Source organism: Panicum virgatum, chromosome 5K (genome assembly GCF_016808335.1).
Source record: "Panicum virgatum strain AP13 chromosome 5K, P.virgatum_v5, whole genome shotgun sequence".
Taxonomy (NCBI): Eukaryota; Viridiplantae; Streptophyta; class Magnoliopsida; order Poales; family Poaceae; genus Panicum; species Panicum virgatum.
In genome coordinates, this window is record NC_053140.1 from 1639597 (window position 1) to 1761391 (window position 121795).

General features: G+C 47.8%; 14 protein-coding genes and 1 long non-coding RNA gene across 35 annotated transcripts; 9 read left to right on the top strand and 6 right to left on the bottom strand.

The window, feature by feature from the left end:
* The first annotated feature begins 33737 nt into the window (after positions 1-33737).
* Positions 33738-34731, top strand: LOC120705568. The gene is made up of 2 exons (XM_039989976.1): positions 33738-33965; positions 34120-34731. Exons 1-2 carry the CDS (start codon positions 33889-33891, stop codon positions 34328-34330), a joined length of 288 nt encoding a protein of 95 aa, XP_039845910.1. The 5' UTR covers positions 33738-33888; the 3' UTR covers positions 34331-34731.
* A 2699-nt stretch (positions 34732-37430) lies between these two features.
* LOC120705569 lies at positions 37431-38448 on the top strand. The gene has a single exon (XM_039989977.1). The coding sequence runs from the start codon at positions 37655-37657 to the stop codon at positions 38180-38182; it is 528 nt and encodes a 175-aa protein (XP_039845911.1). The 5' UTR covers positions 37431-37654; the 3' UTR covers positions 38183-38448.
* Positions 38411-42333, bottom strand: LOC120705570. Its single transcript, XM_039989978.1, has 2 exons — positions 41958-42333; positions 38411-38993 (listed from the first exon to the last, which is right to left on the bottom strand). The coding sequence occupies exons 1-2, from the start codon at positions 42138-42140 to the stop codon at positions 38694-38696; spliced, it is 483 nt and encodes a 160-aa protein (XP_039845912.1). The 5' UTR covers positions 42141-42333; the 3' UTR covers positions 38411-38693.
* A 4095-nt stretch (positions 42334-46428) lies between these two features.
* Positions 46429-49673, top strand: LOC120705571 (endoglucanase 2-like). The gene is made up of 7 exons (XM_039989979.1): positions 46429-46785; positions 46879-47091; positions 47428-47628; positions 47727-47816; positions 47959-48778; positions 48890-48949; positions 49030-49673. Exons 1-7 carry the CDS (start codon positions 46471-46473, stop codon positions 49338-49340), a joined length of 2010 nt encoding a protein of 669 aa, XP_039845913.1. The 5' UTR covers positions 46429-46470; the 3' UTR covers positions 49341-49673.
* Positions 49674-50739: 1066 nt separating this feature from the next.
* Positions 50740-52163, top strand: LOC120709407 (protein phosphatase 2C 51-like). Its single transcript, XM_039995043.1, has 4 exons — positions 50740-50973; positions 51079-51276; positions 51737-52069; positions 52152-52163. The coding sequence occupies exons 1-4, from the start codon at positions 50740-50742 to the stop codon at positions 52161-52163; spliced, it is 777 nt and encodes a 258-aa protein (XP_039850977.1).
* A 6641-nt stretch (positions 52164-58804) lies between these two features.
* LOC120709408 (probable protein phosphatase 2C 8) lies at positions 58805-60186 on the top strand. Its single transcript, XM_039995044.1, has 3 exons — positions 58805-59341; positions 59671-59746; positions 59843-60186. The coding sequence occupies exons 1-3, from the start codon at positions 58805-58807 to the stop codon at positions 60184-60186; spliced, it is 957 nt and encodes a 318-aa protein (XP_039850978.1).
* Positions 60187-60487: 301 nt separating this feature from the next.
* LOC120710404 (non-specific lipid-transfer protein 1-like) lies at positions 60488-61263 on the bottom strand. Its single transcript, XM_039996096.1, has 2 exons — positions 60825-61263; positions 60488-60741 (listed from the first exon to the last, which is right to left on the bottom strand). The coding sequence occupies exons 1-2, from the start codon at positions 61169-61171 to the stop codon at positions 60720-60722; spliced, it is 369 nt and encodes a 122-aa protein (XP_039852030.1). The 5' UTR covers positions 61172-61263; the 3' UTR covers positions 60488-60719.
* A 4205-nt stretch (positions 61264-65468) lies between these two features.
* LOC120710405 lies at positions 65469-66388 on the bottom strand. The gene has a single exon (XM_039996097.1). It carries the CDS (start codon positions 66288-66290, stop codon positions 65748-65750), a length of 543 nt encoding a protein of 180 aa, XP_039852031.1. The 5' UTR covers positions 66291-66388; the 3' UTR covers positions 65469-65747.
* A 1175-nt stretch (positions 66389-67563) lies between these two features.
* On the bottom strand, positions 67564-74485 carry LOC120705572 (probable F-box protein At5g36000). 18 transcript variants are annotated; one of them, XM_039989994.1, is made up of 13 exons: positions 74102-74482; positions 73406-73540; positions 73192-73336; positions 72714-72772; positions 70883-71500; positions 70417-70780; positions 69174-69388; positions 69039-69083; positions 68782-68949; positions 68631-68678; positions 68376-68546; positions 68130-68234; positions 67564-68013 (listed from the first exon to the last, which is right to left on the bottom strand). In XM_039989994.1, exons 5-13 carry the CDS (start codon positions 70971-70973, stop codon positions 67928-67930), a joined length of 1293 nt encoding a protein of 430 aa, XP_039845928.1. In that variant the 5' UTR covers positions 70974-71500; positions 72714-72772; positions 73192-73336; positions 73406-73540; positions 74102-74482; the 3' UTR covers positions 67564-67927. The 18 variants fall into 18 exon arrangements, with proteins under 18 accessions (XP_039845928.1, XP_039845926.1, XP_039845927.1 ...); XM_039989992.1 differs by adding an exon at positions 71639-71674 and having other exon boundaries at positions 73227-73336; positions 73406-74478; XM_039989993.1 differs by adding an exon at positions 71625-71674 and having other exon boundaries at positions 73227-73336; positions 73406-74478.
* Positions 74486-75606: 1121 nt separating this feature from the next.
* On the top strand, positions 75607-76436 carry LOC120710406. The gene is made up of 3 exons (XR_005689884.1): positions 75607-75809; positions 75886-75983; positions 76087-76436. It is a non-coding gene; the product is annotated as an uncharacterized LOC120710406 (long non-coding RNA).
* A 5828-nt stretch (positions 76437-82264) lies between these two features.
* On the bottom strand, positions 82265-97751 carry LOC120705574 (vesicle transport protein SFT2B-like). The gene is made up of 6 exons (XM_039990000.1): positions 97632-97751; positions 97472-97525; positions 96855-96928; positions 96543-96660; positions 96365-96423; positions 82265-82580 (listed from the first exon to the last, which is right to left on the bottom strand). Exons 1-6 carry the CDS (start codon positions 97749-97751, stop codon positions 82502-82504), a joined length of 504 nt encoding a protein of 167 aa, XP_039845934.1. The 3' UTR covers positions 82265-82501.
* Positions 97752-101137: 3386 nt separating this feature from the next.
* Positions 101138-104398, top strand: LOC120705575. Of its 3 annotated transcripts, XM_039990001.1 has the most exons (7): positions 101138-101219; positions 101341-101451; positions 101552-101720; positions 101812-101817; positions 102158-102395; positions 102508-102725; positions 103418-104398. In XM_039990001.1, the coding sequence occupies exons 5-7, from the start codon at positions 102197-102199 to the stop codon at positions 104039-104041; spliced, it is 1041 nt and encodes a 346-aa protein (XP_039845935.1). In that variant the 5' UTR covers positions 101138-101219; positions 101341-101451; positions 101552-101720; positions 101812-101817; positions 102158-102196; the 3' UTR covers positions 104042-104398. The 3 variants fall into 3 exon arrangements, with proteins under 3 accessions (XP_039845935.1, XP_039845936.1, XP_039845937.1); XM_039990002.1 differs by having other exon boundaries at positions 101552-102395; XM_039990003.1 differs by having other exon boundaries at positions 101341-102395.
* A 538-nt stretch (positions 104399-104936) lies between these two features.
* LOC120705582 lies at positions 104937-106059 on the bottom strand. The gene has a single exon (XM_039990012.1). It carries the CDS (start codon positions 105943-105945, stop codon positions 105229-105231), a length of 717 nt encoding a protein of 238 aa, XP_039845946.1. The 5' UTR covers positions 105946-106059; the 3' UTR covers positions 104937-105228.
* Positions 106060-108061: 2002 nt separating this feature from the next.
* Positions 108062-116518, top strand: LOC120705576 (histone-lysine N-methyltransferase ATX4-like). Of its 2 annotated transcripts, none has more exons than XM_039990004.1 (23): positions 108062-109110; positions 109360-109415; positions 109498-109708; positions 109805-109918; positions 110028-110096; positions 110183-110248; positions 110354-110448; positions 110518-110622; positions 111048-111183; positions 111297-111372; positions 111457-111559; positions 111685-111809; positions 112068-112213; positions 112395-112499; positions 112917-112981; positions 113303-113507; positions 114220-114306; positions 114396-114452; positions 114532-114621; positions 115203-115289; positions 115687-115761; positions 115859-115959; positions 116093-116518. In XM_039990004.1, the coding sequence occupies exons 1-23, from the start codon at positions 108451-108453 to the stop codon at positions 116181-116183; spliced, it is 2925 nt and encodes a 974-aa protein (XP_039845938.1). In that variant the 5' UTR covers positions 108062-108450; the 3' UTR covers positions 116184-116518. The 2 variants fall into 2 exon arrangements, with proteins under 2 accessions (XP_039845938.1, XP_039845939.1); XM_039990005.1 differs by having other exon boundaries at positions 108141-109110; positions 110533-110622.
* A 246-nt stretch (positions 116519-116764) lies between these two features.
* LOC120705580 (GDSL esterase/lipase At5g45910-like) lies at positions 116765-118679 on the top strand. The gene is made up of 4 exons (XM_039990009.1): positions 116765-117008; positions 117122-117337; positions 117441-117863; positions 118167-118679. Exons 1-4 carry the CDS (start codon positions 116771-116773, stop codon positions 118403-118405), a joined length of 1116 nt encoding a protein of 371 aa, XP_039845943.1. The 5' UTR covers positions 116765-116770; the 3' UTR covers positions 118406-118679.
* The last annotated feature ends 3116 nt before the right edge of the window (positions 118680-121795 follow it).

Here is a 121795-nt window from a genome sequence, read left to right on the forward strand (position 1 = left end):
TGAAGCCCACGCACAGCACCGAATCGCTCGATGCCGCGCCCGTGATGTAGACCACACCGTCCCGCTGCCGCGGTATCTTCGAATCCACTACAGACCTAAGCGGCGCGAAATTGATGTGGTCGACAGCGCCGGAACTAGCTAACCGACGATTTGAGGTGGCCGCTAGCGACGGTCGTCGGAAAGCGGGGCGGAGGACGCCAGAATCGTGTGATTCGCGGCGGAGCGGGTCAAGCACCGAGAGGACGGGCGGACCAGAAAGGAATGGAGCGGCGGAACGGTAGCGGCGTCGAGAAACGCCCGAATCTGATACCAACTGTCGTATCCCTAACCGCGACGATCGCCGGCGACGTGAACACGAGCAATCGGAAGAGCAGATGCGATAACTTGGGGGAGGGGAGGAACCCTGACCCCCACTATATTTCCTTTTCTTTTTCTTTAGTTCCAAAATCTGTTTTACTTTCTACAAGGCATGGGTAGATATACCCAGAGGCCAACACTGGCCGTCGGCCCACCACACACGCCTACAACGCACGTCACTTACAGCTAGGTACAGCACACATTCATTCCACCGTGTCCGTTGCGTCGCGCGTGACACCATGCCTCCGCAGGAGCTCGCTGGAACGAAGGCGGAGGCAGAGGGTCAGAAATGAGAGTGATGTGCATGTGCTTTTTTCTGAAACTGATATATAGCAAAATAGGTGCAGAACGAACCTGCCTTCCGCTAGAAAATGTTGCCAGAATCAACGGCTGGGCCTCCGACGACTTGCTTGCATGTAGAGTTTCCGTTTGCCTTTACTGGATCGGATCTTGATGCTTGCAGAAACCACTGGCACTGCTTGTTATCAGTCCAAACTAGCTCATGGATCCAGCCTTCAATCCAATGAATAATCATATCAGTAATTCAGTAGGTTGAGCTGCAGAGATCCTGAACAGCCCGTGCATGCAAATTAAAGGTTGAGGAATTTTATATATTTCAGTAGGTTTAAGCTTGAGGTCGGCACTCGGCATCGGCAGGGAGAAGAAGCCCACTTTGTGTGGAGGCCCGTTGAAGGCCCAGGGCCGAGCTTGTTTTTACTCCTTGGCGTCAAGCATTGCGTTCACAACCGCTTCTGTCTCCCGGGAAAATCATGGCCTGCAGCACGGGTCCATGCAGTGAATCACAGTGTTAAGATTACATAGAAAACAGTGTATCCTCCTTTTAACTTTGTTGCAGATCTAGTTGTGCCCGGTGGGTATCTTTCAGCTGCTGGCTCTGCAGCTAGCAGTGCATCTACAGAGACAGGGGAAGCGACGGGGGAGCAGCTGCGCCATGACACCGATGAGGGGAACGGTCTGAGAGTAGTAATGGTAACCATGCCTCCGCAGCATGGTTCACCAAACCGGTGGGAACCGGTCCGGCCCGGTTTCGGTTTGGTCCGGTACTCAACCAGCCAAAATTTAAAATTTAAATTTAAATTTAATAAATGAAAAATTCCCAAAAAATTTCTAAAAATACTTCAAGGTGCAATGAATCTAATAGTGTCAAATTTTCTCAAAAATTCGTTCATTTAGTATAGTTTGCGGGGATTTAAAGTTAAATCAAAAAAGAAAAAGAAAAAAATGGGCCGGCCCATTAAGGCCCACCGGTCAAACCGGCCGGTAAACCGGTTAAACCGGCCGATAAACCGGTTAAACCGGCCGATAAACCGGTTGCACGGGAGCTTTTGAATTTGGATTTGAATTCAAACCGGTCAAACCGACCGGTAAACCGGTAAAACCGGCCGGTAAACCGGTCAAACCGGCCGGTAAACAGGTCGGAACCGGTTGCACGAGATTTTTTGAATTTATTTGAATTTGGATTTGAATTCAACCGGTTTCCACCGGTTACCGATCAAACCTGTCCGGTAAACCGCTACAGAAGGGCGGCGGTTTGACCGGACCGGTCGGTTTGGTTAACCCTGCTCCGCAGGCGATAACTGGGAGGAGATCAGAGAGGTCATTCAGATTTCAGAGCCCACAGGATTGATGTGTTTTCTCTGGTGGTGGTGGAACGGTAGCAGGAGCGCATGCATGCAGCGCAAGTTACGACCTTCAGAGATCAGAGTTCAGAAAAAAACAAAATGTACTGTTAGCATGGCAGCCGCAGCAGCCTGCAGACGTTTGATGCGGCTCACGGTAGGTCACGGGTCCATCGTCACATTATCCGCCGACTCGACTCGACTGCTTAGTTGAAAGGATCGAGGCCCACGAAAGGGAGTTGAATTGAGATTTTTTTTTAATTTCTAGATGATCCTTGATCTAGACTAGTATTGCCCAATCTACAAATTTGAAACCTATTGATTAGAGCACACTAGCAAAGGATCATTGGATTGGAAAACACACTATCATGATCATCTTGTCTAGATAAAGGCACACTAGTAATATCAAATCCTAAACAAGAGATCACACTATCAAGCAAGTTGTCCTAGTCAAACTACAAGCAAACAAGAGTAAGAACAAGAACAACAAGAATTAATTCTTGAAGTAAATGCAAAGAACACGAGACAATCGGATTTTTTCCCGTGGTATCGAGGAGTTGACGCTCCCCCCTAATCCACGTTGGAGCACCCACACAAGGGTATTGCTCCCTTACTTCATCAAGGAGCAAGTGATCACTAAGAATGTTTCTTCTCCATCTCCGGAACGACGATCTTCACACTGTGTACAAGCTTCTTGTCTTGGGGCTCTCACAAACTCCAAGAGCTCACTAAGAACCTCTCGATCACCAAGACCGTCTAGGTGTCATCAAACACCAAGAGTAACAAGCTCCTAAGCCTTCACTTAACCTACACTCAGTTGTCTCTAACTCAAGCACACTTGCTACACTTGCAAAGGTTGATTTCTTTAATGTTGGAACACAATTAATGCTCTAGATATTCATCTCATTGCTCAAAGCACTCTCTTAACTTTTCAAGGGTGGCCTCAGGTATTGATCGCAGGCCCGCAAACCCTAAGAGGCACCGGAATGACCGACGGTCCAGGAAAAGAGGCATCGGTGTATTGATCGGAGGAAGGTTTGACCTAGATCTGAAAGTGTTTGAACGCGGTCAACAGAGGGGCCTCGGAAGATTCGCCAGCGAGGCATCTGAGTATCCGATGGTCGTCGGTGCATTTGCCGGAGAGATGACCAGAGATGCTGTAAAGGCCAAAGTTCCACGCAGTTGCACCGGAAGATCCGCTGCAGGAGCGTCGGTTCATCCGCCAACCATCGGATGCACCGGAGGCCGTCGGTGTAACGGTCGGAGTTTGTTCCAGAGACGATGCAGAAGCTAAGCCACGAAGACTTAAGCACCGGTTGAACCGATGCAGGTGAAAGCTGGGCGTCGGTTTAACCGGTGGTTAAGAAATTTTTCTGCTGAACTACAAACTCTACTTCTTATCCAAATATCCAAAATCAAAGCCATAAACACTCAATTTGGACCATTTTTGAGAAACAACCTCACCCCTCAAACACTCATACTTATAGTGCTCGCAAGCTTTTATATAAACATAGACAAATTAAGATCCAAGCGAGGTTTAAATACAAAAACCAAATGTATGAGCCACTTTGCCTATGAACTTAGAGATTGAAACTTTAAGTTCGATAGGACGTGGCTCAATAGGCATGAAAGCGCAACATTGATCTTATCACCCTTGTAGAGTTGATATATCATATTTAGCACTAATATCCTTCTCGAACTGTGATTTGCTCCCTTGTGATGCTACTAACGTGATGCAATGCTAATGCAAAGCAAGAAATTAAACATGGATGCATTCTATATGACAAGTACAATGCATTGCAAGAATTTAAATCTATCTTGTCAAGTTTGAACCCTTGGCAAGCTTCTTCATGATGAACCATTCTTCATGCCATGAGCGAAAACATGACCACCGGCTCATGCAAGACCCATGTTCATCACTATCTTGACAAGGTTAGACAAGCCCCTAGCATATGTACATATGAAATGCATCTATATGACAAGGCAATTGCATGATGTTAGAAGCATCTAGAACGTTAAGCTCACTTCGCAACCTACAAAAGGTGCTCTCATCTAGAGATTTTGTGAAGATATCTGCCAATTGATCTTCGGAACGAACACCACAAAGTAGTATATCATTCCTTGCTACATGTTCTCTTAGAAAGTGATGGCGAATATCTATGTGCTTGGTACGAGAGTGTTAAACCGGGTTATTAGCAATTTTAGCGGCACTCTCGTTATCACAAAGGAGCGAGATTCTATCTAATACTACACCAAAGTCCAAGAGGCTTTGCTTCATGTAGAGGATTTGAGCACAACAAGCCCCGGCGGCAATGTATTCCGCCTCCGCGGTTGACAAGGCCATGGAATTTTAGTTCTTTGACGATCAAGAGACCAAGGAACACCCTAGCAAGTGAGACCCTCCCGATGTACTCTTGCGATCCACACGACATCTGGCAAAATCCGAATCCGAGTATCCCAAGAGTGTAAAATTAGCGCCTTTGGGGTACCACAAGCCTATGCTAGGAGTATGCTTGAGATATCTATGGATCCGCTTAACGGCACTAAGGTGTGATTTCTTAGGATTAGCTTGAAACCGAGCACACATGCAAACACTAAACATGATATCGGGCCTAGATGCGGTTAGGTAAAGAAGTGATCCAATCATAGAACGATAAAGCGTTTGGTCAACTGGTTTACCTCCCTCATCCAAGTCAAGATGTCCATTAGTTGGCATTAGGGTCTTGATCAATTTAGAATCATCCATCTTGAATTTCTTGAAAATATACTTTGTATACTTTTCTTGATGGATGAATGTCCCTTCCTTCAATTGCTTGATTTGAAAACCAATGAAGAAATTGAGCTCACCGATCATGGACATATCGAATTCCTTAGCCATCATTTCTCCAAATTCTTTGCAAAGAGTGGGATTAGTTGAACCAAAAATGATATCATCAACATAGATTTGACATACGAATAGCTCCTCAATGATGATTCTTGTGATTAGAGTTGTATCCACCCTCCCGATCTTGAAGCCCGTTGAGAAGGAAGTCACGAAGGCGTTCATACCAAGCCCTTGGCGCTTGCTTGAGCTCGTAGAGCGCCTTGTGCAACCTATAAACATGATTAGGATATCTTGGGTCCTCAAATCTGGGAAGTTGTTCAAAAAACACCAACTCATTAATAAAGCCATTTAAGAACACACTCTTCACATCCATTTGAAAGAGTTTCATGTTATGATGTGAAGCGTACGCTAAAAGGACACGAATGGCTTCAAGTCTTGCAACGGGGACAAATGTTTCACCAAAATCCAACCCTTCAACTTGTGCAAAGCCCTTTGCCACAAGTCTTGTTTTGTTGCGAACCACCACACCATGCTCATCTTGTTTGTTATGGAAGACCCACTTAGTACCAATGACGTTCTTGTCTTGAGGACGTTCTTTAAGTACCCAAACTTCATTGCGGGTGAAGCTGTTGTGCTCTTCTTGCATGGCCATCACCCAATCCGGGTCATCAAGAGCCTCATCTACATTTGTAGGTTCCAAGCAAGAAACAAACGAGTAATGTTCACAAAAAGAGGCATATTGACGTCTATGAGTTCTTACTCCACCGGAGGGATTTCCATGACCAAGTCAATGGGATGATTTCTTGAAGTTCTTATGAGCCTCTCTTGTGATTGAGACGATGATTCTTCTAGTGGTTCAACATCTTCAGCTTAAGCTTGGACTTGTTCACTTGTGATGTGAGTGTCATCAAATGGAAGTTGTTTTTCAATCACTTGTTCATCTTGGGTGTCATGAGAAGGATGTGAGGCGCCATCTTCTTCATCGGATAACTCATAATGGTGATGTGATGGTGTACTTTTCTCTTCAACCTTGGAGTCATCCTTTGAAGTGGCTTCAACTTGAGTGGATGAACTTGGTAGCTCCTCAACTTCCTTCTTTGGCTTGACTTGCCCAATGGCTATGTTCTTCATGACTTCCCTTAGTGGTTCATCACCTACATCATCACAAGAAAAATCTTTCCCTTGAGAGCCATTAGTCTCATCAAACTCCACATCATAAGTTTCTTCAATCATGCGTGTGGCATTATTGAATACTCGATATGCTTTGGAGTTTGATGAATAACCAACAAGAAAACCAACATCACATCTACTTTCAAACTTGTCTAGGTGCTTCCTTTTCTTGTAGATATAGCATTTGCAACCGAAGACCCGGAAGTATGAGATGTTGGGCTTCCTCCCAATGAGAAGTTCATAGGGCATCTTCTTCAGGAAGCGGTGGAGATAAACCCAGTTGGATGCATGACATGCGGTATTGATGGCTTCCGCCCAAAATCTTTGTGAGATGCTATAATCATCCAACATTGCTATTGAAAGAGTGATCAAGGTCCTATTCTTCCTCTCCACCACTCCATTTTGTTAGGGTGTGTAAGATGATGAGAATTCATGCTTGATGCCAATATCATTGCAAAACTCTTCAACTTGAGTATTCCTAAACTCCGTGCCATTGTCACTCCGGACCTTCACGACACTTGACTCAAATTCATTTTGAGCTTTCTTGAAAAAAGTCTTGAAAATTCCCATGGTCTTGCTCTTGTCCTCTAAAAAGAAAGTCAAAGTATATCTAGAGTAATCATCAACAATTACAAGACAATAGAGATTACCGCCAAGACTTTTGTAGGTGGTTGGCCCAAAGAGATCCATGTGTAGTAGCTCCAAGCTTCTTGATGTTGACAAATAAGCTTTCATGAGATGTGATGATGCAAATTCCTTCTCGGCTTGACAAGCACTACATAATTTGTTTTTGTCAAATGTAACATTTTTTACACCAACCACCATACCTCATTTGAAGGCTTTCTTGAGTTGGCTCATGCCAATATGAGCAATGCAACGATGCCAAAGCCAACCCATGGAGTTCTTGGAGAAGAGACATATTGCCAAGCTTGCATCATTAGATGAGAAATCAACTAGGTAAATATTACCATGTCGAAATCCTTTGAATATTAAGCTCTTGTCCTCCTTGCTTGTCACTACAACCTCACTATCACTAAAGGTGCATATTAGACCTAAATCACAAAGTTGAGTAATAGATAACAAATTGAAACTAACCGACTCAACAAACAATACATTAGAGATAGAAAGATCTTTGGTTATTGCTACATGTTGGCGCTCCTTAAGTACCCATTTTATCCTTTATTTATCCTTGATAATGGCATGAATTTAATATCAAAATCACTAACCGTCCTAACCCCGGCCTAATTATTGGTCATTTTCACATTTGCACATATATTTTGGAGGAACTTCGTTTCTGCAGGTTTTTGGCCTATTTTGGAGCATGAAATGACGAAGCCCGTGATCGAGTGCTAACACGGAGAAAGACAAAGGCCAAAGTCCAAAGGAAGGACCAAAGCCCATGTTGATTCGAAGCTCATTCATGCACATCCATCCTCCAAGAGAGCCCAAAGGACCAAGCCCACGAAGATGAGATCAAGATACTTCGGGACTAAGCAAAGCAAATGAAGAATTAAGGAAGAATTCTCTATCCTATCCTTTCCTCGAAGATATCTCCAAGATAACGACGTCTAAAGGGGTGCAATCGTGAAGGACATAAACTCTAGAAGATGCGAGGAGTCTAGACGCGAAAGATGAGATCAAGGCAGGCCCGAAAGAGGGTAGGCTGGCCGGCCTAGCCCGTTTCCGAGGCGGTTCGGCCTCCCCTCCGACCGGTGGCTTCCTCGGCTCATAAATAGCTCGCACCTTATTCAACTCGTGGCATCCATCCACCCAGAACTCGACGAAAACCTAGGGCCAACACCGAAGGAGGCTAACGGCCGCAGTGAGTCTTCGAGGCTACCTAGGAGATGGCTTAGGCCACCCCTAGCGGCCATGGCTTCCCTGCGAGGTTGTGCCATGGTGGAGTTCGGGAGTCATCCCCAACATTCGTCGGGGTATGTACACACACGATGGTGATATCAATATACTCTTTATTCTAGTTGTCTCAACTTTGGTCTACTTCAATGCATGCTTTCTTTCTCATTTGTGATGCATCCATATGTTCATAGTAAGATTAGATCTATTCGTGGTGATTAGTCTATGGGCCTATTTGGAACTGCGGTCCAAAAAAGCACGGCACACATAAGCGATAAGCGGCATGGACCTCGCTTCTCGCGTTTTCCCCGCTTCCAGTTCAAACGCTCGCTTATCGCGTGGTGGGCGGCCGGCAAACCCCGTTGGACGCAGACCGTTCGGCGGGATTTTTTTTGCTTCTTTCGCTGATACGCGCCGCAGCCGCCGTCCCAAATGGGGCCTATATCTTGCGGATACTTTGAGGTAGCGTGTTTTAGCTAGTTGGTTGATTACCCCGGTGTGGTGACAGCATGGCGGAGGGAAAAGTTCTAGCGACGACAAGATGTGAATAGGATCGATGGCGAGTATCATGGGAGTCGTTGTGCGGCCACCAAGAGGAGGAGCTTTGAGTAAGAGCACTTGTTGGGTGTTTGGGGTAAAGCTTTGGGAAACCTTAGGTGTCAACACGCACCTCGCACCGGCGACCTTGGGAAAGTAGGCCGCTTGCGAGCCGCCTTTCTGAGAGATGATTCCGTGTACCTTTAGTTGAGATGCAATCTATGTTTTGATCACCTTTTTGACTAGAACCGTACCTAGAGACGATAGGCCCTAGCTCCTTTGTTGTGTTATCTCATCTACGGTTGTGGGTGTGATGAACACTTATGCTTCATTCATATCTATCAAGTGTTCAGTTTATATGCAATCTATGCTTCATGTTAGGTTAGATCCATTAGATTAGATGGAAAACCTTAGGTAGTTCTTTGTTGATCCACGGATTGATAAACCTTGGGGGAGTACTCTAAGGGAAAAGCTACCATGATCTGTGCGCTTACAGTACATAAATCGGGGCGCTAAGGAGCGTCAACAAGCTTTTCTGGCGCCGTTGCCGGGGATCGGCAACACGAACCCTAGGGAGATCTATCTATCTTTTTGGACTAACCCTAATTTTATTATTGCATATATCCTGTGTTTCTTGTTTGCATCCATGAATGCAGGTAAAACCCTAGACACAAAGCAATTGAGAAGTTCTCAACGTCCGTACTTTGACAAGTCCAATCTCACTCAAGCAAGTTGATGGCTATGTGAAGACCCGCCCTTTAGTGGTAGGTGCTAACTTTTGTTAGTGACCCAACATCCGCTATCGAGCCCACACTCAAAACAAGTAAAGATGAAAAAGATATGTCACCGTGTCAATTTTGGCTAATGACTCTTGGAGATTTCTTTGTCCAAGCCATAGGTGATGAATCAAGCCCCGAAGAAGTCGTGACATCCGATCATCAACATCTTTGGAGAGTCACTGTTATGACCAAGTTTTTCACCCATAATTAGAGAGGTACCATGGAGGAAAATTGAATATTATGAAGCTCCATCAAGTATTCTTTCCAATGCATCAAAAATCGTCAATTTCGGACAACGGTACAAAGAGTTAAGGTAAAATCTTTCAACGCTACACATTCTGAAATTCTTCAGGACAGATTGTAGTGCCGGAGAAATACGAGCATAGCTCTTTCATCCGGAGTCTGTTTGGAGTGAATGAGCACTCATTGAAAAGGGAATTTGATACACATTGCAATGGAATGGAATTTTGGTACATGTTCTGCACTGGATGAAGAGTAATTCAGTGAAAAAGAGACAGCAGCAAACAATAGCGAAGGCGATGACGATGTAGAAGGAAGATTAGAGAGCCTTGAGCCCCCTATGATCCCGACACCCAGGGTAATACAAGAACAATGGAGAAGATACATCATTGGAGCCATGCTATTCGCTGGTGGATCAATGGTGATGAACTTGAAGCCCGGGGATACACAACACGATGCTCAAAGACCACAAGATCAAGGTCATCAACATCTCCGGATCAATTCACAAGAAGGTACTGATTGCATCTAAATTCTGCAATGCCTCTGAAGAAATAAACAGAATATTTTTGGATATTAAGGAGCCCTATGAAATTCCGGTTCCAACAAATCAAAAACCAAGTCAATCGGAGATTCCTACAAGCGGTTATAGCCAAAACATCGGTTGTGCGTTCTGAAATTTTCTGGACATCATGCAGTGCTGAATTGAAATGGGCATAACTCCTTCATTCGAGCTCCTTTAAGATGAATGACCACTCGTTGGAAAGGTAATTTCATAAAATTTTCAATAGAGCTGTATTTTTGTATATGTTCTATTCTGGACGCAGGGGAAAATCCACGAAGGAGAGGCGAAGAGCAACGTGACGAGAACAAGGTGAAGGAGATAAGGATGACAACAATGAAGAGGAGCTTGGGCTGTGGTTTCATCAAGCATACATGATCGAATTCAAAAGCTTAGGACAAAATAAGGGCCTCAAGGACATTGGCAAAGGAAGGCACGAGTGACAACATTCAGCGCATGAAGATGTTAAGAGCGAACCACGATGGATTACGAAAGGCGACATCAATACAAGCTGCATGGACAATTCGAATTCTCACACGAAGGACCATGGCTTCACATCAATGAGAAGGTATGTGAGAAAGTCAAGCTCTATGACTTTAAATGAAGTGCTTTGTGGGAGGCAACCCGTTCATTTTATTTATCTATTTATCTATATAAGATGACGATCTACATTGTGCTCTTAAATTGAACTCATCAAGTAACATTGTACCATTGCTCTAATAAATGCCACAACATCATGTTGTATGTTTTAATTTTTATTGAGATAGCACTTTGTTATTTGATCTTGGAAAACTTGTAGACCCATTTTGTGTGCCTATTAGTGTTTAGAGTCTTTTTATTTGTGTCCTTTTAGAGGAAAATATGAAGTGTTGCACTACCCTTGATTCTAAGCTTGTGGTTAATTAATCTAGTTTTGATTTTCTTTTTAGACCATCACCATGATCATTTTCATATTTATTTTATTCATGCATTGCATCTTGCCGTCATATTTCTTTTTGCACTCCACACATGCTTTGCATATAGTTGGCTTGGTTGCTACACTTAATATGATGAATGCTTTCATATCTATGTTAATGCTTCATGGGCATTTTTTCTTAGCAATCTTGTGTAAACGTGGTGTTTAAACTTGCTTGTGGACCATCATCATCTAATTTAATAAACCTTGCTAACTTCCATATTTCATTAGTTGGTATATAAGCTTTGCAATGCACTTGGTTTTTCTTGTGCTACGAAGAATTATTGACCTCGGAATAAACATGGTGTTCAACCTTTGGTTAATAAATCTTTATGGCCAAGGGAAATACAGCAACCTAGTTGTAAGCATGGTGCTTCGAGTTAGGTGTAAACATTGTCTTTTGCTTATGCACCTTCCTCTCATTTGCATACACACACCTCCCACTTGCATTCACATACATCCATTAGGTTTAATTTTCACTAGACTAATTATGCCACAAGTTAAGTATCTTAATGGAATTGGATCATTTCCCAAGCCTCTAGAAAATTGTCCCAAGTCGCCGGAACTCAAGGCATGTGAAGCGTCCCCTCATGAGAGAAGACTTAAAAGTGATACAATATCAGTCCTAGGAGGCTGATAACACTTTTATTACATCAGATGCTACATCACCGTACAACTCTACGCGGAAGTGGGCAGTGAAGCGCCACTATCGCGAGGATAACAACTAACACCCACACAACGATATTAACTATGAAGTGGGGGTCATCGGAGTCTTGCGCCATACGGAACTTTCTGCGGGTGACCATATCCACATGCAAGGTTGGGTGCAGGACGGAACCTCTACTCAACGTCTTCGGGAACGAAGTCTGAATCTTCCTCTGTAAAAATTAAGAATGAGGTGAGTACAAACGTACTCAGCAAGTCCAACCACACCCACAGAGGGGTATAAATAGAATATAATGCACATGATAAATCAAGGATAAGGGTAGGGTTTAATTTGCGGAAACCTGATTTTTATGCAAGGGTTCATTTGAAAGAAAGGATTTTCAAAGCAAGTTTTCTTTGTACCGAATAACACATAATGTTGGCCCACACAGGACCCAAATTTTAAGCTGCTACCGGACTCCTCAACCGCCGTAGCACACGGCACAACTGCCGAACACATTCCCAAAACAACTCACGCCAACCCATCCCAAAATAAACACTAGTTATGTGTCCACACCGTAACTCGCCCAGTACCGTGGGCACGGCTATTCGAATAAATTTTAACTCTGCAGAGGTGTGCAACTTTACCCACAAGCGGGGTATCGCAACTCGATCACCTTAGTGTCGGTACAGAACCCAACAAAGCCATTACCCACCTTAGCCAGACCTGACTAGCCATCACGGGATCCACCAAGTGGTCATTGACCTATCACAAAGGTTTTAACCGGGGCATTAGTCACACAGAGCTAATCCCTTCTCCTTGATCACCTGTTGCTCTCAGCTCTCCTGATGACTATCAGACTAACTAGTGGGGTTTATGCTAAGCCGTTGCCCATTCAACGGTCGAGTGGTTTGCACGATAGTGGAGTTAGGTGAGACAACACACCAACTCGGTCCTTAATTGTGACAAGATAGATATCTCCCTTCCTTGCTTAACCACACAGGTTAGAGCACACCATTCGGCAAATCACACAGAAATGCCATCCATCCTGCCTAAACTCATCCTTCAAAAATTTCACATTTTCCCTTCCCACACACACTCACACATTTTCCTTTTTATAAAACAAGTCGTATCGTGTTTAAGGTCCTAAGCGTTCTAGCAGCGATTAACGTCCAAACACATCACATTCAGACATTAATCTAGGTGGTCAAGGAATGGTTATCAAAAATCAAGGGGAGGCTATCCAACCATGTTTTCAGTAAGTAAAACATATGCAGTTTTGTAAAACAGGCCAATAGGTTATGTTTATAAAACTAGGACAAAACATGCATCAAATGGCGGGATTGAACTTGCCGTCTTCAAAGCCTTCCGGGAGGTCCTGATCGAAGTATTGTCATTCAGTCTCGGGGTTGCAGAACTGGTCGTTGTTCGCTTGCTCACAGTACTGCTCGTCGACGGGCTCTCCCTCGTTCACCCCGTGATCTACGACGCGTACAAACAAACACATAATCAAGAAAAGAAATAAAAGTTTTATTGTTGAGCTCGAATCGGAAACAATTACGATATGAAGATAGGAGTAATATCTCCAGACAGTTTCCTAATGGAATGGCCAAAACTATAATAGGAATGGCGTGGTAAAGTTTCAGGTCGATCGGAGATTGTTTGGCGCATAAAATGATAGATTATGGAGAGGTTTAGGGGTTAAACAAGGAGTCAGGGACTTGTTTGTAATTATTTATGAGATGGCAAGGGCTTGGTTATAATTTTAGAAAATATTTGGGGCATACTAGAAAGGTGTAGGGATCTAATTAATATTAAGTTTACATGGTGGAGGGTCAGTTTCCTAAATAGCTAAAAGTAGAAGGGCTTTTAAACAACAGTGACACAAAGGGGAGGGTTCTTTTAGGAAATAGAGGGAAGGCCAGGGGGTTTTGTGGAAAAAAGCCACCCTTTTCCTCCTCCCTCCACGGGAAACAGAGGAGGGGAGGGGGGAGCCTCTGCGCCGGCCGATTCCGGCGGCCCGGGGCTTGGTGGCGGCCCGGAATAGGGGGGTAAGGGAGAGGAGGAGGAGGTGGTTTGATTCCCCCACCTTGCTCGGGCTGGGGTGGAGCGAGGCGGAGGGATGCTTGCGGCGGCGGCGTTGCAAGGTCGGGGAAGGGGCTAGGGGTGGCGGTGGAGCTCGTGGGGGAGGTGAGCTGCGCGGGGGTGCTACTTATAGGCCAGGAGAGGCGGTGGAGAGGGAGCGAGGCGGTAGTGGCGGCCGGCGAGTGGCGCGGGCGCCATTAATGGCGTTTGGTGTCGCGACACGGCGGCGGCGCGATTCGCGGCGGACCAGGGCGAAGTGATGGCTCGGGCAGGTGCGCAGGCAAGTGGAGGGGCCCTGGGTGCTGTGTGTGTCGCCGCGCGGGCTCGAGCGGCGAGGCGGCGGCATGGTGTGCGCGTATTCATGTGCAAGACACAGGGTGGCCGGCGGCGAGGGCGGACAAAGGAAGGCGGTGGTGGCGGCCGGCGTGGTGCATGGCCAGGGAGGGGCGTGCAGCGAGCGAGCTGCTTGGCGCGGCAGAGGAGAGGGAGCCACGGTCGGGCGATGGCGGGCCGAGCGGTGGTCGCGCGGCAGAGAGGGGACGGAGGGAGAGAGAGGGAAAAAATAAATGAGAAAAAGGAAAAAGAAAAAGAAGAAAAAGAAAAAGAGGAAGAGAGAGAGAGAGAGAGCTGGCGGAAAATTCGGCGGCGATCGCGACGGGCGGTCGCGCGTGGGCGACCGGCAGCCGCGCGACGCGGGATGGGACGGCGGCGAGGAAAAAGAGGGAGGGTACGGTTGGCGGAAAAAAAAAGAGAAGAAAACATGGAACGATGATAGGGACAGCAGAATTTTCTGGGAAAGGAATTAAAGTTAGGGTCAAATGAGCTCAACGATGAAAAATTTTAGCGCGTGATTTAATGTGGTAAATTTTTGGGATGTTACAAACCTACCCCACTTAAAATGAATCTCGTCCTTGAGATTCGGCTGGCTCCTAAACAGCTGGGGAAATTCTTTCTTCAAGGCATCTTCACGTTCCCATGTAGCTTCTTCTACTCTGTGTCTGCTCCACTGAACTCTGCAAATCCGTACTTCAGAGTTTCTTGTTCTCCTAGTAACAGTGTCCAAAATCTTAACAGGTACTTCCTGGTACCAAAGGTCTGTCTGCAGATCTATCTCTTCTTCTGGCACATGCTCTTTCTCCGGTACTCTCAAACATCTCCTTAACTGGGACACATGGAACACCGGGTGTATATCCGACATTACTTCTGGTAGCTCCAGTCGGTACGCTACGGCTCCGACTTTCTTCAGAACTCGGTACGGTCCAATGTACCGAGGGGCCAACTTTCCTTGTATCTGAAATCTTCGAGTTCCCCGAATAGGTGAAACTTTAAGGTAGACGAACTCTCCCGGGTTGAAGCTTATTTCTCGTCTCTTCTTGTCTGCGTAGCTCTTCTGTCGAGACTGGGCGGCCTTCAACTTTTCTCTAATCTCGGCCACTCTTTCTTCTGCTTCCTTTATGAGTGCGGGTCCGACTAGGGCACGTTCTCCAACTTCTGACCACATCAGGGGAGTTCTGCATTTTCTTCCATAGAGAGCTTCGAATGGTGACATTCCTAGACTTGCCTGGTAACTGTTGTTATATGGGAATTCTGCATAGGGTAAACTTTGTTCCCAATCCTTGCCATAGGTGAGGACACACGCTCGCAACATATCCTCCATTATCTGATTTACTCTTTCCGTTTGGCCATCCGTTTGTGGGTGATAGGCGGAGCTAAAATCTAATTTGGTGCCCATGGCTTTATGCAAACTTTTCCAAAACCTAGAGGTGAATTGGGTCCCTCTATCTGAAAAAATTCTGCTAGGCACACCATGTAACTTTACTATATTTTCCACATAAAGCTTGGCTAGCTTTTCTCTACTGTAGTTCGTCCGTACGGGGATGAAATGAGCCACTTTGGTGAGCCGGTCCACTATTACCCATATGGAGTCATGTCATTTCTGTGTTCTGGGCAAACCCACTACAAAGTCCATTCCTATCTCATCCCATTTCCAAACCGGGATGGGTAGGGGTTGCAACAATCCTGCTGGCTTCTGATGTTCGGCCTTGATCCTCTGACACATATCACAGTGGGAGACAAATCGTGCAATATCCGCCTTCATTCCATTCCACCAGTATTTTTGTCTTAAATCCAGATACATTTTGGTGGATCCTAGGTGAATGGAATATGCTGAGTTATGAGCCTCGTCCATGATCACTTGCCGGAAGCCCCCTTCTTTGGGTACACAAATTCTATCCTTATACCACAAGGTTCCCTTATCATCTACTCGAAAATCCGGTGCTTTGTTTTCTCCAGTATGTTTACGGATCTTCATTAAATCCTTATCCGAACCTTGAGCCTTTCTGATTCTGTCTTCTAGTGTGGATTGGACGTTCAGCATGTGGCTGGAGCCTCGAGGGACAATGTTGTAACACCCTAATTTAAATTTCAGCTTTTAATAATAAATTTAATTGGCTTTATTTAATTTTCTAAGGTTTATTATGTTTAGTCTTGCATTTAATCTAATTTTTGTTCCACAAGTAATTAAAATTTGTCTAAGTTTAAAAAATTGTTGTTGCATTCATGCTGGTGCATTTCTTTTTTTTGTTTGAGTGCTAGGGTTTTGAATTCAAATTCAAATTTGAATTCGAGTAGATTTAGTTTGAGTGGTTGAGTTAGAGAAGAAAAGGAAAGAAGGAGGGGATAGAAACCCCAACCAAACCCAACCCGCAGCCCAGCCGGCCCAAAACTACCTAGGCCCGCGCTCCATCTCTCCCCTGGGCTTGGCCCGATCTTTTTCTTCTTTCCGCTCGGCCCTTTCCCTCCCAGGCCTGCTTCACCACACGCGGCCCGCTCAGCCCGCTACCCCCCGCACGCCGCTCGGCCAGCGCTCGCACGGCTCGGCTCCCTCCTCCCCGCTACGACTGACCCGACGGCCCCACCTGTCAGCACCTTCCCTCCTCCTTCCTTTCTTTCCCCCGGCGTTGGCCGTCCTCTGCTCCGCTCCGCTCGGCCGTCGTGCCTCTCCTGCCTGTGGGCCATCCCGCTCGAGCCCGACCGCCACGAGCCCACCTGCAGGGCCACCGGCCAGCCTCCCGCGCACACCCTCCTTCCAGAACCTTCCACACCCAGCGCCCGGGATCACGCAGTGGCCGTTGTGTGCGATCCGCTTCCGCCGCGCGCCGTGATCGCAGCTGTAATCTCCACCGGGCATGCATGCCGAAGATCACGGCTTCCTCCTTTAAACGCCTAGCCGCACCCCAGCATCCTCTCCCTCCCCGTCCCGCCGCCACTGCACCGCAACCACCCCGTCCGCCCTCGCCATTGTTGCGCAGAGCCTTGTGCCGCCGTGGCCACGCCGAGCCGAGCCCTGCAGACCCCCGCACCGGATCCGCCTCGACTCCAGGAGCAACCCCGAACCCGCTGCACCGACCCCGGACCACCCCGCGTCGAGATTCACCAGATTCCACCCTGAGAACCACCACCGGTAAGTGGCTCCGCCACCGTGATTTCGCACTGTTGCTGATCCTCCGGCCGCCCTGACCCTTGTACACCGCCACAGACTCACCCCGAGCCGATCCGTGGAGCACCCCCTCCGCTAGCGCCGCCCGCAACTCGCCGCCAATCCTCGCTGTCAACCCCTTTGCATCGACGCTCCTTCCGCTTCCAGGGTCTAGTGAGCATCTCCGCGGCCTCTCCTTTCTTTTGCGCTAGCTATGGAACACGGCTCGCCGGCTAACCCCACGGCGCGGATCCGCCGCCGCCGTTGCCCCCGACACGTAGAGCCTCGCTGTGCCCGCTCTTGACCCCAGTGGGTTACGCATGCCGCGCTCGCTCTTTTGCACCAAACCACGATCCAAACGAACTCCTGTAGCCCCCAGACCTTTTACTCCGGCCGAGCGCCGCCGCGGAGCTCTGCTCCGGCGGTGTTCCGCCGCCGCCCCGTGCGCCCTTTGCTCCTGGGCCGTTAGATCAAGATCAGACGGCCCAAAACAAACCAGCCCGGAGTCAACCTAGAAAGAAAATGGTCAGCATTGGCAAACTTGTAAAGTAGCCCCTGTGTTTTCCCAAAAATAACCCGCAGTCCAGGCGTGTTCAAAAGTATTTGCATCTTGGTCCTGTTTTTATCGTTTAAGCCCCTGACCTTTTTAGAATTAGTGCCCGCCGTCCACCCTTGGCAGTTTTACGCACTAGCCCTTAGATCTAGTGTTTAATTATGTTTAGGTCCTCGGTTTTTGCGTAGAAGCCCCTAGAACTCTGTTTTTCTTGCAGTTAAGCCCCTGGACCTTGTTTTAGGCCTAGATTGCGCGTTCTAGCTCCATTTTAGGCGTTCTTTATGTCCACGCAATCTTTGTAACGCATAGAATAGTTTAGACTAGTTTAGTGTGCTATTTATATATATTGATGTACTGTTTCTTAGCTTTTGTTAGTGTTTGCTTGTAAGCTTATTGTGTGCCTTGCTTTTGGCCATGTGTTCGTGAGTAGACGGTGATCCATCTGAGGAGCCCCAGTACCAGTACCCGAAGCAGCCGTCTTCCGACCAATTTGAGCAGTAGCAGGAGCAGTACGAGGAAGGCAAGTATAACATGAACACCACCTATCACTTTTAAATACAATTTCATACTGCATTTTAATACTGTATGCCTATAATGATTTCCTAGCCACTTTATATCCTTTATATATATCCTTTGGGTTGCATTTTGGATAGTTGTGCTAGGTGCCATGCTATAACACACTTGGTCCTTTTTAATTAATTTGATTAATGGTATATGCAACTTAATTCTGGGAGTGGCCCGTTTGAGTGGCTCACGTCTCGTTTAAAATTGGTTTTTCTAGAAACTTGGTTTAGGGGGCTCGCACTGTGTTATGTGCTAGCTACTCTCCATAAGGACCGTACGTCATTAGAGCGGCAACCTGGGACAACCGCGCAACCACAAGACTGGAATGAGACGGTCTTGGCTTACTAATTAGGTCATTTTGGTTCAGGAGTAACTTACCGACGTTGCAGGAGGGGTGGTGAGCTTCAATGGTCCCTGCGCTACGAGGCTTGGTCTGCGTAGCCCCTCGAGGTGGGCCCCATCATTGCGGAGCCTGATTCCTTAGCAGTTACACCTTACCAACGTGTCCTTTGTAACGGCCTCGTAGTGAGTTTGCTATAGGAGAGGTTCCAGGGACAAGGTCGATCACAAACTCTATATCCCTATATGGTGGCATTCCGGGAAGTTCTTCAGGGAAAACATCTAGGTATTCGTTTATTACCTGGACTTCATCCGAGGACTTGGCTTTCATGCTAAACACCATTGGGTCAGATCCACTTCCCCGGGTATGGCAGGTCACTTGTACTCCTTCTGGGTTCGTTAGGTGTACCACCTTGTCGGTATAACCTATGAGACCATTGTTTCAGCTTAACCAGTCCATTCCAAGGATCACGTCTATTCCCTTAGACTTAAGTACTACTAGGTCTGCTAGAAATTCTACCCCACTTAAATTGATCCTTACCCGTAAACAACCTAGTTGACACTTGATGTCACCTCCAGGCGTCCGGGTTAATAGGGGTGTTTTTAGTAGTACTATAGGTATATTGTGCTTTTCTACAAAACTTGAGGATATGAACGAGTGTGATGCTCCAAAATCAAATAGTACTGTTGCAAGAGCTGAGCTGACTAGGTACTCACCGAGCACTATGCCCTGAGCTCCTTGAGCCTCCTGCGCGCTGATGTGGTTGACGCGGGCTCGTCCAAATGACTACTGGGGCTGCCTCATCTGCTGATTGTTGTTATTGGTGTTGTTGTTGTTGCGGATGGGCACTCGGTTGGCACCTGACAGAACTGGCCTTGGTCCATTCACTGTGTTGGAGAAGGCTGATGTCGCAGGCTTGTTCTTGGCATATGGGCAGCTGGCAATGAAATGCCCTGTCTCTCGGCAGTTGAAACAGACCCTAGTATTACTGTTGTTGGTGGTGACCTGGCTTGCATTGCTCTGCGGGGCCTTTATGGTGTTCTGGCTCCTAAACTGTGTGTTAGGGGCCTGTGGGCCTGTCACCTAAGACTAGGTCCTATACTGCATTGGGGCCTGATATCTTGGTGCCATATAGTTGGAATTTCTTGGTTTCTGGAAGCGGTCATGCTGGCGGGCCTTGCCTTCCAGAAACTTGCGCTTGTTATCCTTCCTTTCTTCAGTTTTGGCCCTCTCTGTGAGAATAGCCTTGTTCATCATAGTATTGAAGTCGGGGTAGATCTGAGGGGTAAGCAAGATCTGGAGTTCTGGGTTCAATCCTTTCTTGAACATGTCCTGCTTCTTTTCATCATCGTTCACTTCCTCTAGTGCATATTGGGCCAATTCCATGAACTGATGGGTGTATTCTTCCACCGATATGCTTCCTTGCTGCAGTGCGCGGAACTCATCCGCCTTGCGCTTCATGGTGGCCGAGGGGATATGGTAGCGGCGGAACTTCTTCACGAATTCCTTCCAAGTGATGGTGGAAGCATCTTCGGCAGCGGCGCAGTAATTCTCCCACCAGGCCAAGGCAGTCCAGGTGAGTTGGTGGGCTGCCAGGAGAACCTTGTCTCGATCCTGGCATTCGAACGGCTCAAGCTTCCTTTGGATCACACGCAGCCAGTCGTCTGCATCCAAGGGGTTGCTGGATCCAGCAAAGGTGGGTGGCTTGGTCCTCAGAAAAGCTGTCAGCTTGTCGTTCATGGTCTGCTCTCGTGGCCACTTGTTGACGAGGGCATTGGCCAGTGTTTCCAGTATGAGGGTCGGGTTGTGTATTATCTGTGCCAGGTCCCCGAGGGTGGCGGTGGTGTCAGTGGCACCTCTCCTTGATTTTCTCCTCTGTTCTGGCTCACTTCCTAGATTAAACTTGAGAGAATCAACCAACAATACTTTTGAAAGAGAATGATCACTTGAGATAGGAATTGTACCAACTCCTTTGACTTTGCCCCGGCTATTGTCACCAAAGATGATGTCATTATAGCCACCCACATTCTCATCTAGAGAGGAGAACATCATTGGATCTCCGGTCATGTGTTGAGTGCATCCACTATCAAGCACCCAATGTCTTCCTCCGGACTTGTAATTCACCTACAAAGAGGAAGTAACTCTTTTAGGTACCCAAACTTTCTTGGGTCCTTGAATGTTAGTGACCACGTTAGTGACCAAGACTTTTGGCACCCAAATGGCATTCTTTTTAGCACCATTTATAGGTATCCCAACAAATTTTGCACTAACATTGTCATTTGAATTTTTCATAAGAATGTAACTTGAATCAAAGGATACGACTTTCTTGTTGGTGCAATTCTTCTCAACATGACCAACTTTCTTGCATTTTTCACAATAGGGCTTACCACTACTCTTCACAAAAGTAGTTTTGGTTTGCACAAAAGCCTTCTTTCCTTTCTTAGGAATGTATCCAAACCCTTGCTTGTTCAAGGTGAACTTTTGGCTTGCCCAACAATGATTAAACTTGGATCTACTATCATAGCACTTTCTCAAATCATTAGTCAAGCAAGTAATCTCTTTCTTTAACAAATCATTCTCCATAATAAGAGATTCATTGCAAGATGAGTTATCAATTTTGGTGCAACAAGAACTAGTAGAGCTAGAGCCACAAGATTTATCATCAATTAAATCACAACTAACACCAATGCTCAATGTTGCTTTTCTTTCATGATTAAGAAAGGTATTGTGAGTTTTCTCAAGCTTCTCATGAATTTCTTTGAGATTCTCATGAGAAGTTTTTAGCTCCTCATAGGAATCTTGAAGAGAAGTAAACTTCAACTTCAAGTCCTTCAACTTAGCCTTTTCTTTTGTCATGAATTCATCGGCATCATTAAGCATTTCAACAAGATCATTATATGAAAGTTCATCAAGTTCACCATCTTGTTGTATCTTTGCACCACCCTTTGCCATAAGACAATGTGGTGTAGAGAAGAGTGATGGAGCCTCCTTGATGGCGATCCCGGCAACTCCCTTGGATGGCTTGTCGTCATCATCATCATCATCATCATCATCATCATCATCATCATCATCGGAGCTTGCATCGGAATCCCATTCAACAAAATAAGCTTGGCCATTCTTCTTCTTCTTGATGAACTTCTTCTTCTTCTTTTCATCATTTTTCTTGTTATTTTTCTTGTTTGGACAATTGACAATGATATGACCTACTTCACCACAATTAAAACAAGTCTTGTCCACAAAAGGATTTTTTCTTGATGATTGACCTCTCTTGCCAAAGTTCTTCTTGCTCATCATTCTATTGAATCTTTTGACAAAGAGAGCCATCTCCTCATCCGATTTTTCTTCTTGGCATCCACTTTCTTTTTCATTTTTGCTATCTTGAGCTTTGAATGCCACACTTTTCTTTTTCATATCAATTTCTCCACCATGAGCTTCATCTTGAGATTTCTTGAACATGTCATGGGTGAGAATTTCTCCCAATATTTGTGTGGGAGTTGCGGTCTTCACATTTGACCTTACAAGTAAGGTCACAATTGTGTCATATCTTTCCGGAAGACATCTAAGAAACTTGTGGTTGAAATCCTCATCTGGTACCTCAAATCCAAGTCCCTTGAGGTCATTTACAATGTCATTTAGCCGGTTGAACATCTCAGCTATACTCTCATCCTTCTTCATGGTGAATTCACTAAAATTCCCTTTTAGCAAATATAACTTGGCCTCCTTCACGGTTGATGTACCCTCATGAATTTCCATGAGCTTCTTCCATATGTCATTTGCATTTGTGAGGCTCTTGACTCTATTAAATTCATTCACATCAAGAACACTAGCACATTAACCCCTTGATCATTTAGTGTCTCATTTTCCTCATCTAGGGGTGTCAAACTCTTTGGGTCCAAAATGACATATCCATCACTTACTACTCTCCATAGCTTTCTACTCATGGCTTTGAGATGAGCCGACATCCTAGTCTTCCAATAATCATAATTGTTCCTATCAAAGAACGGTGGCTTCCCAACATGAATTCCATGATCACTAGTCATTGTTCTACTCCAAGATGGTTAAATCCGCAATTAATGGAGTACTTAGCTCTGGTACCACTTGTAGGATCAAGAACACCGACTAGAGGGGGGTGAATATGTGGTTTAAAATCTAAAGCCAACAACACTAGAGAAATTTAATTAGTAACAAAGGAAAGCCCTATGTCAAGCTATTTCTATCTCTAGATGGGTTTGCAACCTAGGGTGACAAGATACAAATCAAGCTCTAGTAAAGTAAATTGCTCAAAGTAAAAACAAGTATTAAAATGAGCAAGAGAAGTAACCAAGCTTGACACAAGAATATATCCCGTGGTGTCGATGACTTGCCGGTCACCCCTAATCCACATTGAGGTGGATTCCAAGAATCAACCGCTCCTCTATCAAGAACCTCTTGATCTTGAGCCGGCTTGAATCAAGGAACCGCTCCACACCTCGATTCCACTAGAGTTGCTCTTCACCACTCCGGTGAGGTGAGCACAAGATCTCTCACAACCGAAATCGGGGCTCCTCAACAATCTCCTAGGAGGAGCTCCACGAAATCCTCTTCTCCAAGCCGTCTAGGGAGCGGCTACTCCCAAGAGTAACAAGTCGATGACGCTTGCTTGAAGTTTCCCTAATGCCACAAAGCTCAAACTCTTGATGCAATGCACTAGGAAGCTCTCACACTCTCAAGAATGCAATCTCTAAGCAAGTGTGTGTGAGAGAGGGATGCCTTAGCTCTAAGATGTCAAGTATGCAGTCCAAATGGCCAAGAGAGCCTCCCAAAGGCCGGGCAATGGGTATATATAGACATCCCTCCAAAAACTAGCCGTTACACTCTTTTCTGCGAAATCGCGGACCATCCGCATTTCAAAAACCGGACCGTCCGCCGTTATAAACCAGTGAGTCAGAGTGCATTTAATGCGTGTCAGAACTAGCCGTTAAGCCTTGGCGGACCGTCCGCGCCCCAGGGGCGGACCGTCCGCAGTTATGTATTCCACACCACCAGAGACCAACAACATCTCTGGAACAACTTTGAAGTTAGCCTGCGGACTGTCCGCGCCTCAGGAGCGGACCGTCCGCAGTACACTTTTCAGCCCAAAAGAGAGACACCCTTTCTGGTACAAGTTCTGAATAAAAATGGCGGACCGTCCGCCCACTTGGGCCGGACTGTCCGCCAGCCCACCAGAGCCTCTGCAAGCTCTCTGGGACGAACGCGGACTGTCCGCCCCTCGGGTGCGGACTGTCCGCCGTTACACAGTCAGCTCTTAAACTTAGTCTTTTTTAAATCCTTTCAAAATGCCGTTAGCCCTCATGCATGCAACTAGACATTTTGAGCAAAATGGCACTAAAGACCCGTCAAGCATGAGTACACAACCCCTCTTGATAGTATGGCTATCTATCCAACAAATCCTGTCACTTTTCATCCACTAAATGCCTTGTGACCGGTAAAATGCAAAAGCCCTATTTTATACCTTTGCCTTGAGCCCGAGCTTTGCTCATCATCTCCAAAACTCCATATGTTCACAACCAAATCTCTTTCACCCGTGGATTAAACAAGGGGTTAAACAAGGGGTCAGGGACTTGTTTGTAATTATTTATGAGATGGCAAGGGCTTGGTTATAATTTTAGAAAATATTTGGGGCATACTAGAAAGGTGTAGGGATCTAATTAATATTAAGTTTACATGGTGGAGGGTCAGTTTCCTAAATAGCTAAAAGTAGAAGGGCCTTTTAAACAAAAGTGACACAAAGGGGAGGGTTCTTTTAGGAAATAGAGGGAAGGCCAGGGGGTTTTGTGGCAAAAAGCCACCCTCTTCCTCCTCCCTCCACGGGAAACAGAGGAGGGGAGGGGGGAGCCTCTGCGCCGGCCGATTCCGGCGGCCCGGGACTTGTTGGCGGCCCGGAATAGGGGGGAAGGGAGAGGAGGAGGAGGTGGTTTGATTCCCCCACCTTGCTCGGGCTGGGGTGGAGCGAGGCGGCGGGACCACGAGGGCCGGCAGCGGCGGGCAGGGACGCTTGCGGCGGCGGCGTTGCAAGGTCGGGGAAGGGGCTAGGGTTGGCGGTGGAGCTCGTGGGGGAGGTGAGCTGCGCGGGGGTGCTACTTATAGGCCAGGAGAGGCGGTGGAGAGGGAGCGAGGCGGTGGTGGCGGCCGGCGAGTGGCGCGGGCACCATTAATGGCGTTTGGAGTCGCGACGCGACGGCGGCGCGATTCGCGGCGGACCAGGGCGAAGTGATGGCTCGGGCAGGCGCGCAGGCAAGTGGAGGGGCCCCGGGTGCTGTGTGTGTCGCCGCGCGGGCTCGAGCGGCGAGGCGGCGGCGTGGTGCGCGCGTGTGCGTGTGCAGGACATAGGGTGGGCGGCGGCGAGGGCGGACACAGGAAGGCGGTGGTGGCGGCCGGCGAGGTGCACGGCCAGGGACGGGCGTGCAGCGAGCGAGCTGCTTGGCGCGGCAGAGGAGAGGGAGCCGGGGTCGGGCAATGGCGGGCCGAGCGGTGCTCGCGCGGCAGAGAGGAGAAGGAGAGAGAGAGAAAAGAAAAGAGAAAAAAGAAAAAGAAAAAGAAAAAGAAGAAAAAGAAAAAGAGGAAGAGAGAGAGAGCTGGCGGAAAATTCGGCGGCGATCGCGATGGGCGGTCGCGCGTGGGCGACCGGCAGCCGCGCGACGCGGGATGGGACGGCGGCGAGGAAAAAGAGGGAGGGTGGAACATAGTACATCCAATGTACCGATGGTTGTTTCTGAAGCGTCGAATCAATCGGTGCTGAAGGCGAGTTGAGGTCCACCAAACATGCTCTCTGGAACAAAGTACATCTATTACACCGGTGCTTAGCTTGGGACCATCGGTTCAACCAGTGCTATAGAGTGTGTTGACTTGACTTCTGCTTGCATCCAGAGAAGATAGGCCGACAGGGCATCGGACCTTCCGTCAAGCGTCGGATGAACCGATGCTAAGGCATTGGTTAAACCGGTAATACTGTTTTTCTTCGTTTTCAGCTGAATTGACTTGGATTTGATTTGAACTTTGATTGTTTCTTCTTCCAAGTGTTGTGTTGACTTTATTTGATTATTTTGAGCTGTTTTTGAGCGAGTGTGCAAGATTTCTAAGGCCAACTTGATTTTTAGTCAAGCTACTAACTCAAGAACCCCTCTTAATAGTACGGTCAAGAACTAGAAACTATAAAACCTAGCTAAATCAAGTGTCATTCATCTCCTTGTGACACTTGATACTAGAAATATTCTTAATCTTTCAAGTTTAGTCCTTGGCACGTATGATGGTTTTGAAATGAGGGGGTCTCCTTTCATATTTCATATGAGGCTAATCCAATCATTGATTTTTCCTTCAAAACACATGTTAATCACATACAATTATCATTAATTACCGAAACTTATTATTAGCATCTATCGGTCTAGATGCGCTTCAGTAGTATCAGCAACAAGGTAAATTACCTTTTACCTCTGAGATCCAGCCTCCATGATTGGGGCTGCGTGCGGATATCATTGATCGATCGATCGACGGGCCAATGGATCGCGTGCGGTGCCAATGGATCCAACTGTGCGTGTGTCGTGATCCGTCCTGGTTGCGTGCCGCTTATTAGCTTGCATTGTGGGCAGGCACTGCCATTGTTGACCTTTGCGCACGCGCGCACGTGCTCACCGCTAGCTCACACCGTACCCATATCTCTCTACCTGCTATGCTAATGCTATTGCTATCCCCTTTCTATCTAGAGCATCGTCCAATATGATTATGGGTCGATGCAACAGTCTGCGCCACTGCTCGTGTTGAAAGAGCCGCGCCGATCGATGCATATATGCCGACGACGACTCTTGACTCTTCCTCATCGTCGTCAAGACTCATCAAGAGATTAAAGTACCCAAAGCCCCGGGTAGATCAGACATGCAAGCTAGCTAGGTTCACCTACAGCTACAGTACCACAAGCATATATGCAGCCACTGTCTACAGTTGTGCACTGCCTGCCTGCTTTTAGTTGAAGGTTGAAGCTAGTTGCTACTGTTAGAGTATGTGACGAGGATAAAAGTAACCGGTGCTATTAAACCACCAGCTACAGACTAATACTAAACCCCAATTAGCGATTCGAAGCAAAGAAGATGGACGAAGCACGAGACTTCGAATCCAAACGCAATCGTCCACTTCGCTCCAGCTACGACTAAAGGGGGGATATTAGAGTAGTATGAGTTGTATTAAACTAGGACGACTAGAATATTTACTCCAAGTAGATCACTTAGATTATGTAACTGAACTAGGACTATATATATAATGAAAGCATGGGTGATCCCATCCCAGAACGAGGTCAAGCCATGTAAATAAAGCAGTTTCAATATATTTTCTACAGCTACCCTGTTTGGATATATATACTACAGTGGGCCGGGGGTGCGACGACTGTGTGAGCACATACTACAGTGATTCTCCTGCATGTCGGCAAACAGCGAGCACCCCTGCGTGGGTTTCTGCAGGCATGCATCTACTAGCAGCAGCATTCTAGCTAGCTCTAGGGTTCGATCAGCTCGGTGACGAATTCTCTGGATGATGATGGTGGCTTGGGCACGTACTGGTGCACGCGCAGACTAGTCGTCGCCCTCGATCTATCGACTATCGAACGCCTGCTCGCTGTTGGGGTCGGGTGATGGTGTAGGGCCTGGCAAGGTCGCAGAGGCCACGTGGACGCGTTGGCCACTTATGCTGCGGGCAGTGCGTGCGTTTGATTATTGGCTTAATGTGTCCCGTCGCTACCAGGCGTGCTCGAGCTACACATGCACCGTCAACGTACTACCATGCCAACCTGCATATCTTGTAAGAGAGTCGATCAGAGTGTCTGTCAAAGTGTCGGGTGCTCTAGCCTAAGAGGGGGAGGGAGTGAATTAGGCACTAATAAAAACTTTGACCTATGGCTCCAACTAATTTGCACAAAACTTAAACTAAAACGTGCTATCTAGATGTGCAACTAGTTTGTTCTAGTGTGAAACCCTTATCCCAAAAGAGTTTAGCAACCTATAGCCTTTCCTATCAATAAACTATTCTATGAAAGTAAAGACACACAAATTGCTAGTATGAAATGCGGAAGCTTAATGAGCGGGATATGAGATAGCAAACTGTTGACGCGGGTGTTTATCCCGTGGTTCGGTTAGCCACAAAGGCACACCTACATCCACGTTGTTGTAGCACTCACTAAGAGTATTGCTACTCGGCCACCAAGTCTCTTCCGTGAACACAATCACGGTCACCTTGGCCCCGGGTTCCACTAAGAAGCTTCTCCACAAAGGATGAGGGTCTCCACGTCCCCCGCACAAAGATGTCGTCGCCGCTCCACACCAAGTCGGAGGGTCGATGACGTTGCCGGCGAGCTTCATGCTCCAAGGTGCCGGTGCACTAAGCTTTTGTTTTGGTTCGCTAATGAACCACAGCACAAAGGCTCGAAGCCTTGCAATCTCACTCACTAAGAGCTAATCCTTTACACAACACTCTCAAAGTGTACTAAGGGCTAAGGATATGATCTTGATGCTCTTGTATGGCTTGGAGATATTCTTGAGTATGTGTGGGAAGTCTAGCAACTCCAGCAAACTTCAAATGGCCGGGGTGAGGCGTATATATAAGCCACCAAGTCTTGTAGCCGTTGCTCCAACGATCAGCAGAAAATCTGCGTATCATCGGATGAACCGATGCCTCTGGCTGGGGTAGCGTTGGTTCATCCGGTCACTCATAACCCGAAGTAGCTGTTGAACTCCTAACAGCTGACACTGTGACCACCGGTTGAACCGATGCTTAGCCGTCGGTTAAACCGGTCACTCACAGCACTTAACTCTTCTGCTGACGTCATTACACCGATGGTATGCACCGATGCTTCACCGGTTCAGCCGGTGCTGAAGACTTGGCTTTTGCGCGACTTGCATCGTCTCTGGAACACAGTATGCCCAATGCACTGATGCCCCTTTTTGAACCATCGGTTCTTCCGGTGCCTATAAGCTGACTTGGTTTCGATTCCCTTCTGCATCAAAATACCATGGAGTCGGTTCTTCCGACAACCATCGGATGCACCGATGCTCATGCGTCGGTTCTTCCGGTGCTACCGATACTCACAGCGGAACCCCCGTAGGGGCGGCCCTTCGGGCCTAACTTTGCCTATCTTCTCTTTGTCATCACTTGAACCTAAAATTCTGAGAATGATCATCTTAACAATCGTATTAGTCCATGTGTTGTGTGTGTCATCAATCGCCAAAACAATATATTGAAATATGGCACGAGAGGCCATTTTCGCTACAGTCTGATGTCTGATTCAAGTGCAAATGCGTCTCAAAGTGCTAAACTTTAACGCTAATCCGTCCAAACAGGAGTACTAATGAGGTGGGCTAAACTCTAGCACTCGATTTTAGACGATCCGCAGAAGCTTGCAGGAGTACAAGTTGATGGACCAGCAGTAAACAGTTAGTGTTTGCCACCGAAAAATCACCGTTAAGGAAAAATAAATGAATTGAGAGATAACGTAACTGTAGAATCACAATCTCAATCAGTCTTGCCAGCCAGCATGTCCTCATCCATGGCGCCAATACATGCGCATGTATTAAACTAGCCGAAACAGCTAGCTCGGAGTCGGAGAAGAATTTCATGGTGGTGCAGATCATGACGTACGTACGTGCAGTGGCGGCACTGTGGTGCGGTGGTGATTGATCCGAAAGACGACGATGGACGAAAGGTGACACAATGCAAGTGCCTGCGCATGCGGTGCAGAAGCTAAGTGCCGCCGAAAGGCAATTATATGTGCCGCACCGGCCTTCACTGTGGGATTGATGTTTACATGAACCCTTTAATTTGTACCGGCCCTATGCTCATCCACTGCCGCTGATCCACATGCATAGCTTTTTACACAGCCCTAACCATGGACTTTTTGATCTTACAATCTAGGGTAGAGATCTGACGACGGTCAGTCACTTCCCTCTACAGTTAATTTCTACTAGACTACTAGTACAAGTTTATCTAGCTAGCAAATCCCTCCTTGAAGCAGATAATAAGGCATTTATGTTCCCCGGTGTGTGACATATATATAGGTAATAATAAAAATATTTATGGACTTCTATATTATTATTAGTTATAATTTGGAGGTCGTACCTCCAAACAAAAGGACCATGCAGAAAGGTTATTTTGCATATATATATATATATATATATATATATATATATATATATATATATATATATATATATATATATATATATAGACACACACACAATATAATACGACGACATGCTCATCTATCTATTATCTTATTATTTGGCCAACAAACGGAGGCTCCACGTTCGCTCTCAAAGCCTAGAAATTCTCACATTAATAAAAAAATAAAAATTACCCACCACTGCCATTACGATAAAAATTAGCCTAAAATACCCATGTGCCTAATTAAAAATCACCAACCAATGCCATTATGAAAAATTAAATATAAAATATCATTTAGCTATGTATCAGTTACAAATATATACTATTAATAAAAACTAAAGCTAACAACTCGATCAAAATAAAATGAAAATAAGAATAATTATCTACATAATATTATTAAAGCTCAACAAATCAAATTGTTATTATATATAGATCATAGTTGAATTTTTTTAATCAATAATAAGACATAGTTTACGATAATGAATAGGATGATGTATGGTAAAAAAAATAGTATAACCTTTAAGTAAGGATACAACAACATGCAAATTTTAAATTTTCAATACTAGCCGCGCAAATGCGCGGGCTATACGCCTAGTTATCTTATTATTTGGCCAACAAACGGAGCCTCCACATTCGCTCTCAAGGACTAGAAATTCCTATGTTAATCGGAGAAAAATAGAAAAATAAAAGTTACCCACCACTGCCATTACGATAACAATTAGCCTAAAATACTCATGTGCCTAATTACAAATCACCCACCAATACCATTATAAAAAATTAAATATAAAATACCATTTAACTATGTATTAGTTACAAATATATACTATTAATAAAAACTAAAGCTAACAACAATCAATCTACATAATATTATTAAAGCTCAATAAATCAAATTGCTATTATAGGTAGATCATAGTTGAATTGTTTTAATCAACAATAAGACATAATTTATGATAATGAACATGATGATGTATGGTAAAAAATAGTATAACATTTAAGTAAGGATACAATGACATGAAAATTTTTGAATTTTCAATACCAGCCGCGCAAATGCGCGGGCAATACGCCTAGTTATTATGTGAAGAGGCGAAGCCTTGTAAATTGAATGTGTGCAATAAAGCCTGTCATGGTACTCCCGGCCGGCCGAGTCAGAAATAAGGCAAGTATCATCATTCGTAGAGGATTTTTCTTGGACATTAATTTCATTAAATTATTACAAAACTACTAGTAGTACTATGTTTCGCAATATACATAATAACGAGAAACCATGTTTCGGGTCCAAATTAAAATGGAACTTGTGCGTAATCGAAATGGCTATCTAGCTGTTTGAAGTTGGTTTGAAATCATGGACTGCGACAACGCATGAAAAAACTTGAAGTCGTGCAGTTCTTTTCAGATGAACGTACTTTAAGTTGTAATTGTATATCGTGTCAAAAATAGTAATAATATGTAAATCATGAATTATTTAAATAAGATTTATTTGTTAAAAGTATGGTCTAGAAGATGCGCAATTTTATATATATATATATATATATATATATATATATATATATATATATATATATATATATATAGTGCAAACCACAACTTTGTGAAAACCCGTGCAAACCACGACAAAAAAGTCGTCTAAATTCACCAAAAAAATTACACATGTAAATGATATGATGCTATACAATCTTGTAAAATATCTTGTCCAAACTCGACTTCGTTTGTGAGATATAAAAATAACAAATTTCAAGCCAGAAAGCTGTCCAAATAATTTGATAGAAATTTGTTATTTTTATATCTCAAAAACGAAGTCAAGTTTGGACAAGATATTTTACAAGATTGTGTATCATCATATCATCTAAATGTGTGATTTTTTTTGGTGAATTTAGACGACTTTTTTGCCGTGGTTTGCACGAGCTTTCATGAAGGTTGTGGTTTGCACTAGATACGTTCCATATATATATATATATATATATATATATATATATATATATATATATATATATATATATAACAGAGCTAGCGCATGCACATATATAGATATTATATTATTGTCCTGCCTCTGCATGGGCGCACAGATTTTGTTGGGTTGGACGCATCCATAGTCCATGGAGCTAAGTGCATGCCGACGACGAAAGAAGAGCTATGCATGCATGCAAACCCTATCTTGTGGAGTTGGGACCCTGGAAATGACCCTAAAGTTTGGAAGCCTAAAGGTGTAGCAGCAAGCATGCATGCATGCATGTGAGGAAACTAGTCCCCCACATCTCCGACGACGTTCAGCTCGCTCTCACATTGGACGGTTGTGCATGCGACCATTATCTATCCCATCCGTGCATGAGCATATATACAATATCCTCATGCACGGTGATTAAATAGATAGCAGTTACAAGTGTCACGTCACAAATATTAAATAAATTGTTCCTGTCCGTTGGACGCGCTAGCTATACAACAAAAGAAGAGATAGAAAATAGTAGTAATATATATAATATGTAATCGATCCTGTGCCGCTGCCGTTATTAATTATTACGTAATAGTTAGAAAACACACACACAGATGTACAAGAGACTGGCGACATGCATATCTCTGCATCGTGTCGTGACGTATAGATCATACGCAGCAGTGTGTTTTGGTTCTCAGAAACCGTGCATTCAGTTTACTGTGCGCGGGACACTGCACTTTTGTTTGTACCGTGTGCCTCTACTGTTATCACATTGCATTGCATGCATGCATGTGCCACAGACTAGCTACTCGCAGATGGAGTTATTAATAATTAAATTACTACCCTAGCAAGCTGCAAGCAACAAGTACGTACTGGTGGCATGCCATGCATGGCCGAATGAAGATGGAAGCAGGCTAGGCACGTACAGTATACCAAAAGTGGAGAGGCAGGGGACGAGGGATAGATCACAAGGCCGGCGCATGCGCGCACGACACGGCATGCATATGGGCCTGGTTTGGTTTTGCAAGATTCCTAGTGCATAGAATCCCGCATGCATAGTGTACTAAATGAAGTCAATTTGCAAAATCTTTTTAGGGATGGGTGTAACTTTTTGCGACGAATCTAATGACGGTAATTAATCGATAATTAGCTACAGTGATGCTACAGTACCATCATCTAATCACACGGTCGAATGCCTCATTAGATTCTTTAGAGTCATTAGCGCGGGGTTCTGAAGTTGATTTTATAAACTGACTTTGTTTGACACCGTAATTAATGGTCAAAGTTGTTACTATTCCTAACGCGCTAATGACAATCGTAGCACAACCAAAAAGGCCTCTCGCCTGTCCTTGCATGCGCCGGGCCGGGCCCCTCGCGCGCGCTCTGGCAGCAGCATCCATCTGCAAGCGTCTGCGAGCCGCCCATCGCATCACAACGGCCATCATCTCGGGTCGATCCGATTCCGATCAGCTACATGATGCACACATGCCATGCATGCAAGCTATGGCGTCGTCTTCTCTCAGCTTGCTGCCTATCTGCATGCAGGTGCTTGCAGACAGCTAGTACATCTCGAGTCCTTGACCTCTTTCCGTCTCGTCCTGTGCAAGATTCCATCCAAGACATTCTTTCGGGCGGGCATCGTTCACAGCTCATCACTAGGACTACTGAATGTATGAACAAATTCAAAACAACATGCATGCATCTACTACTGGCTTCTGCATGCAGCAAGACACAGGCAGCAAGTGATCTGGCCGGCCGCCGCTGCTAGCTGGGACGACGACACATGTGCGAGCGCTTATTCTATGTACATGCGCCGAGATGCATGCCTTGACCAAATCAACCCTTGAACAATTAACACGGTTTGTCTGTTGCTTGCTTGCACTGTGTGCTTAGCTAGTTATTAACTCGCTCTAGATCTAGGCTAATCTGGGTACAGTTAACAAGCCTTGTTTATTTGCAACTCGATCGATCATCGATCACTCTTCCACTGGCAGTGGCAGCCGCCTATAAATAGCGGCCCATTGCAATGATATGGAACCAACCAAGCAAAGCAGGGCACACGCACAAGTTGCTTCATATATTTTGCTCTCTCTCTTCCTCCTAGCTCCTTCCTATAGCTAGATAGCTAGCTAGCTAGTGCTCCACTAGAAAGCTGCAGATAATAATCGAGGCCGGTCGGCAAGAAGAGAAGCTCGAGTAATAATGGCGAAGCAGCAGCAGGAGGTGTACTTCGTGTTCATGAACTTTGACCCCGTCTACGAGCGCCTCAGAGCTGATCGGTACGGTAATTATAAGCTAGCCCTCCTTCATTCACTACTCCAGTTCCAGTTTAGTTTGATGATGATCTTGATCGCCGTCAGTAGAATGATCGATGAATAATTAATGCTACCTACCTGTGTATGCATTGTTCGATCTGCTGGCTCGCTCATTCAGGTCCAAGGAGGGGTCGGCCACGCTGGACGCGTACCTGAGCCTCAAGCACGACAAGCTCCTCGCCAAGCTCCTCCAGCCCGACTCCTATCGGAAGAGGTCGTCGCTCGCCATCGTCGACGGGTTCGCCGTCGAGATCACTGAGGCGCAGGCCAGTGTTCTGAGATCGGCCAAGGAGGTGAGGGTGGTGGAGAAGAACCAGGAGCTCGCTTGACAGTCAAACGCCAAGGATTAGTTTTTATGTGTAGATGCTTTGGCATCAGCTATGGCTATTGGCTATATAAGCCTAGTTTACTAAGGCAAAGGAGAGTCGTTGAGTTCTCCCTAGCTAGTCTCTGTCGCCTTTGCGCGTGTGCAGCTGCATGCTGTGTGATGTGAACTCCCATGGCTTTTGTTGACTCCCAAGTCAAACTTAGCTGCTGCCTGCTGCTTTGTAGTAAAGTATTTAGTAATATATAGTACATACTGGACTAGCAGTATGTAGTTCTTAGGGTCTAATAATGATCATCAGAGGATCAACGACACTTTAAGACGGAACCTGTAATGTTGTGGTGGCTATGATTATTGTTAGTTAAGAAGCTATATATTTCTGTCAGAACATTGTTAGCAAAGTAATATATTATTTCAGTTTTTGTGTGTTTACATGTGTGGCTTCAGTGACTACTGTACTAATTCTGGGTGTTGCTAACAAGACAAGACAAAATGTGATGGAGCGGTTTGAGGTCTTGATGATGCATGCATCGGTTGACTTAGCTTGTTGAAACAAGACAAGAATTGAAGAGCGAACCTCTTGAGAAGATGATCAGATATGATTCCTAATTGGCGGTTGCAAGGTTTCGAGGTGTAGATGGCAAAGCTCGATGCATGCGTTTCAAGACATGCATAGAACGAAAAAACTCGATCGCGTGCGTGGGAAAGCTGCACACACACAGCATCTCTCTGCTTCGTGATGCAAAAACTTGAAACTTGTGTGTACGGGGAGAATGGCGACGATGATGGAAGCAGTACGTATGTGCGTAGCTAGCAGATCGGGACACGTGGAAGCACTTCGATTCGAGCCTGCTGCTAGTAGCTTAATTTGGTGTGCCGCCTGCGACCATACGTGCCATCTGGCGACATGTACATACTTGACAAACTGTGTGTCTATATAAACGCATATTAAGTATAGACGTGTAAACATTTACGTATATACACATTCAGCTCTATAATAAACGCATGTACGTGCACTTGTCCCTATAAACTAACACTACCGATCGAGAGACTGACCAACTGTTAACTGTCCAAGCTATTGTTTGATTCATATGACGTTTATTTGGACAGCAAGATTGATCAGAGGTAGGGGTTGCTAGTATTAGTCCTCTGAGGTAATTAATCCACTCGAATTAAGGAAAAGATAGGTAGAACTCTTCTCCCCTATAGATCACATGATCATGCTATGACAACGTACAGTGTCGTGTGCGATTAGGAAAAACAAGGCATGCATCTCGACCTAGCTTAGTATGTAGGACAAGGCATGGACGACATACATATGCCAGCCAGCTGCCGGAGCTGTAGCCGACACAGGGCTCCTAGACCGATAGAGACGAAGCACAGTCCATCACACTAGCTATTGATATCGACATGCTTGGCCAGTGATACCACCGCAAGTAATATTATATATTATATATCTATATTTGCTAATTTTCAATTCAATAATGCTACCGTATAGACATCTGGATTTTTTTTAAAAAAAATCGGACGCTCCAACATATGTTGCAATAGTTAAGCATCAATGTTACAACTATTTTTTCTACATGTTTCACAATGAATGTTGCATGAAACATAGGCCGTGTTTGGATGATACCCTGGAAATTTTTTCACAGAAAGACGAATGAATGCATGAAGTACTAAACAAAATTTATTTGCGAAACCTTTTCATTGATGGGTGTAACTTTTCGAGACGAATCTAATGAGCCAAGTTTTATCATGATTGGCTACAGTGATGCTACAGTAACTGTGCCTAATCATCTCCTAGCCGTACGGGCAAAGGCCTCATTAGCTACAAATACTGCTACAGTACCATAGTCGTGGAGGTGGTTTCGTAGTTAGACTTCGTTTAATACCTCTAATTAGTGGTCAAAACACCAAAAATTTTTCATGAAAATTTTTTCTGAGGCCATCCAAACACGGCCATAGTGTTCATATTGCGGCGGGTATTTTCTATCCTAGAGTCTAACGGAACAACTATTTTTAACATTTATTTTTTTTCATGCTACAAATAGTGGTCTCTAATGTTGCACTGGTTAATTTTCAATATTTCATCAGAACGTCCGATGGATCGAATGTCTGGGCGCTAGCAACACCATTTCAATTTTGTAAATCTTCACCAGAACTCTAATCTAATCGAAGAAGGCCTAGATAGGTCCCCTTTGGAACTCCAGAATTATCTCATTCTCTTGAAGAAATTATGCTGTTTTCCGTGAAATTCCTACTATCTTCATTATGCAAGATTATTTTTTTTATAAATTTTTGACAAAAAAAAGCACAAACTTACTTTTCAAGTAGCCAAACTCAAGATATAGAAATTAATTTCCGAGCACACAAAGTTTAAAATAACCGACTTAAGACAACCCAAAAAGGTTACTTATTTTATGTCTAGAGGGGTGTATATTTAAATTCCCTTGGTACGAATTAATTTTGCATAGTTTCAAGATAGTAACCATCATCTTAAATTTTGATCGATGACTTGTTTTAGTTCTTCGGACGGAAGCTTTGAATTGATTCAATGTACTGTACAGATGACATGTCAACAGTGACAAGTGATCCGTAAAGATTCAAGGACATGGATGGCAAAATATTACCAAACCAATGAGAAATTGATACGTGCAACTGCATGTGGTGGGGGGTATTAAATTAAAACAACTCCATTGACAATGTAGCCAGAACCTGCATCACGTCCAAGCTCTGAAAGTCTGAAGAATGCTGTCACCAAGCTATCTGCTACTAGTACTTTTGTATATTATTGCTATCTCCAAGGCTTTTTTAAAAAACATTAAGCCCGTCCTACGCATCTTCTGGGGAAAAAATATCTATGTACGCCTGCAATGCAAGCAAAAAAGTCGACGCTTATTTAAAAAATAGGACAAGTAAACCCACTTTCATTAAAAAAATCACAAACTTATTCACTTCAAAACAGTTAGCAGTAATAAAGCTTTCTTTACAAGGACCAAACTATTCACATGGATCAAGTAGTTGATAAATGATAACATGGCGTCTGACTTTGGCATCCATTTGGTTCGATTACGTTGTTGCCAAAAACCTAGCTCGCCCGCTGCCTGCTTGCTTTGCTCGGTCACTCTGCCGACCTCTGCAGTCGACGTCTCCCCATCTCGTAACACGAAAACGACGCAGGAAGCTTCCTTATCAAGCGCCAAATTCTCCATAAGTCCGATGCTAATCTCATGCTCTGCCGAGTCCATTTCATCGCCTAGCTTTAGCTCCCTTCCCGATCCCCCAACCGCCCGTTGAGCTTGGCTGCTTGGGCCACCGCGACGGACACATGGCCCGCGCCGGCGCAGCCGTCGTCCTCGCCTTCGCCGTCTGCTGCCTCCTGGTGGCCCCCGCGCCGGCGCGCCGCACGGTCGACCTTCCGCCACGGGCGCTCCACGCCGTCGTCGACCGCGAGGCGGCCGCGGAGCCGCTGCTGCCCAAGCCGGCGGGGGGCGCGGACTGCGCCGGGGCGGCTGAGCAGGGCGCCGCGCTCGCCGTGCCCGAGGAGGACCCCGCACGCGGGGAGGAGCCCCGGCAGAGGTCCTCCTTGCTGTGCCTCGTCTTCCGGTGCGGCGGCGAGCCGGCGCCCGCGGGCAGCGCGTTAGTGGCCCGGGGCACCTCCGAGAAGCCGCAGGCGCTGGACGAGTGGACCCAGCCGGCGGTGGCGGAGAAGGCGGAGGACGAGGAGGCGGACGACGTGGAGGAGCGGCTGTACGAGACGGACTCGGACTCGGACTCTGATTGCGACTCGGACTCCGACGACGAGGGCGAAGACGGCATCTTGGGGTGGCTCTGGAGGCTGGCGGATCGCTTCTGATCCCATCCTCGCCGGCCATGGCTGGCCGCCGATGGTTTGATCCTTGTCTGGCGCCTGCTCTGTATATTGGAACCCTACTAGGAGCAGATCATAGCAGCAACACACTTCTTTGCACAAATCATTACTGTATAGATGAAATAAATGATACACCTGTGTTGTTGTAATCGTATGGAAGGGATCAATGAAACTGCTGTTGTCACATGTTTTTAAAGTCATCAGAGAGCGGTGTATGAAAGAGCCTTGTAGCAACTGTTAGCACTAAAAGATTTGTAGCTTATTCAAACCTACCGTACAGGGTCATACAACATGCTTGCCAGAACAAGGGCACGCCTGAAACTTCATATTACAGGCATGCTCTGGGATGCAAAAATATGTGACAATCAAGTTCATAGGTTCTGCTTGTCAATTCTCATCCTACTATAGCGAGTGGTATTAGGAAGACAACATATGGTTGGTAAGAAAAGATATCTGCCAATACAGTCTGGAACTGCAGAAATCTGGACAAGCAATTCTACTTCTCCTCCTCCTCGCCCTCATACTTGTAGTTGTCAGAATCCTCATCAGAGGAGGACATAAACTCCGACTCAGAGTCATCGGAGCATTCTTCAATATCGTAGTCAACTTTCTTATGAGCAAGACTGAAACCGCTCATCTCGTTCCTCCCATCATCCTCGTTGATGAACTCCAGACCGTATACTGCATCTCTATGCTTCACAACCAGCCAGCGAAGCAGCCTGTCCTCCTTGTTCAGATAGTGGAGTTCTTGAGTGAAGGAAGGTGGAACCATCATCGTCATTTGCATAAGCTGTCCCTGTAAATAGGACAGCAATTTTAAGGACACCTAAACAAAAACAGGGTCACTAAAAAAAGAATATGTGCTCAACACAAGTAGATATCACTTTTCACCATCCCATCCAGGCAATAGGTTCTAAAAAACTCGGAAATAGTTTAAAATTCATCGTCGGCAGGTAACTGAAAGCATTCATAGTGCCCTATCAACTGCTTTAACCATTCTACATTATCTGCTCTGCTGTTCAGCGAAATCCTTAGAAGAGGATTGATAGATCAACCCATTCGGGAAAAGTCGTAACAAAGTCTAAAATTCTCCCTAAAGCAGCTACATTTTTTTTTCTTTTTGCTAATAGTAAATCAGCTCATTACAAAGTACTTCCATCAATCATGCATGAAGCAGAAACACTAATAAATTCAATTTGCGTGTCAACTCCACTTATTAGCACCCAATGATTCTTAGAAGCGTTTTTTGTTGCCTAAGTTTTTTTTTTCTGGCCACAGTTATGCTATAGGCAAGCCATTTGAGAAAGTAAACATTCTTTGCAGAATCCAAAAAAAACGCTCAGGCCTGACATTCTCTGAAGTTAAAACAGCATAATTTCCTTTTTGATAAAATTTACCAAATTGGTTCCAGCCTTATTATTATCATATGTGTGTGTGTTTAAAGAGAATGGCTCAAGCATGACAAAATGACAGTCAAGGTTACCAGAGGACAACTAAGGATTGCATTATGCAAAGCTCACAGGGACCGAGAACAAAGTAAGAAAGTCATACTGGTACTGCCACCGACCCAACAGTGCCTTGTTAAACTGAAATCCATCACAATTGCATACAGGCTGGAAGCTACAGCAGAACATAAGATGTCTAGAGGTTGACGCAGCCAGTAATTTTTACTTACTACTAGAAGACACTAAGGTAAAACATATCTCACAACAAATACCTTAACTCCATGTTTTAAAACACGAAACTCTAATAGTACTAAATCTTCCCATTGTAAGAGATGATTTCGACATGTCCAACGAAGGCCTCCTGAGGCGCCAGTGCGTAATGGGGTTCTTGAGCGGGTCGATAATGTAAAGAGGGGTAGAGGTAGACCTAAACTGACGTGGGATGAGTCGGTTAAGAGAGACCTTATGGATTGGAATATCTCTAAAGAGATAGCTTTGGATAGGAGCGCTTGGAGACTAGCTATCAATGTGCCTGAACTTTGAACTTATTTCTTTCGGGTTTCATCTCTAGCCTACCCCAACTTGCTTGGGAAAAAAGGCTATGTTGTTGTTGTTGTTGTAAGTAAGAGGGTTGGATGTGTTTACACACAAATTGTCAAAACTAGAATTATAGTACTTACTAACAATCGGCTGATCTCAAAAATGAATATTTTCACGAAGTAAATTGAACTGAAGACTTGAAGTCATTGTCTTCACAAGTTACATGGGTGAAGACATGGCTGAAGGAATTCCGAATGATGCCAAGGAATGATTTGCAGTAAGACTTCATGTAGCTCTGAGTATCTAGTAGCTGAATCAGTAGTAACAAAACTCTATATGCTTTCTATAAAAGCAGGGAAACCTTGCTATATGTAATATCCTATAACTGATTAAACATTATCTAGTGCCAAGCTGTGAAGCGATACTCAAACTTTTGACCAAAATGTTGATATGAATTTTTTTTTTAAAAATGCTGTAGAAAAAAAATGGTCTCGCATCAAGGACGTGGAAAAGGATACTGTAAGTCAAAGAGAAATGTGGAGCTATTATTATGATCGGTTATGCCGTAAATGGCAACCTAGCAGAGGGAGAGAATAAAAAGGGAGATGTAATATCCCAAACCTTTGCTAATAGATACATCCAGATAATCAAATTGATGTGCCTAACTCAAAAGGCAATATACAGTTTTGGTGTACAGCTCTAAAGAGTGGCAAAGAAGGTCCAAACTTAAATTCCAAAGCTCTGTAGTGTGTACTTGAGCCATAGTTGAAAGAGCTCTAGTGGAAATGGTATACTGTCATGTTAGAGAATGCCTTCTTGGTACTGTTCTGAACTTCATAAGACCTAATCGTTGTATGCAACAGTTAGTTTGTTCACTTCCAACAAAAGCAAGTCCAAGTTTAGCCCTTTGGTCTGGAAAAATGATTTGCAGGCTGAAAAATATAGCTATTAATGCAAAGTAAACCTAAACATGCTTGGAACAGATGAACTGTTTTATCATCTGCAATATTTGCACTTTACACTACCTAGAAATACTTCTGTCCACCTAAGTAAAAGATCTTAATACCGTAGCTTAATAAACCGTCTGTTACAAAAGGCGTGGTCAAAAGAATTGTACAACAGAGAACCAAAACGTGAACTAAGCAAAACAAAAACAAAAAAAAATTTGATGATTGCCCATCATTCCACATGTAATATGGCTTCAGGAACATGTATTATTAAGGTAGTTCAGAGTGACAGACAATATATATGAGGGAAAAAGAACTGTTTCGAGTTAGTGTTGACACCAGATTCTTGCAAAAAAAATTATTGGAACTCCGGACTTCCGGAGGAAAAGATAAAGCCGATGAAGAGTTTTGCAACAACAGTTAGGTATTGTTATCTGAAGCATTCCATCAGGGCAGGGCGATCATGATCTTGGACTACAGAACACTAGTTCCATGCAAGCGAACAATCACAACAATACTAACATCTTCGCCTAAAGAAGAATTCCAATACGAATGCAAAAGCTAATGCCCTCCAGCATTGATGAATCCTACGGTGAAATCTATTTGGCCATTTCATCGAACACGTCAGATGCACCATCCACTGAGAAATGGTAATTTCGAGACCCCCGAACCCACAGCCCGCGGCATAGGCATTTCTTCGAACACCATTCCACTAGAACATCCATCTAGCAGGGCACACCAGAGCTCAGCCGCTCCGCGATGGTGACGAATGAGAGAAAGAGGATCGGCGTGAAGAACAGCAGCGAATCGGGCGGGGAGGATGCGGACCTGGTAGTGACGGCCGTCGAGCTTCTTGATGCCGTATCCGAGCTGGACCTTGCCGAAGGACTTGACGTCGGTGACGACCCCGTTGCGCTGGTACGCGCGGCGCGCCACCCGCGCCACCAGCTCGGCCATGGCCTCCCTGGTCACCAGCGGCTTCACCAGCAGCATGCAGTCGTACAGCGGCATCTCTGCTCTAGGAAGAGGGGGGTGGAGCCGAACTATTCTCCGTCCTCCCGCCCGATGCGGCCCCGCGCCGGCGGTCGCTCTTCGCCGCCGCCGCCGCCGCCGCCGCCGCTTGAGCTTGTGCCCGACGATCCGACCCTGGTGGTGTGGGGAGGCGGAGGAGGTCGCTTGGGGTTTTGCCAGTTGGGCCTTGAGATGTTGTTCGTGGGCGTGATTAAGCTGGAGAGAGAGGTCTCCCGTCGTCGACATGGGCTTCTTAGGGCCTGATTGGTTGGATGGGCCGACCCCCTGGCAAGGCCCATAAGTGCTGTTTGGTTTCCATTGCTTTCGGTTGGGATTGGGACTCGCCGCTGGTCAGGGTCAGGGTTAGAGTTGGCTTTTTGGCTCATCTAACCCTAAAATATACAAACAGAAAGGTTAGAGTTGGTTAGATGCATCTAATCCACTCTAAAAAAACTATCCCTAACAAGAGGTGCTTATTTGGGTTAGATGAGGTGGGGCCCACCTTTTTCTCCCCACCCTAGATCCCGCTGTGGCCGAGTCCTCTTCCCCATCCGCGCGAGGGATGCGCGAGCAGGCGGCGAGTGCCGCTAGTACCGCCTTGCCGCCCCTCCCTACGCGCTACCCTCCCCTCGTCGCCCACCACCCTCTCCTCGCCGCACAGCCTCGCCTCGCCTCGCCGCGCTGCCCGGACATCGTCACGCCCCGCCGTCCGGTCCTCGCCGCGCCGCTCCAAGAAACCGCCCCAGATCCGCGACGGCCCTTGCCTCGCCGCGTCAGCCGTTCGCCCCTCGCCGACCTTGAGCTGCCCCCCTCCCCGCCACCCCCAAGATCCGCGCCTCTTTGATCGGCGCCCTCGGAGCAGTGCCACTCTTAGAGCCGGCTGTAGCCGTGGCCGCGGCACCCGAGCGTGCCGCCCCTCCGAGCGTCCCCTTGAAGCTCCGCGCCTCGAAGCGCCGGCGGCCCATCCAAGCGCCGCTCCTCCGAGTGCCCATGGCCGCCACCGCCCCCTGTGATGCCCCGTGCTGGATGAGCCAAGGAGGGAGGAGGTCGACGCGCACGAGGACGGCGGAGAGTAGCAGGAGGCAGTGTACCACAATTTCGGGAGAGAGATGGTCGTCATGGGAGGGAGAGGTGGAGAGAGGAGCCAGGGAGGGAGGAGGTCACACGAGCCGGCCACACCAAACCCTGTTGGAGAGAGGCCAAATGATTGGAAAAGTGTATTTAATTTAACTCTAAACTCTTGCATCCAAACACTATTTTGGTTAGAGTTAGTTTAAGGTTAGTCATGAGTTAGAAATTAACTCTAACTTCTAACCAAGTTAGAGTATCCAAACAGGGCTTATGAATTCAAACTGGCCGAGGGGTTAAAGTTTAGAGACTAATTGAATGGTTAAATTTTAGCCCTTAAATTAGCCAAAGAGTTTTTAAAAAAAGTCCTTTGCGCTTGGAGTTCGTGGTTCCTGAAAAAGAGGGAGGAGCAGACGGCATCGGCGAGCAAACTCCTGCGTCCGTTTACGGCGCGAGGGCAGAAATCATGGGGGCGGCAGGGCACGGGGCTCGTGCTTGGTCGAAGGCTTGAAGCAGCAGCAGCAGCAGCAGGGTCAACAGGATGGCGACCCGACCCGCCGGATTCACCGCGGAGGATGAAGAAATGAAACCGATCGAGCGCGGCTCCGGACGGCGCTGAGGTCCCGCACAAATCAGGGGGCTTGTCTGGGCAGCGTCAACGGCTGCTCAGAACAGTGAGCTCCATCCAACTTCCATGGCCAGCGTCCTGGCAAATCAAATCAACCTTCCCTTTTAAAGACATAGCAGTGCTCCTGTAAACTTTTCAAAAAAAAAAATCAAATCAACCTGGCGCTGATTTCGAGTTGACTGATGATGCAGATGCATGACGGGAATTGTTTTTTCTTTTGGCAACGGAACGGATATTTTTTTCTTTCAGAGTGAGAGAGAGAGAGAGTTCTCCTCCAAAAGTTAATGATGGGCACGAGCCACTACCCCGGGCAGAGAGAGAGAGAAACAGTTTGCTTGTCTGCCTGAAGTACCGGAAAATGAGTCCGTGACGACGGGGTTACAGTTTACAGCAGCAGCGCCGGAAATCATGGCCTGCCTCTGCCTGCTTCCAGCTCCGGGCGCTGCCCCTGGAATCGAAAATTCAGTCACTCACGTGCATGCCACTGTCTGGAACACTTGTCTTTGTTGCCACTTGCGCCGTAGCACAGCCACCAGCTGCCCTCACTCACCAGGTCACATGCAGCTCCAACAACACAGAGCAGGGGGGGAGCTGTGCGACGGCCGCGCGATTCTCTTCACCTGGCGGCTGGCGTGTTGTCTGTGGCGCGAGCTACCGGGGCCTTGTCCGCCGGGACGGGAGCCGTAAATACGGCTCTGCTGTGCTCTGCTCTATCTCTCGGCCTCTCCCTCTCGTCTCGTCTCGTCTCGTCGTCAGCAAGATCGAAACCCCTGCACTGCACTGCACGTTTCATCGGCCTCCGCGATCGCCTGCAGGTCCGCCGCGCGATTCAAGCAGAAGCAGCAAATCGACCGGGCCATCCATTCCGGCATGCCTCGCCACGTACAGGATGAGAGCGAGAACGAGAGATGGAGGAGTTCATCGTCGCTGCGTTTCCGGCCGAATCCCGTGGCCTTTTTCTTTTCTCGGCCATTGTGTTGGCCACCGGTCAAAGCTTCGCTTACGTCCAAGCGCTCTGCGTACAAGTTTCGGCTTCAATTAGTTTCAGGAAGGAGCCTTGCACAAGAAACCAACAGGCAATAGATGTGGTGGCCATGTTACCCCTGCTGCTGCCTTGGCTTACTTCACCTTGCAGACACCCAATTTTGTTCTGTTTCTCTCTTCCAATCCCAGTAGGTTGGCAGGCTGCTGCTCCGATCGTTAAGGACATGGAACGACGACTTGAAAAATTCAGACTTCAGATATATGTCTCTGCAAACAAGGCTTATATATGCGCAGTTTTTCTCCTACTGTACTACCAAATCCATCTCAAGGTTCTTGAATAGAAGAATCTGAAGATCGACTAGTCGAGTTCGAGCCAGCAGCAATATCGGCATGGGGGTGTTTTTCACTGCTAGCAAATGAAGACTTGAAACAAATGAAGACGCAGGAAATGTGCGGCAATGTGTGGACCAAGACCAAGGCCTGTCGCTTTCCTACATCCACTCCAGGGCTCCGAAAACAACCTCTGATTCCGTCGGCAACTGAAACCAGCCAGGAAAGCTTCATCAGTTTCTCCGAAATGGACTTGCCCAGATGGGAATGGGCACAGAACAAGCACATGGGCATGGTTATGGTTCTCCTCCCCTGCAGCAAGCTATGCTCATCTATTATCTTATTATTTAGCCAACAAACGGAGCTTTCACGTTCGCTTTCAAGTATAGAAATTCCCACATTAATCGGAGAAAATACAGAAATAAAAATTACCCACCACTGTCATTACGATAAAGTGACTAATTAAAAATCACCCACCAATGCCATTATGAAAAATTAAATATAAAATATCATTTAGCTATGTATCAGTTACAAATATATACTATTAATAAAAACTAAAGCTAACAACAATTAATCAAAATAAAATAAAAAATAAGAATAATTATCTGCATAATATTATTAAAACTCAACTAATCAAATTGTTATTATAGGTAGATCATAGTTGAATTGTTCTAATTAACAATAAGACATAATTTACGATAATGAGCATGATGATGTACGGTAAAAAGTTAGTATAACGTTTAAGTAAGGATAAGAATGACATGAATTTTTTTGAATTTTCAATACTAGCCGCGCAAATGCGCGGGCTATACGTCTAGTTTTATTTTTAGACAGGAGAGGACCAGGGAGGCTTATCTCTGCCTGATGATGAACTGAAACCTGCCAGCTGAAGTGAAATTCCACAAATGCAGCTACGAGCACTGCAAGTCTGATTTCAGCAGACGAAGCTGCAAATCCGGAATTTGGACCGTTGATTGATTTACTGTATTCCCTAACGTTAATGTGGGTTACCGATCGTTTGCATTTTCAAATGGCCTATCCTGACGGAGACGGTTAGGATTGTGTGCAGAGCGCTTTTTACGCCAGAAGAAAAGAAAATGGTCGTCAGACGTGCGTTTCACCTCAGCGATACGATTCTTCAATCTTGGATGTCATTCCTCAATGAACAATGCAAATTAAGTTTCCTCCCTTGAATTCTTGGCCTCTTCCCCTTCCCCGCGCTATAAATTCCCGCTCCTGAGTCTCCTCGTCTTCCATCCAAGGCAGGCAGCACGAGGAGCAGATCACTCGCCTAGCTACCTTGCCTATCGCGCACCGTGCATGCCAATGCCATCCCTTTCCTTCCTTCCTCGGCTATCCTCTCTCTGGGCTCTCTCGGCCATGGCCAGGGGACGAGGAGGTGGAGGATCGCGCGGCGCGGCCGGCAGAATGGCTGTCGTTCCCGGCCGCCTCGCCCTGTTCGTGCTCGCCGCCGCGGCGCAGGTGGCGTGCGCGGCCGCCGCCGGGCACGACTACGGCGAGGCGCTGAGCAAGAGCATCCTCTACTTCGAGGCGCAGCGCTCCGGGCGGCTCCCCGGCGGCCAGCGGGTCGGCTGGCGCGCCGACTCCGGCCTGCTCGACGGCAAGGCCAACGGGGTAATACTAATACGCAGCAGGATCAAATCTTTGCATTGATTCACAGCTAGCCAGCCAGCCAGCCAGCATTTACGTTACGCCTTGCATATGCAGGTGGACCTGGTGGGCGGGTACTACGACGCCGGCGACAACGTCAAGTTCGGCCTGCCGATGGCGTTCACGGTGACCATGATGTCGTGGAGCGTCGTCGAGTACGGCGAGCAGATGGCGGCGGCCGGCGAGCTGGGCCACGCCCTCGAGGCCCTCAGGTGGGGCACCGACTACTTCGTCAAGGCGCACCCGGAGGCCAACGTGCTCTACGGAGAGGTGGGTTGCTTTGGTTGGTCCCGCTACACCCCGCCGCCGCGTCGCCTCGCCTCGCCCCTGCTGGCTGGCTGCCCCATGTCTGGCCATGTCCCTCTCCCTCCTCTTGTCAACTCCTCTTGAGTTGACTGCATGGCTGCATGCACATGCAGCAGCCGTTGGCTTTTACTACTACTACTTTTTTACCGTCTGGGACGCAGTAAACGCGCGTTAAATTAGAATTTGAAAACTGATTAGGAGTAGTAAACGGTAAATCAGCTCCAACAATTACTGCAGATTGGCCGAGTTACTGATGTACCATTATAATTGTTGTTGGGTCATTCTCTTGCATGCATGCAGGTCGGCGACGGTGACTCGGACCACGGCTGCTGGCAGCGACCGGAGGACATGACGACGAGCCGGCAGGCGTACCGGCTGGACCCCCAGCACCCCGGGTCCGAGCTCGCCGGAGAAACTGCCGCAGCAATGGCCGCGGCGTCGCTCGTCTTCCGCAGCTCCGACCCCGGCTACGCGAACCAGCTCCTCCAACACTCCAAGCAGGTACTGCCATGGCGATCAATCATATGTACTACCTTCTCATGATCGGTCGACCGCCATGGATCGAAATGCTCATCGCTTGGTTGGTTGGTTGCTTGCAGCTGTTTGATTTCGCCGACAAGTACCGGGGCCGGTACGACAGCAGCATCACCGTCGCGCGCAAATACTATGCCTCCTCCAGCGGATACGGGGTATGCAATGCAATGATGATGCTCTCCTAGATCGCCATGAACTGAACTGACTAACAATAATGCATGTCATGAACTGAATTGATCCTTGATGCAAATCAGTCACATTTCCTTCTGGTCATATATGTATGTCGTGGTGGCGCAGGACGAGCTGCTGTGGGCGGCGGTGTGGCTGTACAAGGCGTCCGGCGACGGGCAGTACCTGGACTACCTTGCCAACAACGCCGACGCGCTGGGCGGCACGGGCTGGTCCATCAACGAGTTCGGCTGGGACGTCAAGTACCCCGGAGTGCAGGTCCTGGCCGCCATGCTGCTCCTGCGGGGCAAGGCCGGCGGCGCGCACGCCGACGTGCTCCGGCGGTACAAGCAGAAGGCGGACCTCTTCGCGTGCTCCTGCCTCGGCCGCGCCGGCGCCACCAACGTCCGGCGGACGCCCGGAGGCATGATCTACCTCCAGAGCTGGAACAACGTGCAGTTCGTCACCAGCGCGTCGTTCCTGCTGGCGGCGTACGGCGACCACCTCGCCGCGGCGCGGCAGGCCGCGCAGTGCCCGTCCGGGGCCGCGGCGGCGCAGCCCGCGGAGCTCCTCGCGTTCGCCAGGTCGCAGGTGGACTACATCCTGGGGAGCAACCCGAGGGCGACGAGCTACATGGTCGGCTACGGCGCGACGTTCCCGCAGCAGGCGCACCACCGCGGCGCGTCCATCGTGTCCGTCAAGGCCGACCCCTCCTTCGTGAGCTGCCAGGGCGGCTTCAACAGCTGGTACCACCGCCGCGGCAGCAACCCGAACCTTCTCGTAGGCGCCACCGTCGGCGGGCCGGACGAGTACGACAACTTCGCCGACGAGAGGGACAACTACGAGCAGACGGAGGCCACCACCTACAACAACGCGCCGCTCATGGGCGTGCTCGCTCGGCTGCACGGCGGCGGCCGCCGGTTTGGTCGCTCTAGCTCGCTCGCCGATGGTTCGTCGTTATTATTAGCGAGTGACTTGAGCACTTCAGTGGTGACCATGCGTGAATAATTGAGCCGTGTAGGCATGTCTACCAATTTTATTTCTGTTTCATTTCTTGCAGAGGTCTCTGCAACAACCCTGAAGAACGACAACCAGACCTCACTGCCACCTCCATCTCTGGGTAACCAATGCAATCTCTCAACATTTTTCTACTTGTTGATCGATGCTCTAACTGAACATGTCATCATACTGTGGGTACAGCGGCAGCTGCTGCTGAAGACGCCTCGCCCATCGAGATCGAGCAGAAGGCGACGGCGTCGTGGACGGAGAGGGGCAAGACGTACCACCGGTACGCCGTGACGGTGACCAACCGGTCGCCCAAGACGGTCCACGAGCTCCACATCGGCATCTCCAAGCTCTCCGGCAAGGTGTGGGGGGTCGACAAGGCGCGCTACGGCTACGTGCTCCCGAGCTGGCTGCCGTCGCTGCCCGCCGGCAAGAGCGCCGCGTTCGTGTACATCCAGGCCGCGCCGCCGGCGCACGTCTGGGTCACCGGCTACAAGATCCTCTAGGACGGCACCCGGCCGGAGTCCAGGCCACCGTGATGCCAATGCCATTATTGGACTCTTATCGAGTGATGGAATAGTAGTGTTGTGTGTGTGAGTGCCAAGGTTTGTTACTAGCTAGGGTGCAAGAGGGACAAAGAGTGATGGGGCTAGGAACATTCTCGGTCATCCTCCTTGTCCCTTCAGGCTAAGCAATCGCAATCTACTAGCAGATCTATAGTGTTTGCTTATGTGGTGATTGAAATAGTAAAAGTGTAGTGGTACGATTGAGCCCCGTTATGCTACAACAGCAACATCTTGCATGTGTATTGCTTTGAAGATGTTTTGGTCATTTCAACCCGAGAACATCTTGCTAAGTGGTCAAAACTGTTTCCTTTGTTCTTCGCGGAAAAAATATGTTTTCTTCTTTTTTAAGATTGTAAAGTACAACTCAGACACTCGCACACGCACGAACGCAAATCCTATTCCTATGAGCATCTTCGAAAACTAAGTCAACAAATTGTCGAGATTGACGAAGTCACCACAGGTGCCTTGTTATCGTTGAGAACGTTGTCTACCACTAGAAACACAATGCCGTTAAATTCTAGAAAATTTGCTCTCACAGGGAGCTGAACTTAGGACTTGATGTGCTACCGAGATTCTTATAACCACCAGACTACGAACCCTTTCGCAAAAAAATATTTTCTTCATGTTTTTTTGCTAATAACATGTTTGAACTCACATCTTTGTACTTCATGTTTTAAATTTGTTCTGTGCACGATTGTTAGATTTTAGATGTATTTGGTCCGTGTGTTGCTAATCGATCTATCTACTACACTGAATGGGCACTACGTGAGACTAAACATGCATTGGAGCTAAGAAGTGAAGGAGTGCCACTACCCGGGAAAAAAAAGTGAAGGAGTGCCACCATCAAGTCCCCACAGGATGATCCTAGCTTGATAGAATTTTCTTATGTTTTTCTAAACTAGGCTAGTCTTTTTTTTTTTTGAAAAACTAGTAGCCTATTAGGAGGCAGGAGCACTGCCTTATCATTCAAGACTCTTTCATAAATATCACATCTATCGTATCCCAAGGAGCAACCTCCCAAATCGAACGGCCAGCATTTCTTCGAGTTTGAAGCGAAACTGCCGTTGATGCGCCAAGTTCCTTTTTTTTCTAAACAGTCCTCATCGTACAGAGAAATTATACATAAGCTCAAAACAGACCTCAAGAAGATTCAAGTCTACCCTGACAACAATACAAAAGTGATCTCTCTGATATTTCGCTTGGCGCAGAAGACCACAATGAAAATGTTGCTGCTCTCAACGTGGCGTGCTATTACGAGTTCCTTGCCTGCCGTCGCTTCAGGAGGCCGAGGACATGGACAGCCTCACCACTCGAACGCCGCATTCAAGTAAGTAGAGCCATGTCGAGCGAGAGCGACGTCCCGGGGGCGGCCCGGCTGCCGGAGTCGAAGGCACTGGCATGGGGCACGGCGCCGGCGCTGTACCTGTCGTACGGCATGGCCTCGCTCAGGGGCCGGCGCCCGGCGCTGACGGACGCCGTGGCGGCCGCGCGGTCGTTCACGGCGCTGTCGCCGCCCCTGGGCCTGGACTACTTCGCGGTGATCGACGGCGGCCACCTCGGCGCGGCCGCCGCCGTGCGCCTGCGCGCGCGGCTGGCCGCCGCCATCGCCGAGCGGATCGACGGCGAGCTGCGCGGCGAGGTGCCGCTGTTCGGCGGGGCGTCGTCGCGTGACGTGGAGGGGTGGTGGAGGACGGTCATCCGGGAGGCGTTCCGGGCCTTCAGTGGCGAGGTGGCGGCCAGCGGCGGCGGAGGCGCGACGGCCCTCGTCGCGCTGGTCCTGGAGAAGTACATCGTCGTCGCCAACTGCGGCGTCGGAGCCTCCAAGGCCGTGCTATCTCGCTGCGGCGAGCACGTGGAGCTCACTACTGACCGCAGGGTAAAGCTCTTCTTGCTCTCGGCATTCATACGCCTGTCACTCTGTCCAGACTTCAGACTTGCTTCAATGCATATCTTAGAGCAGAGTTCACATATCTTTCCATTATTTTGGACTAGACAAATTTTAGTTTGTCTTTGAGTTGCCATTTTCAGATTTGGTCTCATGCCCACCATCTTAGCACCAATCTTAGAGCTGACCACTGGAGCGACCATTTTGGTAACTAAAATTTGAAAAAGCAAACGAATTTCGCGACATTATTTGTGCTAAGGCAGTCTACCTCTGGAACCTCAACTTTGAAAAGCGACAGTACCCTAAACTGCAATTGTGAAATCCCCTGAATGTACTTACAGATGACATGCGGGCCCAAGGTCCACAAGTCAGTGAGGAACAAGGTCATAGTTAGAGTAGCGGCATGATCCATTCCTAGTCAAGTACATGAAGTGATTGATCGCAGCCGCAGGGAGCTCAGTCCAGGCCGCCGGCGACCGCGGAGGCCGACGTGGTGGCGGTGGAGCGGGGGGCGCAGGACGATTTCCTGATCCTGGCCAGCGACGGGCTCTGGGACGCCGTGACGCCGGCGTCGGCGTGCGGCTTCGTCCGGCGGAGGTTGGTGACGACCTCGAGGATCGCCATGCCGTGGGAGCCGCCGCTGGACGCCAGGGGCTCCCCGACCGTGCTCGCCAAGGAGCTGGCGGAGCAGGCGGTGCGCGCGGGCAGCCAGGACAACGTCAGCGTCGCCATCGTCCTGTTCAGGAACTTCTGGCTTTGTGGGCGCGCACCCCGTGGTGGCATGGTAAGTGGTGATCAGTGATTGGTTCGGTCCTGTGGCCTCAAGCTTTGTATACCAGCCCTTGTTACGGATTTGGGTAATTCAGGTGGACATTTGAGCTTGTGGAATTGATGTCGAGATTGCAATGCAATTTCTGCGAGCTGAAATTTATGAGGATGTTTTGCCAACAATTTGTATTTTAGGTGAATGTGTGCAAGGGCAGACGTAGCAAAATGATTTTCAGGTGGGCTGGGGTTGATGTTGATGGCATGTAACCAAAATATGAATGGATAGAGGGTGCAATGATCTTTGCTCATGCAAAGTTTGAGGTTAAACAAATTTTTGTGCAAGAAGAAAAAAAATAGAAAACTGTCATCTATCCATTTATATTTTTTTGTTGAAACTTTCGTGCATTTTTTTTGTTTTTTTAATCGCGGGAGTAGCCTAATAGAGGTGGAAGCACCTCTATTTCGAACCATGGAAATAGATCCTCAATGCAATTGAAGCACGATTTTACCCAAACATCTGAAATGAACTGAGCTCGATTCCATGCCTGTCGATTCTAGTAACCAAACAGATTTTTAGGGATTTTGGATAACCCTCTGAGACAAATACAAAGACCATACAACAAAACTTTGTCCACCATATATCCATGATTTAATTTAGGTTTGCATCGTCTAAATGTTGAATGCCATAGTTTTTCCTTTTGTAAAGTGATACATGTGCAAATTATTTGGAAAGCGACAACCATAGATTTAATTGACTCCACTTATATGTGTGCGCAAATGAGATTTCTCTGATAATAGAGCCCATGTATATAACCTACCTTTCACCTAACACGGTGTCCTCTTACCATTGGATTGAATCCAACGGTTAGGAATGATTCCGCTGTCCTTTATATATCCGATACGCCATTCTTGCTAACCCTAAATCTCAAACATCTCTCGCTCGACGTTAACCGCCGTCACAGAACATACCATCATCTTATCCTCCTCCACCCGTCTGTGACGCCTATACACCGCAAAGCCAAATGATTTATGATACTCCTACAGGGCTTGAAGATCTTCAACAACTAAGTCAGTTCTTCCCTTGTTTCCTGTATTTGTCACTATTTTTTACTTGTATAGTTTTGCTGGGTTAACCACTTTGAATTCTTCAACAACTTGCAAGTGCTAAGTCTGATGATGTCTTGTCGATATTGATTAGTACTATAGGTTTCTCCTTTGCATTATTCGTTCGGAGCTCACGAGGATAATTAATTTATCAAATTAAATTATCTAGTTGTATATAGGAAAAGCATCAACAAGTTCTTTTTCTTCTTATGCACAAATTTTTTCTGTAGTAGTCACATCCTTAGAATTTCTTTCATGTTTCTTCCTAACACCTTTGAAAAAAAATTATAAAATTTTCTGTCACGCATGTTCAGATTTTAGATCGATTTACCCTGATTTTGTATCACATTACTGGACAGGAAATACGAGAAATTTCAAAGGTCAAGCATATAAACGTGTCAAAAATCATTGGAGACAAAATTGGAGTGCCACATCACATCCCCATAAGATGATCCCAGATTAAATGATTTCCTTACCAATTTCCTTGCTTTTGTTAATTGTTAGAGCCTATTTTTTTGATATGAATGATAACCCGAGAATCAATCTAGATATCGAAATAAATCCAAAGATTTCGAAACCTTTGAATTTATTTCAAAATCTGGATTGATTCTCGGGGATTTGTTCGTATCCAAAATAAGCCCAATCATTAATGAGAGTGTCGTGGTGCTGCAAACCACGGCCGGGTGGCGGAAGGCACCCGCCCTAGCCCAGAGGGTGTGTACTCGGGGGTTAGCTAGTCTTAGATCAATCTTCCTCAAGAACACGATGAACACAGCAGGATTTAGAGTGGTTCGGGCCGCCGGAGCGTAATACCCTACGTCCACTGGGAGATGTATTGTCTTGGTTGTGTGAATGAACCTATCCTCTGCTGGCCTTGGCTCTTGCCCAGCCTGAGGTTTTCTAACGGCGCTCTCCCCTTTTATAGATCAAAGGGGGGGGCGGATACATAGAACGTTGATGCCCCGACAGGTGGGCCCAACGTGACTGTGGCTACAGTGGTAGCGAATCTTTCCTTCGATATGCGTACTGCTGCTCTTCTGACACAGGGGGTCTTCTCTTGTCCCGTCAGCGAGGCGCCCGTTGGAGTAGCGTAGCTTGCGGCGTGGCCTGCTGAGGCTATTATGTAGCGTCATAATGGGTGAAGCCGAGCCGTCGTATCCGACTGTTACGGCAGACTGGCAGACGCGGCATGGGCGGCGCCATCGGCTCCACTGCCTTGGTAATACGCGATCAATAGTGCCCCCTGGTCAGTCAAACGCCTCGGCTTCCACTATATCAAAGTGGACGTCCACCTACCGCAATAAATGCGAAGGTAGGTGGACCTCAATATGGAGACCAAGGGCCTCAATATGGAGACCAAGGGCCTCATACACGTGTCGGCCCCGGACCACCCTGAGGCGGGGCGTCCAAACTTTCCCTTGGAGAGGGGTCCGGTTGCTATCCAGGACCCTATGAGGGGTCCGGGACCCCGCGGGGGCCCGGATTCCTTGGGAGGTCCGGAGCCCTGGCTGCTTGCGCTTGAGCGCCTGTTTTTCCTGGGACACGTGGCGTTCCCAGACCTTCCCCGGCCGTGGAACAGGTCCGGACCTTTGTCGGGAGGACAGGACTTCGGACTGCAGGGGTCCGGCTGTTTGGTTGTAGTCAAGGATGACTACAAAGGCTCTTGCCTAGTCACAGCAAGAGGGGGTACCCCAGTCCTGGGGTACCGACAGTAACTGACAAAAGCTGCCCCGTGCCCAGAGGCAGCAGATCCCGCCTCAACCACTCGCACTTAATGCGGGTGGGTGATGGAGCTTCCAGCGGAAGGCTGGCGCCCGCGCCCGCGTCTGCGTGACGTGGCGGCTCCGGACCCCACCCGAGCAGCTTGCTGAGCCGAGAGCTCACGGGGGTCCGGGATGGCACGTGGAGGTCCCGGACCTGCCTGCGGGAGTCCGGATGGCACGTGGAGGTCCCGGACCCGCCTGCGGGGGTCCGGGTCCGCGGCCACAGGTGCTGAGCATTTCCACCTCTGGGACACGTGGTGACACCGGACCCGTCCCCAAACGGGAAGCGGGTCCGGGACCGTTGGTCCGGTGAGATGGAGTCGGAACCCAGGAGTCCGGCTGCTCAGCTCCTTAGGGCGTAGTTACGGATAACTACGCGAGTCTTGGCACAGTAGGAGTGGGTACCCCAGTTGTAGGGTACCGACAGTGGCCCCCGGGCCCGCCTCGGGAGAGGCAACGAACCCGCAGGTGGGGCCACTACTGTGAGCAACTTGGCTGCTTCTGGCACCCAGCGGTGCGCGCCGCAAGGGTCTTGCCCTGCATCGTCCATCCCTTGGGTCACCTGCTGCATCATCACGTTTGGACCTGCACATGACTCAAGGTAGATGCTTAGTAGCGTGCCCACGGGTCCCAAATCCTGTTGGCTGTAATCCTTTGAGATGGATAGCTAGGTTCAGTGAACGAAGCTCAAGGGGCCGGCCTTTAGGTTAAGAGAAAGTCCGGACCTCCAGGTTCCCAGTCCTAGGTACTACGGCACTCATTCACAGGAGGTGGTGCGTGCAGGCTTAGGGTACGGAACCAGGCTAAGCGGCTACACGGCTCCGGACCTCCCCGGAGAATGAGTGCGCTTCCCTGAACCTGCAGGTTCCCAGGGGTCCGAACCCCTCTCTTCCATGAGGGGTCTCGAGCTAAGTCACTAACTAGCCAACTCAATTCGGACCACAATCACCGCACAAGAGTAAGAAGCCACGTGGGGGTTAGCGCAAACAGAATGCGTAGATCGAAATTGGAATGTAACATCCTTAGAGGCGAACTGAGAATAAACTTTTCCTTTATAACTAGATGTACATGAGATGTGCGATGTAAGCCAGAACACGGGTTTATGAGGCCGGAGCTGTCCGGACCTCCGGGCCCCCAGTCTTAGGTACTACGGTACTCACCCTAGGGAGGTAGAGCATGCAGGCTTAGGGTACGGAACCAGGCTAAGCGGCTACACGGCTCCGGACCTCCCCGGAGGGTGAATACGCTTCCCTGAACCTGGTTCGCAGAGGTCCGGACCCCTCCACGGGGGAGGCTCACCGGACTGGACCACACGGAAGTACTACATAGTTACAAAGGAAAAGATTTTATTCCCTGCTGGGCCTCTAAGAGTAGGACTTACAGAGATGTAGAGTCGGGGGTACGACCGGAGTCGGCTTTCCGCCGGAGAGAGCCACTAGAGCCGGCTTTCCGCCGGAGCGGGCTTGGTGCGACCGGAGTCGGCTTTCCGCCGGAGCGGCTTGGTGCGACCGGAGTCGGCTTTCCGCCGGAGCGGGCTTGGTGCGACCGGAGTCGGCAGTCCGCCGGAGCGGGCTTGGTGCGACCGGAGTCGGCTTTCCGCCGGAGCGGGCTTCCTCTCATGAGTGAGGTATGCTGTGAGCTGGGATTTGTCGCTCCGCCGCTCGCAGCTTGTGAGGGGGCCCTTGACGGGTGCCCTGACTCTTGCCGGCGGGCGGCGCGCGCCGCCGCCAACGGTGGCTGCTCCACAAGCACAGTTGCCCCTGGAGCAGGAACGCGAGAGGCATGTGGCGTGGAGGACGCCACCCCCTCCGTCATCTCCACGTCGTCCACGCGAACCATGGGGACGAAGAAGATGATGAAATGCGACCAGCTAGCGCCCCTACCTGGCGCGCCAAATGTCGTGGTGCTGCAAACCACGGCCGGGTGGCGGAAGGCACCCGCCCTAGCCCAGAGGGTGTGTACTCGGGGGTTAGCTAGTCTTAGATCAATCTTCCTCAAGAACACGATGAACACAGCAGGATTTAGAGTGGTTCGGGCCGCCGGAGCGTAATACCCTACGTCCACTGGGAGATGTATTGTCTTGGTTGTGTGAATGAACCTATCCTCTGCTGGCCTTGGCTCTTGCCCAGCCTGAGGTTTTCTAACGGCGCTCTCCCCTTTTATAGATCAAAGGGGGGGGGCGGATACATAGAACGTTGATGCCCCGACAGGTGGGCCCAACGTGACTGTGGCTACAGTGGTAGCGAATCTTTCCTTCGATATGCGTACTGCTGCTCTTCTGACACAGGGGGTCTTCTCTTGTCCCGTCAGCGAGGCGCCCGTTGGAGTAGCGTAGCTTGCGGCGTGGCCTGCTGAGGCTATTATGTAGCGTCATAATGGGTGAAGCCGAGCCGTCGTATCCGACTGTTACGGCAGACTGGCAGACGCGGCATGGGCGGCGCCATCGGCTCCACTGCCTTGGTAATACGCGATCAATAGTGCCCCCTGGTCAGTCAAACGCCTCGGCTTCCACTATATCAAAGTGGACGTCCACCTACCGCAATAAATGCGAAGGTAGGTGGACCTCAATATGGAGACCAAGGGCCTCAATATGGAGACCAAGGGCCTCATACACGTGTCGGCCCCGGACCACCCTGAGGCGGGGCGTCCAAACTTTCCCTTGGAGAGGGGTCCGGTTGCTATCCAGGACCCTATGAGGGGTCCGGGACCCCGCGGGGGCCCGGATTCCTTGGGAGGTCCGGAGCCCTGGCTGCTTGCGCTTGAGCGCCTGTTTTTCCTGGGACACGTGGCGTTCCCAGACCTTCCCCGGCCGTGGAACAGGTCCGGACCTTTGTCGGGAGGACAGGACTTCGGACTGCAGGGGTCCGGCTGTTTGGTTGTAGTCAAGGATGACTACAAAGGCTCTTGCCTAGTCACAGCAAGAGGGGGTACCCCAGTCCTGGGGTACCGACAGTAACTGACAAAAGCTGCCCCGTGCCCAGAGGCAGCAGATCCCGCCTCAACCACTCGCACTTAATGCGGGTGGGTGATGGAGCTTCCAGCGGAAGGCTGGCGCCCGCGCCCGCGTCTGCGTGACGTGGCGGCTCCGGACCCCACCCGAGCAGCTTGCTGAGCCGAGAGCTCACGGGGGTCCGGGATGGCACGTGGAGGTCCCGGACCTGCCTGCGGGAGTCCGGATGGCACGTGGAGGTCCCGGACCCGCCTGCGGGGGTCCGGGTCCGCGGCCACAGGTGCTGAGCATTTCCACCTCTGGGACACGTGGTGACACCGGACCCGTCCCCAAACGGGAAGCGGGTCCGGGACCGTTGGTCCGGTGAGATGGAGTCGGAACCCAGGAGTCCGGCTGCTCAGCTCCTTAGGGCGTAGTTACGGATAACTACGCGAGTCTTGGCACAGTAGGAGTGGGTACCCCAGTTGTAGGGTACCGACAGAGAGGAAGGGAATTGGTAAGCAAATCTTTTAACATGGGATCTTTTTGTGCGTATGAGACTTCGATGCTCCAGTTGTGACTCACTTTCCTTTTGCAGCAAGATCGCGTCGTATCTGCTGGATTCTGGAGCTGGAGGAGCGAGCAACCTTCCAAATGGACGGCCGCTATTTCCAACTATGAAACGAGATTACTGTTGATGTTGACGATCTTCCAAGTTTTGATTTTCCAATTAGCCCTCATTCTACCGTGAAATTATAAAATACTCTAAAAAATTGTTGTTTAACTTGACAATCAAAAATGGAAAAGTTAGTGGAACAGGGAACTAGGGAAGTGATCTCTCTGATATTTCGTTTGGTGGAGAGGACCAAAATGAAAATACTGTTTTTCACTGCCCGAATAAATGCCACGCTGGTAGTGACACGATTGTTCATACCCCAGCTAGCTAGCTACACCCATGTCGAGCGGGAGCAATGTACCGGGGGCGGCGGCGGCCGAGGATCCGCTGAAGTGGGGCGAGTCGCCGGAGCTGTACCTATCGTACGGCATGGTCTCGCTCGTTGGCCGGCGCCCGGAGCTGACCGACGCCGTGGACGCCGTGCAGTCGTTCACGGTGCTGTCGCCGCCCATGGGCCTGGACTACTTCGCGGTGGTCGACGGCCGCCACCTCGGCGCGGCCGTCGCCGAGCGTCTGCCCTCGCGGCTGGGCAAAGCTATCGCCGAGCAGGTCGAGGGCGAGCTGCTCAGTGAGAACCCGCGGTTCCTTGGGGCGTCGCACGACGGCGTGGTGGCGTGGTGGAGGACGGCCGTCGAGGAGGCGTTCCGGGCCGTCCGCGAGGAGCTGGCCAGCGGGGGCGCGCAGCCCGTCTGCGCGACGGCGCTCGTCGCACTGGTCATGGAGAAGTACTTCGTCATCGCGAGCTCCGACGGCGCCAAGGCCGTCCTATGCCGCGGCGGCGAGCACATCCAGCTCACTCCCGATCCCAAGAGCAAGGTAAAGCTAGCTTCCTTCTTGCTGCTGCCATCCATACTACGTGTGTCCAGAGTTTGAGATCTTTGATGCATGTCAGCATGCATGTGCCGTGTCGTCTAGGTGACCATCGATCGGGTTTCAGAAGTACCTAGTTCGTAGAAACAGATTGACGTCTCTTTCATTGATTAATTTTAGACTAGGGTTTTAGAGGTATCGTCTGAGCTAGTTGTACAAGCGGCGTGTGATCTTTTGTTGTTTGAATTTCGAATTGGTTTTGTGGTTCGTAGAGGCGAGCGCGAAACTAGCTCTCCCCCGTATGGTTCATGCCCCACATTTGTATGCACCCACAGGCCACCAAGGAAGAAGAGAACAAGACCACATCCAAGCTTGACATTGTTCAGCTGACCACTCTCACTCTGGCACCAGGTACGCACTGCAGCATCAACCTCCGATCGATCATTTAATCGAGTATATATGAATGCTAGCTGACGATGCTCGACTGCACGTACCTGCGGATAACAGCTGGGAGCTCGTCCGTGTCCAAGCCGCCGCTGCCGGAGCTGGACGTGGTGGCGGTGGAGCGGAAGGACCGGGACGAGTTCCTGATCCTGGCCAGCGACGGGTTCTGGGGCGCCGTGTCGACCGAGTCGGCGTGCGCCTGGGTGCGGCGGAGGCTGGGGGAGAAGACCTCTCGGATCACCGTGCCGTGGGAGGCGCCGCCGGTGGACGCCGGGGCCTCGCCGATCGTGCTGGCCAGGGAGCTCGCCGAGAAGGCGGTGCACGCCGGCAGCCAGGACAACATCAGCGTGGCCATCGTCCTGTTCAACGACTTCTGGGCGCAGTTCGAGTGCGCCAGCAACGAGTGACGACGGAGCGATCGGCCGGCTCGTCTCGCCGCATCAAATTTATCGTGAACTTTTATTGGTTGCCGTTCATTCGTTCGTGCATGCATGTTGTTCTTCTGAATCGTGGTAGCTTAATGTTTTTTTTAGCGTGGACCTGCTGTTTGAGAATTGAGGCTATTGAACTAGGAAGATAGATGTTTGAACTTGTTGAAGTTGGTATTGCTGAGATTGTTGCATGCAGTTTCGACGAATCGATTTTAGTGTGTGATCGGTAGCAGGCGATCGATGTTTGGACGAATTCGAATTCGGTTTTGCACTTGTACAAGCACTGACGCACGTGGTGATCCGCGAAAACAAGTTCAAAAACACAGAAACAAAAACAACAAGCAAAAATCAGATAAATCAAATTGAATGGAAAAAAGAAGAGAGCACGAGATCGATGCATGCGCAGTAACAAGCATAGATCGCTGATCTTGACCGGTGTATCTTTGCTTGTTTTATTTCGTGGGATGGATGATGCGATGCGACTTGAACAATTTGTCCGGCTGATGATCTCACGGTTGTTCCTCCGTAACTCTGCACGCAACGACGTCAAGCAATAAGGTGGATGGTAGAACAAATTAAACTGACGAGAAAAAGAAGGCAATTAAGTAGCATACTGGGTGCAGTCCATGTTGGGGGAGATGGTGAAGCTGATGGAGAGTCCGCAGGAGGCGGGGAGCCCCGCGGCGCGCGCGAAGTCGACGGACGGGAAGCCCCCGGCGGCGGCCTTGACGCAGGTGCAGGCGGCGACGCGGTCGGCGGGCGCGGCGGCGAGCTGGTTGAGCACGCCGAGGCAGTTGCAGCAGATGCCGTAGGGGGTCAGCCCGGGCGCGCCCGTCAGGTAGGGCATGCAGGGCGCCATGAGCTGCGCCACCTGCGCGCACTGCAGCGCCGCCGCCGAGGCGCCTCGGGCGGCCGCCGCCGCCAGGAGCAGCGCCGCGACCGCGAGGGTGGCGCGGCCCATCGTCGCGGAGCTGGCACGGGATCGGAGTGCGGGGAGCGAGGTGCGTGGCCGTGCCTGGCGCGCGCGTCGTCGGCGTGGAGCTTGGGATGGGATGGGAGCTAGCGATAGCTTGTCGTGGCGACGGCGGCGGCCGCGCGCCGGGGTAGATATACGCGCGCGGGCGCAGGGACAGAGCCAGGGTGTACGACATGGTGAGTGGCGTGCGTGGTGGACGTGCGTGCGCAGAATCGTTTCGCCATGGCGGCGGTGCGCCCAACGGCATCATCCCCCCATGGGCAGGGCAGTTGGGGACGGCAGGATGCGTGAGAGAGAGAGAGAGAGAGAGAGAGAGAGAGGAGACACGCGCCCGTGGCCTGGATGGAGGCCGATAAACATGGCAGCCCAGCCAGTAGCAGCAGGAAAGCAGCCCCAGTGGGCCTGGCTTGTTAGGGCCCGCGGCGTCCTGGGCTGTGTATCCTTCCTGGGCCATGTAAACTTGTTTTGTTCTCTCTCTAAAAACAACACAAGCACACTTTTTTTCCTTATAAAAAGAAGGATTAATTTGTTTGGTGCCATTGCAATTTTGCACGTTCAGGATTCTGCTATTACAATTCACCTATTTAGATTTATGCCATTACAATTTTGAAGTTGTCTGAATCGTACCATTTTCTACAACTTTGATGTCTTTGGGCCCACATACAGGTCATTGTATTTTTGTATGGACTAGAATACCCATGCCGCTGCTCTCTCTCCACATTACTGCCTAGCAGGCCCTACATGTCATATCCTTCTTCTCCAATCCTAACAAATTGGGAGCCCATTCAGCTGAACCAGCTGTTGCATGCCCATCTTCCTCCATGGCGGAAGATGGCCAAGCTTCTCGGTTGGGTGGCTAACCCCTAGCCAGGCTCCAACTTCACTGCGTTTAGTTGGGTGGCTAGCCCCTTTAGCCAGACCTCGATAAGCCAATTCGGCCCGTTGGCCTGGCTCCGTGAAAACGTAACAAGCGGACATCTCCACCCTGTGGGTTGTGCACCAACTGAAGCGTCTCGCCTCACCTCCCGGAGAAATTTGCACTGTTGACACTCGAAACATTGGGTTTCAGGTTTTGACACTGCAAATGTTGGCTTCACGGTTTTGACACTGCAAACATGTGGTCGAGTGACTCCCATGATACTTCTACCTTTCTAATCTATTTATTATCATTCTTTTTCATCAATCTGGCATGCAAAATGACTATTATACCCTTACCTTATCTACAGCACAGCATCAAAAAAATTTTGTTGCAAAATAATTTTTCAATTGTTGCAGCAACAGAAAAACTATTCCCCAACAAGAAAAAATTGTTCTATCTTATATGATTATTTGATTGACAACCACACGTATAACTTCTAATATTTGCCCACTGCTATAGCATGCCATTTAAACAAATGGAGGATTTTGCAGCGTAAAAAAGCTAGTGATATCCTCGCAAAAAAAAACAGCTAGTAATAAGCGGCAAGCAGCAGCTAGCTGTTGTCCCTCCGTGCAACTGGAATAACAAGAGCCCCGGGGTATACGTACGTGTCAGGTGTGTAGCGATCGAGGAGGAGCAGAGGAGCATCGATCAGACAGGCGTACAGTGTCTGAGGATCCAATCCTCTGCCGGGCGGGTGGTCGATGCCAGGATCTATCTGATCCGGAGGTTAAACAGCTCCAACCCAATCATTAAACCCAACACACACGTCGCGACGAAAGGCAGGAAGGCACGCCCAGGCGCCGGAACCGCGCGCGCAGCCTTCGCCGCGAGACACGTGTTGGGAAGACCCAATGCAAGCAATCGACCCCAGCAAGTAGCATGTGGCTCGATCGTCTCCGATGGATATGATCCGGTAGCGCCGCGTGCGAAGGAACGAAGATGCGAGCACCAGACACGTACGTGCGATGCCAAGAACTCAAGACCGAACGAATCGATCGGCCGGCCGGGCATCTCTCGGCAGCCGCTAGCTGCCCCCACAGCACACGGCCGACGTGCGGCGACGCAACAGCGGAACCACCACCGGTAGCGGTAGTGGTCCGATCCGTCCGTCCAAGAGCACGTACACGATCGAGGTGGCCCGAGAACACGCAAGATCACGCGAGATCAGGGCCAAAGACCACGCCGGACACGAATCCGGCACATGGGGCTGGCCCTCGCCGAATATAATCAATCCTCGCTCGCTCTTTGGCCGTAGCGAGCGACCACCCCGGCGGCCCGGCCCGGGATAGGAAACCCAATACAACGCGCACTCAACTCAACCACCAAGAGTGCCGGACGCACTTGCACTGCATCGCCCTTGCGGCCTTGTCGTCGTCGTTTCTATCTATTCTACGTCGACCCTACGAGAGTGCCCGGTCAACTGATCCGTTGATCCAGCGAGCTCATGATGCTCAAGTAGTAGTTTAGTTGAGGAGACATGATGACCAGGCAAAATACTCGGCGACTACCCACCAGGGTTTCAAAAACCGGACGGGAACGCCGGTTTCCAGATTTTTTTCCGTTTCCGGTCTGGTCCGGAACGGTAAACCGGTTCCGGTTTTTTATATTTTATGTTTCTAAATCCAAAAATATAAAAGTTATTTTTTATGCTACTGTTCCGGTTTTGAACAGTAGCACCGGTTTTTGAAATCCTGCTACCCACTCGTCGTCTTGCCCTGGTCTTTCATCACCAACTCAAATTAAGGCCTACTGCTATAGGGTGGAGTAGGCCGGGATTCCCGTTCATTTAGCTTAGCTAGCTACTAGGGTCGTGCTCCGGCTGATCGATGCATGCCCGGCTGAGGATATACAGAACGCATGCATTGCATCTCATTGCATTGTGTAGTGTAGTGTTATGCAAAAAAAAAAACAATAAGAAGAACTCTGTTCTGCTGGCAACCAGCAGCAGTGTTTTTTTTCTCGCACCAAATCAGAACACCAGTCACTAGTCATTCAGCAATACTTTTCTCTCATAGCAAATCAGCACCAGCCACCAGCCACAAGCCAACCGAACAGAGCTTCAACAGAGTCCCAAAAATATACTCCCCACGTACTCCCTCCATACTCGAAAAGAATATAGTTTTGGACAGAGACACAGTCTCCAAAGTTTAACTTTGACTTCCTATTTTTATAAAAATATTTATCACAAAATTATATATTTATACTTTTGTGAAAGTATTTTTCAAGATAAATCTATTCATATGGTTTTTGTATTTTGAAACTCAACAACTTGAAAGTTATTCATGGTTTATATTTCCAATGTTTGATTCAAACCTTGTCTAAAACAACATTCTTTTCAAGTATGGAGGGAGTACTGTATACCTGAATTTTATTCAAATAGTACTGACACTTGGCGAGTACCAACTCATCGTCATCTCTTCTTCTTTATCAAGTGGAGGGGGGTTCGTCTCTTTTGTAGGGAAAAAAAAAGAAGAAGATTGGAGTAGGGACTATCGATGATTTAGGTGGTATGTATATATATATATGCTCCGGTTGATGCCCAATAGAATAGAATAGAATAGTACATTGCATCGCGTTGCATTGTGTGCTATCTGTATTTCTTTTCTCCAAAGAAAAGCATGCAATACATTTTTGTCATGCTTGTTTTTTCAGCTACCTAAAACAGTACTGTACGTCCCAAAAATAAAACATGCATTCCCCTACTGTTGCAGGAACTCAAATCATCAAATGTCGTGCTATGATTTGCGAGGGGGAAACGTGAATAAATAAACATCTTGCAATAAAAAAAAATCTCCGCGACGATGAGAGAGAGACCAGACCACACACGCCGTCCACTAGGAACCACAACTCAACCACAACACTAGCGCATGCAAAGCCCTTTGTTTACTGCAATTTGCAAGGGTTTCTATATGCCTTCCCGAGTCCTAATCCACTACGAACCCCGCCTAGCTCATTGTTTATTATCCAGCAAAATGCAAAGCAAGAGAACCACTGCACATGGGGGCGCCCGCACATCATGTCCCAATCAGTCGCCCGGGCAATGCAAGCTATGATTCTCTAGCTAGCCCCCCTCCAGCATTTGTTTATCTCTAGCTAGCTTCTTCCCCTTCTGAAACTGAAAGGGGTAAGTTGTTAACATGCATGACGCTCTGATCCATTTGCAGGTTGCAGGTGTGAGTCCGTACGTAGGTATAGCAGCCAAATTTTCAGTAGTACGTTTGGATGCAGCTTGGTTTGTTAGAGGGAATGAATACATCGACCTCAAGCATCTAAAAGCATACGGCGCAACAAACGTTTGATGAGAAAGAGCCGGAGTTCCATTCCATTTCTTTCAGTTGCTCTCGACTGCACGCACAACACTGATGATGGAGACGAGTAACTTAACAGTCCGGGCGAGAACACAACAGAAAAGGAGAACCAAGCTTCGGAAAAGGGAAGCTACTACTACTAGCTAGCTGCACTGTACACCGGCGCGGCGAGGATCGATCTACAGGCGCGTGCATGGGTGGGGGAGCGTACGCCGCCGTACGGCGCGGCGTCGCCTCGCCTCTCAACCCAAGTCTCCTCGTCCTCTCCTCCGGTGTGATCGCGCACGACTGCCTAGGCCGTGTCATGGTCAGGCCTCCGATATATATGATCCTACGACGCCTCCTCCGGGATGCTGGCCAGCGCCGGGCGCCACGCGGCGGCGGCGGCATTGGCGGCGCGGCGGGCCTCCATCCTCTTGATCTCGGCCACGATCTGCGCGGCGGCGGTCTTGTGGCCGCCGACGGTGAGCGACAGCAGCCGCGCGGCCTCCTCCTTGGTCAGCACCACCTTCACCCGCACGGCACCCTTCCTGATGAGGCCGCCGCCCCGGCCGTGGAGCCTCGACCGCAGCACGGCGCCCTTGGGGTTGTTGGAGACCGCCACCTTGCTCTTCTCCTCCACCCATCCTCCTCCTTTTGATCCATCTTCTGCTGCTGCTGCTGCCGTTGTTGACGACAACGACGACGACGACGACAGCGATTTGCCATCTATCTTGGCCCTGCCGCTGCCGCCGCCGGCCCTCTTCGTCTTCATCCCGCGGATGGCCTTCATGAGGACCTTGAGGGAGATGAGCCGCCCCTGCTTGGGGCTGCTCACGGCCGGCACAGCCGTGGTGGTTCTCTGTTGGTCCAAGCACGCTGCCATGTTGCCCATCCTCTCTCTCTCTAACCTCTGTCTGCTTCTAAGCTGGCTGCTTGAGTATGATGGCTGGAAAAGAAAGGGAGAGGACTGGATGGCTAATGCCCCCCGGCGGTGACAGGCACGGTGCTTATATAACCCCGGTCGCGGGAGACCCGGGGTTTAAACTAAGCGAGGATTAGGTCGCTCTGCCCCCAATGGAGAGTGATTACATCGCGGGAGTTTAAGGTCAATTGGGCTCTGACAGTTAGCCATTGTCCTTGTCCAATCCAACGGGAAAGGCGGGGGAAAAAGGTTGCGGCGTGAGCTACAAAGGCAGTCGGGGCTTGTCATCACCATTACGCCCGGGATAGTTTTTTTTTTTTTTGCAGTAGTTGATTAAAAATTTTCAGAAGGGGGAAAATATCAGCAGTGCTGGTACCTGCAGAGAAAGAATATCAGAAGAACACTCCCATGTACTACGTTGTTCAGAGCAAAGCGAAGCAGCGTTTGGGTTGGATTAGGCTTTGCTTGCTAGTCCGTCGTGACATGAGTTGGTCGCAACTGCTCTGCTGAGCCGGCTGCTGCTAACTAAAGCTCCACGTGTGTGGCAGTGTGTGTGTGGCAGGTCATGCTGTTGCTACTTGGCCTAACTCGGCGCGCGCCCTGCCTGCTCTCTCCCGGATTTAGCGGTACAGTAAACCACGTGATTAACGACCGGCCATTTAGAAAGCATCCTATCTGATGTGGCATTAGGTTCGGGTAATCGGACGAGAGGCCGGCTTACCTAGGGAGGGAAAAATCTAGGATGGGTGCGAGCCCTTCATGTTCAGGGTTCAGACTTAAGAGTACCTGCGCACGGAGCTTGGGACAGAAACGGTAACAGGAAAAGAAATGCTGACGCGTCTCAGAATTCGCCTAGTTCCGTGGAGACTGGACATCTGCACGATCAAGTTCCTTGTATGCTGCAAAGCCTGCAACCTATGCTCGTCAAATGCACAAGGACAGCTCGCCAATTTCAGATTGCGAATACGATCAACTGACAGACCAGGCCCATACAGAACAGAATGCAAAGATATCAGAAAACCCACAACGTCACCTAGTCAGGCCACTAGTCCCTTCCGCATTTCTTCCGGTTACCGTAATCACTCAGTTCGTCCTAAATCTGGATCAGCAAACCATGCATACGAGGATCGTGTCACAAAAAAGAAACAACTAACCTGCACCACGAAATAATTTCAGGCCCAAAATATGCTCAACCTTATCTCTGCAATTTTATTGTAGCATCGCAATAACAGATCGAGAGACCTGACCAGTCTACAATCCATTCATCATTCAGAGAGCAGGGTATTTTGCTTATATAGTAGTATAACATCAGATAACAAAAATGTAAACTAGTAGCAGATTCCAGTATGTACATGCAAATAATGCTAAACTTATGAACTCTGCACGGCGTTAATACCAAAAAAAAATTGCGGAAATCCTCAGTGAAGGGACGTTAAGCAGAGGGTCGGAAGGAAGATCTGATCAACTTGATCTCTACAGTCTAGACAGCAATGTAGCAATAACAGAGAGGCCTGGCCTATTCTAGCATAACTCACAGCAGCTAGGCAATAACACATTGTACGGTGCATCAGGGGTGTACCGCGAGAAACGATGAACCGAGGGAGGAATCAGAAGAGGATCTGCGAGATCCTCACGGACACGATCTGCCCGTCCCGGGCCGTGTCCCGCATCGCCTCGAACTGGGATGCCAACCCTGACATCCAAGAACAGAACAGAACAGAACACATCACGTCCGAACTCAGAACTGCTACCTTGCTCAAAGCCTGGAAGGCTGTAACCAGGAATGTTTGCTTCAGCTCATGAGCGTACCTCCGTTGGGCTGGAGGTTGGTGTGGATGGCAGTAGCGGTCGCGGAGGCACATTGCTTGGTAAGCATATCGTCGCACTTTCCGGCCCAGGACTTGCTGAGGACAACTGAAGAAACATGCGACACCAACGCGACCCGTGCCAATCAGTCAACGCAAGCATATCATCCACCATTTCATTGTCATGCACATGCAGATAGATGACCGGACAGCGAAAGCATTGGGGTGATCGGATGGTTTTGAAACATACATGCAGTGGATGGGGCAGTGAGGCGCTTTGCGTTGACGATGGCGCAGAAGGCGTCGGCGACCTCCTCGTCCTGGAAGTGCTCGCCAAGGTGCTCGTACTGCAAGGTCTGATCCCAGTACGCCTCCTCCAGGAACAGCTCAGAGTGTCGTGCGTCCAGAATCTGCTTGTTCCCTGAACCACGAATTCCATTCCAGTAACATTCAGTAATAAGCATGTAGAGCAGCAGGACGTACTTCACAGCATCCACAGGCTCACCTCGGCAGCTGTTGCGGTTGCACATTGGGCATCGCATCACATGCATGTCTGCACCACTCGACAGGAGCAAAGCACACGGTGAATGATCAGAGCTACTACGAGGGACGGCAAAGCCGCAGATGTGTCCATGGGATTTGGGCAGGTACCATACCGGTGATCCAGATTCCGGGGCGGGCGTTGTGGAGCTTGCAGGCGCCCATCATCGCGATGCCGGCCTGCATGTCGTCGGGATCCGGGGGCAGCCACTTCGGCACCGGCAGCTTCCCCATCAGCAGCATCTGCGGCGAGTCCAGCAGGAATGACCCGATCCGCCACGAACCTGCATCCCGCCGATGATGTGTCACAGCGAATGGCAATGGCGCAAGAAAGAAATTCACAAATAAACACTGCGAGAGTTGCTGCGCTTACTGCGGTGTTCGCCGCTCTGGCAGAGTGAGTACGCGTGAGTGCCATCTGTGAGAGGGGGGGACGTGTCAGTACGTGGGACCTGCTATCAGTGAGCATAAGCGAGCTACGGGTGGGGCCATTTGGTTTGGTGCTTACCGAAGGCGGCAAAGTAGAGGCGGCGCCAGGAGCGGTAGAACGGGCGATGTACGCGCGGGTTGGCATCAGAGAGGTCGAGGTCGCGGAAGAAAGCGTAGCGCCAGATGGAGTCGTCGGCGAGGAGGCGGTGGAACCAGCGGCAGGTGAAGGAGAGGCGCAGCAGGTCGAAGCCGCACAGGTGCTTGGCCACCTCCGTCCACAAGTCCGCCTCGTACCTGCATCGAGAAATACAGTGTTAAGGATTCAAAATTCGGGTTCCGATTCAGTCACAAAATTGGAGCGATTAGTAATGCTGGTGTAAGCGGCTAATTCTGTCAGATAATTAGAAGCAGGAGCAGACAAATTACAGGCAGAACCTCGAAAGCAGATGAGATGCTTTAAACCACAAAACCCCAATAAAGACTTCATATATTTGAATGCAGAGCATTGAAATTTGAGGTGTCGACTCTCCGAAACATTGAAATCACGAGCAATTCGAGCTAAACAACAGCTGTTCACACATTCACAGGCATTGGTGGATAAGCACTCTGTTCTGACGAATTCAAATTCAAGCAAATTGGAATTGCACGAAAATTCATCCAATCGCACAACCAAACTTCTATTTCATTATTTAAACAGAGATGCAGGCTTCGATCGAATTCGAGCTCTTACTGCTTCGACCAGACCCGCACAAAAAAAACCTATCCAAATCACTTCTAGAAGACGAACCTACGTGCAGAGGTTTCTAAGCACTAAGCAGAAAATGAGAGCCAGATAATCAATGAAACGCAACGAACAACATTCGAATCGACTCCGACCTTCAATCTACCCACATTCAGAGGTACAACTACAAACATACGGGGATTTCTAATCCCTGAGTTGCAATCGCTCCAAAACCAAGCTGCATTCACAGCAAAAATATTTCAAACCCCTTTGCGAAACGCAAGTGCAAGCACAAATTCGGAACCGCCAAAAATCAAATTCGAGTAAATCCAAGTCAATAGGAACCAATTCCCTCCGCAGGCACGCGCATCATAACCAGAGATCGAACAGAGTAACTAGAACTCGAATCGGCTCAAACTTCTAATCGGAGCAGCATGAAGGCCAAATCCAATCAACACCGCACAATCATAACCAGAGGATCGAACAGAGAACTCAGAACTCGAAACCATTCCAATAGCAGTAGCAGGAATGCCAAACCCGATCTGAATTCCGCCCAACGCCATCCACGAGCACGCAGGCATAACCCACGCACGCAGCGTACCAGATGAAGGGGCGGCGAGGGCGGAAGAGGACGCGCGTCGACAAGCGCGACGGCGGCGGCTGCCGGCCGCACATCACGCGATGGAGCCCCGCGACGGGGCATCCGATGCCCACCGCCGGGCGCCTCACCCTCTTCGTCGGTGGCTGTCGCTTCGGCGGCGCCGCGGCATCCTTGGGCTTCGTCGCCGCTGCCTGCTTCCGCGCCCGCTTCCTCGGCGGCAGGGGCGGCGGGGACGAGACGAAGTCCGGGTCGACGCGCCGCGGCCTCGGGCGCTTCCTCAGCTCCATCTTCCCCGCCTCGTCCTGTCGCGGTGGCCGGAGGAGGGAGATGGCTTTGCCCATGCAGCGGTGGGAGGCGCTGCGTGCTGGCGAGGAGTGCGTGGGTTTATAAGCGCTGGGGAGCAAAAGGGATTTCAAATTTCGAAATGGCTGGAAGCCTTGAAGCAGGGGAAGGGTAGCGTGATTACACTGCCTTGTGGGTCCAACTAGACACTCGCGTCTGGTTGGTCTTTGGAGGCTTTGAGCCCAGAACCCACTACGACTTGCAAGTTGCAACATGAAAAAAAAAAAGTTGCAACATGACGCCCAGGTTACTTCAGAAATCAGAATTCTGAACCTGTGAAGAGTTAATTCTGCAAAACAAGAATACACGATTGATATTGTTCAATTTTGCTTTCTCATTAAAAATCAGGATCCAAATCTTAAAAAAGGAATTTATATTCTGTTTTCTTTTGAGATGAAATTTACATGCCGTTGGTCAGCAACGTCTAGGATTTTGCAGTACCATGGTTCGTGCAAATAGAAGCAGCAATTAAGGAGGTCGAAATGTATGTTACAGAAACAGATCGTTTTGCAGCAGCGTGAGACACACATTTATACTAAAAACAGAGTTTGGTTTGTTAATCAAACAAGATACACAGAGAAAAAGGGTAAAGAACCAAGCATTTACAGGCTTCCCTGACTTCAGGCACTGAACGCTGCAGCTGCACAACAGGCCAACCAAGCTCAAAGTTCGGTGTCACATAACTTCACCATCAGGTCAGAAACCATCCTTCGTGCGAAAGGTGTGTAGCTCAAACTGTAACCTGGGGTGCAGAAAATGGAGAATGAGCATAGTCAGTTAATTTGTTCAGAAAACTTTGCTCTTACTGTTTAACAAGCCAATCGATAGGAAAGAAAAAAAATGAGAGAAAAGATGCAAAAGCAAACTGTTTGCTACGGACGAGATTTGGAGTGTACAGTGCCGCCTTCTGGCCAGTCTGCATACAATATGTTTGCTGGTTCAAACTAAAGTACAATAGAGAAATAGCATTCTGGCCAATGCCATTGAGTAATTCTATATTGCCTGGTTTAGGAAAAAGGAACAAATGGACCACAGTCAAAACTTTTGTGTTGCTATTACATAGTGAGAAAAATCCATTGAATCTACAGGTTTCTCAATGAAGTTTTCTAGGACTCGTGATCACTGAGAGAGCAAGATGGTCGTTCATATGCAAACGAAATTGCAAGCCGAATACATGGTGGTTTCAATTATAATCACTATAGAAGCACATAACTATTTCTATTAAAGAGATACCGATCAAAAGCTAAAATCTATAAATCCAGATTTACAGTTACGGAACTGACAGGCATACTGTTTATGAATAGACAGTGAGCAGCCTATGGTACACTCTAAAATGGTGAAGATAGCTCAAATAAATTTCAATTCTCAAATCATGTTTAGCCATTTAGTTTCCGAAACTAAAACTAGAGGCATGCTGTTTCTGCAAATTGCACATTGTGACATGACAGTACCACATAAAATACTCCACATATGTAGTAAACAAATTAGCATTTTTGTATCCCTCTAAAATTGCAACACTACTTAGTAACACAGCGCAAAAGAAAGGTGCTACTGCTAAAATCATCCAGACCACAAGCAATGTATAATCTTGAGGTGGTTCTCTGTTAAATACTTCAGTCTCAGTGTTTCTTTGACATGGATTGAACATAGGATGGTTAAAATAAACCGAGCAAGGCATGCATAACACAGAAAAATGTACCAACTGAAAAGGCCGATTCATGGAAAAAATCAGAGGCCAATACAATTTGTTCCAGAATCCTGACAAAAGATATGCCAGTTTAAAAATTGGTAGCTCTTGGCTCTTGGGATTAACGATTAATAAGGGTAACATTCAAGGTGTGACCCGATATGTTCTTTTAAAAGTCAGTTTAAGGACTTGCAAGAAACACAGATCATACAGATATGGTACTATGACTTACAAGTCAGTAGCATTATTGTAAGCAAAGAAGCCTTACCAAAACAGGGCACAGGTCTCACTTATAATCGCAATCAGCGTTAGCAGCTTGTCATGAATCTGCAAAGTTGAACCAAATGCAGAGAGCATGATCATGTGGAATTTGGACGAATAAGGTTGTGAGAAAGTAAAGAAAGAACGGTTCAAATATTACGAACCCAAAGGGTGAAGATTACAGCCAGAACAACACGTCCAACATAAACAACTGTTGCTTACAGATATTCTTGCAATGACTAAAAATCTTAAATGGTCTACAATATGTCATGATTTAAGGCTTAACACAAAGTCCTAAGTTTCTGGTGATATGATTTATGTACCAACTCGGAGTTAGCAATTGACCATTTGTCTTTTGCACAGCAATTAAGAGCTACATTAGCATTATTTTTCTAAAACTTGTAGAACAAAAGCTAAACAATGTGCTCCGTGATACAAGTAACTCTGATAAAGAACGTTCTATCTTGACAAAGAACAGAACCAACCTAAAGTTCCTGTTCCTCAAATCATCATTACTCACATGACCAAATCAGAAGTTAATGTTACATCAAACTTCACATGACCAAATCAGAAGTTAATGTTACATCAAACTTGATAAAAATAGCAGAATCTTCAAGGCCAATTCTCCACCTGCATGACAAGATAGCAACTAATTAAACTCTCTGAGAACCGTACGGGAGATAAATTGCAGGAGCTTACCAAGATCATCAAGGTGAGTCCTGCAACCAGGCATGCCGCGAAGGTGCATATCCTCTGAACAAGGTCGTCACAGTGTATGACTAATCACAAGCTGTCTACAAATCCAGCTTTACCATTCGTTAACTGGCAGCCATGCTGTTTATGGACAGTAAGCAGCATAGCATATACTTGAGATGTGGAAGATAACAAATTTTAACCTTCAGATCATCTTTAGTCATTTAATTTCTGAAATTAAAACTACAATTATGTCCTAAAATATTCTACAGATGCATATTTAAGTAAGCAAATTGTCAAGTCTACCAACAAAGAGAGAACATAAGAGTGGTGCTACTGCTATCGCTACCAAGACCACGAGTAATTAATAAGTTTCAGGTGGTTCTCGGTTATACACTTCAGTTGTTTCTTTGACATGGAAAGTACATGCTAAGTATATAAAATGATTATGGAAGTCGTGGGATACTTTTGTTGGTTAACGGAAAACAGCAAAGAAAAGAAAATAACAATTTATATTACCCTGAAACATTTAAATATTGGAAAGAGTAGTGTATCATAGGACATTCATAAGTGTTACATTCAGGACCTTTTCCCATATATTGTTTAACTTTAAGGAAGCCATTCTTGAAAGCAACATCGATACTACGAACTACGGTGATGGTTCAATAGGCACAGCCATTATAGTAAGGATGGGATCCTTACCAAAACAGGGCACAGATCTCGAGCACCTGAGCATCGGCGAGGTCACTGCTTGGGGCTGGATTTGAGACCGATTTGGGAGATGGAACAGGAGCTGCAAACGCCGCTGGAGTTGAGGATGTAGCGGTGGCCGGAGTTGAGGATGGAGGCGGCGGTTGCCCAAACCATCACCGAATCATCCTTGTGCTGCCGCAAAGACCTCTACATCGCCGGATTGAGGCTTGTTGGTATAAAATCGAGCCCTGCGGCCACCGAATTTGGGTTCGCCAGCACTAAATAGAGCTCCGCGCGCCGCTGGATTGAGTATCCCGATGCCGAATCGATCCGCCGCGCCGCATTGAGAGAGAGGAGGGCGGGGGCGGGGGAGGGGCCGCGGCGAAGGCGTGCGCGGGCGGCGGGGGAGGCCTCGGGGAGTCGGGGACCGGAGGTGTGCGCGGGGGTTGGGCCCTCCGGGGAATTCTGCCAATTGGAATTCTGCATTGGAATTTCAGGCCGAATTCTTCTTTTTTTAAAATTTTGTTCAGGCCGAATTCCAATTCTGTTCTAATGCAACCAATTCAAGTTGTGGTTGTCTTTTGTTTATTATATGTAATATTCCCTCCGTTTCAAATTATAACCTCAAATTTAACCACTTATATTATTCAAAAAAATTGTGCAAACACAAAGAACTTATATTGATAAAGGAAGTCACAACAAAAGAATGATATTTTACACAAATTTTTAAATAAGACGAGTTGTCGAAAAAGTCAAACAACCAATAGTTTGGAATGGATGGAGTATACATCCATCTATCCCTCTAGTACGAGGGCATGATGCTTTGTGATGTGTAAACTGAATTCTTTTAAAAGCAGGTTCTAAGAGCATCTCCAGCAATACTCCTACTTTCGACCCATATTTTATTAAGTAGAGGTTGCTCTAGCTTTTTGGGGCTGCATTTTTTATCATCAACTCCAGCAATAACCTCTGCTACTCATCCCCTACTTCTATTATGACACATGGGGTCACCTGTCAGTCTCACACCCACCATTTTCATTCTCTCTCTCAGCAGCTTCCTCCTTATTGCTGGCCAACTGGGCCGAGCCCGTTGGGCCGGCACGGGCCCAGCCCAAGAAAGCACGGCACTAACCCGGTCCGGCCCGGGAGCATGCGGGCTAGTGCCGGGCCCGTGCCAGGCGCCGGGCCGTGCCTGGGCCGCGATCACGGCCCGCGGCACTAGCACGGGCCCGGCCCGACAGAGGCGGCGGCACGGGGAGGCACGGCCTCGGCCCGTGAGGCACGGAGGCGGCCTGATGGGGCGCGGCCGCAGCCTCCCCCCACGCGCCCCCGGTGACCGTTGGATCGGCCCATTGGGGAGGCGATCTGCCCGTTGGGGGCTGAGCTATATAAGCCCCGACGCTGGCCGCCCTCCCTCCCAACCCTAACCCTGATTCATTTGCTCCCCCCGGCAGCCGCTCGCCTCGCCTCTCTTCTCCAGACTCTCCTCTCATCTCTGATCTCTCACCCTCTCGCCTCACGGCCTCTCCCCTCGTCTTCCCGAGCTCCGGTGAGAGGCTGGGGCCTGGTGCCGGCACTAGCAGACGGCACGGCCTTGGAGACCCATCATCTCGATCTCGCACAGACCATGTAGCGTCCTCATCTCCTTGTCGTCCTCCTCGTCATCTCCGTCGCCATCGCCGCCGCCGGACTCTGGTGCTCCGGATCCGGATCTAGCGTAAGTGAAACGAATCCTCTCCCTCTCGTTCGCTCTCTCTCAGTCTCACACTCTCACTGTCTCACTTCTTCTGTAGATGTAGAAGGGGTCCGTTGAGGAACCAGGGCCGGAGGCGGAGGGCTGGATCCGTGCTTCATCCACGTCGTCGGTGCACCTGGTGCTCCAGCTACAAAGGTAGGTCCCAAACCCTAACCCTAATCCTAGATCCAGTCATCCAGTACCGTTTCTTCTCCAAGATTTAACCCTAACCCCTGTTCTTTTCTGTGTTGCATTGTAGCTGTTGAGGAACCAGGTCACTGGCGCTTGAGCATGGCCGGATCTGACGAAGAGACGGTGGAGGTGGGCATGAACGAGGAGTGGCGGTTGTGCGGCTTGGCCGGAGATGACGACGAGGACAACATGGACGAGGACCGCGCGGCCCTATTCGGTGCAACCGCTGATGATGCTATTCCCGTCGACGGTGATGGTGAACACGTTGAGGAACCACCTGCACCTGACGGTAACACCGCCAAGCGCCCACACCCCTCTACCTCTCCTGTCTGGGCTGACTATGAGAAACTATTCAAGGAAATCAATGGTAAGACGGTCAGGTATGGAGCTCGATGCCTTCACTGCTCTAAGGTCTACTCTGCTCTAAGGTATGGAAATGCTGACCTGCATCAAAGACTGGGAGGCTGCAGAAGCAAGACTGCAACAAAATGTGGAGAACAAGGAGCTTGAGGAAGCTTTTGAAGAACTTTATCTTGATTCATGATCATTTATGTAATGGCCTATAATATTTAGGACTTGGACTTTAGAACTTTAAGTTTGAACTGTGATGTAATGAACTACTTAATTGGAGCTTGGCTGTACTCTTTTTCCCTCTCTAGGGTTTCTCACAAGGGTGAGTTTTACCTAGAGAGGTTTTTAAAGAGGCAGCCATTGCAAAAGCTCCTAATAAAACTGATCTTTTGTTAATTGTCTGAGTTTGGTTTGTGCCTGAATTTGATTCAGTTCAATTTCTTATCTGTTATTTGCTTCTATATGTTTGAAACTTGAAAGTGCTTGAAATTTAGAGTTGAATGAGGTGTTTTGGCAGTTTGGCACTATAGTGCTAGTGCCGGCACTAGCACTGGCACTACTGTATCCCTTGGCACGGCACGACACGGCAAAATGTTAGCCGTGTCGTGCTAGTGCCTGGACTCCGGCACGGCGGCACTACTAGGCACGGCATGGCTAGTTTGCCGTGCCACTTAGTGTCGTGCCTGGTCGTGCCAGGCCTGGCACGGGCCGCGCCGTGTAGTGCCATGACAGCTATATTCCTCCTTCCATGGGCCGGCGGCGAGCCTAGAAACCTGGCACGTCGGCGGCATGCTTCCTCCCCGCCAACATAGTTGCGCGCTTCCTCCCGCGGCCGCGCGGCTCGCGCCGGAGCAGACGTCGCCTAGCGTGGGGCGCATCTGCCTGACGACCTCTTCTACGTCCGCTAGATCCGTCTCTCCGTGGAGCTCCTTGCCGGATCCGCCTCCCGATACTGAAGGGCGGAGAAAAGTGGAGAGGTTGCGGCGGCAGATCCCGGGCTCGGCAGAGGAGGGCGACAACGAGCCAGTAGACTCGGCTCGGTGGCACTCGGGACAGCTCCCCCCGCGAGGCTCCGGCCAGGTCGGGATGGGGCAAGAGGGCCACACCGCGGTGGGACCTCGCGTCGAGGGCGAAGGGGGTGCTATAGCTTGGGGTGGCGGCGGGGCTGCTGCACCTCAGGGGACGGCGAGATGCTCGACCTAGGGCGGAGGCGGCACGGGTGCCTCAGCTCAGGGCACAATCGGTGCTTGGGGGTGAGGGCGGCGGAGGTGCTGCAACTTTGCGAGATGAGGGAGAGATTGTGGTAAAAAAAAAAGGGGGGGCCTCCCTAACCACCCGTCGGAGAAGGGGCCGGATCGGAGGTGCGAATTTGGGAGTCTATCTACTCAGGGACTTGAGTAGGAGTTTTATTGGAGTTAATATTTTTACCTTCGGTCCCTACTTTAAAAATAACGATCCAAGTAGGGATCCTACTAGAAGTACTCTAAATAGCATATTATAGCAACCGCTATAGCCTGTTATAGCCTTTGAAAGATGAGAAAGCTAGGATATTCCTCTCTTAGTTCTAAAAGGTTAAATCCGCTAATAGCCGGCTATATATACCATTAAATTAAGAGTTATTTAGCCAGCTAAATAATATAATAGTCTTTATTTCTTGTTATTTTAGTATTGAACTTCCTCATTTACCAAACCTAGTATTTTGTCAATGATGTAACGAGAGAACGGAGCCAAGACATACTGCAGTACATGAAATTTTCTTGATTTCATGTTTATACGTAAAATTACTCATAGATTTATGCATGATGTTGAAGTAGAAATGTATAATTGTGAGAAGCTTCAAAAAGATTAGAGTGTATGCATGGACTATGATTACCATGGTTCATGTAAAATATGGAATACTCTAGAAATAGATATTTGTATGGTTAAATAAGCATGAGGAAAATTTTAGAGTTAGATATTTTATAAAGAAATATATAAAAAATGAACACATGATAAAATTATATGAGCATGGAGTCCTATAAATAGGGGTGATCCCCTCCCCTCTTGATGTCATAAGAGGTCTCAAGGCTCGTAGTGTCATGGTAGGGTAATCACGTAAAGAGTCCAATAGTCTTGTATTGTACTAAGTTATTGTGAATAAATAGTTAAGTTACCATACAGAGTTGGTCTCTTGTATTAGTGTCCAGGTGAAAGTGTTCTTGATATAGAGTAGGTATAGGGTTCATGAAAGAAGTGGCATCATACTATTTTGGTACCGTTTCTCGGAAGTCGGTATGAAGGTTAGAGGCGTCTGGTATTTATATAACCGCCAAATGGGTTAGTTAGGATACAGAAAGTAGACAATGACACTGTCCACCAAGAAAAGCGCGATCGCAACCCCTGGAAAAAGAGTTCTGTATGACTTTCGTGAGGACTTTAATGAATGAGGAGATGATTCCTTAGAGTTATTCATTAAGGACCCCCACCGCACCCAAAGCTTGTCTCTAGTCTTGCAATCATCAAAAGGAGGGGCTATATAAAAATACCATTATTGTTAGAACCTCGGTATTCTTCGACGAGGGTATGGGAACAAAAACTAATTTGTCTTGTTACCTGCTGAATGTAGTGTGTATTCTAGATAGTTGTTCTTGCTTTCTAAATCTGCTTACTGATCAATACTTTTGTTATATGAATATCTGCTGCACCCATCCTTTTAACTTATTCCCCTAAACATAGTGTATTGATCATCGGCCATGTTAGTAGATATCAAATTAAGGTTGATTAGAAAATTTGGAGTTGTGATAAGTGCCCATTGTCTGAATGTAAATGCCAAGGGTTTGAATCCTATTAGGCGCTTCAATTCCTCTTCTGTGCACACAAGAATAGCATCACTAGTTTGCTCCACTGTGCCACTGCCAGATTAGATTGTCATGCCAAAAACTTGCCTCGCCTTCTAGTTCTCCTATTATCAGATTAGATTATGCTTGGCTGTGTATTCATTAGTTTATCGCTTGTATATTGTTAGTTTTGCATTATTATTTCATTTGGTAATAGTTAAATCTGATTAAATATGTGTGGTCATGTTTTGTCGATGACTAACTCTGATGACTGTTCTACCACGTAATCAACAGTACCCAGTATTTAAATTATTAGGTTGTTTATACCTCTGATTACAGTGCCGTGTTGTGGCGGCCCTCGCCGGAGCACAACGCCACGGCGGCGAAGACGGCGGTGATATCAGTCGCCAAGCCAAGGGACACGTGCGCGACAACGCAAGCAACACTGGCTTGCAAGAGTCAACACCACCTAGACAACAACTTGCCGAGAAGAGCGAACATGAGCTTGTCGTCGACCAAGTCATCATAGGCCTCAAGGTCTGCGGTGGCAGCAGCGATGAGCTAGGAGTGGAACCTTCTTCTTGCGAGGAAAAAGACCATCGTTCGGGTTGCGTGCAATGCGGCGAGCGGCAAAAAGAGGTTGTGGTTCCGTGTGGCGACAACCACGCCCCCTTTGAAGAAGTTGTTGCCTCCTGCGGCACGAGGGGCTCGTGTCACAGCCGCCATAGCCGCCGGTTCCTCCAGAATTGGGACCACCAGATGGGATCGAACTAGTCGTCGAGTTTTTTTGTTTTAGAAGAAGAATTGTATGCAATCTCGGCCCATGACGACATTCCACCAATATATATATATATATATATATATATATATATATATATATATATATATATATATATATATATATATATTTGATTTAAAAATAATCCAATTCATTTCAAGTGGGCTCGGGCCAGCTAGGGTTTCGTCAGTCTAGGACTGGATGAAAGGATGACAAATAATTTCATTGCAAAGGGGCCTGGGCCCATCACTAGGGCTTGGGCTTCATTGTGCCGGTAATTTCAATGCTTCCCATCCTATTCCTATCTACTCGAGCAAATGATTGCCGTGGCTGGGTCCACCCGTCCTAGTTCAAGACGCTCGATACTTGGGCCCTGTTTGTTTTTCACTATCATAACATAGCATACAATTTCCGAGAAAAGAATCTTACATGCATGGAGTACTAAACGAAGTTTATTTGCAAAACCTTTTCACGGATGGGTGTAACTTTTCACGACGAATCTAATGGTAGTAATTAATCGATGATTGGCTACAGTGATGCTACAGTAACCATTCTCTAATCGTGCGGTCAAAAGCCTCATTAGGTTCGTCTCGCGAAGTAGTACAGGGCTGTGGAGTTAGTTTTGTAAATTACCTTTATTTAGTACCCCTAATTATTGGTCAAAATTTTTGTGCTATTTGTGCTAAACCAAACCAAACAGGGCCTTGGTCGGCACCAAGGAACACACACAGTGCGCTGACTTGTAGCACAACATCCTGTTACTTCAGAAAAAAATGCATGTTACAGTCACAGCTCGCAATAGGGTTGAAAACGGACGGAAATATTCTCGTTCCGTTTTCTATTTTTGTCCGTCCGTTTCCGTATTTGTGGGATCCCGTTTTCGTATTTACGGAAGTAGAAATGATGTTTCTCCGTCCGTTTCCGAGGAATCCCGTTTTTACATGGAATTGACCCGTATTTATTCCGTTTTTCATCCCATTTTTAATCTACATAAGATATGTCTAAAAATTGATATGTTCAAAAACATATCAATCACTAAGTATGCATGTTAACATGTTAACACATGGCATACTAGTGAATATTAGACCAATAACTCCGTACGCGTATATTATTTTGTGACTTTGTTAATGTATACTCGAGAATATTTGATCGCGTTATTCTTTCCGGCTCAACGTCCGTATTGGTTCGTTTCCGTACTTCCGCGTAACCCGATCTCGTTTCCGTACTCGTATTTTCCGAACCCGATCCCGTTTCCGCCAAAAAATATAGAAACAAAAGTAGAAATGAGGTTTTTCCATCCGTTTTCATCCCTAGTCAAATTATTCTGTAGCAGTCAAATTACACATAATTGCAACAATAACATACATTTATATAAAGTAGAGCTTGTTTTTTTATATTAGGCAAAACTAGGCAATGGGTAAAGGGGTCCATGGGCATCCTGAATTCCAGGCACAGATGAATGCTGGCTGGCCCACCGAAACTATTGAATTCTAGGCACCAATGAATTCTGATTGTCTACTTTCGGCTTATTTCATCTTATTCCGGCTTATTATCTCTCACAGAAAAAAATTGAATCAGCCAAAACCGACTTTTTACCAGCCAAGCAGAGTAAAAGTGTGTCGTAGAACTTCACCATCAGGTCAGAAACCATCCTTCGTGCGGAAGGTATGTAGCTCAAACTGTACCTGAGGTGCAGAAAATGGATAATGCTTAGCATAGTGAGTTGACTTGTTCTTAAACCTTTGCTCTTACTGTTTGTTTAACAGGCCGGTCAATTGAAAACCAAAACAGAAGAGAGATGCAAACAAGCAGCACAATGTTTGCTCAGATCAAGATTTGGAGTGTCACAGTGCCCCACCTTCTGGCCAGTCTGGATACGGCGTATTTGCTGGTGTTTAGTAAATTCGAAGGAGAAAGTACAATAAACAAGTAACATTCTGGCCTATGTCATTGAATGATTCCACATTGCATGGTCCGACTCATGACTGCTAGAGCGCAAGATAGCCAATTCGATTCGGAAACAAAATGACGCCCAGGTTACTTCAGGAATCAGAATTCTGAATATGTGAAGAGTTAATTCCGCAAAACAAGAATACACGATTGATATTATACAATTTTGCTTTCTGATTAAAAAGCAGAACTAATTCTTAGTAAAAGGAATTTACACACTGTTTTCTTTTGAGATGAAATTTACATGTTGGTTAGCAGTGTCTAAGATTTTTCAGTGTGTAAAGAATCAAATAAGCTTTGCAGTACTATGGTCCATCCAAATTGAAGCAGCAATCAAGGAGGCCGAAATGTATGTTACACAGTCACAACTCACAAGCAGATTGTTTTGCTGCAGTACAAGGCCAGAAATCCGATTTACATATGCAACCAAGGTTTTACAAATATTGCATCATGGCATACATTTATACAAAAAACAAAGTTTGGTTTGTTAATAAAAAAAGATGCCCAGAGGAAACAGGTAAATGAGCAAGCACCCACAGGCTTCCCTGATTTCAGGCACTGGCGAATGCTGCACAACCCACCCAAGCTCAAAGTTCAGTGTCACATAACTTCACCATCAGGTCAAAAACCATCCTTCGTGCGAAAGGTATGTAGCTCAAACTGTACCTGGTGTGCAGAAAATGGAGAATGCAGGAGCATAGTCAGTTATTTGTTCAGAACACTTTGCTCTTACTGTTTAACAAGCCAGTCAATTGAAAAGAAAAACAGGAGAGAAAGATGCAACTAAGCAGTGCAATGTTTTCTAAGATCAAGATTTGGAGGGTAGTGTTTATGAACAGACGGTGAGAAGCCTAACATAAAGTCTAGAATGTTGAAGATAGCTCAAAGAAAATTCAATTCTCAAATGATGTTTAGTCATTTCGTTTCTGAAACTAAAACTAGAAGTATACTGCTTCTGCAAATTGCAGACAGTACCACATAAATTCTATACAGATGTAGATGTAAGTACACAAATTAACATTGTATTTCCTCTAAACATGGCAATACTAACAGAGCAAAAGAAGACCATGAGCAGTGCATAAGTTTGTGGTGGTTCTATGTTAAATACTTCAGTGTTTCATTGACATGGACTGAACATACTAAGTATATAGAATGGTTAAAAATAATTGAGGAAGCCATGTATAACACAGAAAAAATACTCTGGGTAGCAACTGACAAAAATTGATTCATGGAAAACAGCAGCGTACATAACAATTTGTTCTAATATCCTGAGTCCTGACAGTTGAGATGCCAGTTTAAAAATTGGTAGCTCTCGGGACTCACATAGAACATTCATAAGGGTATCATTCAAGCGTGAGCACATATGTTATTTTAGCACAGTCAGTTTAAGGAAGGCTTATGTTGACGACCAAAATTGGCACTGGTCGAACACACCGGTCTGACCGGTCTGGACCATGTAGCCGGTTTGTCAACACCGACCGGTCTGACCGGTGGGTCTACTTGAAATCCGAGTACAACTAGAACTCTTTGTAGATTTAGATCTGTAATAGGATTTCTTGCGGGATAAGTCCACCCCACCCTATCAATATAAAGGGTCATCGCCGATTAGGGGATCCAATCGATCAAATCAATACAACTTTTATCTTTTTACTTTTCTCTTGCCCTAGCTTTTCCAATCTACTATTTGTTGTTCCTCCGTCGTATCTACGTCGATTGAGGGCGTTCTAGGTGGCCTGCCGACCCTAGAACAACCCTACGTGCGCCTGCCCTGACGGGTCTTCCCGGGCTAACATTCGTAGGCTTCGTTACCGATCTGCCGACGGCGACCGATCCGACCGCTCCAAGGGACCGGTCTGACCGGTCTACGCAGGAGGCGCTGCAGCGAGCTGCCTCTTCGCGCCGCACGTTCGAGTGCGTTCGTGTGTTGATCCTGAAAGGTGTCAACATACTTTTTGGCGACTCCGCTGGGGAAAAGAAAAAATAAATCGGTTGCCATGACCGGTATTCCTAAACCTGGTGAGGTTGATTCTGCCAATATCCGGAGGCCGAATGTTCAACAACTTCCGGCCGAGCATCAGAAGATTCTTGATGACATCCAGAAGAAGATTAGAGAAGAGAAGGAGAAGGAGATCCAGAAGCTGGAAGAAGAAGCCATGAACCAGTACATCTCGCACTTCTCCATCGATCGACAAGGGAAGGTCACTACGGATGCCGCCTTCGATGCTTCACAATTTGAGGTAAATTTCGATGAGAACAAGCAGCCTGTCCTTAATTCTGAAATAGCTAATGCTATAGATGATGCTGTTTCTTCTCATGTGAATAATAAGTTGGAATTTATTGGTCAAAATATGCATGATATGTTTGATGACCGTTTTAGCCGAATTGAAATACATCTTGGTATGAAGTCTGTCGGTAATAATGCGTCTACATCTAATACCGATAAGACAATTCATGGTTCGGCAATTCCAACTAATAATGCTATTGTGACTAATTCGGCTAATCAGCAAAGCCGAATTAATTATAATGCATCACCTCATGCCAATGTGCCATATGGGGCAGCAAGTTCGTTGCGACATTCCATACCGCCGAACTTTGCTCAACCTAGTAGTACACCGATCACAAATCGGCTTAACGCCGATGATGTTGGATTAGGTAGTATCAAAGAGGAGGTGATTAAGATATTTCGGCAAACTTTTGGTATAGAGCCTAGAGCCAAATGCCGATCTTATCAAAGGCCATACCCTAAGAATTACGATTATGTTGCATATCCTCAAGAGTTTAAATTTCCTGAATTTGTTAAATTCACTGGTGATGATAGTAGAACTATATTGGAGTATATAGACCAATTTATTATACAATGTGGTGAAGCTAGCACTAATGATATTTACAAATTGAGGTTATTTCCTTTATCTCTATTCGGTGCTGCATTTACATGGTTTATTTCATTGCCACCCAATTCAGTTTTCACTTTTGCTGATTTAGAGCAAAAATTTCATGACTATTTCTTTAGTGGTGAAACTGAATTGAAATTATCACATCTCACATCAGTTAAGCAAAAGATACATGAAGATGTTTCTGAGTATATTAGAAGATTTAGAGATACTAGAAACCGATGTTATAGTTTGACAATTTCTTATAGAGATTTAGCTGATATAGCTTTTGCTGGTTTACTTGATTTTCATAAAGCAAAGCTAGAGGGACAAGAATTTCTAGATGTTAGTCAAGTCTTACAAAAGGCTCTGGCTAATGAAAGCCGAGCTAAAGAAGCTAGAGATTCTCAAAAGTCCAATGAAAAACCTAATCGTCCTGTTTATGTGCTCGGGTGTGATTCTAATTGTTCGAACACTGAAGGTAAAGATGTTTATACCGCTGAATTTGTTTGGTCCTCTAATGATAAACCTTGCGTTTGCGGTTCTCTTAAGCCGATTCATAAAGATCGGCAAGAAAGATTTACTTTTGATGTATCCAAATGTGAGAGGATATTTGATGAATTATATAAGAATGGGTACATCAAGATGTCGCATGTCGTACCGCCGCTTGAAAAATTAAAGCGGCGAGCTTATTGCAAATTTCATAATACTTTCTCTCATGTGACTAATGATTGCAATGTGCTTCGAAGGCAAATTCAATCGGCTGTTAATGAAGGCCGAATAGTTGTTCCACAAATGAAGGTGGATCAGAATACTTTCCCTGCTGTAAGGATCGATGGACCAAGAGGGAAGTGAATTGGGCCTTTTTCAAATTTCTAAAACAATATGAAGCAACATTAACCTATGCAATACTAGTAATGCTCAATTCACAAACCGGCTAACTAAGCAAACTGCACAAGCTATCAAAGAGACTACAAGATAAGAAACTAAGCAAGGTAGAGCTAAGTTATGATCTCTAATGTCAAGCACATGAATAATTGCATGAAAGTAAGTGCTTGAAAAGAAAGGGTGGGCAAGAGACAACCGGATTTTTTCCCGTGGTGTCGATGTGTTGGCACACACCCCTAATCCACGTTGTGACACTCACTAAGAGTCTTGTCACCTCCCATGTCACTGAGACTTGGGCGCTCACTAAGAGTCTCCGTTCACCATCCCGGCGTGGTGGAGCTCAAGCCACGTACAAACTTCTTCGGGCTCCCACAATCCTTGGCAAGCTCCGGAAGAAACACCTTCAATCACCAAGATCGCCTAGGTGCTGCCAATCACCAAGAGTAATAAGCTAGGGCCTTCACTTGAGCAAGAACCGATCACCAAGAACGGATGCACACAAGCTTCTCTCTACTCAAGTCCTTAGTCTTGCTTCTTGAATGAACAAATGTGTGGAAGATGAAGCTCAAGGTGGCTCTCAACAATATATGAGTGTATGAATGTTGCCTAGTGTCAAGAGAGTGCAAAATGACCCATTGCAGGGGTATATATAGGCAGCTCACACGAATAGAGCCATTGGAGAAAAGCTGCCAGAAAACTGCTTAGCGCCGGTTAATCCGACGTACCTCCAATAGCCAGCGTCGGTTTAACCGATGAATGTAAACTGCCCATTCTGAAAATTAGCCGTTACAACTTGGGCAGATTAACCGACGTATCATCGGTTTAACCGGTGAGTGTAGTTGTCCACTGATCAACTGAAAAACCAAGTCTCTGGACAACTGCACCGACGTTAACTCAAATTCATCGTCGGTTTAACCGGTGAGTACTACTTCTGAAATCCCTGGAAAAACCATCTCACTGGTCAATTGCACCGACGTTTCATTTCAAACATCGTCGATTTAACCGGTGTATAGAACTTGAAATACCCTAGAAAAACCAACTCTGGACTAATGCACCGACGTTAATTCAAACATCGTCGGTTTAACCGGTGTATAGAACCTGTTCAGACTCTGATAACTGCGTTTAACCGACGTATAGAAAAATGGAAGCGTCGGTTAAACCGATGTATAGACTTTTCCTGATTTTGCCTTTTCTGATTTGAGTCTTAAGTGAAATCCAAATATTCTTGAGATATAAGTTGAAAACCACTTATTTGAACTTTTTTAGAACCTGAGTGACCATAGTGTGCATCCATTTTTGATTGATCATGTCCATGCTCAAGTTACTTGACCTTAACCCCTCTTAATAGTGTGATCACTACAAAACTATAAAACCTATACTAACCTAAGTGTCCTTCTCAACCTTACGACACTTAGGACTAGAAAGATCCTTAGGCTTGTTATATATTTGAGTTGATTACCGAGATTGCCTTTTTGAATAACGAAAATGAGGGGCCTCTTTTGACATATGACCAAATGAGCGGTAATGATTCATTAAACTGCACAAACTCATTAGTCACAATAACGGTTGTCATTAATCACCGAAACATACCTTGAGGGCCTAGATGCTTACAATCTCCTCTTTTTTGGTGATTGATGACAACACAAACATAAATATAACGAGAGAGCGAAAAAGATAAACAGGATAAACTCAAGCAAACTCGAAAGAGAACCAAGGAGCTCAACGGCTCAAACGAAATCCATAGATATGTCTCAAAACACAGCATACTCAAGAGTCAAATGTACATATCCATGAACTAACATCAAAGTCTTGTAACTACGAGCTCTCTCTAACTCTACCCTCCCCCTGACTCCCAACTCCCCCTAACTCTCTCGCCCTTTGGCATCAAAGCACCAAAAAGGCGAGCTACTGGTCCGGCTGTCGCGGAACGGCGAGGAAGCGGTCCGGGTCATCGTCGTCGTCGTCGGACGGTGAACCCTCGGTGACGGACGGGAGCTGCTGGTCTGAACTGACTGGGGGTGTAGCTGTCATAGAGGCTCTCGTACTAGCACTGCCTGGGAGAGGGTCCGTAGACGTGGTAACCGGCTCAGCAGAAGAAGTGTCAACATCTGAAGTAGTGAGTACTGAAGCTGCTGGCTGTGTCGACTGCTGAAGTATAGACTCCTCTCCTCCTCTCCCTAAAGGTAGTGACTGTGGTACGACGGGGAGGGTGACTGACTGCACTGCCGATGGTGAGTCCTGAAAGAGTGTAGTCGCTGGCAGTGGTGAGAAGAGCGAACAACCGGCAGACCCAAGGAGTGCAGACATCGAGAACGTGGTCTCCAGTGTCGCTGTAGTAGCTGGAGCTGCAGTGGGCGCTGGAGCAGGAGTGACTGCAAGCTGAGGTGCTCCAATACCCTGAAGGCCCGGCTGCTGCGGGGCGAGTCCGGTGTGAGTGTACAGCTGTGTGATCATCCCGAACATCGCCATCATGCCCTGCTGCATCTGCTGAAACTGAGCGTCTATCCTCTGAGAGACTCTGTCGATAAGCCCGACAAAATGCTCCTCGGCTGCAGCACGCTCTCGGGAGGCCTCTCTCTGAATCGCTGCTAGCTGAGCCTCATGGGCTCTCCTGGCCTCCTCCTGTGCTATCCGATCCTCTCTCTGCTGAGTGACCAGCTGCTGAAGGAGAGAGGTGAGCTCGGACGGCTGAGTCACCTGGGACTCTGTAACAGTAGCAGCAGCTGGTGACTCTGGAGCTGGCTCTCTGGACCCCCCTACCTCGTGGTCGTGACTAGCTGGGCTGCAGGAAAGTACTCGACGTCCTCGGAGGAGTCTGACTCAAGCTCAGACCAGTGTATCTCATCATCTCCTCCGGGAAGCTGTGCCTCGGCTGCCAGAAGTGCCTCGTCCTCTTGTGCTACTCGGGCCTGTGCCTCGGGTGACAACTGTGCCATGGCAGCTCTCTCGGCCTGTCTGCCCCTCCTCCGGTCCTGGGGGGTTGTCGGACGGTAAACTGGGAACTGGGGAGCCTCATCCTGACGGTATACACTGCTGACAGGTGACTCTGCCGGTACAATCATGGAACAAATATAGCTGATTCAGTGTGCATAAGGGAACTGCCTCATGACCCCCATCCCGTCAGTGATCACATCCTCGATCTCAGCTAAAATAAAGTCAACTATATCAAATGGCTCGTGAGTGAGGATGTGAAGTAGTAGCAGCTGCTGCAAGCCAGTGAACCCCTCTGGGTAGCCACTCCTCGGTAACAGAGTCCTCCAGAGGGCCATATGAACTGCGTACGCCTCTGGGGTCAGCAAACTAGGGACTCTGGCGTACGAGGCTGGAAACGGCTGACGGAAACACTGAGAGATCGCCTCGTGAGAAGTGCAATCCCGCCAATCATCGCTCTGCGCGGTGGATCTGTGTCTCCGTATACCATCTCGTGCAGGGAGACATCAACTAAATCAACTCCAAGTATCCCTGCAATCGTAGCCCTGGACAAACCAAAGACCTGGCCTCCAAACACGAAGTGTACGGCTCTGCGCTCGGGAGCGATCCAGGCTGTGGCATAAAACACTCTGACCCAGTCCTCGATATACCTGTTCTGCTCTATCTGAAGTAGCCTGGGCAGACCTCTGAAGTGGGCAAAGTGCTCTCTAATATCAGCTCCAGCTGCAGCTGTCCTCAAAGAAACCCAGTCAAGCACCCTGTGCGGAAAGATCATGTGCCCTCGCCTCTGGTAGGTCTCGTAGAAGCTGGCCTGAAGAAGTGTCCAGAATCTACGGTCGACCCTGCTGTCACGGGTCACGGGGAACCAGTCCTCCTCTCCAACACACCACCTGAGCCTCTTGACCTTTGCCGCATTGGCCTTGGTCAAGTTCTGGAGCAGCACACCTGGCTCCAGACGCACAACAGTGTCCATACAGAACACTGCGCGCTCGGCCTCTAGGGCCTCGGCTCTGCGGGCTGCTGCTGCTGCGGACCTGCGAGGCTCCTGTGGTTGGTGACCTCCTCGTGTCCTCGGTCCAGTGCGACACTCGGTCGCTGGCGAAGCCTCTGCAGCTGGGGACGTCTGCCGAGTGCGGCCAGAACATCGTGGAGTCGTTGACCCCTGAGTACTCTGCCCCTGAGACTCCTCTGACTGCGCTGCATCTGAATCTGCATCTGACTCTGCAGCTGCCAGCTCCCCCTCAGACGAATCACCCTCGATCTGCTGTGTAGTGGCCCTGGTGGCCCTGGCACCTCGGCCTCTGCCCCTGCCCCTGGCTGGCGGCTCCCTGATACTGAACGGTCGAGCACGGCCTGATGCCTGCTCCTCGGCGGCCTTGGCCACCATCTCGGCCCTCTCGGCCTCTCTTTCTCTCTGCGCGATTCCGCTTGCGGACGGGCTTCTCGACCACGACCTCCTTCCCCTTCCTCTTCTCGCGACCCATCTCGGTCAGGCAATACCTCGAACACCCTGCGAGCACTGGGTGAGGGTGTGCTGCGGCTGCGGCGTGTGGCGTGGAGGCGCGGCTGCGGGCGGGCGGCGTAGGCGGCGGTGGTGCACGGGCGGCGCTGGTGCACGGACGGCGTGGGCGCGCGCGGGCGGAGTGCGGCGGTGGCGCAGACTGCGTGCGGCGGCGGCTGCTGGTCGGCGGTGTGGATGGCGCATGGCGCGTGGAGTGTACGGGGCGCGGCGGCTGCGGCGGAGCGTTGACGGCGGTGTGTAGGCGAGTGCGGCAGCGGCTCGAGTCGGGTGCGGAGCGGCGGCGGCGTGAAGGGAGAGAAGAAAATAGGGGCCGTCGACGCGGGCAAGAATCATATATGACAGGTGGGCCCTGCATTTTTCCTTAACGCCGGTTAAACCGATGCCTAGGTTTAGAACGCCGGTTGATTGCATCGGTGCAGTTCACCCGAGACTCCAGCAGAAATCATCTGAACGCCGGTTGATCCGACGATATGCAATTTGAACTCGCCGGTTGAACGCTGCTAGCACCGGTTGATTGATAGGTCAAATCTGAGTTATGTTCACCGGTTGATCCGATGCTCTGAAAATTGTATACGCCGGTTGAACGCCTGGTTTGTCTGAGCTGAGACAGAAACTTAGTAACGCCGGTTAAACCGATGGGTATAGATCCATTAGGCGTCGGTTTAACCGGTGAACCCAAAAACCTCTCACTCAGTTCACTCTTCTATGCTAAGTCCAATAAACTTATAAAAACCAACTAAACTCAAGTTAATGGACTTGCATAAGCGACTTTACCCCTCAAAATATTTAGGATAGCACACTAGCTTAATAATTTTTCTTTTCGAATACAAGGAAAAGCCGCAATGCGAGAAAAAACGCCAAATAAAATGTATGAGCCTTGTCATAGGAATATTGAAGATAGAAAGCTTCAAACTCATCATAACATGACTCACTAGGCAAAAACGCACCTAACACTTTGCTCTTTTCACTTTTCATGAATTAAGATCTTGTATATGAAACAAGTCTCATTTTCATCAAGTGATCTCCTTTGTGACCCTTACGCATGCAATGATGGTGCAAGCTACAACCTCATGCGAAAGAAGAATAAACATGAAGTGCACATCTATATGACAAGGAATGCATAACAAGAATTTAAGATCTACTTGTCAAGTTTGAACCCACGGGAAGCTTCTTCATGATGAGCCTTTCTACAAGCCTAGAGAAAAACAAGTGGACCACCACCTCTAGCTAAACACATGCTCATCACTATCTTACCATGGTTAGACAAGTGTCATATATGTATGCATTTTTCTATATGACATGGCAACTTACATGACGTTTGCCGCATCTAATACATTAAGCTCATTCCTTAGCCTTACAAAAGTACTCTCGTCTAAAGGTTTTGTGAAAATATCCGCCAATTGCTCCTCGGATCTCACACCTTGAAGAGATATGTCTCCTTTAGCTTAGTGATCACGCAAAAAGTGATGGCGAATATCAATGTGCTTTGTGCGAGAGTGTTGAACCGGATTCTTGGCAATTTTTACGGCACTTTTATTATCACAAAGGAGTGGTATCCTATCTAGTTTCACACCAAAGTCCAAAAGGGTTTGCTTCATATATAGGATTTGGGCACAACATGCACCGGCCGCTATATATTCCGCTTCTGCGGTGGACAAAGCCACGGAATTTTGCTTCTTACACGACCAAGAAACTAGAGAACGCCCAAGCAAATGGCAACCCCCAGAGGTACTCTTGCGATCCACACGGCTTCCGGCAAAATCTGAATCCGACTATCCCAAGAGATCTAAGCTAGCACCTTTAGGGTACCACAAGCCTATGCTAGGGGTGTGCTTGAGATACCGAAGGATCCTATTCACAGCCGAGAGGTGTGATTCCATTGGGTTTGCTTGAAAGCGGGCACACAAGCACACACTAAACATTATATCGGGCCTAGATGCGGTAAGGTAAAGCAAAGACCCTATCATAGAGCGATAGAGGGATTGATCAACCGGTTTGCCGTCCACATCCAAGTCGAGATGCCCATTGGTTGCCATGGGAGTCTTGATCGGCTTGCACTCATCCATATTGAACTTCTTCAAGATATCTTTAGTATATTTTTCTTGATGGATGAATGTCCCTTCCTTCAATTGTTTGACTTGATAACCAAGGAAGAAGGTCAATTCGCCGATCATGGACATCTCAAATTCCCTAGATGGTGGCAAACTCATGGCTTAGTGAATCATTAGTTGAGCCAAAGATAATATCGTCAACATAAATTTGACAAATGAAAAGATCCCCGTTGGCGTCTTTTGTGAACAATGTGGTGTCCACCCTCCCGATCTTGAAGCCTTGCATTATTAGAAAGTCACGAAGCCTCTCATACCAAGCCCTTGGAGCTTGTTTGAGCCCATAGAGTGCCTTGTGCAACCTATAAACATGGTTAGGATTCCTCGGATCTTCAAACCCGGGAGGTTGCTCAACATAAACAAGTTCGTTAATAACGCCATTTAAGAAAGCACTTTTCACATCCATTTGATATAACTTGATATTGTGATGTGAAGAGTAAGCAAAAAGGATGCGGATAGCTTCAAGTCTTGCGACCGGAGTAAAAGTTTCACCAAAATCCAAACCTTCGACTTAAGAAAACCCTTTTGCCACAAGTCTTGCTTTGTTGCGTATCACCACCCCATGTTCATCTTGCTTGTTCCGAAAGACCCACTTAGTGCCGATGATGTTCTTGTCTTTCGGAGGAGCTTCGAGGACCCAAACTTCATTGTGGGTGAAGTTGTTCAATTCTTCTTGCATGGCCATCACCCAATCCGAGTCCTCAAGTGCTTCCTCTATGCTAGTGGGTTCAATACAAGAAACAAACAAGTAATATTCGCAAAATGAAGCATGCTTAGAGCGAGTTCTTACTCCCTTGGAAGGACTACCAATGATTTGACCAATTGGATGATCCTTGGAGATGCGACCATGCTTCACTAGCGGTACTTGGGTGGATGCTTGTTGGGGTGGTTCATGGGTGACTTGTGCTTGTGGTGGAACATTTTGCTCTTCTTGTTCTTGGACTTGGGGTGTTGGCGTTGGCACATTTTCTTGATGTTGTGGATCATCTTTTTCTTGATCTTCATCCACTTGGGGTGCCGTAGAGGTGCTTGGTGTAGATGAGGAAGGTCTTCCCCTTGATCATTGCCTTCATGCACCTCTTCCGGCTTAATATCCCCAATGAACATCTTCTTCAAAGCTTCATCAATCTCCTCATCACCTACATTGTCATAGCCAACAACCTCCTCTTGGGAGCCATTAGATTCATCAAACTCAACATCACATGTTTCTTCAACTAACCCGGAGGTTTGATTGAATACTCTATATGCTTTGGAGTTTGATGCATAACCAAAAAAGAAACCCTCATCACATCTACTTTCAAACTTACCGAGTCTTTTCTTCTTATAGATGAAGCATTTGCAACCAAAGACTCGAAAGTATGATATATTTGGTTTCTTCCCGGTGATGAGCTCATATGGAGTTTTCTTGAGGAGTCGGTGGGGATACACTCAGTTGGATGCATGGCGAGCCGTATTGATTTCTTCCGCCCAAAACTTCTCGGACGTGCCATAATCATCCAATATTGCTCTTGCTAGAGTGATGAGTGTCTTATTCTTTCTTTCCACCACTCCATTTTGTTGAGGCGTGTAGGTGGCGGAGAATTCATGCTTGATGCCCTCTTCATTGCACCATTCTTCAATCTTCATATTCTTGAACTTGGTGCCGTTGTCACTCCGGATCTTCACAATTGGGGAGTTGTACTCCCTTTGAGCTCTTCTTGCAAATGCCTTGAAGACTTCCAGAGTTTCATCCTTATCGCCTATAAACATAACCCAAGTATAACGTGAAAAATCATCAACGATTACTAGGCAATAGAGGTTACCACCAATGCTCTTGTATGTAGTTGGACCAAAGAGATCCATGTGTAGTAGCTCGAGCGGCTTGGAGGTAGACAACATCGTCTTGATGGGATGATGTGTTGCAACTTGCTTCCCGGCTTGACATGCTTTACATAATTTGTTCTTGTCAAACATGACGTCCTTCAAGCCGGTGATCATCCCTCTCTTGTGGGCTTTCTTGAGGTTGCTCATGCCAATATGAGCAATTCTTCTATGCCAAAGCAACCCAAGCGACGACTTGGTGAAGAGGCATGTCATGGAGCTTGTTTGATTTGAGGAGAAATCCACCAAATAAATGTTGCCATGCCTAAACCCCGTGAATACCAATGACTTGTCTTCTTCAAGAGTTACTACAACACCATTTTTGTCAAAGGTACACGTTAGTCCAAGATCACACAATTGAGCAATTGAAATAAGATTAAAACTAAGTGCTTCTACAAACAAGATATTAGAAAGATCCTTAGTCTTGTTATATATTTGAGTTGATTACCGAGATCGCCTTTTTGAATAACGAAAATGAGGGGCCTCTTTTGACATATGACCAAATGAGCGGTTATGATTCATTAAGCTGCACAAACTCATTAGTCACAATAATGGTTGTCATTAATCACCGAAACATACCTTGAGGGCCTAGATGCTTACACCTGCACATACACATGTGCTTGAATTGAGTAATTCTAAAGTGTTAATTCGGCCAAATCAAGCCGAATCAACAAAAGGAAAAAATATAATTATTGGTGAAGAAAGGTCTGAGCCTTCAAAATCCCATCAAGAAGCTCCAGCAAAGAAGGTCCCTAAAGATCCATTGAAGAATCCAGCACTCGGGGGGCAAGAATAGAAGAAGGACGCCAAATCTGCTCAGACCGGTTTGACCGGTCTGGAGACCGGTCCGACCAGTCAATCTGGGATTTCTAAAAAAATTCCAGAAACAACAAAAAGGAGAGGCCGAGTTTCAAGCAACTCTTGGCCAAGTATGAGGAGAAAGGAGCTACTCAGAAACAGAAGAAGCGACCAGATCAAGCTAAAGATACAAATCCATCATCGGAGCATCGTGAGCAATCGGCTTCTCATGTTCAACAAGGTAATAATGCTTTTGCGCCATATTCATTTGGTGGGTCGATTGCTCCATGGTTCTGGTCGTATCCGCACTATTACACACCTATGGATTATAGTAGAATGTATATGCATCCATATTTTATTCAATTTTCTTCTATATATATCCAAGTTATGGTGCCTCTCAAAGACTGATTGTTGCTAGCAATAATCTGGTCAAAAGCAAACCTGATTGCAGCAAGGAGGGTGAGAAAGACATAAAGCAAGACAACAAATATTTACAGCCGAGGTGGTGCCCTTCAGGCTTGTCTCACACCCAAAAGAGAAGGCTGCAGCGGATGTGCAAGAAGGAGTCTATGGAACAGCAAGCAGAGGTTGTACCAGCAAGGTCGGCGACCATGAAGCAGGTATGGAGGCCTAAGCAAGTTGTTTCGTCATCAACTTGAAAAAGAAGCAAGATATGACTAATAGAATTTATCGCCCTCAGAACAAAATATGGCCGATGCATATTTATCATTGTCCTTAGACAATTTTGGTCCAAAGGCTTGTTTTTTGGCATGCTAGCATCACCAAAAAATAGGGGGGCATATGTTGACGACCAAAATTGGCACTGGTCGAACAGACCGGTCTGACCGTTGCTTGAGAGCGGTTTGACCGGTCTGGACCATGTAGCTGGTTTGGCAACACCGACCGGTCTGACCGGTGGGTCTGACCGGTCAGACCGTTCTACCTGGTATCCGAGTACAACTAGAACTCTTTGTAGATTTAGATCTGTAATAGAATTTCTTGCGGGATAAGTTCACCCCACCCTATAAATATAAATGGTCACGACCGATTAGGGGATCCAATCGATCAAATCAATACAATTTTATTTTTTTACTTTTCTCTTGCCCTAGCTTTTCCAATCTACTATTTGTTGTTCCTCCGTCGTCTCTACGTCGATTGAGGGCGTTCTAGGTGTCCTGCCGACCCTAGAACAACCCTACGTGCGCCTGCCCTGACGGGTCTTCCCGAGCTAACGTTCGTAGGCTTCGTTACCGATCTGCCGACGGCGACCGGTCTGACCGCTCCAAGGGACCGGTCTGACCGGTCTACGCAGGAGGCGCTGCAGCGAGCTGCCTCTTCGCGCCGCACGTTCGAGTGCGTTCGTGTGTTGATCCTGAAAGGCGTCAACAGCTTACTTGCAAGCAACATAGATCCTACAGATATGGTTCTATGACCTACAAGTCACTAGCATTATTGTAAGGACAGAAACCTTACCAAAACAGGGCGCAGATCTCACATACGATCGCAATCAGTGTTAGCAGCTTGTCATGAATCTGCAAAGTTAAACCAAATGCAGAGAGTATGGTTATGTGGGATTTGGACATATGCCTATTCAATTTAGAACTAGATCATGAGGAAAAAGAAACAAGAACAGTTCAAATATTTTACAAACCCAAAGAGCGAAGATTAGAGCCAAAACAACACATCCAACATAAATAGCTGTTGCATACAATCGAACTGGATCAAACATCATCCTTAGCTGTTTTTGTGCCCCCATAACAAAGGCTGTGCTGCCAAACAAAGGTTGGTTGAAATCAGCATATGGCAAATATTAGACAATCAAGAAAGATAACGAGCACATATGTTGAGAACGAGTGCATTAATCTTGCATTCGATGATATGCACACTTTAAGTACTAACAATTGTAGAGCTATAGAAGTAGCAAGACCATAGAATGTTACAAGGGAAGAAACTGTGTTATTACCTCCCAACTGCCAACATGTTTCCAAACGTAAACATGACTGCGAATTTGATAGGTCTAGCGAAGACGATAAAAGACTGCACAAGAGACAAGAGAGTGAAATGTAAGGCAGTGCATTACACATGATAGCAGGAATTTTGAAGTCATGACCAGAACCGAACAAATATTGCAGCGACTAAAACATCTGAAGTAGTCTACAGTAAGTCATGATTTAAAGGCTTAGCACAAATTCCTAATCTCCTGGTGATATGATTTCTGCACCAATTTGGAGTGAGCAGTTGCCCATTTGTCTTTTGCACATAAAATAAGAGCTACAATAGCATTATTTCTATGACACTAGTAGAAGAAAAGCTAAACAATATGCTTCTTGTTCCGGATACTAGTAACTGTGACAACTGACAAGGAGCATTCTATCCTGACAAAGAACAGAACCAACCTAAAGTTCCTGTCCCAAATCATCATTACTCACAAGACCAAAACAGATGTTCGTGCTACATCAAACGTGATCAAAATAGCATAATCTCCAAGGCTAATTAATTCTCCACCTGCAGGGCAAGCAAGCCAGCGACTATGTATAACTCTCTGAGAACCGCAGGGTCGATGAATTGCGCGGAGCATACCAGGATCATCAGGGCAAGTCCGGCCACCAAGCACGCCGCGAACGCGTAGCTCCTCTGGAGCAGGCAAACGGCGAAGACCGAGTCAGATCGATGCAAACGAGAGCAGAGCCATGATGAAATCCTTGCGGCATTCCGGGGTTTCAGAGGGGATCCGCTTGACCTGGAGTTGGGAGAGGGAGCAGAGGTCCTCGGTGTCCCCCAGGATGGAGTCCTCCGGCAGGTCCTCCTCCTCGTCGCCGCCGCCGCCGAGGGAGCGGTGGAGGCGGGTGAGCGCGTCCATTGCTGGTGCCTAGGTGCCTAGGTGCATCTACCACCTGTAGGTGCCTAGGTGCCTACGGCGCTTGGGGCTTCGCGCCGGCACGTTTCCGCCGTCGTCGCTGCCGCCGCTCTTGTCGGCGCTGCTGCCGTCGCTGGCCTCGTCGTCGCTGCTCCATTCGCCGCCGCCATTGCTTTCCTCCTTGCTGTCCTCCTCGGATGAGCCGAGGAATTGGAAGGCGCTTCCGGCCATTGGGTCGTCTTCGTCAGAAGAGAAGTCGATTTCCTCTTCCGAGCAGGAATCGACTCCGTCCCAAGAGAAGTGGTCGTCGCTACTCTCCTCCAGTTCTTCCTGGAACAGGAGCCGGAGGTCCTCGCCGTTGGTTTTGGGTTCGTCGTCTTCATAGACGACCCCGAAGTCGAACTCCTCTGCATTTCCTCTGCATCCCAATGCAGAGGAGCGAGCGCCTCGTGCGCTGCCATTGGGTTGTATTCCAGCGTCGGCTCTCGGCTCTCGGAGATGGGGTCGAGGGAGGAGACAGAGGAACTCGAGGAAGAGGGAGAAAGAGGGGAGCCGATGGAATTGGAGCCAGAGGAGGAGGAGATCGCCATGGCTACAGGAGGTTTGGGTGCTCTACGCTATTTGGCTGAGGGAGGAAGACGAGTTTGTGGTGAAAGGAGTCGATTCAGGGTGAGATTAAATACAAAAAAAATGGAAGATGAATCGGCGCTTTCACATTCTGCGAGGAGCCGGCTGAAGAGACGTTGCGTCTTCTGTGGTGGTTGTAGTGCGTTTTAATGAGCATCAACAGGGAGATGAAGCAACGAGATGGTTTTGGAATTATTATTGCCAAAACCAGGGGCATGTGTTATCACCATAAATTAACAGGGTTGATTAATGGGCCGCAAGTGAGTTGGGCTTAATGCAGAAATTAAAGGAGGCTTACGAATCGGCTCCTGCGTGGGGGTTCGAGCCATCTGGGCCATGTACCTTTAGGTTTAAGTTCAGTTTGAGTTAGAGATAGAGTCCAATATGGACACGTTAGTTTAGATTATTTTCTAAGTCTCTGGACTATAGATATGTACCCTATGACATTTGTAAAAGGAGAGAACGTCATCACGTTTTGCAACAACACCTCGGCGCACCGCTGCCCCTAATTCTAGGGTTTCATCCAAGTAAGTGACATGCTGCCCTGATTGCCCCTCGCAATCAGGGCGCCATTGCTCTTGCTTCTATCTTGGCATTACTCGTGCTGAAGCGTTTTTTATGGCGAGTAATGCTAGTTGTCCTTATGTTTCACAAAATGTTTTAGTAGATTCATTATGCGCTTACTTGTTTACTATCTGTGAACATCATGATATCTCTGTACGATCATGTTCTGATCTTATGCTAATTCTCGTTACGTAGAGTTAGTCGTGTGGAGGTAATACCTTGCTTTGTTTCATTTAGTAGATCCGATCTGTTACAGTTTGTTCTTGTTCCATGAGAATTGGCTCAATATCTACTAGGTTATGCCTTGCAAACAGATTGGACGTTCCGGTGGTATGTCAGATGCTTTGTTTTGGCCTTAATGAGGATTTGTTCCGGGAATCAGCTTTTGCTAGTTCTTAGGTCTCTGTTCTGGTTAGGGTTTAGCCATCTATCATGCTCATTAGGCCCAATTACGTGTAGGATGATCCGATCTAGTAGTGAAGCTTTAACCGTCGTGGATTGGATAAACTAGATTTAATTAAAGCAAGTTTTATTGTTATCTATTTTAACTGTCAATATCCGGATATATATAGATCTGATCTGACACCGGGACTCGATCGGCTCTTTAAAAGCCGATGCAAGAGTCGTCGGGGAGCCGACCACGGCTTGGACTAATATTTACATGTGTTTATGCATGCAGGCAAATCGTCAAAAAGCACGTTCGCACCTTCCTGATCGGGTATAGGTCAGGTGGCACGCCCTGCATCTCCGGAAGCATCGGCGTCACGGCGTGTGCCAGGATCTGGGCCGTTGACCGAGGGACCGGTGCCAGTCAGCGCTCCGGCAGCCTCCCGGCTCTTCGTGTTGCCTGTCGCTACTCGCCGATGGGTTTTGACCGACAACAAGCAAGATGATGTGTTCAAAGATGTAGTTTGGTTTAATGAGCCTCCGGAGATTATTCGGAACTTAAATGAAATTAATGTTTGGTTTAATATATTGCTACCTTGTTATTATCAAAAAATTCAGTTATGCTGATGTACAAATGATTTGCCAGGGAAACAATTTCCACTTTTTGTAGTTCAATACCAAGTAGCTATATGAGGTAGTTTTTATGTTTATTCGATTTAATACGGTACCACTGTAAACAATGCATAGCTGAGACAAGGAAATTTTTTGTTCTCTAGAGCAGAGATGCTAGTGAAGCAGACTACCTCTGAACTACTTTCATCTGAAGTTCTACAGTTAAGATTATGTGTATCATGTTGTTCAGTTTGCAGTATTTGGCAGAGATTCTAATTTTTCAGTACTTTGTTTGTATTCAGTATGGGCAACACTGCTTTTTATATTCACTGCTAATATATGCAGCTAACTAATTAACATATTCAGTGCTAATATAGGAACACTATAATGTTCGACAGATTCTCATCTTTTCAATTTTTTGACAGAGGGGTCATGTAAGCAGTTAATGCTTTAATCATTGAGAGGGGGGGGCAGCGGAAATCCAGATGTTACATGTTCATAGAATCTGCGGTTCTGTATCTGATTTGGTGCCATTTTTTCAGTGTCAACCAATTCTTTCTGCCTGCAAAAGAAAACTCAGAGATAAATGCATAAATCAAGTCCAAATTCAAGAAGCATCCATTTTTTTGGAACATCTGTCCTCTTTGTGGTGGAATTATAGTGCAAGAGATCAAGTGCGAATTTAAGATATTACCTGTTATTTGGAGCTGTGTTGTCTCAAATATGAGTAGTTTCTGACAGAGGCAGGATCACGCAAGAGATGTGGTCCCTTTTTTTTTCTGTTTCTCATGATAGAATAGATGTGAGTGATTTTATGTGTTCGTTCTCACTTGGTTTTCTGAAGTGTTTTCCATTTTTCGTTCTTGAGTGATAATATTGGTTGTATCGATCACTATTTTTTATTTTTTATATTCATGACGTGTCAAGATTTTATTGGTGTAAAAAGTGATTTATGATTAAATATAAAATCATTAATCACCCGGCTGATGGCTAGCAACTCCCTAGAAGAAAGCTAAAATTGTAGTATTTCTTTTTCCCAAAGGGAGCAGCAGACGCTCGTCGCACTTACCGAATCCGCCCATTGGGCCTCCGATCACACAACTGCGTGTGTCTACTTGTCTAGTCCGGCTCGGCCCATAAAGCTTCTTCGAGTACAACACGCCTTCTGACGTGCGGCTGTTATTAATACTTAATAGTGATGAAATTCGAGGAACGGCTATAAAAAAAAATCGAGGAACGCGATTAGGTTCGATACTTCTCCTCTTCTCGATTTCGATTATGGTACGCTCCTCGATCCGCTCTTCTCCAGATGCGATTCAATTAATTTGTTCTAAGATCCTCAAATCCCATCCCAACTCTCTTCTAATCCGTGTTCTTCCTCGGTGGCGGCGGCTACGGCAAGACGGGGCACATGAACAAAGACAAGAGCGGCATGACAGTACGTCAAGAAAAGACACAGGGCGACGTTGAGGCCGACGGCGGAAAGCTGAAGTTTCTGCCGATGGAGAATACGGTACGCTCCTCATGCGCCATGCGAATCGGTTAATTTGTTGGAAGATCCTCAAATCTAAACTGTGTTCTAATTCATGCTCTTCCTCGGCGGCGGCGGCAAGACGGAGAAGGGGCATATGGATGCTGGGAACCGTACTCGGAAAGATAAACCAGCCGCAAATAAACAAAATAAACGCATCGAGAACCATACTCGGAAGGGGAAAGCCAGTAACTCGGGTTGCTCCAAAAATTACCATGTAGGTGAACCCCAGCAACAGATCCGCTCCGACTGTAAGTTCATAGACTCATTTATATTTGAAATCCTTTTTCCTTTTTTTTTCATCTTCATCTCACGTTGTGTATGGCTTATTCATGTGCGAAGTCTCTACTAAGGGCCTGTTTGGCTCCAGGACTTTTTCCAAAAGTCCCTATCACATCAAAAGGAATCTTACTATTTTATATTATTAAATAAAATCTGTTTATAAATGTTTTTTGACAGCTGAGTGCTTTTTCGCGAGACGAATCTAATGAGCCTAATTAATCGATGATTGGCTACAGTGATGCTACAGTAACCATTCGCTAATCATAGATTAAGATACATCATTAGATTCGTCTCGCAGTTTAGCCCCAGGGTTCTGCAGTTAGTTTTATAATTAATATTTATTTAATACTTCTAAATACTAAAAAGTCCCTAAGACTTTTTTGAAGTCCCTCAATCTAAACACCCCCTAAAAAGAAGATGCAGCCGTTGAGTCAGGGGGCAAAAGATGCTGCAGCAGAGGTTTCTACAGGAATGCCCGTACACGGACCTTACGGTGCGCTTCCGGTCATGGGAGGAGAAGGTTGTGGCGATTCTTAACGTGGTACGTCGTCGAGAAATCACTGAACGAAATCCTAGGACACATTGGGAAGGACCTACCCGCTTCTGTGGATACAACATAGCCTTCTTCGACTTTGAAAGAGAGTGTGAGCATCCTTGGCTCATTTACTTCCCTTGTTCCTTGTTCCTAACTATTTGTTGAGCAGCAAGAAATAGTTCTCTGTTTCATCGTTTGATTTGGTCTTTGGAATTTTTCAGCTAGGATTGTGCACGGTCCACTTTTACATGACATTCCTCCCTCCAGACATCATTATTTGGATGACTCTGTCAATGTTATCACGATCAAGGTTGCTGTGTCTGACGTCCGTTTCCCCATCGATGTGTATGGTACCGTATTGGCAAGGGATGGGTATGACCATAGATGCATCTACGTATTCAGGCGTGGAAGGGATGCTCCGCAACACATTACTAAGAAGGTTTGTATCCATTGAATTCCTCCCTGTCGTCGCTTAAGGTTGTCGGTATCAAGATCATTATTGATAAGAACTGTTTGATCATTATTATAATTCTGTCTGTCTAGTTTTATATTCTAAAAATTGACTCTGTACAGCTGGCTTGTCAGCCAACTAGCCAGCAGTGCTTACTAAATCAGCACCAGCCACCAGCCATAGCCAGCCAGCAGTATTTCTCTCACAACAAATCAGCACTAACCACCAGCCAGAGCCAGTCGAATCAGCACCAAGTGACGTGCTATGTTTTGTTAAGCATAAGCAAAGAAACAGTCATCATCCCATGAAACTAATACTCTTTTCTGTTGGCCTGGTGAATACTAGACTTGGTGCTCAGTACAATTAGAAGCCCTGTTTCACACATAAACAATGCTTTTCTCTCGTTCTAGAAAAACAGAGAGAGGAGTGATCCTATATAACGAGACACATGTGTTCTCATTTGCTCGTGATTTCTGATTAGCGTGTTGAGACTGAAGTTGTCAAAGTAATTTGTGAGGTCTTGGTATTTAAGTGAACCCAATTTTCATGGTATCTACCCAAATTTTGTCATGACACTAACATATCCAATGTGATCTGAAATTACATTTGACTTGTAGAGCTTAATTCCTTTTTTTTTTGTCAATTGTTCTTACATTGTTTTCCCCTGGATCCATGTGCAGAACTGTATGCTAGCTCTAACAGGTCCAAATCGAGCACTTGGTGGTATATATAATATGTGCTTTGAGTTTCATCTGAAGATTAAGGGTGATGGGGAAGTTGATGAGGATTTCAGCAAAGGTTTGATGCCGTGTGGTTCCTATCGGCCAAGTACTAGAATACCCTCCACTTATTCACTACATAGTTACCTAAGCAGGATGGACCTGATGTGTATGCTTGTTCCATATGCCTTGGAAGCTTCTATTGGAGTCAACTTTTTGAATGGGGAATCTACTTTCACTGGCAAAATACTTGCTTCGACTTCTGCAAGTGATTCGATCAAAATGGTTCTGTATGACAGTCAAGTGGATGGCGCCAAGAAAGAATTTGGAAGTGGTGGATCTGTGTCGCTACGTCGTCATGTAGTATCTGTCGAAAGAGGTCAAGATCTGCTGCTACATTTTTATATGCATGATAGTTACAATAAATCTAGACGCCTTAAGTTTGTTATAGCGAATGGTGTGGAGGAGCGTATTTGCGACCTAGGCACTTATAAGCTGCAGGTGAAGATCATTTGGAAGGGTATTTTCAGTCAGCAAGGTGCTAGTTTGAGGTCCATTGGTGATGACCTTGTGTTATGGTCATAATATTGGGATGCTATTCCGTCTAAGAGCAAGAGCAAGTTATCGCATCAGATTGTTGATGAGTTGGATGAGAGCAAAGCGAGGTCCAAGATAAGCCACCTGCAACATGGACTCCAAGAAAGTTGGGCGAGAGGACGAAGATGGGTCCTCTATGAACGGTTTACTCAGTAGCTATAGCCTATTCTATGAGTGTTATTAGATTAAGTGCAGACGATGTGTTAATTAGATTGGCTTTACTGTTATCAACCTTGCTCTTAATAAATGTTATCAGGGTTGTAAAATGGTGCGATCTAAGAATTTCTGGGTGACTTTGATATTTTGTCGGCAATGAAGTCCACTCGTACGCATTGCAGAACACTACCCAATGTGTTTTCGTGTGAGAGAGTATTTTATTGCTGTAGACGTGTAGATGACTCAATTGCGCTTGATGCTTGTGGGCTAAAGTAGGCTCAGTTTCTGTGTTATCTGATGTTCTTATTGTAACACACACCTATACTCAGTGGGTCGGTGGTGGACATTGTCTGCGTGTTGCAATGATTCACTAGCTATTACCTGCAAGTTTTGCAAGGAAATGATGATGAGTTTAGGCCAGGCCATGAGTCCATGGGTTTGCTCAGGCGGCTTCTTTGGACAGGCCACAGGCGGCAGGCAGGTCAGAAGAATCAGGTCACAGTCGGACCGAGTTTCATGCCCTGGCCATCGCCCTTCACGAGGTCACAGGCAGCTCAATCTGCAGGTAATTTCAAATCTTCACCGTGGATGACCGACAGGTAATTCTGCAAAGCAGAAGTACAATGTGCAAAATTTGGTTGCACGTTGTGGATGTCAATCTCACGCAAATCAAAGTTTTCTTGCTGGCACACCGACAAGTTAGCAAGAGAAGAAACACGCAACTCAATAGGCAGACAACCATTCCAGCAAGCCTTCACTGAACATTCATCAGAACTCAAGTGGCTGACAGGCAGTGATCATAGATCAGGTACTAGCTTAATTCACTCTCATGGTACAATCAAAGCAAGGCAGCTTCAAACTCAGTACACTACTGCAGCGATGACACAATTGAGATCAGAATTTGTTCATCCGCATTTGGAAGATTCATCGTATACCAAAGCCAACTCGCCCCATAAACCCAATCCGTCAGACAGTACAGCCAACGAAATTGGAAGCAGATGCAGAGAACATCTCAATTCTCAGGTGTACAACGCATCCAGCTCGGCCCGGCCGGAGACCCTGGCGGCGATCTTGTTGGTGTCGACGCCGAGCTCAGCCGCCACGCGCCGCATGACCGCGAACTCCGCGGGCCTCGCGCCCGCCGGCCACGTCACCACCATGCTGGCCGCCTTGCCCCGGATCTCGCACTCCGCGAGCACCGCCGCGCCGAGCCCGTCCACCACGCTCCCCGGCGGGGCCAGCGCCGGCACGCCCCTGGCCGCGCTCACGCCTCCCCGCGCGCGCGCCGCGCGGGTCTCCAGCTTCCCCTCCACGGGCTCGTCGGCCGCGAGCCGGCCCCTGTACGACGCGCTCCGGACCGCGTCCAGGACCAGCACCTCCTCCGGCTGGAGCTTGGAGACGAGGGCCTTGGCGGCGGCGCGCGCGCGGTGGGCGGGGACGGCGCCGTGCGCGGCGGCGAGGAGCGCGCCGGAGGGGTGGAGGTAGACGCGGATCGGCGCGTGGGGCTGCAGGGGCAGGTCGGGGAGGAGAAGGGACGCGTGGAGAGGGGGCGGGGAGGCGAGGAGCGCGAGGGAGGTGGGGGAGATGAGTACGATGAGGAGGCGCGGGGCGGGCGGGCTGGGGCTGGGGGAGACGACGAGGATGGGGGTGGGCTGCGGCGGCGGCGCGGCGAAGTTGTCGAGGTCGTCGGGGGAGAAGCGGGACGGCGGCGGGACGGCGGTGACGACGTCCTCCATGGCGCGCGGCTCGATCGGCGGTGCTGGCGTCGGCGGGGGTTTGTGGAAGGAAGGGCAAAAAGAGATCTGCTGCAGCTTGCTGCTTGGCACGGCGGACCTGCCGGCCCGGTGGGGTTATAGCGAATGGTGTGGAGGAGTTTATTTGCGACCTAGCCCGTGTTTAGATGCAAAAACTAAAATTCCAAATTTTTTTTCCGGCATCTACATGGAGACTTAAATCTAGACGAAATAAAAAACGCATTGCGACTGCTGTCTGTAAATAGCGAGACGAATCTAATGAACCTAATTAGGCTGTAATTAGATGCTAAATTGCTACAGTAAATAATCTCTAATGACGGATTAATTAGGCTCATTAGATTCGTCTCGCGATTTACAGACGAATTCTGTAATTATTTTTGTAATTAGTCTAGATTTAGTACTTCAAATATAGAAAGATGCCTTTTCAAAATTTTTACATCGCGCAACTAAACAGGGCCCTAGGCACTTATACCCGCAATGGAGGGTAGTATGGGGGTAATAAGTATTTTCTTGCTGTTGGGTGGATACACCGTGGAAACAGAGAATAACAAATCTCAGGCACTAGCACTACTCCCCGGTATGAAGGAAATAATAATTATATTTGTATAGTGACGGGCCATGCAGCTGGCACATGCATCTTCTCTCTTCATCTCACGATCATGGGAAAAGGTCGCAGGGACATGCAGTTTTTCTTTGCAGGCCCCACCTTAAATTGGGTGTACATTGTGCACTCGTTGCATTGCTACTTCCGCCTGTTCCATGGACCCACCTTAGTACCTCAGCTGGTAGTATACATTGCGGCTGCTCTAAGCTGCAGGTGAAGATCATTTGGAAGGGTGTTTTCAGTCAGCAAGGTGCTAGGTTGAGGTCCATTGGTGATCACTATGTGTTATGGTCATAATATTGGGATGCTATTCCGTCTAAGAGCAAGAGCAAGTTATCGCATCAGATTTTTGACGAGTTGGATGAGAGCAAAGAGAGGTCCAAGATAAGCCAGCTGCAACATGGAAGGAGAAGGAAGGGTAAAGAGATCTGCTGCAGTTTGGCACGGCGGCTACCGGTTTGGTGGGTTTAATTGGCTTTTCCCTTTTTTTTCCCCTTTTTCTTTCTTGGGCTTCAGGTAAGAATTGGCGACAGATGAAAGAGTCTGACCGACCGGATGGAACAGCTGGTAGAGTCCTTCTACTACACTACTTGCGTTTTGCAGAAAAATTTATTGGTGGAAATTGAAAAACAATGTATGCATTGCAAAAGAAATAAATTTTAATCACTCCAGACCCACACATCAGTGCTTATGTTGACACATTTACGGCGGCAAAAGTGCACTACTGCTCCTATCTAAACATTGGCCCTGTTTGGATACACTAACACTGGGTTGGGGGCGCCGGGATTGGGGGCGCCGGCGATTCACGCCATGGCGGGGGTTGGGGGCCGGCGTGGCGGCGGGATTGGCGAAAGCGGCAGGGTTGGGGATAGCGGCGACAAAGCCGGCGCGCGGGGTTGGGGGCGCCGGCGTCGGGATTGGGGCGGCGGCGATTCAATCCATGGCGCGGGGGGGGGGGGGGGGGGCGAGACGAAGTCGCGAAAGGGAGGGTGGGGGTCGGGAGCGCAGGGGATCTGAGGGAGGAGAGAGTAGGACTTCTTTTTTTCTATGGACTCCACCAAAACTAACATAAAAATATCTCTTGGAGTTGCTAATTTTTTTGGAGGTGTTAGTTGCATCTAACACAAACTAACACACCTGTTTGAATATTTAGATGTTACTTTATTTTGATTTAACACAAACTAATATTAACATAGGGTATTCAAACAAGACTATTATCATGTGACTAATCCCTTGTCGAGGGTGAATCCGAAGCCGAAAACGGAAACAGCCGCGTTCACTCTGTTCGCTGTACTGATGATGGTGGCTGGTGCTGGAATGGTGTTAGAGAAAAATAATGTTGGCTGATTGGTGGTTGGAGACGGGTGCTAAAGTTAGAGTTATGTGAAAAAAAATACTGTTAGCTGTCTTGTTAGCTGTCTGGAGGATGAGTAGAGGACAGCAGAGCCGCCCCGCTCCGGATCCAGATCCCCCCGCACCCACACCTGGCGCGCCTCGCTTCAGTCCCAAGCTTCCAGCCTCCTCACACCCGCGCCGCCGAGTCGTCTTCCTCACCTGACCTCGCGCCTCCCCCACCGTCGGCTCGACCATCGCATCGCGTTCGAAATTTTCAAAACCCCCCAATCCCTCGGAGTCGGACACTCGGAGGGAACCCAATTTTTTCGGCCCCGCGTCGGCGCGCCTCGCCTCGCCTACCCTCCCACCGCCCCCGCAAATCTCCAAATCCCCCAATCCCCTGCTCGAGGCCCCGAATCCCCCGCGGTTAAATCCCGAGCCCGCGGAGGCGGAACCCTACCCGCGTCGATCCCCCAATCCGCCCGCCCGATTCCAGATTCTAGGGTTTCCCATGCCCTAGCCCCCCTCCCGCCGGTGGTTCTGGTGCCATGCCCACCTCCCGCCTCCCGCTCAAGCGCTGCACCGCCGCCGTCCCGGGCGCGGGGGAGCCGGGCCCCGCCGAGACCATGCCGCCTGCCAAGCGCCGCCGCGAGCCCGTCGCCCCGTCGCGGCTCAAGGACTCGGGCCCGCCGCCCGCCAAGAAGCGCGGAGAGGTCGTAGCTCCCGCGCCGGCCCCGTACGACGTCGAGGTGCGCTTGGTCGAGTCCAAAGGCGACTCCTTTGGCCCCGTGGAGACCGCGGTGTGGGCGCCTGAGCAGTCGGCGGCCTCGGACGCCGATGTGTACCGGGCGTGCCGGAACATTAACAAGAGCGGCAGCAGCGGGGGTGCTGCCAGCGGCAGTGTGCTCACGTCCGTGAGCAATGCCGGCTCGGACGGCGGTGCTACTGGCAATGGCCGCCTGGAGGGGAGGCCTGCGGCGGTGGAGCACAAGCCCAAGAGGGAGGGCTTCCAGAAAGAGGGTTTCTACTGGCCCGAGGATTTCGTGCTTGGGGACGTCGTGTGGGCGAGGTCGGGGAGGAAGTGCCCGGCGTGGCCCGCGCTGGTGATTGACCCACTGCTGCACGCGCCGGAGGTCGTGCTTAACTCCTGCGTCCCCGGCGCTCTCTGCGTCATGTTCTTCGGTTACTCTGGTGGCGGGCGTAGCAGGGTAATTAATCATTTCTTGCTCAAGCATTTCTGGGTGTCCCCATTTGTTGGCTGTTTGGTTCACGAATCCGCAACCTAAGATTAAAAATAGCACCTATAACATATAAAATATAGAACTTTTACAAAATACCACCAAAGTTTCTACTCACGAGATGCAACTGAGACAGGCTACTTAATTTGCGCCAAACAGTTCAATTTTGTGTGTTTTTTTTTTTTTGACCTGGTCTTACCCTGCCACATCCCTTTGCAGGACTATGGATGGGTTAAGCAAGGGATGATCTTTCCCTTTGTGGACTACCTAGACAGGTAAAATTCTGGAATCCGGAGTTGAACGTTGTGCCCAAACTTGGGCTGTATGCCTGTATCTGAGGCTCCTCTGTTCTCTCAGGTTTCAAGGACAGCCTCTGTATAAGCTAAGACCAAGCAAATTCCGTGCAGCAATTGAGGAGGCTTTCCTAGCTGAACGTGGCTTTTTTGATCTCGAAATGGATGGTGGGGTGTGCTCACCGCGAAAGTCTGTTAATGACCAGTCTGACCCTAATGCCTTTCATGAAGAGGCTGCTTCAAATAATGAGCAAGAGTGCCAATCTGAGGCTCAGGTAACTGAACACAGTGGAATTGTACACATTGAGTGTGAAGATACTTCCCTTCATACATCTTTTGAGCTGGCTGCAATGTAACTTGCTAAATTACAGGTTGCTAGTAAATCAGCATCATGTTGTGATAGCTGTGGTAATCGCCTACCATCCAAGGGTTCTAAGAAAAAGAAGCAAGATGATGAGCAACTACTTTGTAAACACTGTGAAAAGGTATGTGGCTAGCCATGCGAGTTGTGAGATACTTCCATCTTTCAGGTGTTCCTTCCCCACTTTTCCTTCCTTTCGGTTACTTATGTGTATAAGCACTACTGCTCTGCAGCTATTGCAGTCGAAACAATACTGTGGCATATGCAAGAAAATTTGGCACCACACAGATGGTGGAAACTGGGTAAGATCTTAGAAGAATACATGATTTGGTTGTTTATGTCCTCTTGGATATTTTAGGTACTGACATGCCAAGGCACTTTTTGCCAGGTTTGTTGCGATGAATGCCATATTTGGGTTCATGTTGAATGTGACTTGACATGCAACAACATGGAGGTTATTTTCTCACCTTATTTTCTATGCTGATATTTTTAATGTCCTTAATGTTGGATATGCAATTATTCTACTGATATCCTTTACTGACTCGTCATTATGCTATAGGATTTAGAAAATACTGATTATTTCTGTCCGGACTGCAAATCAAAACACAAAACAGTTGTAGCAACTGAAAAAATGAACACTTCCAACAGTTCAGAGTAAGTTGTTACCGCTCTCTAACCTATGGATGCAATGTTACTTGAATAAATAAGGATGTCAATGTCTAGTTTGTTTCTGCTCAGATGTGCAAGCACTTCAAAGGAAAAACTGTCTGGAATGATACCTGTTTGTTGTCATGGGGAGGAGGCTCTGTACATACCTGAGAAGCACATGTAAGTATGTCGTGGTATTTGCTATGAATTTTAACATGACATTTTAGTTTAGATCTATTTAATTGTTAGTACTCTGTATCTTATTTTACCATGTCTTATTTTTGCTCAATTCTGCTCTCGCACATTGCAGAACACTATGCAATGCGTTTATGCGTGAGAGGCTGTTCATTCTTGAAGCAGTATATTTCTAGTGCAGTTCACTCAATTGTGCATGATAATTGGCCTGTGGGCTCAGATTCGTTCTGTGATGTTCATATTGAAACACTCACCTCTAAAGGATTATTGTTGTTGCTGCTGTTATGTTGAGTATATAGACCAGAAACATCAGCCAGTTCTTGCTTATTAGCAGTCTGCATGTTACATTGATTCCACAAACTACTACCTGTAAGCTGATTTGAGTTAATTGCCTAATTTGTTGCTGGCAGGATACTATGTCAATGTAAGTCTTGCAAGGAAAGGATGATGAGTCTGAATGAGTGGGAGAAACATACTGGCTCAAGGAAAAAGAATTGGAAGATGAGTATTAAACTCAAGAGCACTGGCGAGCCACTCATTAATCTGGTATGCCCTTGAGACCTTCGTTAACCATTTTTTATATCAAATAAGTGAAATAACATGACTGGCACTGTAAAATTGACACACGGTATCTTCCAACTTATAATGGCCACCTGCAGCTGGATGATATTCCCTGTGGAACCTCAAAGTCTTCTACCCCAGGCATTAAGAAAGAAGAACTGCTACAATTGCAAGGTACAGTGGTGCTTGACTTTTGTTGGTTGTTTAGCTGGCAGTTGCAGCATGAGCTCATGTGATTGATTGCCTTGATGTCTGCAGCTAATGCTTACAGTCCTGTCTGTGCTAAATGGACAACTGAACGGTGTGCTGTTTGTCGATGGGTTGAGGATTGGGACTACAATAAAATTATCATTTGCAACAGGTATTCTTGCTGTTGTTGCTTTGTTTAGCACCCTTAATTTTATGTCTGACTGTATGTTCTAAGATGACCTTATGTATAAATGGACCAGTAATTAACTGAATTGCCACTCCAATGTTTATGTTCAGATGCCAAATAGCTGTCCACCAAGAGTGCTATGGGGCACGAGCTGTACAAGATCTTACAACATGGCTTTGTCGAGCATGCGAATCCCCCCAAAGGAAAAGAGAATGCTGCTTATGTCCTATCAAAGGTATTGGCTATTATTGCAATTTTTAGCTCACAATACAATTTCCTATTTTGCTACATGTGCTCCATAGTTTCACCAACCATTATCTTTTCAATTGATCTCATTGTTGCTGATGCTTTTTAGTGAAACTTACCATGATATATAATAAAAAGTTTTTACCTTTTGTTTAACTATTGGTGCTTTAAGCTTATTTAGCTGTCCTGTCTGTTTATCTTGTTTCAGGCTCTTAACTTCTATACCTTTTTTTTTTCATTATCACAGGGGGTGCTCTCAAGCCAACAGATATTGATGGACTGTGGGCTCATATTACATGTGCCTGGTTTCAACCTAAAGTCTCTTTTCCGGTTGAGGAAACAATGGAGCCAGCTATGGGAATATTGAGTATCCCTGCAGAGTACTTTAAGAAGGTTGAGATCTTTATTTGAATTTTTTTTCACAGTTTTTTTATCAAGCATATTCCCTGCTTTTCAAAAAAGCAAGTTACACAATTTGATATTTTCAAAGTTGCCTCCAAAATGATGAAATTTCAGTTTCTTGTTCAAATTTCACTTAATCTACAATTAAAATTTGTCTTCATGTTAAATGCAGACATGTGTTATATGCAAGCAAATACATGGTGCCTGCACCCAATGCTACAAGTGCTCCACGTATTACCACGCAATGTGTGCATCAAGAGCTGGATATCGCATGGAGGTTGAATCCTTCACATTTTATATTTAATATTTTTATAAAAATTGTTTGCTCTCCCCTCTTTTATTATTTTAATCAGTTCAAACCATAAAGAAAAATGTTCATTATCAGCAGTTTGTTCTAGCATTGACCACTTACTAGGTTGATCTTATTTCATTATTAGATAATCTTCACAGCAGTGTAGTGCTATTTTTAACCAGCATTATTTTGTTATGTGAAAAATCTACCTTTTCTTTTTGCATGTTTCATTTGTATTATTGCCCAAATAGTTCCAGTGCAGCTAATACGTATTGTAATCTAATCATGACTTGTACATTTATTTAAACTGTCCGTGCTTGATGTGCTAATTTGATATATATATATTTTTTGTATCCATATTGTTTGATAGTTTCATTAAACTGTCAATTTTTATTCTTGTAGTTGCAATATTCTGAAAGAAATGGCAGGAACATTACAAAGATGGTTTCCTACTGTAATATTCACAGGTATTTTTTTTCTTTTGATCCTAATTTCTCTTTTCACCTAATTGTTCCTTTCTTTTTTATATATCTAATCTAAAAAATGTAGTTCTAATGTAGGGCCATGACCCTTAGTAAATGTGCTCTTTCAGCCCTTCTCATATTGACCTTAAAATAAACGAAACAGACGAAATTAATGTTTTTCAGATCCACAAGCTTTAGAGGATCTTGGAACAAAGTCCAGTTTTGTTGTCTTAAGTTGCTATTTGTGAAAGTGGCAATTTACCCAGTAGTAATTGCCACAAATTTGTGTGGGTGATGCCTGATATGCAGTTTTCCACTCTGTAGTACTCCTGACCCAGACAATGTGTTAATAGTGAAGACACCTGAAGGAGTTTTCTCTACCAAATTTTTTCTCCAATATGGTGAGAAACAGACAGCTGCAAGACTTATCAGGAAGGAAAATCACCAGGAGAAGGTGCTTCCTGTTCCTGCTAAAGTCTCGAACTGTCTATCCGCAAGGTGCCTGACCTATGAAATAATGAAATACAAGGTAGTTTTCTTGCATCTTTTTATTGTACTTAATTAATTCTTCTAATTTTTGAGAAAACATGTTGCTTATTTTCATGGACGGTAGTTCAAGAACTCAACTCTTTAGTGCAATTAGTTTCGTATATACTGCTTGTATCTGGAACAACTGGTTCTCTAGCATTAGGATCAATTACAAAAAACTCGGCCGGGTGGGGAAAGACCGCCCCACCGGTATTGACTTTCTAGAAGAAGCCTCGGCTTCCCCGACCGAGAAAATCCCCGAACCCTGGCCCCGCCCTGACACTGGGGCCGTAGCCCATGGGAACCCTGCCTGGGCCATGTAAGGGTCCTTAGGCCGACCTGGGCCGTCCACACCAGTGCATTGGCACCGGGGCCAGCGAGGGGATTTTTTTACCCTCAGGCTGAAATTCGCTCCCACGGGGAGTCGAACTCAGGACCTGAGGGGTGCCGCCGGAGTGACTAACCAACTAGGCTAGCATCCTTTGGCCATAAGGATCAATTACATATACTTGTATCATGCTAGCTTTCTTATTATTGAATATTGGCATTGCTTCCATCAATTTCTAGTTATCTTGTGATTGACTTGTTTCAGTTTAATTACTATTTGTTGTATCCTATGGATCTTTATTTGGATCTCATTTGTTTTCTTGATGTTAAGCCTTTAGCGCTACTGTACTAAATACTAACTGCTAAGTTATCTGGATTTTTTTCAGAAAGGACCACGAGAGGCTATTGCCCATCAGATAATGGGACCTCGACACCATTCCCAGGATTTCATTGACGGCCTTAATGCGTGCATGGTAACTGTTTCATTTTGAGTACTAGCACTTTCTTCTCTTTAGCAACTATCAGAAAGACAAATTTATTCACCATATTCCCTTGTTAACAGGACCGTAAGGATGATCAATCTTTTTCAACGTTCAAAGAACGGCTTTGTTATTTACAGGTTAAGTTTCTGAGTGACTGGTTCATACCATAAAAAGTTGTGCTAGCACACTGAGAATCAAACTTTCTGATGATTGCAGAAAACTGAAAACAAGAGGGTCTCCTGTGGTCTGTCTGGAATACATGGATGGGGGCTGTTTGCTGCTAGGAATATTCAGGAGGGGCAATTGGTATAACACGTCAACCTGCACTGAGCTATCTGTGTTGAGTAATAGCATTTGCATTACCGACCTGTTTAGTTTGTTAAGTATCTATATGATGGCATATCCAAGAGCATGCATGGACATACATTGCTGTGGCCTGAAAATTTATGGAAACAACAATAGATTGGTTCAGTGTCCATGTAAATTTCTTCATGTTTCTAGACAACATATAGGATAGTTAGGAATCAGGAAGCTTTTATTCCCTCTAATTAATATCTATTATCTGTTGCACAAAATTACATAAAATATGTGTGTGTGCGCGCGCGTGCGTGTTGTGTGCGTGTGTTGTGTGTGTGGGTGGGTGCGTGCACGCGTGTGGGATCCTCATTTTGCTTTTTCCTCCCAACTAAGCTACTTAATAACACCAAAAAGAATCCTATTTATCTTTGCAAATAATAATATTGGTTTCCATATAGATGATTTAACATTTGTTTCTGTGCTACAGTTAACTGTATGCCTATTTTTTATAATTACTTCAGCTACATTCACTGTGCATCTATAAGCGTGAAGTTTATTGTTAATGTGTCCGCTAATCGATACTGTGTCAGGTTATTGAATATCGTGGTGAACAAGTTAGAAGAAGTGTTGCTGATTTGAGAGAAGCACGATACCATAGAGAAAAAAAGGATTGCTATGTGAGTTACATTTATTGTGGTTATCTTCTATTTGTGAAGATCGTGCTTATGTTCTATGATCATCTTGTTTTCCACGTTCAACCTGTCTGCACAAAGTGTTTTACTTGTCCCACCACAATGTCACCATGTTTTAGGGTTTATTTGGCCTCTGTACTGCTTTCATTGCCTTCATCCAAAATGGCAACTCCGTAGTTTCATACATATTTGTTTTTTTGTTGTGCAATTGAAACTCTAAGCATTATTCTCCTAGCGTACGGAATACTCTTAAGAGTGCTAATCACCTGTTAAATACATGATATGCCCTTTCTTTTACCATTTCCATTGGCTGCATTCTATCCAATTGATCATTAGGTTTCCTGGCACGTCACATTGACACCTTTTTCCTTACGTGCTGCAGCTTTTCAAGATAAGTGAAGATGTTGTAATCGATGCAACAGAGAAAGGAAACATAGCGCGTTTAATTAATCACTCGGTAAACCTTCATAATTCATATTTTGAATCTTCTTGCCATGTGCAACAGTCCACCGAAATGACAACTGGATTTCTTTTCTTCATCCTCGGCCTTGCAGTGTATGCCTAACTGCTATGCGAGGATCATGAGTGTCAGTGACGACAGAAGCCAGATCATTCTTATTGCCAAGAGAGATGTCTCTGCTGGAGAAGAACTGACGTAATGCCTTTTCACCTGCCATTTTCTGATGTCCCCAAGTTTTGCAATTCCATTAACCTGAAACCCTGAATGACACCGTGCCTTCTGACACCTGCCATTAACACGATCCCTTCTGCCTCTCTTATATGTGCAGATATGACTACTTGTTTGACCCTGGCGAGTCGGAAGATTGCAAGGTTCCATGCCTGTGCAGAGCACCTAACTGTCGTGGATACATGAACTAGAAGAGTAAACCGTCTCACAACTCACAGGGACTAAGGACTAACCTCTTACAGGCGCCAAAGGCAGGCCATTTTTCCCAGATTCAGCCTGATTCGTTTGTTTGTTTGTCATGTTCTGCTCAATTGATGCGTGGCAATGAAGATTATGTTTTTGCCACAGGCCCACAGTAGTTTATTTAGATTGAAAATTGAAATGTTGGTAGGCAGGCCCTACAGTGTTAGAACAAGAATACCGGCAGCCATAGCGTAGCCAACCATTGTATATTCTTCCACTTGTGTAATAAGAAGATTGTCTTTTTATAAATGGAAAAAGGATTAATTCAACGCTATTGATTTCATGTGACTTGTGTGATACGTACTCCCCATATCGACCTTTCTCAGATTTCCCCCCCGTCCTGTTAGTGGCTGAACTAATCAAAGCCCCGTCAAACCGAACTGGTAGTAATCTTCCACTCCAATCCAACGTTTCGTTTTACCGATTCAAAAAAAAAAAAAACGTTTCGGATTTTACCGAATCGTGCGACCTTGCGTGAGAATTTAAACGAGCGAAGCAGGCAGGCGTCGAACAAGTGCGTGGTGGCGCGTCCAGCATGAGGTGCCGGCTGCTGGTGTGCTTGGTCCTCCTCGCGCACGCGGGGCCGCCGGCGGCCGTGGCGCGCGAGTACGCGGCCGTCTTCAACTTCGGGGACTCCCTGACGGACACCGGCAACCTCTGCGCGGACGGCATCCCGGACTACCTCGCCACGGCGCGCCCGCCGTACGGCACGACCTACTTCGGCTACCCCACAGGCCGCGTCTCCGACGGCCGCGTCGTCGTCGACTTCATCGGTAATTCATAATTAAGCACGCGCACGTCCTGCCGATCGGCCGTCAGTTGTCGCACGCGCGCGATCAGCAAGTAGTCCGATCCTTGTCGCTGACTTTTTCTGCGTGATGAGCAGCCCAGGAGCTTGGTCTGCCGCTGCTGCCGCCGTCCAAGGCGAAGAACGCAACGTTCCACCGCGGCGCCAACTTCGCCATCACGGGCGCCACTTCGCTGGACATGCCTTTCTTCGCGGCGCGCGGCCTCGAGCGCGCTGTCTGGAGCTCGGGCTCCCTGCACACCCAGATCGAGTGGTTCCAGGACTTGAAGCCCAAGATCTGCAGCTCCCCGCAAGGTTTCGTTCGTTCATCGGGATATGAAGCCCAAGATCTGCAGCTCTGCGCGACGCATCTCATGATCCCCAACGATTCTCCTATTAATTCTCGATCATGTTCCAGGGTGCCGGGACCTTTTCCGGCGATCGCTCTTCATCGTGGGCGCGTTCGGCGGCAACGACTACGGCTCGACGCTCTTCGCGTCGCGGCCGCTGCCGGAGGTGCACGCCCTGATCCCGCACGTCGTCGACTCCATCGGGCGGGGCGTCGAGAGGCTGATCGCGGAGGGCGCCGCGGAGCTGGTGGTGCCGGGGCTGCTGCCCACCGGCTGCTTCCCGCTGTACCTGTCCATGTTCGCCAGGCCGCCGGGGATGTACGGCGGCCGGAGCGGGTGCATCAGGGACCTGAACACGCTGTCGTGGGTGCACAACGCCGCGCTGCAGCGCAAGATCGCCGAGCTCCGGGCCAAGCACCCCGCCGTGCGCATCGTCTACGCCGACTACTACACGCCGGCGATCCAGTTCGTCCTCCACGCCGAGAGATACGGTGAGTCGCTTGTCTCGGTCGAAGAAATAAATAGGTTAATAATTCACTGATACTATACCTCAAGAACAAGGTTTCAAAGTAGCAGTAGAAGACGAATCGATCAATCAAGTGACGGGAGCGAAAGCTCTTGATTGCCAGTTCCGTTTCAGAAGGTGACGGGAAGATCTGGGCAGCGAACAATCAAATGCGTGCTCGTGTAGAATTTGACAGTTTCAAAAGGGTTTCTTGCTAGATGTGGCCGGGCGACGCCTTTGAACCGTTCCTGCTAACAGGGAAGATCTGAGCCTGATGTTCTGTGCGCAGGGTTCCTGAAGCAGAAGCCGCGGGCGTGCTGCGGGGCGGCGGGCGTGGGCGAGTACAACTTCAACCTGACCTCCAAGTGCGGCGAGCCGGGGGCGTACGCCTGCGACGACCCCTCCAACCACTGGAGCTGGGACGGCATCCACCTCACCGAGGCCTCCTACGGCCACATCGCCAGGGGATGGCTCTACGGGCCCTTCGCCGACCCGCCCATCCTCGACACCACCAAGAACCTCGGCTAATAACCTCCATCCATCCATCGCCCATTACAGAGTTTGTCTGACCGTGTCATGATTATTGGGGCATGTAAAGTAAAGCTTAGGAAAAATAAGTGTCCATTATATTTATTATTGAGCAGTAGATAGTGACACATAGTCGGTGAGCTCGTCGCTAGTATTGCCTTAATTGTCATGACTCATGATTCGTCCTCTACCACTGATGCTTGATGTAGATTCATACAATCACATTTCTGGTAGAACGAAACCAAAACACGAGGAGATGAATTCTAACGTTACCCATGCTAGCTGTTCTGGAGCACTGCACCGTCCTTCGTCTTGGTTAATTCGGCAATGGCAGCTCAGTCAAAAGTCAAAACCAGCAGCTGCCTACCATGTCGTCCTGGCTTCTTCATCAATGGCCAACTGGTTGAGCTACAAGTACGTCCTGGATGGAATACTTAATATATATGTCAATGCCCAGCTATCTGCAGATCTGGGTTGACGAGGGCGACTGGGACCGCGCCGCTCGCTTCGCCTTCGTGGAGCTCGAGCCGGCGGCTGCGGCGGCGATCCCTGCTCCTTGCATCCGCTCCGTGTTCCTCAGTGTTGCGCCCGCTCTCCCCTTTCGGCTCCGCCCCTCTCCCCGTGGGGTCGCCCTCATGGAGTTCGACTCCGAGTCTGAGAGGGAGGCGGTGCAGCCGGTGCACCACCGTGGGGACGTTGTCAAGCTGCAGCGGGTGGAGGACACAACGATCGCTTCGTCCGCGAGTTGGCCTGGCTCGCCCACGTCGTCGTGTGGAACTTCCCTGAGGAGCACTGGACCGAACCGAAAGTTCGCAAGATCTTCGCCTGCATGGGGGATGTGATGGAAGTTGATCCCCAGTGCATCCCTGGGGATGACCGCTCGTGCCTGCGACTCGTCGTCGCGCTCTGCCACCCCCACGTCCCCAACTGCGTCGGCGTCCACACTCGCAGCGGGCGCGGCATCGTCCTGCGCATGGATCCCACACGCTTCTGGCTGCTTTCCGAGCAGTTCGACGCGGCGGGCGACTGGATCCCGTTCTTTGGGCCCCCACCTCCACCGCCGCATGCTTCCGGCCCGGCTCCACCACACCTCCTTGGAGGGCCCCCGCCGGTTTTTGGCCCAGCGCCGCCCGCTCCTCCTCACCAGCAGCAGCCGCAGCAGCAGCTGCACCCTGGCGCGTTTCTGGGTGCCGCGATCCTGTGACACGGCTTCCTCAACACCAATCCGCTGCCACGCATGCCGGTGCTCCCGATCCTCGTCCACCTGCCGGACTCGGCGCCGGGGCTTCTCACTTGCTCCGCCGCGCCGGTCCTCCTCCTGACTTGGCATCCCGCCGACACGCTGCCGCACACCGCCTCGCCGCCGCCTCTGGCGCCACGAGTCTCGTCGCCGCTGCCTGTGCCGCGCGTTTCGCCGCCGCCCACCTCCTGTGCAGCACGTGCGCCGTCGCGTTGCGATCGGCGGTGCTGGGACGAGGAACAGCGAGAGGATCGCCGCCAGAGACAGTGGCAAATTCGTCTGCGCCGCGGACAAAGCGACTCAGTTGAAGGCCCTAAAGAACAGCCTGTCGCTCTGCTCCAAACCTGTCCAGCTCCATGTCACGAAGAAGAAGCTTCTGCTGAAGACAAAGAAGCCCATCGGGAGCGAGGATCTTGCCAAGCTCTCTGACGCCATTGGCCTCGGCGCTGCCACTACCCGGGCGCTGGACCGGGCGATGGCGATCGGAGATGCCACCACTCGTGCTCTGGATCAGGTGCTCGGCCGCCGCAATGTTTGAGCACCATAGCGGCCGCGCACTGACTGCTTTGCCGCCTTCTGTTAGCAGTAGCGCGTACCGTGTCCCTTGCCGGCAGCGTGTGCTGCCCGCCTCCGTTGCTGTTTTAGCTTCTTCTCCGCTGCGTCGCGTAGTGTTGTTGGTGCTTCACACCAGCCGCGTCGTTCTAGTGTGTGCCTGGTTGTTGTCCTTGTCATGTGTTGTTGGCTCCCCGGGGGAGTTGCGAGCGGCGGCTGGGCGGTCATCGCTCCTTTGAGAACCGTCCAATTTGATACTATTTTAAATGAATCGTCGGTCATTATCATCCAGATGAGAGTTAACACGTGCTTGCCGGAGAGCGTGCCACGTATTATCCCACATCTAGAGACACGAATAACCGACACGTCATTCATAAAAAATAATATTAAATCCGGTAATCCCGATATGTGCTCCAACATACGCCTAGAATCAGCATATGCACATACCGTTTACAATCGAATACATCGCCAATAATCCACAAAGAGCAGTTTTACAATACCAGAGTTCGAATCTTAAGATTACAAGTTCAATATAGGAGGGTTCAACTAACTTCCATTACAAGTCTTGGGCTCACGAAAGCCATATTAAACAGGAACTTAAAATTTATTGTATTTACATGTTCTCACGGAGTTCGACTATGATAAAGACATACTAAGGTAATGATACCTTGCTCAAGGACATCATCACTGCCACAATGACCTACTCCTCCCCCGCATCTGGATCGGCGGGGTAGAAGTGGCCGAACACCACTTCCGGCTCACCTGCAACTAGGTTTAGAAGCAACATGAGTACAAAGGTACTCGCAAGACTTACGCGATTAAATAAACAAGGATCATGCAAAGGTTCAAGTAAAGGCTTTAGGATTAAGTAATTATTGCATAAGCATGAGCTGCCTAGACTATCACCTAGCAAACTTAATTAATCTTGCCCAATCCCCAAACAATTTTAGTTGATTAAGAGAGTAACATAATATATAATAGATCATTGACAAGACATGAATCCAAAACCAACAATACCGAAACTCTCTAAGAGGAATTCGGCGAACCAAGAGCTTGCTCATATCCGAGAGCGCGGCAATTCGAATTGTTTATAACCTTGCAAGGGTGTACTACTTTACCCACAAGACGCAAGGAACATGCGACTCACCCAACCCGCTAAAGTTGGATAAGGGGGTACTCGCGTCAACCGTTCCCAACAAGGCTCAACCGTTGAGGGTACGCCCAGTTTGTGCGTGGAGACTTAGTTCCACCGAGGACATCTCTAAATTTTCCTACACATAGTTCCACTCGGGGACCCGCTAAGCCTCCATGCATAGCCCTTGGCCACGTATCTGGGACCGGGCCCCAATGGTTAAGTCAAAGAAGGTAATTGGCTCATCCGTACCATTATATTGGATATGTGGTAGCACGGAAAGGTGCTCAAGGCCGATGGCATCCACTCGGTTCTTAATCGATCCAAGCGGACTATGTCCATGTGACTTCATTCTCTAGGCCCTACCATTCCGCTCGAATCTCGGTACTACCACTTCACTAACAACCAAACCCAACCAGTGCGATCAAGGGTAACCGGTAAGTGTAATACTCCAAACATTCCCTCC

Bases quoted from the DNA above. Each gene is read 5' to 3' on its own strand.
- LOC120705568 (XM_039989976.1), top strand. From the start codon at position 33,889: ATGGCGAAGCAGCAGCAGGAGGTGTACTTCGTGTTCATGAACTTTGAC. The intron at 33,966-34,119 runs GTACGGTAATTA...TCGCTCATTCAG, and splicing joins GAGCGCCTCAGAGCTGATCG to GTCCAAGGAGGGGTCGGCCA.
- LOC120705569 (XM_039989977.1), top strand. From the start codon at position 37,655: ATGGCCCGCGCCGGCGCAGCCGTCGTCCTCGCCTTCGCCGTCTGCTGC.
- LOC120705570 (XM_039989978.1), bottom strand. From the start codon at position 42,140: ATGCCGCTGTACGACTGCATGCTGCTGGTGAAGCCGCTGGTGACCAGG. The intron at 38,994-41,957 runs GTCCGCATCCTC...TCCTATTTACAG, and splicing joins TCGACGGCCGTCACTACCAG to GGACAGCTTATGCAAATGAC.
- LOC120705571 (XM_039989979.1), top strand. From the start codon at position 46,471: ATGCCAATGCCATCCCTTTCCTTCCTTCCTCGGCTATCCTCTCTCTGG. The intron at 46,786-46,878 runs GTAATACTAATA...TTGCATATGCAG, and splicing joins TCGACGGCAAGGCCAACGGG to GTGGACCTGGTGGGCGGGTA. The intron at 47,092-47,427 runs GTGGGTTGCTTT...GCATGCATGCAG, and splicing joins CCAACGTGCTCTACGGAGAG to GTCGGCGACGGTGACTCGGA.
- LOC120709407 (XM_039995043.1), top strand. From the start codon at position 50,740: ATGTCGAGCGAGAGCGACGTCCCGGGGGCGGCCCGGCTGCCGGAGTCG. The intron at 50,974-51,078 runs GTGCGCCTGCGC...CGTGACGTGGAG, and splicing joins ACCTCGGCGCGGCCGCCGCC to GGGTGGTGGAGGACGGTCAT. The intron at 51,277-51,736 runs GTAAAGCTCTTC...TCGCAGCCGCAG, and splicing joins AGCTCACTACTGACCGCAGG to GGAGCTCAGTCCAGGCCGCC.
- LOC120709408 (XM_039995044.1), top strand. From the start codon at position 58,805: ATGTCGAGCGGGAGCAATGTACCGGGGGCGGCGGCGGCCGAGGATCCG. The intron at 59,342-59,670 runs GTAAAGCTAGCT...ATGCACCCACAG, and splicing joins CTCCCGATCCCAAGAGCAAG to GCCACCAAGGAAGAAGAGAA. The intron at 59,747-59,842 runs GTACGCACTGCA...TGCGGATAACAG, and splicing joins CACTCTCACTCTGGCACCAG to CTGGGAGCTCGTCCGTGTCC.
- LOC120710404 (XM_039996096.1), bottom strand. From the start codon at position 61,171: ATGGGCCGCGCCACCCTCGCGGTCGCGGCGCTGCTCCTGGCGGCGGCG. The intron at 60,742-60,824 runs GTATGCTACTTA...CGTTGCGTGCAG, and splicing joins CCCAACATGGACTGCACCCA to AGTTACGGAGGAACAACCGT.
- LOC120710405 (XM_039996097.1), bottom strand. From the start codon at position 66,290: ATGGGCAACATGGCAGCGTGCTTGGACCAACAGAGAACCACCACGGCT.
- LOC120705572 (XM_039989998.1), bottom strand. From the start codon at position 70,973: ATGTTGCAACTTGCAAGTCGTAGTGGGTTCTGGGCTCAAAGCCTCCAA. The intron at 68,950-69,038 runs GTAAGCGCAGCA...GGCGGGATGCAG, and splicing joins CCAGAGCGGCGAACACCGCA to GTTCGTGGCGGATCGGGTCA. The intron at 68,679-68,781 runs GTATGGTACCTG...CGAGTGGTGCAG, and splicing joins CCCCGGAATCTGGATCACCG to ACATGCATGTGATGCGATGC.
- LOC120705574 (XM_039990000.1), bottom strand. From the start codon at position 97,751: ATGGACGCGCTCACCCGCCTCCACCGCTCCCTCGGCGGCGGCGGCGAC. The intron at 96,929-97,471 runs GTATGCTCCGCG...TCTCTTGTGCAG, and splicing joins GACTTGCCCTGATGATCCTG to TCTTTTATCGTCTTCGCTAG. The intron at 96,424-96,542 runs GTTTGTAAAATA...TTAACTTTGCAG, and splicing joins CTCTAATCTTCGCTCTTTGG to ATTCATGACAAGCTGCTAAC.
- LOC120705575 (XM_039990003.1), top strand. From the start codon at position 102,197: ATGCTGCAGCAGAGGTTTCTACAGGAATGCCCGTACACGGACCTTACG. The intron at 102,396-102,507 runs GTGAGCATCCTT...GGAATTTTTCAG, and splicing joins CTTCGACTTTGAAAGAGAGT to CTAGGATTGTGCACGGTCCA. The intron at 102,726-103,417 runs GTTTGTATCCAT...ATCCATGTGCAG, and splicing joins CGCAACACATTACTAAGAAG to AACTGTATGCTAGCTCTAAC.
- LOC120705582 (XM_039990012.1), bottom strand. From the start codon at position 105,945: ATGGAGGACGTCGTCACCGCCGTCCCGCCGCCGTCCCGCTTCTCCCCC.
- LOC120705576 (XM_039990004.1), top strand. From the start codon at position 108,451: ATGCCCACCTCCCGCCTCCCGCTCAAGCGCTGCACCGCCGCCGTCCCG. The intron at 110,623-111,047 runs GTAAGTATGTCG...TGTTGCTGGCAG, and splicing joins TACATACCTGAGAAGCACAT to GATACTATGTCAATGTAAGT. The intron at 111,810-112,067 runs GTATTGGCTATT...TCATTATCACAG, and splicing joins CTGCTTATGTCCTATCAAAG to GGGGTGCTCTCAAGCCAACA.
- LOC120705580 (XM_039990009.1), top strand. From the start codon at position 116,771: ATGAGGTGCCGGCTGCTGGTGTGCTTGGTCCTCCTCGCGCACGCGGGG. The intron at 117,009-117,121 runs GTAATTCATAAT...CGTGATGAGCAG, and splicing joins CGTCGTCGTCGACTTCATCG to CCCAGGAGCTTGGTCTGCCG. The intron at 117,864-118,166 runs GTGAGTCGCTTG...TTCTGTGCGCAG, and splicing joins CCTCCACGCCGAGAGATACG to GGTTCCTGAAGCAGAAGCCG.